Raw genomic sequence first — 144,179 nt, 5'->3', positions numbered from 1 at the left:
TCAACCATGGAGGTTTTTCAATGCCTCGCAACATTGGTAGATGGGTAAAAAATATCCTTTTGAGCATGGTAAAGTTATTGTATCAATACACCCAGTCACTACAAAGATACAAGCTTCCTTCCTTACTCAGTTGCCTGAGAGGAAGGAAACCACTGGTTGGCTTGTTCCGACTGGCCATTGGACTGGGAGTGGAACCCGGAGGACAGGCTGGTCGATGACCCAATAGGGGTGCAGAACGCCTTCCAGAACCGGAATGAGAACTGAGGACCCTGGTCGGAGACCATGTCAACGGGCAATCCATGGATCTGGAAGATGTGCTGCACCATGAGCTGGGCTGTCACTTTAGCTGAGGGTAGCTTTGGGAGAGGAATGAAGTGGGCGGCGTTGGAAAACCGATCCACAGCGGTGAGGATGGCGGTGTTGCCATCAGACAGGGGAGACCCATGACAAAGTCCAGGGAGATGTGAGACCAGGGACGGTGAGGGACAGGAATAGGTTGGAGGAGACCAGTCGGAGCTTGCAGAGGTGTCTTGTTCTTTGCACAGACCATGCAAGCGATGACAAATGCGGAGACATGAGGAACCATGGTAGGCCACCAAAAGCGTTGTCACACAAAAGCCAGGGTCTGTTGGGAGCCCGTGTTTCAGACAAGCCTGGAGGAGTGGGCCCACTCCAGGACCGTGGGGCGGACCGTGTCAGGCACGAACAACCAGTTATCTGGAACCACCGGGGTTCCGCTGGGAATGCTGCACCTCCTGAACCTGCTTCCCTATTCCACAGCTGAGTGCAGTCGCCAGGCATGAGGTAGGAAGGATGGTCTCAGGTTCTGAGGTAGTATTCGTGGGGCTATAGTGAAGTGACAGCGCATCTGGCTTGACATTCTGGATCCTGGTCTGTAGGAGAGGGAGAAGTTGAACTGGGTGAACAGTAGGGCCCACATAGCCTGCCTGGTGCTTGGCGGTGTGGAGATATTCCAGGTCCACACAATTAATAGATGTTCCTCCCCCTCCAGCCAGTGCCTCAACTCCTCCACCGCCATCTTCACCGCAGGAAGCTCACGATTCCCCACATCAAAGCTCCACTCCGTGGCATTGAGGAGGTTGGAGAAGAAGTTGCAGGGAGGCAACTTGAGGTCCAGGGCAGACCGCTGGGACAGGACAGCTCCCACTATGACATCCGAAGCATGTCATAGTGAACCAAGACGGGTACTGTGGTGAAGCAGTGTTTGAGTTCCCGTATCACCCGATTAGCAGCTGGGGAGCATGTGAACGGAACCTTGGGAGAAGTGATTGCAGATAGGGGGGAAGCCAGGGTGCTGTAGCCCTGGATAAAAGTTGGCAAAACCCAGGAACCAATGGAGCTGTACCCTAGATGTAGCCTGGTGCCAATCCACCACCGCTCTCACCTTCCTGGGATCCATCTGTACTCTCCCTGCAGCGATAATGTCCAGGAGGCGTTGGAGAACCTGTCGGACGTGTGCTTTGGTGAAACTGGAGAAGACGAGGATGTCATCGAGGTAGATGAAGACGAACCGGGAACATCATTAACCAGAGCCGGAAACACAGTAGGGGCATTGGTAAGGCCAAAGGGCATGACCAGGTACTCGTAGTGGCTGTTGGCCATCTTGTAAGCAGTCTCCCACTCGTCAATTTCCCGTATCTGCACCAGGTGGTAGGCGTTCCGTACATCCAGCTTGGAGAGCACGGTGGCCCCCTGGAGCGGCTCGAAGGCCAAGGAGATGAGAGGTAGCGGGTAGCGGTTCTTCATCGTAATGTTGTTGAGACCTCGGTAGTCAATGCACGGGCTCAGGATTTTGTCCTTCTTCTCCACAAAGAAGAAACCTGTGCCGGCAGAAAGACGAATGAACCCAGCATCTAGGGGGTCCTCAATGTAGGTCTCCATAGCCTTGGTCTCTGGTCCCGACAGAGAGTACAGTCGTTCCTGGGGCAGAGTGGTGCCTGGGAGAAGATCAATCCCTCAGTCATATTGTCCGTGCGGCTGCAGCGATGTGGCCCGGGTCTTACCTCCCGGAGGTCTTGGTACTCCGAGGGAATGGCAGAGAGGTCTGGGGCAACTTCCGAGGCCCCAGGGAGACGTCCTGGGGCAGGCTGCGCTGACTTCGGGCAATGGGCATGGCAGAATGGGCTAGGAGAATCCCAATACCATGGGAACCTGAGGAGACTTAATGAGCAGGAACTGGATCATTTCACGGTGGTTCCCTGACACACGTAGGTTGATGTGGGTGGTATTGTGGGAAACCCGGACAATAGAGCGCCCGTCCATTGCTCTAATGTCCATTGGAATGGAGCGGGGCTGAGTGGGGATATCCAGCTCAGAAGCCAGGGTAGCGCCCATAAAGTTCTTATCTGAGATTTTGACTGGTTCCCCCACAGCAACATGGCATGAAAAGGGATGCAAGTAAGGGGAGAGGAAAAGTTATTTGTATCACCCACCGGTGAACCTGGTCTTTTAGTGGACAGGTGGAGACTAAATGACCAGTAGTCCCACAATACAGGCAGCTCTTAGTGTGAAGCTTGTATTGCCATTCAGCTGGAGACAGCCTAGCTCTGCCTCGTTGCATGGGCTTTGGAAGAGGTGAATCAGCAGCCTTTGGAGACTCTCGGGGGAACTCGGGTAGCCTCTGGTTTCCTCAGCATCGGAGCAGTCGGGGACTTTCAGGATACCTCGGAAGCGAGGTGGAATCCTTGGATGGGCGAGTGAAATTGAATCTCCTCTCCTTCCTTTGTTCCCGTAGTCGCCCATCGATCCGAATGGTCAAGGCGATGAGCGAGTTGTGATCCGTTGGTAGTTCCCGGGCAGCAAGCTCGTCCTTTACTTCCTCCGAAACTCCATGCAGGAACATGTCGAACAGTGCTTCCGTGTTCCAGCCACTCTCAGCTGCCGACATGCGGAAATCCACTGCATTGTCTGTGACACTGCGGGAGCCTTGACCGGTGCTAGAGGACTAGAAAGCAGGATCAAGAAACAGGCAGGACAATGGGAACAAACGCTGGTAGTTTTCACGAACAAACCGAACTGGCAACAGACAAACAGAGTATAAATACACAGGGGATAATGGGGAATATAGGCAACAGCTTGGAAATGTATGGCAAGACTTGAAATGGCTGTCTAGCAATCATCAACAACCAACTTGACAGACCTTGAATAATTATTGAAATAATAATGTGCAAGTACTGTACAATCCAGGTGTGCAAAGCTCTTCGACTTACCCAGAAAGACTCACAGCTCTAATCGCTGCCAAACGTGATTCTAATTTATATGGACTCAGGGGTGTGAATACTTATGTAAATGAGATATTTCTCCATTTCCTTTTCAATAAATGTACTAACATTTCTAAAAGCATGTTTCCACTTTGTCATTACGGGGTGGGCATTGTGTGTAGATTGGTGAGAAAAGAAAAACAAATGTAATCCATTTTTAATTCAGGTTGTAAGATGTGGCAGGTTGTAAAAATGTGAAACAAGTCAAGGGTATGAACGCTTTCTGAAGGCACTGCAAGTATCATTTAAAAAAAATATTCCACTTGTGAAATGTAAGCCCATCAATAGATTGTACAGTTATAGAGGGGCAATACAGTAAAACATAATTTTACGATAGTTCATATCCTAGACCATCTTTGTACCCATATAGAATCATGAAAAAGCTTTTCAAAAGACCCTCACTTTATTCTAACCCGAACTGGCTGTAGTATCCCTCTATCTAGAACTGGCTGTAGTATCCCTCTGACTAGAACTGGCTGTAGTATCCCTCTGTCTAGAACTGGCTGCAGTATCCCTCTGACTAGAACTGGCTGTAGTATCCCTCTGACTAGAACTGGCTGTAGTATCCCTCTGTCTAGAACTGGCTGCAGTATCCCTCTGACTAGAACTGGCTGTAGTATCCCTCTGTCTAGAACTGGCTGTAGTATCCATCTGTCTAGAACTGGCTGTAGTATCCTCTGTCTAGAACTGGCTGTAGTATCCCTCTGTCTAGAACTGGCTGTAGTATCCTCTGTCTAGAACTGGCTGTAGTATCCTCTGTCTAGAACTGGCTTTAGTATCCCTCTGTCTAGAACTAGATCCCTCTGGCTAGAACTGGCTGTAGTATCCCTCTGTCTAGAACTGGCTGTAGTATCCCTCTGTCTAGAACTGGCTGTAGTATCCCTCTGTCTAGAACTGGCTGCAGTATCCCTCTGACTAGAACTGGCTGTAGTATCCCTCTGTTTAGAACTGGCTGTAGTATCCCTCTGTCTAGAACTGGCTGTAGTATCCCTCTGTCTAGAACTGGCTGCAGTATCCCTCTGACTAGAACTGGCTGTAGTATCCCTCTGTCTAGAACTGGCTGTAGTATCCATCTGTCTAGAACTGGCTGTAGTATCCCTCTGTCTAGAACTGGCTGTAGTATCCCTCTGTCTAGAACTGGCTGTAGTATCCCTCTGTCTAGAACTGGCTGTAGTATCCCTCTGTCTAGAACTGGCTGTAGTATCCCTCTGTCTAGAACTGGCTGTAGTATCCCTCTGTCTAGAACTGGCTGTAGTATCCCTCTGTCTAGAACTGGCTGTAGTATCCCTCTGTCTAGAACTGGCTGTAGTATCCCTCTGTCTAGAACTGGCTGTAGTATCCCTCTGTCTAGAACTGGCTGTAGTATCCCTCTGTCTAGAACTGGCTGTAGTATCCCTCTGTCTAGAACTGGCTGTAGTATCCCTCTGTCTAGAACTGGCTGTAGTATCCCTCTGACTAGAACTGGCTGTAGTATCACTCTGACTAGAACTGGCTGTAGTATCCCTCTGTCTAGAACTGGCTGTAGTATCCCTCTGACTAGAACTGGCTGTAGTATCCCTCTGTCTAGAAGAACTGGCTGCAGTATCCTCTGTCTAGAACTGGCTGTAGTATCCCTCTGTCTAGAACTGGCTGTAGTATCCCTCTGTCTAGAACTGGCTGTAGTATCCCTCTGTCTAGAACTGGCTGGTAGTATCCCTCTGTCTAGAACTGGCTGTAGTATCCCTCTTTCTAGAACTGGCTGTAGTATCCCTCTGTCTAGAACTGGCTGTAGTATCCCTCTGTCTAGAACTGGCTGTAGTATCCCTCTGTCTAGAACTGGCTGTAGTATCCCTCTGTCTAGAACTGGCTGCAGTATCCCTCTGACTAGAACTGGCTGTAGTATCCCTCTGTTTAGAACTGGCTGTAGTATCCCTCTGTCTAGAACTGGCTGTAGTATCCCTCTGTCTAGAACTGGCTGTAGTATCCTCTGTCTAGAACTGGCTGTAGTATCCCTCTGTCTAGAACTGGCTGTAGTATCCTCTCTTCTAGAACTGGCTGTAGTATCCCTCTGTCTAGAACTGGCTGTAGTATCCCTCTGTCTAGAACTGGCTGTAGTATCCCTCTGTCTAGAACTGGCTGTAGTATCCCTCTGTCTAGAACTGGCTGTAGTATCCCTCTGTCTAGAACTGGCTGTAGTATCCCTCTGTCTAGAACTGGCTGTAGTATCCCTCTGACTAGAACTGGCTGTAGTATCCCTCTGTCTAGAACTGGCTGTAGTATCCCTCTGTCTAGAACTGGCTGTAGTATCCCTCTGTCTAGAACTGGCTGTAGTATCCCTCTGTCTAGAACTCGCTGTAGTATCCCTCTGTCTAGAACTGGCTGTAGTATCCCTCTGACTAGAACTGGCTGTAGTATCACTCTGACTAGAACTGGCTGTAGTATCCCTCTGTCTAGAACTGGCTGTAGTATCCCTCTGACTAGAACTGGCTGTAGTATCCCTCTGTCTAGAACTGGCTGCAGTATCCCTCTGACTAGAACTGGCTGTAGTATCCCTCTATCTAGAACTGGCTGTAGTATCCCTCTGTCTAGAACTGGCTGTAGTATCCCTCTGTCTAGAACTGGCTGTAGTATCCCTCTGTCTAGAACTGGCTGTAGTATCCCTCTTTCTAGAACTGGCTGTAGTATCCCTCTGTCTAGAACTGGCTGTAGTATCCCTCTGTCTAGAACTGGCTGTAGTATCCCTCTGTCTAGAACTGGCTGTAGTATCCCTCTGTCTAGAACTGGCTGTAGTATCCCTCTGTCTAGAACTCGCTGTAGTATCCCTCTGTCTAGAACTGGCTGTAGTATCCCTCTGACTAGAACTGGCTGTAGTATCACTCTGACTAGAACTGGCTGTAGTATCCCTCTGTCTAGAACTGGCTGTAGTATCCCTCTGACTAGAACTGGCTGTAGTATCCCTCTGTCTAGAACTGGCTGTAGTATCCCTCTGACTAGAACTGGCTGTAGTATCCCTCTGTCTAGAACTGGCTGCAGTATCCCTCTGACTAGAACTGGCTGTAGTATCCCTCTATTTAGAACTGGCTGTAGTATCCCTCTGTCTAGAACTGGCTGTAGTATCCCTCTGTCTAGAACTGGCTGTAGTATCCCTCTTTCTAGAACTGGCTGTAGTATCCCTCTGTCTAGAACTGGCTGTAGTATCCCTCTGTCTAGAACTGGCTGTAGTATCCCTCTGTCTAGAACTGGCTGTAGTATCCCTCTGTCTAGAACTGGCTGCAGTATCCCTCTGACTAGAACTGGCTGTAGTATCCCTCTGTTTAGAACTGGCTGTAGTATCCCTCTGTCTAGAACTGGCTGTAGTATCCCTCTGTCTAGAACTGGCTGCAGTATCCCTCTGACTAGAACTGGCTGTAGTATCCCTCTGTCTAGAACTGGCTGTAGTATCCCTCTGTCTAGAACTGGCTGTAGTATCCCTCTGTCTAGAACTGGCTGTAGTATCCCTCTGTCTAGAACTGGCTGTAGTATCCCTCTGTCTAGAACTGGCTGTAGTATCCCTCTGTCTAGAACTGGCTGTAGTATCCCTCTGTCTAGAACTGGCTGTAGTATCCCTCTGTCTAGAACTGGCTGTAGTATCCCTCTGTCTAGAACTGGCTGTAGTATCCCTCTGACTAGAACTGGCTGTAGTATCCCTCTGTCTAGAACTGGCTGTAGTATCCCTCTGTCTAGAACTGGCTGTAGTATCCCTCTGTCTAGAACTGGCTGTAGTATCCCTCTGTCTAGAACTCGCTGTAGTATCCCTCTGTCTAGAACTGGCTGTAGTATCCCTCTGACTAGAACTGGCTGTAGTATCACTCTGACTAGAACTGGCTGTAGTATCCCTCTGTCTAGAACTGGCTGTAGTATCCCTCTGACTATAACTGGCTGTAGTATCCCTCTGTCTAGAACTGGCTGCAGTATCCCTCTGACTAGAACTGGCTGTAGTATCCCTCTATCTAGAACTGGCTGTAGTATCCCTCTGTCTAGAACTGGCTGTAGTATCCCTCTGTCTAGAACTGGCTGTAGTATCCCTCTGTCTAGAACTGGCTGTAGTATCCCTCTGTCTAGAACTGGCTGTAGTATCCCTCTGTCTAGAACTGGCTGTAGTATCCCTCTGTCTAGAACTGGCTGTAGTATCCCTCTGTCTAGAACTGGCTGTAGTATCCCTCTGTCTAGAACTGGCTGTAGTATCCCTCTGTCTAGAACTCGCTGTAGTATCCCTCTGTCTAGAACTGGCTGTAGTATCCCTCTGACTAGAACTGGCTGTAGTATCACTCTGACTAGAACTGGCTGTAGTATCCCTCTGTCTAGAACTGGCTGTAGTATCCCTCTGACTAGAACTGGCTGTAGTATCCCTCTGTCTAGAACTGGCTGCAGTATCCCTCTGACTAGAACTGGCTGTAGTATCCCTCTATCTAGAACTGGCTGTAGTATCCCTCTGTCTAGAACTGGCTGTAGTATCCCTCTGTCTAGAACTGGCTGTAGTATCCCTCTGTCTAGAACTGGCTGTAGTATCCCTCTGTCTAGAACTGGCTGTAGTATCCCTCTGTCTAGAACTGGCTGTAGTATCCCTCTGTCTAGAACTGGCTGTAGTATCCCTCTGTCTAGAACTGGCTGTAGTATCCCTCTGTCTAGAACTGGCTGTAGTATCCCTCTGTCTAGAACTGGCTGTAGTATCCCTCTGTCTAGAACTGGCTGTAGTATCCCTCTGTCTAGAACTGGCTGTAGTATCCCTCTGTCTAGAACTGGCTGTAGTATCCCTCTGTCTAGAACTGGCTGTAGTATCCCTCTGTCTAGAACTGGCTGTAGTATCCCTCTGACTAGAACTGGCTGTAGTATCCCTCTGTCTGGCTGTAGTATCCCTCTGACTAGAACTGGCTGCAGTATCCCTCTGACTAGAACTGGCTGTAGTATCCCTCTGTCTGGCTGTAGTATCCCTCTGTCTAGAACTGGCTGTAGTATCCCTCTGACTAGAACTGGCTGTAGTATCCCTCTGTCTAGAACTGGCTGTAGCATCCCTCTGTCTAGAACTGGCTGTAGTATCCCTCTGTCTAGAACTGGCTGTAGTATCCCTCTGACTAGAACTGGCTGTAGTATCCCTCTGTCTAGAACTGGCTGTAGTATCCCTCTGTCTAGAACTGGCTGTAGTATCCCTCTGTCTAGAACTGGCTGTAGTATCCCTCTGTCTGGCTGTAGTATCCCTCTGTCTAGAACTGGCTGTAGTATCCCTCTGTCTGGCTGTAGTATCCCTCTGACTAGAACTGGCTGAAGTATCCCTCTGTCTAGAACTGGCTGTAGTATGTTTGTGTATTTGGTTTGTGTATGAGCATGTGTATCTGGACTGGGGTCTAGTTCTGGCAGCCCTTGCCAATCCAAACAGAGTAATTCCTTCCCAATCAGAAACGCTAAATGCATTTGACTCGGTGCCCTGCCCAGTCTAAACCTCCACTGGCTGGTTCAGATGGATACAGTCACAGTTCAAGGCCAGCAGGAGGGGGGTGGAGGGTGGGGGGCAGAGGTGACGTGGACGTTCAGGGGTTGTGGCTGCCGTGTGTGACCTTAATAGCAGCACACAGTTGTAGCCATCAGGGCTTACATTTACATTTAGAGGGGAGATACTGCAGGGTTTGAGGGGAAGTACTGCAGGGTTTGAGGGGAAGTACTGCAGGGTTGGAGGAGAAGTCTTGCAGGATTTGAGGGGAAGTACTGCAGGGTTGGAGGAGAAGTCTTGCAGATTTGAGGGGAAGTACTGCAGGGTTTGAGGGGAAGTACTGCAGGGTTTGAGGGGAAGTACTGCAGGGTTTGAGGGGAAGTACTGCAGGGTTTGATGGGAAGTACTGCAGGGTTTGAGGGGAAGTACTGCAGGGTTTGAGGGGAAGTACTGCAGGGTTTGAGGGGAAGTACTGCAGGGTTTGATGGGAAGTACTGCAGGGTTTGAGGGGAAGTACTGCAGGGTTTGAGGGGAAGTACTGCAGGGTTTGAGGGGAAGTACTGCAGGGTTTGAGGGGAAGTACTGCAGGGTTTGAGGGGAAGTACTGCAGGCAGTTGATGATGACATTACATCACCACAGAGGATGGACTATAGAAACATTGATAACTGTACCATTACACAGGGATGTGCTATCACAACAATGTGAAAATGTCACTTGATTTTCAGGTGAATGACTCGTAATAATGTTAACGTGCTACTGTAAATATGCTATATTTTGTTTACGTCAGTGTTTGGCACATCGCTGTCACATTGCGGCTTCCCACTGGGCAAAACATGGTTCAAGATAGTTTCGTTGTTATTACAGTATGTACACTTCAATGTATTAACATACACCTGTTGCATGAATGCAGCTAATTGGTTGGATTTTCAAAAAGTCATCAACCTGCATAGTTTTCTGTCAATTTAAACCCAGATTCCAACCAGAAATCAACAAGACTCAGGTTGAATTCAAGTTTGTTGATCAAATCAAATATCAACCAAAATTGGATGGCTTATCTGACGTCTTTGCCCAGTGGGTTGAGATCTAAGTAAATAACACAGTGGTAGAACACCAGGATGAAGCTTGGAGGCTTGGTTTGCTTCAGCCTAGGGAGTTTCAGTATTTCGAAAGAGAGTTTACTAACAGTGAGAGCACTCCATAGCCTAATGAAAATCCATACCTCAAAACATTTAGCTGTGTGTGAGAGAAGGAAATGTAATAAGACACATAACACAATTTCTGAATTACAGGAAGGTCTAATCGAACCAGCCAACATAATGGAGGAGGTCTTTGTTTGTCTATTCCTTTATTTAGTATTTTTGCGTAACGAAAAATGACTGTATTACGATGGGTGACCTAGGAAATCCCCAGAAATCTATTTCTTGCCCCGTATTAAGTTCAAATCTGTTTTCTTTTCTGACCTGCATTTCCAAACAGCGAATCAATCACGTGGCCGCAGACGTCTACACAAAGGTACCATTCCACAAACTAATGGTCACTTTCCAACGAGGACGTCGATGGTAAACTAATCTTAGCGCTGGAAGGCACAGGAAGCCAATCTTGTTAGCAGTCAATGAGCTATCTTCCAAGGAAACGTTTATCTTCGAACCACCCTGACAAAAAGCCTAAGAGCAAGTCTAATGTCACTTACCACTTCTGTGTTGAGACCTACTATACTCACGGATGAGTCGGTCAATAACAGACTGAAGACATTATCAAGCAGCGCAGGGGCTCCAACCGGTTGTTTTCTCCTATGGCCCCAAACAAAAATAGATAAAGGGTCTCGGTAGACCCCCAAGAGAATATTAGGCCTAAACACAAAGGGTATAATAATAATTTGATGAGTGCTTATATTTGTCCTATTAGTTAATGTAGCTAGTGGTACCTAATGTCAGATCAATTGCACATGAAAATGTAAATATTGATTAACATGAGAGTAGCTACACATTGCACCTTTGTTGGTGACATGGCATTGTAAAAGTAGGTTATAATATCGATTTTGTAATTAAAATGTGATTTTTGTGCATCGTTATCTTTTTGGCCTGCCATTTTCGTGAATTAAATCCAAAGTATTTTTTAAAGTGGGGAACCAGTTTGGAAACCTCTGAACTAGAAAAAAAGGAGTAGTTATTTTGAATTAAGGTAATGTTGCTTAAAACTAGTATGGTGACTTTTACTTTTACTCAACTTAATTAAGAGTCTATTGATGCACCTGTGTGTCAATCTAAGTAATAATTAAAAATCCCCATCAAAATCTGTCAGTTTAAAGATAGAGATATCCGTTTTTTTGCATCAGCCTATGTCAGCCTTTCACATCTGCGGTGGAAGGAGGCCGTGCTACAGTGGTGTTCGTCAGACCATGAGACACATCCCAAAAATCGGTTTTACGGTCTTTGAAGGGTTACCTTCAGGCGGGTTCCCGTGGGACTCTACAAACATTTTCGTGAGAAGACCGATTTGCATGCAAATGAATGGAAGTATGGAGGTAGTTTTGTGCCAACAAAAATAAGGGGTTAATTAAATATGTGTCCCAAAAAAACAAAAATATTTCCTGAGCTTTCTTATATCTCCTAGATATAGGACAGACACTTCAAAACCTGATTCCTAATTATTATGTTTTTCTTTTGCCATTCATGAATATGTTATTCAATGCGTTTCTATGTTTCTGCCATTTCTGTGTAAAGTTTATCCCTCATCATCACGTGTCTAGTAATTACCCTTTGTGTCCATTCTGGAGATGTTTGGTACTCTTTATAATAACTCCATCGACACATCAATTTGTTGCATTGAAAAAATTCACGAGGGCAGAAAGGAATATTGTCCTCTCAGCCTCCCCATAGCCAATGTAGAAGATGTTCACTAAATAATGATACATAGAAATTATAATACTTTGAGAACTCGCATATACAGTTCCAGTCAAAATTTTGGACACACCTACTCATTCAAGGACTATTTAATTTTTACAACTATTTTCTACATTGTGAAATAATAGTAAAGACATAAAAATATGAAATAACACATATGGAATCATGTAGTAATCAAAAAGTGTTAAACAACATATTTGAGATTCTTCAAAGTAGCCACCGTTTGACTTGATGACAGCTTTGCACACTCTTAGAACTCTCTCAATCAGCTTTTCCAACAGTCTTGACGGAGTTCAAATCGAAATCAAATTAAATCAAAGCTAATTTTATTTGTCACATACACATGGTTAGCAGATGTTAATGCGAGTGTAGCGAAATGCTTGTGCTTCTAGTTCCGACAATGCAGTGATAACCAACAAGTAATCTAACTAACAATTCCAAAACTACTGTCTTATACACAGTGTAAGGGGATAAAGAATATGTACATAAGGATATATGAATGAGTGATGGTACAGAGCAGCATACAGTAGATGGTATCGAGTACAGTATATACATATGAGATGAGTATGTAGACAAAGTAAACAAAGTGGCATAGTTAAAGTGGCTAGTGATACATGTATTACATAAGGATGCAGTCGATGATGTAGAGTACAGTATATACGTATGCATATGAGATGAATAATGTAAGGTAAGTAACATTATATAAGGTAGCATTGTTTAAAGTGGCTAGTGATATATTTACATCATTTCCCATCAATTCCCATTATTAAAGTGGCTGGAGTTGGGTCAGTGTCAATGACAGTGTGTTGGCAGCAGCCACTCAATGTTAGTGGTGGCTGTTTAACAGTCTGATGGCCTTGAGATAGAAGCTGTTTTTCAGTCTCTCGGTCCCAGCTTTGATGCACCTGTACTGACCTCGCCTTCTGGATGATAGCGTGGTGAACAGGCAGTGGTTCGGGTGGTTAATGTCCTTGATGATCTTTATGGCCTTCCTGTAACATCGGGTGGTGTACGTGTCCTGGAGGGCAGGTAGTTTGCCCCCGGTGATGCGTTGTGCAGACCTCACTACCCTCTGGAGAGCCTTACGGTTGAGGGCGGAGCAGTTGAAGGCGCTGCTGCGCCTTCTTCACGACGCTGTCAGTGTGAGTGGACCAATTCAGTTTGTCTGTGATGTGTATGCCGAGGAACTTAAAACTTGCTACCCTTTCCACTACTGTTCCATCGATGTGGATAGGGGGGTGTTCCCTCTGCTGTTTCCTGAAGTCCACAATCATCTCCTTAGTTTTGTTGACGTTGAGTGTGAGGTTATTTTCCTGACACCACACTCCGAGGGCCCTCACCTCCTCCCTGTAGGCCGTCTCGTCGTTGTTGGTAATCAAACCTACCACTGTTGTGTCGTCCGCAAACTTGATGATTGAGTTGGAGGCGTGCGTGGCCACGCAGTCGTGGGTGAACAGGGAGTACAGGAGAGGGCTCAGAATGCACCCTTGTGGGGCCCCCGTGTTGAGGATCAGCGGGGAGGAGATGTCGTTGCCTACCTTCACCACCTGGGGGCGGCCCGTCAGGAAGTCCAGTACCCAGTTGCACAGGGCGGGGTCGAGACCCAGGGTCTCGAGCTTGATGACGAGCTTGGAGGGTACTATGGTGTTGAATGCCGAGCTGTAGTCGATGAACAGCATTCTCACATAGGTATTCCTCTTGTCCAGGTGGGTTAGGGCAGTGTGCAGTGTGGTTGAGATTGCATCGTCTGTGGACCTATTTGGGCGGTAAGCAAATTGGAGTGGGTCTAGGGTGTCAGGTAGGGTGGAGGTGATATGGTCCTTGACTAGTCTCTCAAAGCACTTCATGATGACGGAAGTGAGTGCTACGGGGCGGTAGTCGTTTAGCTCAGTTACCTTAGCTTTCTTGGGAACAGGAACAATGGTGGCCCTCTTGAAGCATGTGGGAACAGCAGACTGGTATAGGGATTGATTGAATATGTCCGTAAACACACCGGCCAGCTGGTCTGCGCATGCTCTGAGGGCGCGGCTGGGGATGCCATCTGGGCCTGCAGCCTTGCGAGGGTTAACACGTTTAAATGTCTTACTCACCTCAGCTGCAGTGAAGGAGAGACCGCATGTTTTCGTTGCAGGCCGTGTCAGTGGCACTGTGTTGTCCTCTAAGCGGGCAAAAAAGTTATTTAGTCTGCCTGGGAGCAAGACATCCCGGTCCGTGACTGGGCTGGGTTTCTTCTTGTAGTCCGTGATTGACTGTAGACCCTGCCACATGCCTCTTGTGTCTGAGCCGTTGAATTGAGATTCCACTTTGTCTCTGTACTGACGCTTAGCTTGTTTAATAGCCTTGCGGAGGGAATAGCTGCACTGTTTGTATTCGGTCATGTTGCCAGACACCTTGCCCTGATTAAAAGCAGTGGTTCGCGCTTTCAGTTTCACGCGAATGCTGCCATCAATCCACGGTTTCCGGTTAGGGAATGTTTTTATCATTGCTATGGGAACGACATCTTCGATGCACGTTCTAATGAACTCGCACACCGAATCAGCGTATTCGTCAATATTTTTATCTGACGCAATACGAAACATGTCCCAGTCCACGTGATGGAAGCAGTCTTGGAGTGTAGTTTCTGCCTGTAGGCAGGGATCAACAAAATGGAGTCGTGGTCAGCTTTTCCGAAAGGGGGGCGGGGCAGGGCCTTATATGCGTCGCGGACGTTAGAGTAAAAATGATCCAAGGTTTTACCACCCCTGGTGGCGCAATCGATATGCTGATAAAATTTAGGGAGTCTTGTTTTCAGATTAGCTTTGTTAAAATCCCCAGCTACAATGAATGCAGCCTCCGGATAAATGGTTTCCAGTTTGCAAAGAGTTAAATAAAGTTCGTTCAGAGCCATCGATGTGTCTGCTTGGGGGGGGATATATACGGCTGTGATTATAATCGAAGAGAATTCTCTTGGAAGATAATGCGGTCTACATTTGATTGTGAGGAATTCTAAATCAGGTGAACAGAAGGATTTGAGTTCCTGTATGTTTCCTTCATCACACCATGTCTCGTTAGTCATGAGGCATACGCCCCCGCCACTCTCTTACCAGAAAGATGTTTGTTTCTGTCGGCGCGATGCGTGGAGAAACCCGTTGGCTGCACCGCATCGGATAGCGTCTTCACAGTAAGCCATATGCTGAGCACCTGCTGGCTGCTTTTCCTTCACCCAAGTCATCCCAAACCATCTCAATTGGGTTGAGGTCGGGTGATTGTGGAAGCCAGGTCATCTGATGCAGCACTCCATCACTCTCCTTCTTGGTATTAAAGTAATGATGGACTGTCATTTCTCTTTGCTTCTTTTGAGCTGTTCCTGCCATAAAATGGACTTGGTCTTTTTAGAAACAGGGCTATTCTGTAAACCAGCCCTTTTATTATTATTTCACATTTATTTAACCAGGTAGGCTTGTTGAGAACAAGTTTTCACTTGCAACTGCGACCTGGCCAAGATAAAGCAAAGCAGTTCGACACATACAACAACACAGAGTTACACATGGAATAAACAAACATACAGTCAATAATGCAGTAGAAAAATCTATATACAGCATGTGCAAATGTGCAAAGGTAAGTCAATAAATAGGCCATGGTGGCAAAGTAATTACAATATGGCAATTAAACACTGGAATGGTAGGGTGTGCAGAAGAGGAATGTGCAAGTAGAGATACTAGGGTGCAAAGGAGCAAGATAAATAAATAAATACAGTATGGGGATGAGGTGGATTGGATGGGCTCTTTACAGATGCAGAGATCTGTGAGCTGCTCTTACAGCTGGTGCTTAAAGCTAGTGAGGGAGGTAAGAGTCTCCAGCTTCAGAGATTTTTGCAGTTCGTTCCAGTCACTGGCAGCAGAGAACTGGAAGGAAAGGTGGCCAAAGGAAGAATTGGCTTTGGGGGTGACCAGTGAAATATACCTGCTGGAGCGCGTGCTACAGGTGGGTGCTGCTATGGTGACCAGTGAGCTGAGATAAGGCGGGGCTTTACCTAGCAGAGACTTGTAGATGACCTGGAGCCAGTGGGTTTGGCGACGAGTATGAAGCGAGGGACAGCCAACGAGAGTGTACAGGTCGCATTGGTGGGTAGTATATGGGGCTTTGGTGACTAAACGGATGGCACTCTGATAGGGTGTTGGAGGCTATTTGTAAATGACATCGCCGAAGTCGAGGATCGGTAGAATGGTCAGTTTTACGAGGGTATGTTTGGCAGCATGAGTGAAGGATGCTTTGTTGCGAAATAGGAAGCCGATTCTAGATTTAATTTTGGATTGGAGATGTTTAATGTGAGTCTGGAAGGAGAGTTTATAGTCTAACCAGACACCTAGGTATTTGTATTTGTCCCACATATTCTAAGTCAGAGCCGTCTAGAGTAGTGATGCTGGACGGGCAGGCGGGTGCAGGCAGCGAACTGTTGAAGAGCATGTATTTAGTTTTACTTGCATTTAAGAGCAGTTGAAGGCCACGGAAGGAGAGTTGTATGGCATTGAAGCTTGCCTGGAGGGTTGTTAACACAGTGTCCAAAGAAGGGCCAGAAGTATACAGAATGGTGTTGTTTGCGTAGAGGTGGATCAGAGACTCACCAGCAGCAAGAGCGACATCATTGATGTATACAGAGAAGAGAGTCAGCCCGAGAATTGAACCTTGTGGCACCCCCATAGAGCCTGACAGAGGTCCGGACAACAGATTTGACACACTGAACTCTATCGGAGAAGTAGTTGGTGAACCAAGCGAGGCAATCATTTGAGAAACCAAGGCTGTTGAGTCTGCCAATAAGAATGTTGTGATTGACAGAGTCGAAAGCCTAAGCCAGGTCGATGAATACAGCTGCACAGTAATGTCTCTTATCAATGGCGGTTATGATATCGCTTAGGACCTTGAGCGTGGCTGAGGGGCACCCATGACCAGCTCTGAAACCAGATTTCATAGCGGAGAAGGTACGGTGAGATTCTAAATGGCCGGTAATCTGTTTTTTTACTTGGCTTTCAAAGACCTTAGAAAGGCAGGGTAGAATAGATTTAGGTCTGTAGCAGTTTGGGTCTAGAAGGTCTCCAATGTACTCTCTTCCTACCATACCTTTGTCTGTACATTATGACTTGAATCTATGCTATCATACCCAGAAACTTTTACCTTTTACTCTCTGCTCCAAACATGCTAGACGGCCAGTTCTTATAGCCTTTAGTCATACCCTTATCCTACTTCTCCTCTGTTCCTCTGGTGATGTAGAAGGTAATCCAGGACCTGCAGTGCCTAGCTCCACTCCTACTCCCCAGGTGCTTTCATTTGTTGACTTCTGTAACTGTAAAAGCCTTGGTTTCATGCATGTTAACATTAGAAGCCTACTCCATAAGTTTGCTTTATTCACTGCTTTAGCACACTCTGCCAACCCAGATGTTCTAGCTGTGTCTGAATCCTGGCTTAGGAAGACCACCAAAAATCCTGAAATTTCCATCCCTTACTGTAACATTTTCTGCAAAGATAGAACTGCCAAAGGGGGCGGTGTTGCAATCTACTGCAGAGATAGCCTGCAGAGTTCTGTCTTACTATCCAGGTCTGTACCAAAACACAACACAACTGATTTGGTTAAACACATTAAGAAGGAAATAAATCCCACAAATTAACTTTAACAAGGCACATCTGTTCATTGAAATCCATTCCAGGAGACTACCTCATGAATGTGGTTGAGAGAATGCCAAGATTGTGCAACAATCTCATCAAGGCAAAAGGTGGCTACTTTGAAGTATCATAAATAGAAAATATATGTTTATTTTTATTTGTTTTACACTTTTTGGGTTACTACATGATTCCATATATGTTATTTCACAGTTTGATGTCTTCACTATTATTCTACAATGTAGAAAATAGTAAAAGTAAAGAAAGACCCTTGAATGAGTAGGTGTGTCCAAACTTTGGACTGGTGCTGTATATAGTAGCTGTAAAAAGTAAAAGTGTATTATCGTTCATGCCTAACTAATGATTGCTGTAATAAAGGTCTGTTTTTGTCATTTTTGGTATCCATGATCAAAACAGTTCAGTGAAAAACATAACTAACCTCTTACAAGGTTATTGTGCACATTGTTACAGAGAAATTCATTTAGTATAAATAATACACAAATATGTAATATAATATACATTGAGTGTGCAAAACATTAGGAACGGTCCATGACATAGACTGACCAGGTGAAAGCTATGATCCCTGAATGATGTCACTGGTATATCCAATGAGTGTAGATGAAGGGGAGGAGAATTGAGAAGAATTGTTAAGCCTTCAGGCTTTTGAGAAATGGATTGTGTATGTGTGCCACTCAGAGGGTGAATGGGCAAGACAAAAGATTGAAGTGCCTTTGAATGGGGTATGGTAGTAGGTGCCAGGCACCTACTACTGGTTTGAGTGTGTCAAGAACTGCAACGCTGCTGGGTTTTTCACACTCAACAGTTTCCTGTTTTTATCAAGAATGGTCCACCACCCAAAGGACATCTAGCCAGAGTCAAAATGGGCCAGCATCCCTGTGGAATGTTTTTGACACCTTGTACACACACACACACACACACACACACACACACACACACACACACACACACACACACACACACACACACACACACACACACACACACACACACACACACACACACACACACACACACACACACACACACACACCACCACCAAGGTGAGGCTGTCTAAACAGTGGCTCGACAAGGACGAAGGGGGGAGCGTATTCTGGGAGCTGTTCTGCCCAAGGCCCTTGGGGTTTCTGAAAGAAAGGGAGTGCGAAGCTGAACCATGAGGGTCTCTCCAATGAACATCAAGGTGAGGCTGTCTAAACAGGGCTGAACCATGAGGGTCTCTCCAATGAACATCAAGGTGAGGCTGTCTAAACAGGGCTGAACCATGAGGGTCTCTCCAATGAACATCAAGGTGAGGCTGTCTAAACAGGGCTGAACCACGAGGGGCTCTCCAATGAACATCAAGGTGAGGCTGTCTAAACAGGGCTGAACCATGAGGGTCTCTCAAATGAACATCAAGGTGAGGCTGTCTAAACAGGGCTGAACCATGAGGGGCTCTCCAATGAACATCAAGGTGAGGCTGTCTAAACAGGGCTGAACCATGAGGGTCTCTCCAATGGACATCAAGGTGAGGCTGTCTAATCAGGGCTGAACCATGAGGGTCTCTCCAATGGACATCAAGGTGAGGCTGTCTAAACAGGGCTGAACCACGAGGGTCTCTCCAATGAACATCAAGGTGAGGCTGTCTAATCAGGGCTGAACCATGAGGGTCTCTCCAATGGACATCAAGGTGAGGCTGTCTAAACAGGGCTGAACCACGAGGGTCTCTCAAATGAACATCAAGGTGAGGCTGTCTAATCAGGGCTGAACCATGAGGGTCTCTCCAATGGACATCAAGGTGAGGCTGTCTAAACAGGGCTGAACCATGAGAGTCTCTCCAATGGACATCAAGGTGAGGCTGTCTAAACAGGGCTGAACCATGAGAGTCTCTCCAATGGACATCAAGGTGAGGCTGTCTAAACAGGGCTGAACCATGAGGGGTGATCAGATGCTGCTGAAAGGAAGGCCATTTCCCCCTTGGCTGAGGACGTCTACATTCCCCTCTGCCTCCTTGGACTTCTTCTTGCAGGTATCATTGTTCAGCTCATCCTTGGGTTTGAATGTTTCAAATCCTGGAAGGTACTTCTCCTGTTTAAAAAGGTTTATTGAAAATAGATTTTAAAAATGGATCTAGCAAATCTAAACTGGGCTCCCAATCTGCAGAGGAGATGGAAGGGGCCTCAACTGATGCACAGTCGTCATATAGCTCAAACAATAACAAAAAATGTCAGTATTTAGGCTTTTTGTATTAAGCAGCCTATGGTTAAATTGCTAATTAATGACATCCTACAGTGACTATGTCTATAGGCCTGATTTAGCACCTTGATATCTCTTTCTACACAAAATTAACTGATGCACAATCTTTACCAGCTCAGAGCAGGGTGGAAACAGCAGTCATTATGATGTCATGATGTAGCTCTTACTGGGTGTAGATCGCCCCCCCCTGTCTCTCTCTCCTAACCCAGGTTTTATTATCTCAGGTCATAAATTCCTGGCAGAGACTCTCTCCCCCAGGTCATGCAGGAAGAGAGGGACAGAGCACAGAGAGAGGACAAAAGAACTGGTGCGTTTGCAGTGGTCAGCTGAGGCGGGCAGGGCATTTGGTCAGCTGGGGGCTCTGTTTACCTCGACTCGCGTGCTGGCTCATCCGGATCCCTCTTTGGTGTTCATAGTGGAGGTTGACACGTCCGAGGCTGGGATAGGAGCCGTGCGTCTCAGCGCTCGGGTACGCCACCGAAGCTCCGCCCCTGTGCCTTCTTTTCGAAGAAGCTCAGCTCGGCAGAGTGAAATTATGACATGGGAGATTTGGAGTTGTTGGCTGTTGTCAAGGCTTTGAATGCGGGGAGACATTGGCTTGAGGGGGCTAAACACCCTTTTCTCATCTGGACTGACCAACGCAATCTGGAGTACATCCGGGCTGCGAGGAGACTGAACCCTCGTTCTGACAAGGTGGGCCATGTTTTTTACCCGTTTTGTTTTCACCCTTTCTATCAGACCAGGTTACCAGAATGTTAAGGCAGACGCACTGTCCCGGATGTATGACACAGAAGAGCGGCCCATGGATCCTACTCCCATACTCTCTGCCTCTTGCCTGGTGGCACCTGAAGTGTGGGAGCTGGACGCGGACATCGAGCAGGCGTTACGTGCAGAGCCCACTCCCCTCCAAAGTCCAGCTGGGCGTCTGTGCATTCCGTCTCCTGTCCGCGACCGTTTGATCTATTGGGCCCATGCGTTACCCTCCTCTGTTCATCCGGGCATTGGTCGGACAGTGCACTGTCTTAGTGGGAAGTACTGATGGTGAGCGTTTATGTCTCCTCCTGCTCTGTGTGCGCCCAGTGCAAGGCCCCTTGGCATTTGCCCAGAGGTTACAACCAATACCCGCTCCACACCGGCCGCGGCCTGTCGGTGGATTTCCTAACAGATCTTCCTCCATCACAGGGTAACACCACGATCCTGGTCGTTGTGGATTGGTTTTCTAAGTCCTGTTGTCTCCTCCCTTTCCTGGTCTCCCTACGGCCCTACATACTGCGGAGGCCCTGTTTACACACGTTTTCTGGCACTACGCGGTGCCTGAGGACTTAGTATCTGATCGAGGTCCCCAGATCACGTCAAGGGTCTTGAGGGCGTTCATGGAACTTCTGGGGGTCTTGGTCAGTCTTACCTCAGCTTTCACCCTGAGAGTAACGGGCAGGTGGGGAGAGTGAACCAGGATGTGGGTAGGTTTCTGCAGTCCTATTGCCAGGACCGGCCGGGGGAGTGGGCGGCGTTCGTGCCCTGGGCAGAGATGGCCCAGAATGCGCTCCGCCACTCCTCCACTAACCTCTCCCCCTTCCAGTGCGAACTGGGGTACCAGCCAGTTCTGGCGCCTTGGCATTAGAGCCAGATCGAGGCTCCTGTGGTGGATGACTGGTTTAGGCGCACTGAGGAGACATAGGATGTCATTCATATGCACCTTCAGCGGGCCGTGAGGCTCCAGAAAACCTGCGCAGATCGCCACCGCTGGGAGGCCCCAGGGTTTGCTCCTCCACCTGCCCTGCCGGAAGCTGGGCCCGAGGTTTGTGGGGCCATTCAAAGTCCCGAGGAGACTGAACGAGGTATGTTACAGGTTACAGCTTCCCCCCGATTATCGAATCAACCCCTCGTTCCATGTGTCTCTCCTCAGGCCGGTGGAGGCTGGTCCGCTCCAGGAGTCTGAGGTGCGGGAGGTTCCTCCACCCCCTCTGGACATCGAGGGGACCCGGCGTATGCAGTTCGATCCATACTGGATTTGAGGTGTCAGGCGAGGGACCTTCAGTACCTCTTGGAGTGGGAGGGGTACGGTCCAGAGGAGAGATGCCGGGGGAGTTCCACCGTAGGCCAATGTTGGCCTCTGGGAGCCGCGCGTCAAGGGGGGGGGGGATAGTGTCACGTCACGACATCTGCCGGGGTTGGTCCCTCACCTTGTTCGGGCGGCGTTCGGTGGTCGTTGTCACTAGTCTTCTAGCCATCGCTGATCCATCTTTAATTTTCCATTGGTTTTGTCTTTATATTCTACACAACTGGTTTTCATTATCCAATCACGTGTTCATGTATTTAACCCTCTGTTTCCCCCATGTTTGTTGTGCGTGATTATTTCTATGTTCAGTTCGGTTCATGATGGCTGCTTTTTCGACGGGTGCTGTGTTTACCCGTGCGTTATATTTACCATTGGTTATTGGTCAAGTGTATTTGTTTACCTTGTGCCAGTTACACTCATCTTCTGACACCATGTTTAGATCCTGAATCAGGCCACTTGAAGCTGTTTCAGCACTGGGCTTGACGACCTCGTCTTTCAGGTCCTTTAGGAGCAACTGTATGGCGGAGGGTGATTCAATACTGCCGATTGGCTCCCACACATCTATCTCATCAACCCATAGAGAGATTGTATTAGATGCTGGAGAATATGGGTATTTATCACCGAATATCTCCACGTGGCACACAGACTTAGAATGTTGTCTTGTTTCCAATGAAAGCATTGGCATATGACCGTGTCATTCAGGGTCCCTGCTGAAAGATACACCATAGCACCACAAGGTAAATAAATGATTTCAGCAATAACATTATTTTCTCATTCTTATCCATTGTTATCATAGATTCAAGAAAATATTGACATTATTAATAAGCTCAATCAAAAATCTCTCTAAATTTAGGGCATCTGTATTTGGTAGGCTATCCTATAGTTATTAAACCACAAACACAGACAACAGGTCTATTTTAACAAATAGGTCTACCTTGATGTACAGTACCTTACTTCAAAAAATTGTTTTCCAATAGATTTCTTCCTTTAAAATGTTGAATGAGAATTATTGCATTTGTCTCACGTAAGGTACATTTTTTTCCCCATATTTGTGTTTTATTTGAGAAGATTGTGATCTTAAAGATATTAAAATACTGAATAAAGTGGTGTCTTTTTTGTTTGGTATCTTGAGAATTCTGTGAATTAATTCTGTGTGATCAAAATCCAACAGTTCAGTAGTATCAACAATTCACAACAATACACACAAATCTAAAAGTAAAATAATGGGATTATGAAATATATAAATATTAGGATGAGCAATGTCAGATTGATTAAATACAGTAGAATACAGTATATACATATTGTATGAATAAAACAGGATGTAAACATTATTAAAGTGATCAGTGTTCCATTTTTTAATTGACCAGTGATTCCATGTCTATGTACATAGGATAGCAGCCTCTAAGGTGTAGGGTTGAGTAACTGGGTTGTAGTCGGCTAGTGAAAGTCAATAAATTCAGGGCATGGTGCTGGGTGGAGGATGGCTGGCTGGATGGCTATTTAACAGTCTGATGGCCTTGAGATAGAAGCTGTTTTTCAGTCTCTCGGTCCCAGCTTTGATGCACTTGTACTGACCTTGCCTTCTGGATGATAGTGGGTGAACAGGCTGTTATTCGAGTGCTGTAGGTGTCCAGGAGGGCAGGCAGTGTGCCTCCGGTAATGCTTTGGGCAGACCGCACCACCCTCTGGAGAAACCTGTGGTTGCGGGCGGTGCAGTTGCCGTACCAGGCGAGGATACAGCTCGACAGGATGCTCTCAACGGTGTATCTGTAAAAGTTTGTGAGGGTCTTAGGGGCCACGCAAATTTTCTTCAGTCTCCTGAGGTTGAAGAGGAGCTGTTGCGCCTTCTTCACCACACTGTGTATGTGGGTGGACCATTTCAGATTGTCAGCGATGTGTATGCCGAGGAACTTGAAGCTTTTCACATTCTCCACTGTGGTCCCGTCGATGTAGATGTTGGCATGCTCCCTCTGCTCTCTACTGAAGTCCGGAATCAGCTCCTTAGTTTCGTTGATGTTGAGGGAGAGGTTATTTTCCTGGCACCACTCTGCCAGGGCCCTCCCCTCTTCCCTGTAGGCTGTCTCGTCATTGTTGGTAAAGTATATACAGAGTATATATACAGTGCCTTCGTAAAGTATTCAGACCCCTTGGCTTTTTCTACATTTTGTTACGTTACAGCCTTATTCTAAAATTAATTAAATTATTTTTGTTTCTCATCAATCAACACACAATACCCCATAATGACAAAGCAAAAACAGGTTTTTAGAAATGTTTGCATATTTATAAAAAATATATAAACTGAAACAATTACTTAAGTATTCAGACACTTTACTCAGTACTTTGGTGAAGAAACTTTGGCAGCGATTACAATCTCGCGTCTTCTTGGGCATGATGCTACAAGCTTGGCACACCTCTATTTGGGGAGTTTCTCCCATTCTTCTCTGCAGATCCTCTCAAGCTCTGTCAGGTTGGATGGGGAGTGTCACTAAACAGCTATTTTCAGGTTTCTCCAGAGATGGTTGATCGGGTTCAAGTGCGGGCTCTAGCTGGGCCACTAGAGGACATTCAGAAGCTTGTCCTGAAGCCACTGCTGCACTGTCTTGGCTGTGTGCTTAGGGTCATAGTCCTGTTGGAAGGTGAACCTTCACCCCAGTCTGAGGTCCTGAGCTCTGGAACAGGTTTCCATCAAGGATCTCTCTGTACTTTGCTCCTTTCATCTTTCCCTCGATTCTGACTAGTCTCCCAGCCCATGCCGCTGAAAAACATCCCCACAGCATGATGCTGCCACCACCATGCTTCACCATAGGGATGGTGCCAGGTTTCCTCCAGATGTGATGCTTGGCATTCAGGCCAAAGAGTTCAATCTTGGTTTCATCAGACCAGATAATCTTGTTTCTCATGGTCTGAGAGTCTTCAGGTACATTTTGGCAAACTGCAAGTGTGCAGTCATGTGCCTTTTACTGAGGAGTGGCTTCCGTCTGGCCACAAAGGCCTGATTGGTGGAGTGCTGCAGAGATGGTTGTCCTTCTGGAAGGTTCTCCTATCTCCACAGAGGAACTCTAGAGCTCTGTCAGCGTGACGTGGGTTTTTGGTCACCTCCCTTACCAAGGCCCTTCTCCTCCGATTGCTCAGTTTGGCCGGGCGAACAGCTCTAGGAAGACACTGTCAATCACCATATTCTTATGGGCAGACTCAGTAGCCTCGGTTTTTCTAATGACTGCCTTGCCTGGTTCTCCAACTACTTTGCAGACAGAGTTCAGTGTGTCAAATCGGAGGGCATGTTGTTCGGTCCTCTGGCAGTCTCTATGGGGGTGCCACAGGGTTCAAATCTCGGGCTGACTCTTTTTTCTGAATATATCAATGATGTTGCTCTTGCTGCGGGCGATTCCCTGATCCACCTCTACGCAGACGACACCATTCTGTATACTTCTGGCCCTTCCTTGGACACTGTGCTATCTAACCTCCAAACGAGCTTCAATGCCATACAACACTCCTTCCGTAGCCTCCAACTGCTCTTAAACGCTAGTAAAACCAAATGCATGCTTTTCAACCATTCGCTGCCTGCACCCGCATGCCCGACTAGCATCAACACCCTGGATGGCTCCGACCTAGAATATGTGGACATCTATAGGTGTCTGGCTAGACTGTAAACTCTCCTTCCAGACTCATATCAAACATCTCCAATCCAAAATCAAATCTAGAATCGGCTTTCTATTTCGCAACAAAGCCTCCTTCACTCACGCTGCCAAACTTACCCTAGTAAAACTGACTATCCTACCGATCCTCGACTTCGGCGATGTCATCTACAAAATGGCTTCCAATACTCTATTCAGCAAACTGGATGCAGTTTATCACAGTGCCATCCGCTTTGTTACTAAAGCACCTTATACCACCCACCACTGCGACCTGTATGCTCTAGTCGGCTGGCCCTCGCTACATATTCATTGCCAGACCCACTGGCTCCAGGTCATCTACAAGTCCATGCTAGGTAAAGCTCAGCCTTATCTCAGTTCACTGGTCACGACGGCAACACCCACCAGTAGCACGCGCTCCAGCAGGTGTATCTCACTGATCATCCCTAAAGCCAACATCTCATTTGGCCGCCTTTCCTTCCAGTTCTCTGCTGCCTGTGACTGGAACAAATTGCAAAAATCGTTGAAGTTGGAGACTTTTATCTCCCTCACCAACTTTAAACATCTGCTATCTGAGCAGCTAACCGATCGCTGCAGCTGTACATAGTCCATCGGTAAATAGCCCACCCAATTTACCTACCTCATCCCCATACTGTTTTTATTTATTTACTTTTCTGCTCTTTTGCACACCAGTATCTCTACCTGCACATGACCATCTGATCAGGTATCACTCCAGTGTTGATCTGCTAAATTGTAATTATTTGCCTACCTCCTCATGCCTTTTGCACACAATGTATATAGACTCTTTTTGATTTATTTGTATTTCTACTGTGTTATTGACTTGTTAATTGTTTACTCCATGTATAACTCTGTGTTGTCTGTTCACACTGCTATGCTTTATCTTGGCCAGGTCGCAGTTGTAAATGAGAACTTGTTCTCAACTAGCTTACCTGGTTAAATAAAGGTTAAATAAATAAAAATATTTAAAAAATAGACACATTCCAAATTATGTCCAATTGATTGAATTTACCACAGGTGGACTCCAATCAAGTTGTAGAAGCATCTCAAGGATGATCAATGGAAACAGGATGTATCTGAGCTCAATTTTGAGTCTCATTGCAAAGGGTCTGAATATTTATGTAAATAAAGTATTTGTGTTTTATTTGTAATAAGTTTGCAAGATTATATAAAAACCTGTTATCGCTTTGTCATTATGGGGTGTTGTGTGTAGATTGATGAGGGAAATGTTTAGTTTAATACATTTTATATTAAGGCTGTAACGAAACAAAATGTGGAGAAATGGAAGGGGTCTGAATACTTTTCGAATGCACCGTATCTACAATCTAAAATCCATGTGTTAGTGTGTGTAGAGTGAGCATGTTATCATGTGTATGTGTGTCGGTGCCTATGTGTGTGTCTCTTCACAGTCCCCGCTGTTCCATAAGGTGTAGTTTTGTCTGTTTTTAAATCTGATTCTAGATTGCTTCAATAAAGCTTTATGCTACAATTTACCACAGTTGCTACTAATACCACTACTATTGAAGTAACTACCACTACTACTACTACTACCACCACCCCCACTACTGCTACAGTAACAACTATTATAGTACCACTATAACCCACTATAATACCTCCACACCTACAAACCATCCCAAAATAGGTCACTATGACTAACCCATAGCATATGACAACCATATTACTACAAATTCTAACGCCGTCCCTACCACAACCACTTCTTTAAATACCATGAAAAACACACCAAAAGAAGCAAGCAAACCACATTTTCTTCAGGAAATGTAATTTTTCTAGTTTACAATCGAATGGTGTAGATCTGCAAAGTTCTAAGTATTGCGTTAGAAGTGACCTGATGAAATATTAATATTAATTTGTTTATTTGGGAACATGTCTTGTAGTTTAAGTGCAAGAAAGAAGCTTACAAAAAATTACCAATTCTTACAACATACTTTGACAAAGAATGTGAACTTAAATGCCCTTTTTTTAACAATAGCATAGCTATTCATCTTATTTTGGTATAATTTCCTCTTGACACGGTTTTTGAACTAGTTGAAGTCGTAGTAAAAAACCGAAATGCTGCTTCCTGGTGGTCATTACTGGAAAATATTTTAACAGGCAAACCTATTTCTGAACACTAGAGAGCGACATCCAAATTTGTGGAACATTGAGGGATGTTCTTTGAATATTCTTTGTTTATTTACAACCAGCCTGTTTGGATTTTCTCCGAGCAAAATTATCAGGCGATATCAGGCCAAGAAATCACTTTTTGTGCTCTTTGTCAAAATGGGATGTGATGGTGGAACTATTCCTAAAAGGCATGAGTTGGTGAAAGGCCCAAAGAAAGTTGAGAAGGTAACATTATAGCTAGCTAGCTTAAACTAGCTAACGTTAGTTAACGCGTTTCAGCTAGCTAACGTTATGGAGGTTTTGTATAAAAACAAACAGAGAAGCTATAGTCCACCCAAACGACCTTAATGTTAGATACATACATGTAATCATTTAGCTTGCTTTTATTAATCAGTTAGTTCGCTTACTAACTCGCCATGCCCACGTAAAGTCTGCTAGCTAGCTAGCTAGCCTGTTATGCTAGTTTCAGAAATAACAAACCATCAACATTCATCATAGTTGATGAGATACTTTGACATGGCTGTGTAATTAGCTAGTTATAATACGGAGCATTATGGGACAGGTGGTGGTGCAGTGGTCCTGCATCTCAATCAGAGTTAGTTACTCTAACAATTCCTTCCTTGGTTGTCTCCTATCACTACCTGTATTTAGCTAGCGACGAAGTATTTAAGCTATAACCAAAGGCAACGGAACAGCAGTGGGCATGAACTCAGTTGAACGTTTGATTGAATCTCTCTACTCAAGGTTGACAAAAATGCAGCGCTTGCTGCTCGGTGGAAGTATTGTGCTCTCAGTACGGAGAAACTCCGGCGCCCAATTGTTACTTGTGATCTGGGAAGGTGAGGATTATTTTCATCAGTTTGTTTTTTATTTTACATTTGTTTAACTAGGCAATTAGGTTAACAAATTATTATCTACAATGATGGCCTACCAGGGATGGGGTAACAAACAAAACACACATCACGACGAGTTAACACTACATAGAGAGAGACCCAAGACGACAACATAGCATGGCAGAAACACATAACAACATGGTAGAAGCACGAAACATCATACAAACATTATTGGGCACAGACAACAGCACGAAGAGCAAGAATGTAGACAACAATACATCACGCAAAGCAGCCACAACGGTCAGTAAGAGTGTCCATGATTGAGTCTTTCAATGAAGAGATTGAGATAAAACTGTCCAGTTTGAGTGTTCGTTGCAGCTCATTCCAGCCACTAGTTGCAGCAAACTGAAAAGATGAGCGACCCAGGGATGTGTGTGCTTTGGGGACCTTTTATCAGAATGTGACTGGCAGAACGGGTGTTGTATGTGGAGGATGAGGGCTGCAGTCGATATCTCAGATAGGGGGGAGTGAGGCCTAAGAGGGTTTTATAAATAAGCATCAACAAGTGGGGCTTGCGACACGTATACAGATATGACCAGTTTACAGAGGAGTATAGAGTGCAGTGATGTGTCCTATAAGGACCATTGAGGTAAATCTGATGGCTGAATGGTAAAGGACATCTAGCCGCTTGAGAGCACCCTTACCTGCCGATCTATAAATTACATCTCCGTTGTTGTGTACTAGTCATATAGCTGGTGTGACACTTATGTATTTACACCGAACAAAAATATATAAACACAATTTCAATTTTTTTTTACTGAGTTACAGTTATATAAGGAAATCAGTCAAATGAAATAAATTCACTAGGCCCTAATCTATGGATTTTACATAACTGGGTGGGCCTGATGGGGCATAGGCCCTCTCACTTTGGAGCCAGGCACACCCACTGGGGAGCCAGGCCCAGCCAATCAGAATGAGTTTTTTTCCCCACAAAGGGCTTTATTACAGACATAAATACAGCTCTGGTGGACATTCCTGCAGCCAGCATGCCGATTACACACTCCCTCAAAACATCTGTGGCATTGTGTTGTGTGATCAAACTGCACATTTCAGAGTGGCCTTTTATTGTCCCCCGCACAAGATGGGCCTGTGTAATGATCATGCTGTTGAATCCGTTTCTTGATATGCCACACCAGTCAGGTGGATGGATTATCGTGGTAGTAATTACTTCAATCGTGGTGGTATTAGTAGCGACTGTGGTAAATTGTAGCATAAATTCACTGCGTGGCGATTAGTTTAGCAACCACATTACGTGTTTTTGTTAACTTGTCTAGTCGAATAGGCCAAGGCCTGTAGCTTCTCTTCAGTCATAACTTATTTTCCTAGAAGACATAATTAGGATAATTACATAAATCGGTATTCACAAATAAATGTCTTATGGTAGAATGAATGCATCAATCATCTAGCTGACATCTGTAAAGTTTTCTCTTTCAATGTTGCTCCTCTTGACGGGACCGCGGAGAAAGCTCAATAGTTCTAAACAATGTATCCTGAATACTATTTCCTTGCAAACATTTTCAGGATAAAAGCAATGAAAAGCAATGAAAATGAATGTTTCTGTTAAGCATTCACTTCTTCATTGATGCATATTTTCCTTGGTTAAAATATTGACAGCTGTTATATAAAAGATCAATCACTGAATAAGATACCCAGACATCAAATCAAAGTTTATTTGTCACGTGCGCTTAAAACAACAGGTGTAGTAGACGTTACAGTGAAATGCTTACTTACAAGCCCTAAACAACAGTGCAATTTTAAAGTAAAAAATAGGTTTTTAGTTAAACAATAGATAAATAAATAAAAATTTAAAAAACTGTGAAAACAACAGTAGCAAGGCTATATACAGGTGGTACCAGTACAGAGTCAATGTGTGGGGGCACAGGTTAGTCGGGCTGATTGAGGTAATATGTACATGCAGGTATAGTTAAAGTGACTATGTATAGATGATAAACAGAGAGTAGCAGCAGTGTAAAAGAGGGGTTGGCGGATGGCGGGACACAATGCAAATAGTCCGGGTAGCCATTTGATTACCCGTTCAGGAGTCTTATGGCTTGGGGGTAAAAACTGTTGAGAAGCCTTTTGGACCTAGACTTGCAACCAGTCAGGATGTTCTCGATGTTGCAGCTGTAGAACCTTTTAAGGATCTGAGGACCCATGCCAAATCCTTTCAGTCTCTTGAGGGGGAAAGGTTTTGTTGTGCCCTCTTCACGACTGTCTTGGTGTGTTTGGACTATTCTAGTTTGTTGGTGATGTGGACACCAAGGAATTTGAACTCTCAACCTGCTCCACTACAGCCCCGTCGATGAGAATGGGGGCATGCTTGGTCCTCCTTTTCCTGTATTCAACAATCATCTCCTTTGTCTTGATTACATTGAGGGATAGGTTGTTATTGTGGCACCACCCAACCAGGTCTCTGACCTCCTCCCTACAAGCTGTCTCGTTGTTGTCTGTAATCAGGCCTACCACTGTTGCGTCATCTGCAAACTTAATGATGGTGTTGGAGTCGTGCCTGGCCTTGCTGTCGTGGGTGAACAGGGAAGTACAGGAGGGGACTGAGCATGCAACTCTGAGGGGTTCCAGTGTTGAGGATCAACGTGGCAGATGTGTTGCTACCTACACTCACCACCTGGGGGAGGCCTGTCAGGAAGTGCAGGATCCAGTTGCAGAGGCAGGTGTTTAGTCCCAGGATCCTTAGCTTAGTGATGAGCTTTGAGGGCACTATGGTGTTGAACGCTGAGCTGTAGTCAGTGAATAGCATTCTCACATAGGTGTTCCTTTTGTCCAGGTGGGAAAGGGCAGTGTGGAGTGCAATAGAGATTGCATCATCTGTGGATCTGTTTGAGCGGTATGCACATTTCTGGGATAATGGTGTTGATGTGAGCCATTACCAGCCTTTCGAAGCACTGCATGTATGTACAGTCACTGTGGGGACGACGTCCTCGATGCACTTATTGTTGAAGCCAGTGACTGATGTGGTGTACTCCTCAAAGCCATCAGAAGAATCCTGTAACATATTCCAGTCTGTGCTAGCAAAATAGTCCTGTAGTTTAGCATCTGCTTCATCTGACCACTTTTTTTGTATAGACTGAGTCACTGGTGCTTCCTGCTTTACTTTTTGCTTGTAAGCATGAATCAGGAGGATATAATTATGGTCAGATTTGCCAAATGGAGGGTGAGGGAGGGCTTTGTATGCGTCTCTGTGTGTGGAGTAAAGGGGATCTAGAATTATTTTCCCCCTTTGGTTGAACATTTAACATGCTGATAGAAATAAGGTAAAACTGATTTAAGTTTCCCTGCATTAAAGTCCCCAGACACAAGGAGCGCCGCCTCTGGGTGAGCGGTTTCCTGTTTCTTATTTCCGTATAGAGCTGACTGAATGCCGTATAGAGCTGACTGAATGCCGTATAGAGCTGACTGAATGCCGTATAGAGCTGACTGAATGCCGTATAGAGCTGACTGAATGCCGTATAGAGCTGACTGAATGCCGTATAGAGCTGACTGAATGCCGTATAGAGCTGACTGAATGCCGTATAGAGCTGACTGAATGCCGTATAGAGCTGACTGAATGAATGCATATTCGCTTTTGCTTGAGATACTGTAAGAAATACATCTTGGCATATTGCTCCACTTTTCCTGAGACAAAAAATACAATTTGGTGTATCATTATCCTGGAAGAAATACTTAATTCTGCAGGAGTTAATTTAATATTTGGCTACATGTAAGATGTTCTAGCCCTGTCCGTGTCCAGATTTCAGTTAGTAATCCATTAACCCATCTCAAGTTCAAGTGTCATTTTAGCTCTCTCATTTCAACTCTCATTTGTTGGCAGAGTAAACATGTTATAATGCAATATATTAGTCTCTCACAATATTAGTCTTTCACAATAAACAAGTAATTCACAATAATACTCTATGTAGTTATAGTAATGGACATTCACAACAATGTTGTGGGTGTAGAGATGTGCAACGAGTCATCTTGTGACATCGTCATGGAGAGAATAGATACTTTATTGTCTGTTGGTTAGAACGGAAATATGTCTTCTGCTTTTCCCAACTGCCTGCAGTGCAGCACCCCTGGGTGGAGAACAATTGTGGACATAGTCATCCTGGGCAGAAACCATTGTAGTTATACACCAAACTAATTTATTTGGTCTTGTAGAGCTGTGTTTCCTGATCCTAGAGTCACAAAGGGTTGCACATTTTATTTTTTGCAATAGCACTACACACCTGATTCAAATCATCAAAGCTTGATACATTGATCATTTGAATCAGTTGTGTAGTCTTAGGACCAAAAAAATAATTTGCACACCTTTGGGTCCCCAGGACCAGGATTGAGAAACGGAGGTTGGCGAGGCAGACCAGCAACTGGAAGGTTGATGGTTCAAGACCCGGACTGGGGCAACACAAATATGGGAATGGAACTGAACTGGCAACTGGAAGGATGCTGGTCAATGATACCATGTATCATCTGCTACCATTGTGCCCATGAGCAAGGCATCAAACCCCCCCAGAATTGCTCTCCATCTACTGGCAAGCTATTTAGTTAGCTACTGGTTTGACTCTAGGCTGTATCACAACCAGCTGTGATTGGGCTACACCATAGGGCGGCGCACAATTGGCACAGCGTCGTTAGGGTTTGGCCAGGGTAGGCCTTCATTGTAAATAAGAATTTGTTCTTAACCGACTTGCCTAGTTAAATAAAGGTTAAATAAAATCAAAAATCTTGCTCCATGCAACAGGAAATGGTCAGGGGCCAAGAGTCAACATTTAACAGTTCTCAAATTTTTGTCAAAACAGGTCTATTAGATAGAACTATCACACATGTATTCCGTAATCTAAATGTTATTCTTGTTTACAGACTTTACAACAAAGATGCCGTGATTGAGTTCCTTCTGGATAAATCCGCAGATAGACCCAACAGTGAGGTTGTATCACACCTTCGTGGCATTAAGGTATGGAAATTATCCGTGGTTTCAGCAGAGGCCACACATCATTTAGTGATAGGGGAAAAAATCTATACAGTTACATTTTGGATGATATTATATTGACTCTTAAGTGTTGATTTGTACATTTTTTATCCTATATCTTGTTCTACATCTTCTGAAATAGCAAGCAAACATCTTTCCTGCACTTTTACTTCCCTGATTGATCAGAATTTGTTTTCTCGTGCTCTCTTGTATTTTAGCAGCAGACATATAGTGAGCAATATGTTTGGAACATCACATTGCAATAAAATCTCAGTACCAAATTACAATACATATAGAATCGTGAGAATCGCAATACATATCGTATCGCCACTTAAGTATCGTGATAATATCGTATTGTGATAATATCGTATTGTGATAATATCGTATTGTGATAATATCGTATTGTGATAATATCGTATCGTGATAATATCGTATTGTGATAATATCGTATTGTGAGGTCCCTGGCAATTCCCAGCCCTAATATCATTGCATTATCTAAAGGGAATCAAGTGAAATGATAACCCATAATATTATGGTGTGTGTGTCATTCCACAGGATATAAAGGAGCTGAACCTGACTGACAACCCAGCCTGGGAAGGCGAGAGGAGGAACACCAAAGGGGACCGCTACGAGGACATGCACTGTGCCATGTTCATCTGTCCTGTGGTGGGCCTGGAGATGAATGGCAAACATAGGTACTGTGTGCGTGCGCGTGTGTGTGTGTGTGTGTGTGTGTGTGTGTGTGTGCGTGTGTGTGTGTGTGTGTGTGTGCGTGTGTGTGTGTGTGTGTGTGTGCGTGTGTGTGTGTGTGTGTGTGTGCGTGTGTGTGCGTGTGTGTGTGTGTGTGTGTGTGCGTGTGTGTGTGTGTGTGTGCGTGTGCCCTGTATCATTGCATTATGCGTGGAATGTGTGTGTGTGTGTGTGTGTGTGTGTGTGTGTGTGGTGTGTGTGTGTGTGTGCGTGTGTGTGTGTGTGTGTGTGTGCGTACGTGTGACATGTGTGCCATGTTCATGTGTGTGTGTGTGTGCCTGTGAGATGTGTGTGGTGTGTGTGCGTGTGTGTGTGTGTGTGTGTGTGTGTGTGTGTGTGTGTGTGTGTGTGTGTGTGCGTGCACGTCATTCCTCATGGATTTCTTCATCGCTCTGAGGGACCTACCTAAATTTGTCCAATTAGTAAGGCTTGTTCTCCCTTGCAAAATGTTTTGCTACGGTGTGAACTAATGTATAGGACCCTAGATACTAGCATCTCGTCAACGTCTCACCATCTTATTCAATGAGAAGCATAGATGGGTGCAGTTTGTTCTCACAATGTCGGCATCTTACAGAGTACTGGCACTGAATCTAATGCAGTTGCCTCTAGCCTGAGTCTCGGCCTGACTTCACAATGACAGTAACGGGGTTGGCAAGAGCGCACACAGATCTGTGACCAGGGTCTGTGCAGTAGTACTCTAAACTGTAGAGGACGCTAAACTGTAGAGATGAGATTGAGTGATAACGTGAGCCACTCCACTATTTGAGCATTGTCACTTTCTTTAAGACATTTTCTAAGGACAATATAATTCCGAACTCCTTCTGGATAGGAATAGAAGGAAGTAGACGGGCAGGTAGACAGAGTAAAAGGGGGACAATAGAGGTTTGTTGCATCACAACCTTAACCCTTGTGTGTGATCTTGTCTCGCAGGTTTTGTTTTCTGCGTACCTGTGGTTGTGTGTTTTCCGACCGGGCCCTGAAGGAAGTCAAGACTGAGATATGTCACAAGGTTGGTCAAGACTATGTAGCATCCTCTCCAACAAGCTATCTGCTGTTCTGCAGTTGGCTGACTCAAGTTTTATTGTACAGTTTCTTGCAAGCTCTCGCCCAACAATGCAGTAACTAATATCCATAGTACACATGAGAAGTAGATAAGCTATATACAGAGTCAGTTCCAGGGTCACTACCTATACCTTATTTACAATGCAATTAGTGGAACCAATGACAGTAGTGATGGGTGTGTCATAATGATTACGTTAATTCAAATTAATTAGGGAAACTGTAAAAAAATGTTATATGGCATATTAAATATATTACGCTATTGTTATCATATAGAAACATAATGGAATATTGTACATCATATTAGCATCAACATACATTATTGCTTCATTCAATTCACAATCATTTGGTATTTCATTTAATTTTGGTTACATATAATATTTTGGTTCAACTTTAATATACAATGAGCATCATGAAATTATTATGTGAAATTGAATGAAACAATTTATGTTCATAGTTTTTTAAATCTACAATAATAGTGTTTAACATGATTTTTGAATGACTACCTTATCACTGTACCCCACATATACAATCTGTGAGGTCCCTCAGTCGAGCCGTGATTTTCAAATACAGATTCAACCACAAAAACTAGGGAGGTTTTCCAATGCCTTGCAAAGAAGGGCAACTATTGGTAGATGGGTTAAAATATAAAAAGCAGACATTGAATATCCCTTTGAGCATAGTGAAGTCATTAATTACACTTTGGCTGGTGTGTCAATGCGCCTAGTCTCAGTTGCCGGAGAGGTAGGAAACCACTCGGGGATTTGACATGAATCCAGTTGTGACGTTAAAACAGTTATAGAGTTTAATGGCTGTGATAGGAGAAAACTGAGGAAGGATAAACAACATTGTAGATACTTCCCAATACTTACTAACCTCATTGACAGAGTGTACAGAATAAAACATTTTTTATTTTTTTATAGCATCCTGTTTGCAACAAGGCACTAAAGTAATACTGCAAGAAACGTGGCAAAACAATTAACTTTTTGTCCCGAATACAAGGTGTTTTGGACAAATCCAATAGAACACATTACGGAGTACCACTCTCCATATTTAAGCATAGTGGTGGCTGCATCATGTTATGGGTATGCTTGTAATCGTTAAGAACCGGGGAGTTATTTAGCGAAACAAATGTAGCTAAGCACATGCAAAATCCTAGAGGAATACCTGGTTCAATCTGCTTTCCACCAGACACTTGGATTTTAATTCACCATTTAGCAGGACAATAACCTAAAACACAAGGCTAAATCTATACTGGAGTTGCTTACCAAGAAGACAGTGAATGTTCCTGAGTGGCTGAGTTAGAGTTTTGACTTAAATCTGCATGAAAATCTATGGCAAGACCTGTATATGGTTGTCCAGCAATGGACAAATCAACAATATATTTGACATGAAAAGAATGTGTAAATCTTGTACAATCCAGGTGTGGAAAGCTCTTAGAGACTTACCCAGAAAGACTCACAGCTGTAATCACTGCCAAAGGGGATTCTAACATGCAGTATATTGAATACTTGTCGAATGAAGATATTTTTGTGTTTTATATATATACATATATTTTACTTTTTGTCTTCCACTTTAACACTAGAGTATTTTGTGTAGCTCGTTGACAAAAAATGACAAATCTATTTTAATCCCACTTTGTAACACAACAAAATTTGGAAAAAGTAAAGGGGTGTGAATGCTTTCTGAAGGCACTTGTATGACTAGGTATCAGGAAATATGATAAACAGACTAGCAGCAGTGTATTTGATGATTGTATATGAGTCTTTGTGTAGAGTTAGAATGAAGTGTGAGTGAGTGGCCTTGTCCGATTACCCATACTTGTGTCTCAAATTAGTACTTACTCAGGTGGTAAAACAGGACTCTGCTGCCTGCTTGTTTGTGTCCCGATTGAGTATGTGACAATAGAAAGATGAATAGTACAGTCGTGGCCAAAAGTTTTGAGAATTACACAAACATACATTTTCACAAAGTTTGCTGCTTCAGTGTCATTCGATATTTTTGTCAGATGTTACTATGGAATACTGAAGTATAATTTCAAGAATTTCATAAGTGTTAAAGGGTTTTATTGACAATTACATGAAGTTGATGCAAAGAGTCTATATTTGCAGTGTTGACCCTTCTTTTTCAAGACCTCTGCAATCAGCCCTGACATGCTGTCAATTAACTTCTGGGCCACATCCTGACTGATGGCAGCCCATTCTTGCATAATCAATGCTTGGAGTTTGTCAGAATTTGTGTTTTTTTTTTGTCCACCCGCCTCTTGAGGATTGACCACAAGTTCTCAATTAGGTTATAGATCTGGGGAGTTTCCTGGCCATGTACCCAAAATATCGATGTTTTGTTCCCCGAGCCACTTAGTTATCACTTTTGCCTTATGGCAAGGTGCTCCATCATGCTGGAAAAGGCATTGTTCGTCACCAAACTGTTTCTGGATGGTTGGGAGAAGTTGCTCTCGGAGGATGTGTTAGTACCATGCTTTATTCATGGCTGTGTTCTTAAGCAAAATTGTGAATGAGCCCACTGCCTTGGCTGAGAAGCAACCCCACACATGAATGGTCTCAGGATGCTTTACTGTTGGCATGACACGGGACTGATGGTAGCGCTCACCTTGTCTTCTCCGGACAAGCATTTTCCGGCTGCCCCAAACAATCGGAAAGTGGATTCATCAGAGAAAATGACTTTACCCCAGTCCTCAGTAGTCCAATCCCTGTACCTTTTGCAGAATATCAGTCTGTCCCTGATGTTTTTCCTGGAGAGAAGTGGCTTCTTTGCTGCCCTTCTTGACACCAGGCCATCCTCCAAAAGTCTTTACCACACTGTGCAGGCAAATGGACAGATGGACACCTGCCTGCTGCCATTCCTGAGCCAGCTCTGTACTGGTGTTGCCCCGATCCCGCAGCCGAATCAACTTTGGGAGACGGTCCTGGCACTTGCTGGACTTTCTTGGGCGCCCTGAAGCCTTCTTCACAACAATTGAACCGCTCTCCTTGAAGTTCTTGATGATCCCATAAATGGTTGATTTAGGTGCAATCTTACTGGAAGCAATATCCTTGCCTGTGAATCCCTTTTTGTGCAAAACAATGACAGAGGAAGAACAATGATTCCAAAAAACACGTTCCTTTTGGAGCTTCCAGTCTGTTATTCGAACTCAATCAGCATGATAGTGATCTCCAGCCTTGTCCTCGTCAACACTCTTGTGTTAACCTCTCTAGGGTACGTGGGATGGTAGCGTGCCACCTGTCAACAGCCAGTGAAACTGCAGGGCGCCAAATTCAAAACAACAGAGATCCCATAATTTAAAATTCCTCAAACATGTATGTATTTTACACCCTTTTAAAGATACACTTGTTGTAAATCCAGCCACAGTGTCTGATTTCAAAAAGGCTTTACAACGAAAGCAAATCAAACGATTGTTAGGTCAGAGCCAAGTCACAGAAAAACACAGCCATTTTTCCAGCCAAAGAGAGGAGTCAGAAATATAGATAAAATGAATCACTAACCTTTGATGCTCTTCATCAGATAACACTCACATGTATTGTGTAACATGAAGTCCTATATGTTTTGTTCCAGTAAAGTTCATATTTATATCCACAAATCTGAGTTTACATTGGCACGCTATGTTCAGTAGTTCCAAAACATCCGGTGATTTAGCAGAGAGCCACATCAATTTACAGAAATACTCATAATAAACATTGATAAACGATACAAGTGTTATTCACAGAATTAAATATATACTTCTCCTTAATTCAACCGTTGTCAGATTTCAAAAAACTTTACGGAAAAAGCAAACCATGCAATAATCTGAGTACGGTGCTCAGATGACAAATCAAGACATTGATATCCGCCATGTTGAAATCAACATTAGTCAGAGATAGAATTATAAATATTCACTTAACTTTGATGATCTTCATCAGAATGCACTCCCAGGAATCCCAGTTCCACAATAAATGTTTGTTTTGTTTGATAATGTTCATCATTTATGTCCAAATAGCTTCTTTTGTTAGCGTGTTTGGTAACAAATCCAAACTCACAAAGCGCGTACACTAGTTGCAGACGAAACGTCCAAAAGTTCCGTTACAGTCCGTAGAAACATGTCAAACGATGTAGAGAATCAATCTTTAGGATGTTTTTAAGATAAATCTTCAATAATGTTCCAACCGGAAAATTCCTTTGTCTGTAGAAAAGCAATGGAACGCAGCTCGCTCTCACATGAACGTGCAAGACAGAGCTCATGGCTACTGGCAGACCTCTGACTCATTGCCCTCTCATTTGACCCCACTTCACAGTAGAAGCATCAAACACGTTTCTAAAGACTGTTGACATCGAGTGGAAGCCTTAGGAAGTGCAACATGACTCCATAGACACTGTGTATTCGATAGGGCAAGAGTCAAAAAACTACAAACCTCAGATTTCCCACTTCCTGGTTGGATTTTTTTCTCAGGTTTTTGTTTGCCATATGAGTTCTGTTATACTCACATCATTCGAACAGTTTTAGAAACTTCAGAGTGTTTTCTATCAAAATCTACTAATTATATATATATTCTAGCTTTTATGGCAGAGTAGCAGGCAATTTAATTTGGGCACGCTTTTCATCCAAAATTCCCAATGCTGCCCCCTACCCTAGAGAACAAGAGTATCACTGACCTGATGTCAGCTGGTCCTTTTGTGGCAGGGCTGAAATGCAGTGGAAATATTTTGGGGGGATTCAGTTAATTTGCATGGCAAAGAAGGACTTTGCAATTCATCTGATAACTCTTCATAACAGTATATGCAAATTGCCATCATATAAACTGAGGCAGCAGACTATGAAAAATAATATTTGTGTCATTCTCAAAACTTTTGGCCACGACTGTATACGACGTTTAGAAAATCGATTGTACTTTAAATTAGACTTGGGCGGTGTCCAGATTTTCACATTGTCATACTGTCCTTCTCTTATCCCAGGATTTACAGTATTAGCAGCATAGCTTACAAGGGGGCGCTAAAAACGCAATAAAAGCCCATTGGGTCTCTATTACCAGAATGCTAAAACAAATTGTACAAATGAATTGTGAAATCACATAGTTTTCACTCATCAGCATTTCACTAACATAAACTAATTGCTAAGACAGGCAAATCCAGCTCTTTAAGTTAAGTGTAGCATGTCATTATCAGTGAATGTGGACATCTTTCAAGCTAAAGTAAACGAGAGATTGTGCAAATGAACGAAGTTGTGATGCTGTTCTTCCTTCAGAAAAGCATGCATGTGTACAAGGAGCAGAGGGCTGAAGAACGGAGGGAGGAAAAACGCTTGTAGGAAGTACAGGGAACAAATGGTAGTTGTACACACAGGTCTTTGACTTCTGGCAGAAAGCTATTATAAGATATCTGATGGCAAATATTTAAAGTGAATTGCTTAAAAGTGGACTTCATCCCCTCGTGTCCACCGCACAACAGCTCCCGCCTTCTCCCATTGTGCTATTTACAAACAAACATGTGACTGGCATAACTGTTCTGGGGTACTATGGTACTCTTCATAATGTAAAATATGACAGGTGAAATGAAGAACGTAGTCTCCTAACTTATTGCTTAAGTTGACTGCAGGTATTAACTTCTAAAGTATCTACAAATATTCAAATTTATTGAAAATCTTCTCAGAAATTGTATTGAATGGAAACCACCAAAATCATTTATTGATTTAATTAAAAAACAATGTCTTCCAAATCCATGTTTCACAATTAATGGCACCCTTATATATTATTGTAAATAACATCTACCAAAATTAAACCAGGAATTTAAATTCCACTTATTTAAGTGTATCTAAGTGTTAAGGAACTATATTGAGCTATTACATCACTTCCTTTTTCACTAGGATATAAAAATGAGGTAACAGGCATGCAATATCCCTTTGTCATCCAACACCATGAAAGAAACAAAAGAACTGGCAGTTCAAAAGAGACAGATGGTCGTAGACCTTCATAAATCTGGTAATGGCTACAAGAAGATCCACAAGCGATTGAATATATGACTGAGCACTGTCAGGGCAATTATTTTAAAAAATTCAAATGTTATGGAACAGTTAAACTTCAAGGATAGAGGACGCAAATGCATTTTGCCCCCCAGGATGGGGAGGAGGATCGTGAGAGAAGCAACAAAATCCCCAAGAATAACTGTGCAGGCCTTGGTGGCGTCTTGGAGTCACCAGGTTTCAAAAAGCACCATCAAACGCACCCTCCACAACCACAGGCTCTTTGGAAGGGTTGTCAGAAGAAAGCCCTTAATGACCCCGAGACACAGACACAAGCGCTTGGAGTTTGCCAAACGCCATTTAAATTATGACTGGAGGAAGGTGCTCTGGTCAGATGAGACCTAAATGTAACGTTTTGGTCAGATACAGCATCGGCATGTTTGGCATCGAAACAGAGATGCATACAAGGAGAGGCACCTCATACCCACAGTGAAATATGGTGATGGGTCAGTGATGTTTTGGGGCTTTTTTAATTCCAGAGCCACTGGTTAAGATTGTTGGCATAATGTATTCCACCAAGTATCAGGCAATTTTGGCTGACAATCTGGTTGACTGCCAGTAGGCTGGGACTTGGCCATGTGTGGACTTTCCAACAAGACAATGACCCTACACATAACTCAAGATCCACACAGAAATGGTTCTGTGACAACAAAATCAATGTTCTGCCATGGCCATGTCAGTCACCAGACCTCAATCCAATCAAAAACCTGTGGGCTGAGTTGAAGAGGGCAGTTGATAAGCGAAAAACCCAAGAATGTGGTCCTTCTGTAGCTCAGTTGGTAGAGCATGGCGCTTGTAACGCCAGGGTAGTGGGTTCGATTCCCGGGACCACCCATACGTAGAATGTATGCACACATGACTGTAAGTCGCTTTGGATAAAAGCGTCTGCTAAATGGCATATATATATATATATAAAAGAATGTGAAGGATCTTGAAAGGATCTGCATAGAGGAATGGTCCAAAATCCCTCCAAATGTGTTCCTTAACCTTGTCAAACATTACAGGAAAAGACTATGCTCTTATCCTTGCCAGAGGTGGTTGCACTAAGTTATAAATGAGTGCCAATAATTATGAAACCTTGATTTTGGTGAAATGTATTTTGGTGGGTTTAATAAAGTACAGTATTTCTCACATGTTGCTATTTTGAGTTGATCTCTAATTATATTGTTTATATATTTAAAGTATTGTTTGTGCATTGCCACTCAGGGGTAATTTTAGAGCCCACTGTATTTAAGTCTTATGGCTTGGGAATAGAAGCTGTTGAGGAGCCTGTTGGTTTCTCCGGTAACACTTGCTGCACAGAAGCAGAGAGAACATTCTATGGCTTGGGTGGCTGGGGTCTTTAACAATTTTCCGGGCCTTCCTTTCACACTCTCTGATATGGAGGTCCTGGATGTCAGGGTGCTCGGCCCCAGTGATGTACTGGCATTTGGATTTGACATGGGACCTCCCTTGCTGTGTTTGTTTTTCACAGTATTACTTCAGTGCCTTTGCATACAAGATTCATGGTTGGAAAAAAATGTATTCTGTATATTTGTATTCTTCTTTTTACTCTGTCATTTAGGTCATTATTGTGGAGTCACTACAATGTTGTTGATCCATCCTCAAGTGTTCTCCCATCATAGCCATTGAACTCTGTAGCCAATAGCCCCATCGTAATATCCCTAAGCAGTTTCATTCCTTTCCTGCAGCTCAGTTCAGAAGGACGACTGTAACTTTGTGTCTGGGTGGTTTAATACCTAATCCATAGCATATCTATGAAGTTGATCATGCTTAAAGAGATGTTTGTAATTGTTACCAATCACTGAACTTCTTTGAGGCTTTCAAAAATCTCCCTGGTCTTAGTCCCGTTTGAACTGCCAGTTCTTTCTTCATGGTGTTGGATGACAAAGGGATATTGCATGTGCATTGAAATTCAATACTTAACTGAGGGACCTTACAGATGTTGTTTTTAAGTTACAAAGAGTCCATGTAACTTATGTGATTTGTTTAGCCAAATTTGAGTCTTGGGCCTGAATACTTACAATGGGCCTGAATACTTATGATCCACAAACTTATGTTTTATACTTTATATATATATTTTTATACTTATATTTTAGTTATGCATTTTTTTCCTTTAACTGTTATATTTTTTCTTCCACTTTGACAGTCAAGCATTTTGTGTAGATTGACTAAGACATTACAATTCATTTTAATCACACTGTAACACATTTTAAGAAATCCAAGGGGTCTGAATACTTTTGCAAGGCATTCCACTTATCTAGGGTGGGTGAGGGCAGTGTGGAGTGCAATTGAGATTGTGTTGCCTATGGGTTGGTTGGTGTGGTATACAATTTGGAGTGGGTCTGGGATGATGGTGTTGTGTGCAACAACCAGCCTTTCAAAGTGATTCCTGATTACAGACTAAGACATTACAATTAATTTTAATCCCACTGTAACACATTTTAAGAAATCCAAGGGGTCTACAGGGCGGTAGTCATTGTGGCAGGTAGCCTTACGTGCTGACCACATCGCTCGTGCGCATGTTGATTTTTTTTTTTTGCACCCACACCAGACGTGATCAGGACACACAGGTTGAAATATCAAAAAGGACTCTGAAGAAACTATATTAATTTGGGGACAGGTCAAAAAGCATTTAACATTTTTGGCAATTTACCTAGCTAGCTAATTTGTCCTGGAATATAAGCATTGGGTTGTTATTTTACCTGAAATGCACAAATTCCTCTACACCGACAATTAATCCACAGATAAAAGGGTAAACTAAGTTTGTTTCTGGTAATCTCTCCTCCTTCAGGCTTCTTCTTTGGACTTTATATTTTGGTTTTACAACTTTAATTTGCATTACCACCACCAACTGGACTGGAGTGTGGACCTCAGTTCATCTTTCAATCACCCACGTTGGTATTTGCTCCTAAAAAACTATGAGGAGATGGGAGAGGTGGAACTTGCAGAGTGTCAAGTGTCACAAATAGAACCAAGTTCAATTTTAGCGCCTGGCTATGCAGACGCGTGCGAGCAGTGTGGGTGCTATGATTGAATAACATGTATGTGTGTGTGGTCAGCATGTTACAGTTCTTGGGAAGAGGAATGATGGTGTTCAGCTTGAGACTTGGGGATTACAAGGAGACAAGGAGAGGTTGAAAATTACCAGGAATATGGTTGCCAGCTCTTCTGCACATGCACTGAGGATGTGCCCTGGAAAATCATCCAGCCCCGTGGCCTTGCGAGTGTTGACCTGATTGAAAACCTTACCCTCGTTAGCTTCGACGAGCGAGATCATCCAGTCCTCTGAGTTGGCGGGGGGCCCTCATGCAAGGCTTGGTACTGTTTTTGTCAAGCGTGCATAAAATGCATTAAGTTTGTCTGGTAGAGAGGCATTGTTGGGCAGATCCCAGCTGTGTCTTCCTTTGTAATCCGTAATGGACTGTAGCTCCTGCCACATGCAGCAGGCATCGGCGCCTGTGTAATAGGATTCCACTTTGAGCATATTGTCCTTTTGCTTGTTTGATGGCTCTGCAGAGGTCGTAGCAGGACTTCTTGGACTTGTTTGTGTCCTCAGCCGTGGCATCAGAGTTGGCTGTGATAGCTTTGTTTGTGGGTGCCCCTGTCCTTTACCTTAGTGCCAACCTCTTGTGTTAATCCAGAGCTTTTTATTGGGGAAGCAGTGAATCTTCACTGAGGGTACAATGTCGGCGATGCATTTCCTGATGAAGTCAGTCGGGGTCAGTCTGGCTCATGTTGGGTACCAGAGCTCTAGTTGTAGTGACATCAAGGATGATCAAAGAAAAGTGGATGCACCTAATCTCAATTTGGAGTGTCATAGCAAAGGGGTGTGACATGAATACTTGTGTAAATGAGATTTCTGTATTTTCAATACATTTGCTAACATTTCTGTAAACATGTTTTCACCCTGTCATGATGGGTTATTGTGTGTAGATGGGTGAGAGAGAAATCCAGGGCTATGAATACATTATGAAGGCACTACTTAAAAAGTAGCTACTAATTTTTCAATTTATATATATATTTTTTAAGTAAATAGTTTCAACGGAATTGAAAAACCATCCCGTGGCTAGGGTTGTTGCAGCGACCGTATTACTGCCACACCGGCGGTCACGAGTCATGAAGGCAGTCAAATTTCATGTGACTGTTTCGTTACAGTAATTAGGCTTCTCCAAGTTCTGATGCTGCTGGTCATTAGTAGTCCACCAAACTTGCTAACTGCCTGGTATTCTGCACTCTTATTGTCCCTCTAACCACTCTGACATCAATGCAAATGTATTTGAAAATCAAACACTTATTAATGAGAGCTCAACGGTTCACCACATTTCTATAGGCTATGCAAACAGAATGATGGCCTCTATTAAAAAGAGGATCTCTTCAGATTTCTATAGTCTAGGCTTACTACTATAGTTTATTTCTTAACTTTCCTAGTACTAAGGAATGTGCTTAATATTTGCTTCTCTTTACAACAGGAGTATAGCCTTCCTGGCTGGCATGAAAATGAACCACAGGAAAAGCGTCCTCTATTCGCTATGACAGAGATGCAGAGATGACATTTCTTTCCCCCTGACCCTGTTTTGAGACAGGTGCATGATAATGGTCCATTCAACATCAAAATGAATTTCACACATATATTATTTAGTATATGTAAAGACTAGATTAAATCAAGAATAGTCTGATGGGTGACAATATTAGCCTATAACTTGTGAATTATATATTATCACTTGTGAATGATGCCCAGCTAAAGGCAAGATACAATGCATTTTTTTGTGACTTTTTCTAAGCATAGTCGCACGCCTCATGTAGCCTAGCCCATAGCCCTATATGTTTTGATAAATCAAATCAAATGTATTTATATAGCCCTTCGTACATCAGCTGATATCTTAAAGTGCTGTACAGAAACCCAGCCTAAAACCACAAACAACAAGCAATGCAGGTGTTGAAGCCCGGTGGCTAGGAAAAACTCCAGAGAAAGGCCAAAACCTAGGAAGAAACCTAGAGAGGAACCAGGCTATGTTGGGTGGCCAGTCCTCTTCTGGCTGTGCCGGGTGGAGATTATAACAGAACATGGCCAAGATGTTCAAATGTTCATAAATGACCAGCATGGTCAAATAATAATAATCACAGTAGTTGTCGAGGGTGCAGCAAGTCAGCACCTCAAGAGTAAATGTCAGTTGCCTTTTCATAGCCGATCATTAAGAGTATCTCTACCACGCCGAGAGAGGGAATTAGAGAGAGCATACTTAAATTTACACAGGACACCGGATAAGACAGGAGAAGTACTCCAGATATAACAAACTGACCCTAGCCCCCTGACACATAAACTACCTCAGCTTACATACTGGAGGCTGAGACTGGAGGGGTCAGGAGACACTGTGGCCCCATCCGATGATACCCCCGGACAGGGCCAAACAGGAATGATATAACCCCACCCACTTTGCCAAAGCACAGCCCCCACACCACTAGAGGGATATCTTCGACCACCAACCATACCATCCTGAGACAAGGCTGAGTATAGCCCACAAAGGTCTCCGCCACGGCACAACCCAAGGGGGGGTGCCAACCCAGACAAGAAGATCACATCAGTGACTCAACCCACTCAAGTGACGCACCCCTCCTAGGGACGGCATGAAAGAGCACCAGTAAGCCAGTGACTCAGCCCCTTTAATAGGGTTAGAGGCAGAGAATCCCAGTGGAGAGAGGGGAACTGGCCAGGCAGAGACAGCAAGGGCGGTTCGTTGCTCCAGAACCTTTCCGTTCACCTTCATACTTGATAAGGTTTGTATCACAGCTAAAGTGGCCAAATAACTTCTTAAAATGTAAGCACATTAATCCACTTTACAAGGTGTGTAGAGCCTAACTGGTATACATAAGCAGCGTGTGAGTTTCAAGTTTGGGGAAGATAATCTTCACCATTAAAAATACACCTTTTTGATAAAAGCATTATATGCATAATGCTTTTTGGTCACTTTTGATAATGATGTTTTCCCGCTAGTGGAACATTTGTGCTTAGCCATGTGCACACTGCTGCGCTTATAATGTGAAGAAAGCGCCTAATAGTTTAAACATTTGTGCTTAGCCATGTGCACACTGCTGCGCTTATAATGTGAAGAAAGCGCCTAATAGTTTAAACATTTGTGCTTAGCCATGTGCACATTGCTGCGCTTATAATGTGAAGAAAGCGCCTAATAGTTTAAACATTTGTGCTTAGCCATGTGCACACTGCTGCGCTTATAATGTGAAGAAAGCGCCTAATAGTTTAAACATTTGTGCTTAGCCATGTGCACACTGCTGCGCTTATAATGTGAAGAAAGCGCCTAATAGTTTAAACATTTGTGCTTAGCCATGTGCACATTGCTGCGCTTATAATGTGAAGAAAGCGCCTAATAGTTTAAACATTTGTGCTTAGGCATGTGCACATTGCTGCGCTTATAATGTGAAGAAAGCGCCTAATAGTTTAAACATTTGTGCTCAGCCATGTGCGCATTGCTGCGCTTATAATGTGAAGAAAGCGCCTAATAGTTTAAACATTTGTGCTTAGCCATGTGCGCATTGCTGCGCTTATAATGTGAAGAAAGCGCCTAATAGTTTAAACATTTGTGCTTAGCCATGTGCGCATTGCTGCGCTTATAATGTGAAGAAAGCGCCTAATAGTTTAAACATTTGTGCTTAGCCATGTGCGCATTGCTGCGCTTATAATGTGAAGAAAGCGCCTAATAGTTTAAACATTTTAAGCTAAATGTTGTGATCTGCTGTGTCAGCCTCATTGCTTAAAAACATTTGTTTTGATGCTAGTGGTTGTATTAATTTGGGATCTATCGCATCCCACAACTGTCCCAGACTATGTTTAGCATATTTTCTCACACAGAATAGAGTAGGTCGACTTTTGTACTGTGGGAGACAGTTGATTGACATAGGCTAGTGCTTAGGCCTGCTCATCTTGTTGGCTGACGAAAAGTAAATGTGGACCGTTCTTCCAATAACTTCAATATGCACCTCGGAATTGGATAAGGACGTGCGCAGTTGCGTCTCGGATGTGTCTGTCTTCACTTGTAGCCTGTGAGAAAGACCCAATCACATGATGGAGAGACGTGTGAGTGAGATGAGAGGTGCTTCGGGGAAGGCAGGCATGGATTTTTCTGGGGTGTATTATGGCCACATAAAGGGAATGCCACCGTGAAATTTGAGGCATTAAGTGCTTCTCAAATTGTGAACGAGAGACTGACGAAGTGTGTACAGCCTTTGCAAAAAACAAAGCAGAGCTCATGCCTTTCAATCAACTTTTTTCAAATCATCATTAGTCGCATCATGAAGCCTTACAATGTATTAAAAATTCAAAACATATAACCCCCACGTTTGTAGAACAACTTGTTAAATTAAACTCTAAATTAAGCTTATAGGAGTACCTATTTTGTTGTTAACTGCTCAACACAAAATAGCTGCATGTGCGCATTCCCTCAAATATCATGTTTCTTTAGACCTGTCTAAAATAAATAATGGATTTATTGTGATAGTGTAGGCTATATTGCATGGAATTATTGTGAAAGTGTAGGCTCTTATTTATTTATTTGACTTTTAAAATGTAGATGCTTCAGAGTTCTGCATCAGTTTGTGGAAGCCAGGAGATGCTAAATATGAGACCGACAGTTATTTGCTTGACAATCACCGGCTGATGAAATTTGTGACTGCCAAAGCCCTACCTGTGGCTATTTCCAAATACCCCGGTGTACTGCCCAAGCCTAACCCTCACTTACACTGCCCACTCCCCCGTGGTTTTCTTTGTTATACAAAACCTTCTGTTATAGTCAGTCATCTGTATATTGCCAGTTTGAGAATAACATTTGAGGCACTTCAGGTAGTTTGCTAATGGAGAGAGTGGTGCTGTTTGTGTGACTCTTCTACTGTAGATTACTCAACCTTCAGTACAGCTTGTGCTCTGTCGTGCCCTGCGGAATTTCTGTCAGATGGAGGTGGGGGGGTTTCTATCTGTGGACCTTTTTAGCTGTTTGTGCTCACTTGTGAATGATTAACTGTTTTTGACTTGTTTGATTCCATTGAGTTGGCCACATTTCTGTTGCTAATGCATCAATAATTTGCTTTGATATGAACATACAACTCTCCCTTTTTGAGTTAACGTAATGATACAGCGTGTTGTTTAGCCAAATAAAGCAAATAAAAGGTAGGAGCTACTGTTTCTGTATACCATGGTGCACATAGAAAAGCTCCATGGTGCCTCATCCACCATGCCTGCCCCATCAAGCTGTGACCATGAACCCAAAATTACTGACACCTACATTGACTTCCTCTTAGTTTTTCTACACAATGTTCCTGTAGGTGGTTCTAAAAACCATTATCAGCTTAGAGGGAATATTGGTTGAGAGCACAGAAATTTGTTGGAGAGAGCAGATGTTCCTCGAGTGGATATGCCAAACTTGAGAGCTGACAAGTGTGAGTAGCAGAACATCATTGCCACAGATCAAAGAGAAGTATGTTTGAATAAAAAACTATAGAACCTTAAGCAAAGAAACATGATTCAAGTTTTTTTATTTGAAATTGTCCAACAATAGTCACGTCTTTGTCAAGTTTTCACCACAGAGTTTCTAAACCATACTGCACTGTCTTTGTTTTAACTTTACATTTCTGGTGTTGCTCTCTCAAGTCTTGACACCTTTTGGGTTTCAATTTCTCTTTTTTCTCGATTGGATTTCATCCGCTGACTTAGTCGGATGCGTGTCTAGAACACCTTAAATTGGTCACTTTCATTGGAGTGATGGACAAACTAACAAATGCTTGCCAGTTTTCTGTCCAAAGTTTTGATATGTGATTGGTTGAGTCCTCGTGGGTGCATGATGTCAAACAGAACCGTATGTTTAGCTTGCTAGCCAGCTTGAATAGTAAGCACTGAATGACTTGGAAAACCCAGCCTCAACTCATCCTCTGCTCGCTCGACCGCATCCTGCGCTCTCGACTGGTCTGTGTGCTGGCGGGACCCATCCTCTGCTTGCTCAACAACATTCTGAGCTTTCGACTGGTCTGTGTGCTGGCGGGACCCATCCTCTGCTTGCTCAACAACATTCTGAGCTCTCGACAGGTCTGTGTGCTGGCGGGACCCATCCTTTGCTTGCTCAACAACATTCTGAGCTCTCGACAGGTCTGTGTGCTGGCGGGACCCATCCTTTGCTTGCTCGACCACATTCTGAGCTCTCGACCGGTTTGTGTGCTGGCGGGACCCATCCTCTGCTTGCTCAACAACATTCTGAGCTCTCGACCGTTTTGTGTGCTGGCGGGACCCATCCTTTGCTTGCTCAACAACATTCTGAGCTCTCGACCGGTCTGTGTGGGGGCGGGATCTTCTGCTCGCATGACCCCATCTTCTGCACTTACAACGCAGTGTTCGCTTGCTCAATGATGTGTCATCATGCTCGACATCTTGCACGCAATGGACTTTAGAGGCTGATTTGACACCATTCATTAAACTTTCTTCAAATCTTTGTATTTATTGTTATCGAGCAAACTAGCTACATTTGTCACAATATAACTTTTTTTATCCATATCACCCAGCTCTAGCACTTCCCCCAAAGTAATTTAACATAATTCATCGCAAGGAATGGGTACATTTATCGTGATATGTATTTTGTCTATATCGCCCAGTTCTACTTCTCCCATCTACCATGCCTGCCCCATCCACCACGCCTTCCGCCGGCCCCATACGCCATGCTTTCCCGGTCTGCCATGCCTTCCTCCATACCTGCCCCATCCACCACTCCATCTGCCATGCTTGCCCCTTCCACCACTCCATCCATTTACATTTACATTTAAGTCATTTAGCAGACGCTCTTATCCAGAGCGACTTACAAATTGGTGCATTCACCTTATGACATCCAGTGGAACAGTCACTTTACAATAGTGCATCTAAATCTTAAGGGGGGTGAGAGGGATTACTTATCCTATCCTAGGTATTCCTTAAAGAGGTGGGGTTTCAGGTGTCTCCGGAAGGTGGTGATTGACTCCGCTGTCCTGGCGTCGTGAGGGAGTTTGTTCCACCATTGGGGGGCCAGGGCAGCGAACAGTTTTGACTGGGCTGAGCGGGAGCTGTACTTCCTCAGTGGTAGGGAGGCGAGCAGGCCAGAGGTGGATGAACGCAGTGCCCTTGTTTGGGTGTAGGGCCTGATCAGAGCCTGGAGGTACTGAGGTGCCGTTCCCCTCACAGCTCCGTAGGCAAGCACCATGGTCTTGTAGCGGATGCGAGCTTCAACTGGAAGCCAGTGGAGAGAACGGAGGAGCGGGGTGACGTGAGAGAACTTGGGAAGGTTGAACACCAGACGGGCTGCGGCGTTCTGGATGAGTTGAAGGGGTTTAATGGCACAGGCAGGGAGCCCAGCCAACAGCGAGTTGCAGTAATCCAGACGGGAGATGACAAGTGCCTGGATTAGGACCTGCGCCGCTTCCTGTGTGAGGCAGGGTCGTACTCTGCGGATGTTGTAGAGCATGAACCTACAGGAACGGGCCACCGCCTTGATGTTGGTTGAGAACGACAGGGTGTTGTCCAGGATCACGCCAAGGTTCTTGGCGCTCTGGGAGGAGGACACAATGGAGTTGTCAACCGTGATGGCGAGATCATGGAACGGGCAGTCCTTCCCGGGAGGAAGAGCAGCTCCGTCTTGCCGAGGTTCAGCTTGAGGTGGTGATCCGTCATCCACACTGATATGTCTGCCAGACATGCAGAGATGCGATTCGCCACCTGGTCATCAGAAGGGGGAAAGGAGAAGATTAATTGTGTGTCGTCTGCATAGCAATGATAAGAGAGACCATGTGAGGTTATGACAGAGCCAAGTGACTTGGTGTATAGCGAGAATAGGAGAGGGCCAAGAACAGAGCCCTGGGGACACCAGTGGTGAGAGCGCGTGGTGAGGAGACAGATTCTCGCCACGCCACCTGGTAGGAGCGACCTGTCAGGTAGGACGCAATCCAAGCGTGGGCCGCGCCGGAGATGCCCAACTCGGAGAGGGTGGAGAGGAGGATCTGATGGTTCACAGTATCGAAGGCAGCCGATAGATCTAGAAGGATGAGAGCAGAGGAGAGAGAGTTAGCTTTAGCAGTGCGGAGCGCCTCCGTGATACAGAGGAGAGCAGTCTCAGTTGAATGACTAGTCTTGAAACCTGACTGATTTGGATCAAGAAGGTCATTCAGAGAGAGATAGCGGGAGAGCTGGCCAAGGACGGCACGTTCAAGAGTTTTGGAGAGAAAAGAAAGAAGGGATACTGGTCTGTAATTGTTGACATCGGAGGGATCGAGTGTAGGTTTTTTCAGAAGGGGTGCAACTCTCGCTCTCTTGAAGACGGAAGGGACGTAGCCAGCGGTCAGGGATGAGTTGATGAGCGAGGTGAGGTAAGGGAGAAGGTCTCCGGAAATGGTCTGGAGAAGAGAGGAGGGGATAGGGTCAAGCGGGCAGGTTGTTGGGCGGCCGGCCGTCACAAGACGCGAGATTTCATCTGGAGAGAGAGGGGAGAAAGAGGTCAGAGCACAGGGTAGGGCAGTGTGAGCAGAACCAGCGGTGTCATTTGACTTAGCAAACGAGGATCGGATGTCGTCGACCTTCTTTTCAAAATGGTTGACGAAGTCATCTGCAGAGAGGGAGGAGGGGGAGGGGGAGGAGGATTCAGGAGGGAGGAGAAGGTGGCAAAGAGCTTCCTAGGGTTAGAGGCAGATGCTTGGAATTTAGTGTGGTAGAAAGTGGCTTTAGCAGCAGAGACAGAGGAGGAAAATGTAGAGAGGAGGGAGTGAAAGGATGCCAGGTCCGCAGGGAGGCGAGTTTTCCTCCATTTCCGCTCGGCTGCCCGGAGCCCTGTTCTGTGAGCTCGCAATGAGTCATCGAGCCACGGAGCGGGGAGGGGAGGACCGAGCCGGCCTGGAGGATAGGGGACATAGAGAGTCAAGGGATGCAGAGAGGGAGGAGAGGAGGGTTGAGGAGGCAGAATCAGGAGATAGGTGGGAGAAGGTTTGAGCGGAGGGAAGAGATGATAGGATGGAAGAGGAGAGAGTAGCGGGGGGAGAGAGCGAAGGTTGGGACGGCGCGATGCCATCCGAGTAGGGGCAGTGTGGGAGGTGTTGGATGAGAGTGAGAGGGAAAAGGATACAAGGTAGTGGTCGGAGACTTGGAGGGGAGTTGCAATGAGGTTAGTGGAAGAACAGCATCTAGTAAAGATGAGGTCGAGCGTATTGCCTGCCTTGTGAGTAGGGGGGAAGGTGAGAGGGTGAGGTCAAAAGAGGAGAGGAGTGGAAAGAAGGAGGCAGAGAGGAAAGAGTCAAAGGTAGACGTGGGGAGGTTAAAGTCGCCCAGAACTGTGAGAGGTGAGCCGTCCTCAGGAAAGGAGCTTATCAAGGCATCAAGATCATTGATGAACTCTCCGAGGAACCTGGAGGGCGATAAATGATAAGGATGTTAAGCTTGAAAGGGCTAGTAACTGTGACAGCATGGAATTCAAAGGAGGCGATAGACAGATGGGTAAGGGGAGAAAGAGAGAATGACCACTTGGGAGAGATGAGGATCCCGGTGCCACCACCCCGCTGACCAGAAGCTCTCGGGGTGTGCGAGAACACGTGGGCGGACGAAGAGAGAGCAGTAGGAGTAGCAGTGTTGTCTGTGGTGATCCATGTTTCCGTCAGTGCCAAGAAGTCGAGGGACTGGAGGGAGGCATAGGCTGAGATGAACTCTGCCTTGTTGACCGCAGATTGGCAGTTCCAGAGGCTACCGGAGACCTGGAACTCCACGTGGGTCGTGCGCGCTGGGACCACCAGAGTAGGGTGGCCGCGGCCACGCAGTGTGGAGCGTTTGTATGGTCTGTGCAGAGAGGAGAGAACAGGGACAAACAGACACATAGTTGACAGGCTACAGAAGAGGCTACGCTAATGCAAAGGAGATTGGAATGACAAGTGGACTACACGTCTCGAATGTTCAGAAAGTTAAGCTACGTAGCAAGAATCTTATTGACTAAAATGATTAAAATGATACAGTACTGCTGAAGTAGGCCAGCTGGCAGTGGGTGCGTTGTTGACACTACACTAATCAAGTCGTTCCGTTGAGTGTAATAGTTTCTGCAGTGTTGCTATTCGGGGGCTAGCTGGCTAGCTAGCAGTGTTGTTTACGTTACGTTGCGTTAAAAGAACGACAATAGCTGGCTAGCGAACCTAGAAAATCGCTCTAGACTACACAATTATCTTTGATACAAAGACGGCTATGTAGCTAGCTATGTAGCTAGCTACGATCAAACAAATCAAACCGTTGTACTGTAATGAAATGAAGTGAAAATGTGATACTACCTGTGAATGCGACCGGGTTGTTGAGTTCTATTCAGAAGACGTTGGCTAGCGTTGGCTAGCTAGCAGAGTCTCCTACGTTAAGGACGACAAATAGCTGGCTAGCTAACCTCGGTAAATTAAGATAATCACTCTAAGACTACACACTCTAAACCTAAACAACACAATTATCTTGGATACGATGATACGAAGACAGCAAAGACAGCTATGTAGCTAGCTAACACTACACTAATCAAGTCGTTCAGTTGAGTGTAATAGTTTTCCCAGTGCAGCTAATCAGTGGACGTTAGCTAGCTGGCTAGTGAAGACTACGTTAGGACGGCGAAATACGATAATTACGCAATTATCTTTGATACAAAGACGGCTATGTAGCTAGCTGAGAAGAAATTGCTAAGATTAGACAAATCAAACCGTTGTGCTATAATGAAATATAATGAAAAAGTTATACTACCCACGGGAGCGAAGTGCAGATGCGACCACTCGCTCCAACCGGAAGTTTGCCCCATCCGCCATGCTTGCCCCTTCCACCACTCCGTCCGCCATGCTTGCCCCATCCACCACTCCATCCGCCATGCTTGCCCCATCCACCACTCCATCCGCCATGCTTGCCCCATCCACCACTCCATCCGCCATGCTTGCCCCTTCCACCACTCCATCCGCCATGCTTGCCCCTTCCTCCACTCCATCCGCCATGCTTGCCCCTTCCTCCACTCCATCCGCCATGCTTGCCCCATCCACCACTCCATCCGCCATGCTTGCCCCTTCCAAAACTCCATCCGCCATGCTTGCCCCTTCCACCACTCCATCCGTCATGCTTGCCCCTTCCACCACTCCATCCGTCATGCTTGCCCCATCCACCACTCCATCCGTCATGCTTGCCCCATCCACCACTCCATCCGCCATGCTTGCCCCATCCACCACTCCATCCGCCATGCTTGCCCCATCCACCACTCCATCCGCCATGCTTGCCCCATCCACCACTCCATCCGCCATGCTTGCCCCTTCCACCACTCCATCCGCCATGCTTGCCCCTTCCACCACTCCATCCGCCATGCTTGCCCCTTCCTCCACTCCATCCGCCATGCTTGCCCCATCCACCACTCCATCCGCCATGCTTGCCCCTTCCACCACTCCATCCGCCATGCTTGCCCCTTCCACCACTCCATCCGCCATGCTTGCCCCTTCCACCACTCCATCCGCCATGCTTGCCCCTTCCACCACTCCATCCGCCATGCTTGCCCCACTGTGTTCTCGCCTTTTATTGATGACATGTTCTATTTACGGTAACAATGTGATAAGAGAAATAGGACACACAGTACACAGGGAGTCCTATTGAGAAACAACAGATGGCCTCTGAAAATCTATGTGCTGTGAACGTACGACAGGAACAACCACCTCCTAGCCGTCCACCACGCTAGCGGTGCTTTAATGCTGAGCCCCCTCGGTGTCATGGAAACCAGATAACCCCCAGATCTGTGCCTGTCATTATTCCCATGATGCCTCCTGCCAGCTGAGCGGAGGCTAAGCCAGGCTATATGAGGAAGCTGCCAGATGATAGGAAACAGATGCTGCTGTGGTATAGGCAGAGGGAGCAACACAACAGGTTACCTCTCTGACTCCAATGTTTAATGTATTCAAAGCATTTAGGAATTTCCATGAATAGCTACACTTCAAAACAAACTAGTTTTGGGTTAAAAAAAAATGTATGCTGTACGATTTCCATAAACAAAGCCCTTGATAATATCATATGTTAAATCAATTGTGTTTACAACATTTTGAAAATGGCTTGATGTCAAAGTGGAAGTTGAATACCATAACAGCCTCTTCTGAATTTCCAATTGTTGGAACCTGTTCTCTTCAATTGGTGGTGCAAATGTAGAGTAATAGTGAAGATATCAAAACTATGGAATAACACACATGGAATCATGTAGTAACAAAAAAAAGTATTCAACAAATCCAGATATTTTATATTTGATATTCTTCAAAGTAGCCACCCTTCACCTTGATGACAGCTTTACACACAGTGCTGTCGCTGGCCTACACGTAGTACCTCATAATTTAAAAGTGGAATTATGTTTTTAGAAATTGTTACATATTAATACAAAATCAAAAACAAATGTCGAGTCAATACGTATTCAACCCCTTTCTTATGGCAAGCCTAAAAATGTTAAGGGGGATTTTTTTTTTTTACAAGTCACATAAGTTAAATGGACTCACTCTCTGTGCCATAGTGTTTAACATGATATGTTGAATGACTACCTCATCTCCGTACCACCACACATACAATTATCTATAATGTCCCAAAGTCGAGCAGTGAATTTCAAACACCGGAGTCAACCACAAAGATAAGGGAGGGCACCTATTGGTAGATTTGTAAAAAATGAAGAAAATCAGACATTGAATATCCCTTTTGAGCATGGTGAAGTTATCAATTACACTTTGGATGGTGTGTCGATATACACAGTCACTACAACGTTACAGGCTTTGCCAGAGATGTTGCCGGAAAGGAAGGAAACCATGAGGCCAATGGTAACATTAACGTGGTTTAATGGCTGTGAAAGGAGAGAACTGAGGACGGATCAACAACGTAGTTACTCCACAATACTAACTGAAATGACAGAGTGAAAAGAAGTAAGACTATACAGAATAAAAAAAATATTCAAAAATATGCATCTTGTTTACAATCAGGCACTCAAATAAAACTGCAAAAAATGTGGCAAAGAAAATAACATTTATGTCCTTAATACAATGTTTGGGGCAAATCCAACACAACACATCACTGTGTACCACGCTTCACATTTTCAATGTTGGTGGCTGCATCATGTTATGGGTATGCTTGGCAAGGACTAGGGAGGTTCTTGGGGGGGATAAACAGAATAGAGACAGGCAAAATCCTAGAGGAAAACTTGATTCAGTCTGCTTTCCAACAGACACAGGGAGCTTTTTAAGCAGGACAAATATAATAGCTTACTTTAAATAGATTGCTCTTAACATGTAATCCAGTGTAACAAAAAACATATTTTCTTTCCGTTTTTTAAATGACAATACATTTTCAAGTTGTTGCCACACATCCAAGCCACCATGTTCAGAGAGTTGTGTATTGGTCTCGCCTGTAAAGTTTACTGAATCCCTTTGGTACAGAGGCCTATTTGGGTGTGTTGTCAAAGTGCACCACATGTCTCTGAAGGGCCTTGTGTGGCGCAGCGGGGGGGACTTATGAATTCCTTACTGATTATGGTTGCGTCATCCTCTCAACCAATGTGCCCCTTAAGGCGTCATTATACGTAGTTCGAGGTTTGGTTTGCTCCAAGCAGAACTCGTCTAGAAACAGTGGCAATATTACAAAAATGAATATTTGTCCCTCTTGAGCCACCCTAGCAACAACATAGCCAGTACACTTCCTCAAAATATCCCAAATGAATGTCAGATTAATCAAGAAATCTGTAATAAATGTTGACATTTTTGCAGAGGTTGTTTTAGTTATGCAATTTTACATCTAAGATGTTTGGTGCAGTATTTCTCAAGAGAAAAAATGTGCATGAAAACTAGTCCTCTCTCGTTGAATGACAACAAACACGTGATTGAAGAATTCAGTCCATACTTCTCACGTAGGGCTGGGCGGTATACCCTATTTTACTATATACAGTATTGATGCACGGACCGGTTTTGAGTTTTTACTTGACCTTCTATAACAGTATTTCAATTCATCAATCAAATAAAAGGGAGGCAAAAACCAACAGACACTTGGCCCGCCATGGAATGAGTTTGATACGTGGTATACACGGCAGCGTAGCCTAGTGGTTAGAGCGTTGGACTAGTAACCGGAAGGTTGTGAGTTCAAACCCCCGAGCTGACAAGGTACAAATCTGTCGTTCTGCCCCTGAACAGGCAGTTAACCCACTGTTCCCAGGCCGTCATTGAAAATAAGAATATGTTCTTAACTGACTTGCCTGGTTAAATAAAGGTAAAATTAAATAATAATAATAATAAAAAATAGAGAGAACCACCACTGAAGCCATCCTAGAACTACTCATAAAGCATATATAGAAAAAAATACCGTCAAAAACATTGTAATATGATATTTTGTCCATATCGCCCAGCCCTATTCCCGCTCCTAGTAGGAGTAGTACTGTAGACCAATCACTGACAAATGGGCGTAGACTTCGGCTACTGTCCTTTGATTTGACTCAATAAAAAATGTTGTGTGCTCAAACAGCCGAAAAAACTAACAAAATGTTCACAATGTTGTCATAATATATGCAGAAACTATTCAGACATGTGGCTTTAGTGATACACCAAGTTTTACATTTTTTTTAAATCAAAAAGCATTTCAGGACAACCGAGATATGTCAATAACAAGTCTTGTCTGGTCACCTCGCATTCGGTTTCCTACGATTGGAGAGGAATTCAGCTTTTAATTACGTATCCATGCAGTGACATTTTCAAGATTTGGGCTTGCAAGCAGCACACCCTAGCAGCACACTTTAGTACAGCCCTCTAAAGCGATTCATTAACCAACAAGTCTATTGGAGATGTACATTCCGGTCAGGAGAAACCCCACGGACTCGTCAAAGTCCCACTGTGGCGTTGAAAAGACCGGTTTTGTTGCCTTGCGTGGCAAGTTGCCACCATGACTGAATGGGAACCGTGGCTTGCTGCAGGACCTTTTCCCTGTGCCACTGCTCCAGGCAGTCCAAAGCATCTGGGAAGGTCTTGCTCTCAAACTTGTTGGCAAACATGCTGTTTCTGTTGATGATCCACTGCAAATCCTCCAGACCGTAGATGCAGATGTCCCTGACATAACGACCTGCGGAAAAACGAGCAGCAGCAGAAAGGGCATCATGATCAGATCAGATCAGTGTCAACTGCTGTTGTGTAAACTGTTTACCTCCTAATCAGAAGGCTAATCTAATCTGGAACCAAAGAGAAAAACATGCCCTAGACAAGTGAGGTCAAGACTGTAAACTGACAATGACTGGGATCAGGAGTTGTGGTACCTTTGCATCCATTGTGTTCCATCCCCTCTTGGTCCCTCCATTTTATTGCCCGGATCTCGCCGCTCCAACCTCCGTCTACATGACTTCCTGGCGCTTCTAGGAGCAGATAACCGATCCAAAACAGATTAAATCTCATTCTCATATTTCATTATTCAAAGCCTTTTGATTGTCATCAATGATTCATGGGACACTGATATACTCATATACTGTAGATAAAGCAAGCTGCAAATAAATCGGAGCCTACAGTATGAATTAATTCCCCCAAACTTAATCTTCAGTCCTTTTAGGGAGTTTTTCCTAGCCACTGTGCATCTGCATTACTTGCTCTTTGGGGATTTAGGCTGAGCATCTGTAAAGCACTTTGACAACTGCTTATGTAAAAATGGCTTTAAAATTGATTCAGCTAGGCTGGCCTACTGTACTTGGAAACAATGTGGGGATGTTGAACCCATTCCTTTAAGTTTCAAGCTTTATAAAGGCTAAAAGTCATCTTTGAACAGTGAACATCCCAAATAAATTTGTTTGCCTTTCATGAAATTACATGAACTCACAGGTACTGGGCTGCCAGGATTTATTGACTTTGCATAGCTTTTTCGTCTCCTAGGTGTTTGCTTTTGGAATGCATTTCAAATTGGAAAGGTTGTGTGTAGCATATGGAAAGGTCTAGGGTTGTGGAAGTTTCATCTGTTTTCCTCACGGATGTAACGGTTCTAAATGTCCCTATATATTGCCATAAGCTCAGTACCAATGGTGTTGTGGATATGAACTTCTATTGGCCACTGTATTACAAAGTTGCTTTTTATGAGCGGTTCTAAAGCCTGGCCTTTACCTTTGATGTGATTGAGTGTCACCCAGTAGTGCTCATCTGGGCTGAATGTGTCTTTGGACCACTCCAGCAAGTCCCTGGACACCTGACTTCTCAGTACAAACTCCACAAAGGTCCTCGTTAGCGCGTAGTAGGCTGTTCCAAAGTAAATCTGCACCCCATGGGGTGGAGCACCCTTCTTTGGTGCTCCTCGCTTGGGGGCCACAAGGAAGCCCCTGATCTCCCTGTACCTCAGCTGAGTCCGGTGCCTCATGGATGCCGGCTGCTTGATGCCCGGGGTCATGTTCCTGTCCCTCCACTTCTTGCTCTGCATGTAGCGCACCAGCTCCAGGTTGCTTTTGACGGGGAAGTCCTGGCCGCACAGGTTGACCACCTTCCTCCAGGGCACCGGAGATGCCACCAGGTCCCTCATACAGTTGATGTCAGCCTGTAGCCGCGAGTAGCCGGCGTAGGTCACCATCTCGCTGCGGCTGACCAGGAACACGTTGGGGAAGCAGCCCACCAGGCTATCCACAGCTGCACTGTACTCCTGCGGAGCCTTGACGTCCACATGGATACAGTAGACATTCTGGGGTGCGTAGATGGCCCTCAGCAGGCGCACAAGCAGCTCCAGCTCCTTGTGGACGGTGAGGATGAAGGCTATAGGGTAGTCTTCCTCCTCGCGACTCAGCGGGCTGGTGATGAAGTGGAGCTCCCTCACCAGGCGGGAGCAGTCCAGGTCCCCACCTACACCCCCCATAGCCAGAAGATAGCTCTCTACCTGGCAGTCGTGGCGTTGCCATGCTGGAGAGCCATCAGTGCTGGGGAGGAAGGCTTGGCAGTACTGGGAGAAGGGCCTGCAGCCCAAGGGCCCGTGCTGAGCCTGGGGATCTGTAGGGGCCTTGGTACTCAGGTAGATCACAGAGCAGATGAACATGCAGATTCCCAGGCAGAACAGGAAACTGCACTTGGTGCCTTCCAGCTGGAGCATAATAGTCCAGCACCGGACGGACACCACGCAACCACCTGCAACAAAAGACCAAGGTTAGGCTGTGCTTTGAAACAACAAAGCCCGACTCGAGACAGTAAAAGTCTCTAAGAATCTGACCCTTCCATACAGAAGAACCAAAATTATCCGTGACAATGTTTTACAATCTGAGACTCTGTTTTGTTTCCTTGGTGCTGCTTAGTTGGGGTTCTTTCTAGAGGTGTTTAACGATCCAGCATACAGCTGGAAAGAGCAGCTTTCTATGGAGCTCGTAGTAGTCCGATAATAACAGATTCAGACTCATGAAACAAGTGTTTAGAGAGAAAATACATAGCCAGTGCAGCTAGATGGACTTAGGAACCCGGCTCAGGAAGTTGAAGGAATGAAACACTAAGCAGTACAGGTAGCTTGCTCTCCTTTACCACTAGCAGTTAACAGACGCGGTCTACTAGGTAATTGCTTCTCAGGTCCCCAGGGCCGTTACCAAGTGAGGCAATATTGCCTTTTCCTTTTGTGCAACAGAGGCATGGAACAGTCTGCAAACTACGTTTCACATAGATGTGCTCCTTCTGTTGAGGAGGTGTGTACGTGTTTCCTGTAGGCCTAATCCACTCTTAATGACGTGTTGTGCTGTTTGTATTGTATGTCAAATGTTTTAATGTTGTATGGACTCTGCTGCTGCTTTCTTGGTCAGGTCTACATTGCAAAATAGTTTTTTTCCCCCTAGTTAAATAAAACATGAAAAAAATCATATGTATGAAGAAGGACTGAGAAGCTCAGTTCTGGTGACTTTTTAAAAGGACATTCTAGTCCAAAAATGATTTTTGTTTAAATTATGTTGACACCATATTGGCTAAATTATTTGTTTAAATTATTTTTAACATATTGGAGCATGCATATAGCCTATGCATGTTCCATATTATCAGGTATGCTTTTAGCAATGAGCATTATCACCTGTTGCCCAACTGATGCAGTATTTTGGCAATAAATAAATAGGCTAAAGCATGGGGTTGCCTATCTGCATTTACCCACTGTACCCTATTTGGCGAATCATTTTCTAGATACCAAATGTGATCTTTTAACTAGATAGCATCCTATTGATTAATTTTATGTCCCAAAAAACATACATAAACACAGTGAATGTAATGTAGCACTACCTTTTAGGGTAACTTGGTAAACTGTTACCCGGGGTAACTCTACTTCTCAGATAAACATATTTTTTGGTGGGGTGGTGGTTTACACCAAGTTACCCTGTAATTGAGCCTTGTTACCTCTAGCCCCACTCTCCACTATGCACTCATAGCAAATTGTGGAGCTGTAACATGCTTAACCATGGCTCTGCATATTTAGGAGTTGAGAAATAAATAAAGTAGGAATGGAAAACTAGGATCCCTCCGATTTTTAACAATGGCCATCAGAACTGCTGTTTTCCCCGTGATTGCAAAACTTGTACATTGACTGCTTGTCAGAATGCATGTTTCCCTCCCTATGGCACATGAATGCACCTGTAGAGGAATATTTATATTGTATAGAACACACAACAAAAAGCCAACTAGGTACAGTGCCTTCCAGAAAGTATCCATACCTCTTTACTTAGTCCACATTTTGTTGTGTTACAGCCTGAAATCAAAATGGATTAAATATATTTTTCTTTTCACCCATCTACACACAATATCCCATAATGAAAAAGTGAAAATGTTTTAAAACATTTTTGCATGTTAAATGAAAATTAAATACAGATGTCTATTTTACATAAGTATTCACACCCCTGAGTTTTAATATATGTTAGAATCACCTTGGCAGCGACTACAGCTATGAGTCTTTCTGGGTAAGTCTCTGCACACCTGGATTGTACAATATTTGCACATTATTCTTTAAAAAACTTAAAGCTCTGTCAAGTTGGTTGTTGATCATTGCTAGACAGCCATTTTCAAGTCTTGCCATAGATTTTCAAGTCAATTTAAGTCAAAACTGTACCACTTAGGAATGTTGTGTTTATTTGGCCTTGTGTTTTTCGTTATTGTCCTGCTGAAAGGTGAATTTGTCTCCCAGTGTCTGTTGGAAAGCAGACTGAACCAGGTTTTCCTCTAGGATTTTGCCTGTGTGCTTGCTTCTATTCCAATTATTTTTTATATTAAAAAAAATACTCCCTAGTCATGGCCGATGACAAGCATACCCATACCATGATGCAGCCACCACCATGCTTGAAAATATGAAGAGTGGTACTCAGTGACGTGTTGTTGGATATGTCCCAAACATAATGCTTTTTATTCAGGACATAAAGTGAATGTCATTGCCACATTTTTTTGCTGTTTTACATTAGTGCCTTATTGCAAACAGGATGCATGTTTTGGAGTATTTGTAGTCTATACAGGCTTCCTTCTTTTCACCCCGGAATTTAGGTTAGTATTGTGGAGTAACTACAATGTTGTTGATCCATCATCAGTTTTCTCCTATCACAGCCATTCAACTCTGTAACTGTTTTAAAGTCACCATTGGCCTCATGGTGAAATCGTTGAACGGTTTCCTTCCTCTTGAGGCAACTGAGTTAGGAAGGACGCCTGTATCTTTGTAGTGACTGGGTGTGTTAATAAACCATTCAAAGTATAATTAATAACTTCACCATGCTTAAAGGGATATTCAATGTCTACTTCTTTTATTTAATTTTTTTGTCTACCAATGGGGGGGGGATCTTCAATGCGAGGCATTCAAAAAACCTCCATCGTCTTTATGGTCTTTGTGGTTGTATTTTAAATTCACTGCTCGACTGAGAGACCTTACAGATAATTATTTTTGTGGGGTACAGAGATGAGGTAGTCATAAAAAAAATGATGTTAAACACTATTATTGCACATAGTGAGTACATGCAACTGATTATGTGACTTGTTAAGCACATAAAATGGATGGAATACTTATTGACTCCCGACATTTCAGCTTTTCATTTTTAGTCTATACAAAAATAAACTCAACATGCAAACATTTCTACAATTTTACAGAGTTACAGTTTCATATGAGGAAATCAGTGAATTTAAAATAAATAAATTAGGCCCTAATCTATGGATTTCACATGTCTGGGAATACAGATATGCATATGTTGGTCCCAGATACCTTAGGAAAAATGGTAGGGACGTGGAGCAGAAAACCAGTCGGTATCCTGTGTGACCATTTGCCTCATGCAGCATGACACATCTTCCTATAGAGTTGATCAGGCTGTTGATTGTGGTCTGTGGAATGTTGTCCCACTCCTCTTCAATGGCTGTGCAAAGTTGCTGGATATTGGCGGCAACTGGGAAACTCTGTCGTACACATCGATCCAGATCATCCCAAACATGCTGAATTGAGCATGCAGGCCATGACATAACTGGGAAATTTTCAGCTTCTGGGAATTGTGTACAGATACATGGGGCTGTACATTATCATGCTGAAAAATGAGGTGTGGCGGCGGATGAATAACATGACAATGGGTCTCAGGATCTCATCAGGGTATCTCTGTGCATTTGAATTGCCATTGATAAAATACAATTGTATTCATGGTCTGTAGCTTATGCCTGCCCATACCATAACCCCACCGCCACCATTGGGCAATCCGCTTGCCCACACGACACCATACACGCTATCTGCCATCTGCCCGGTACAGGTGAAACCGGGATTCATCCTTGAAGAGCACACTTCTCCAGCATGCCAGTGGCCATCGAAGCGTCCCTGAGACGGTTTCTGACAGTTTGTGTAGAAATTTTGTTGTGCAAACCCACAGTTTCATAAGCTATCCAGATGACTGGTTTCAGATGATCCCGCAGGTGAAGAAGCCGAATGTGGAAGTCCTGGGCTGACGTGGTTACAAGTAGTCTGTGGTTGTGAGGCCGGTTGGACGTACTGCCAAATTCTCTTAAAACGGCTTCCGGTAAATAAATGTAAGTTAAATTCTCTGGCAACAGCTCTGGTGGACATTCCTGCAGTCAGCATGCCAATTGCAACTTCAGACATCTGTGGCATTGTGTTGTGTGACAAAACTGCACATTTTAGAGTGGCCTTTTTTTTCTCCCCAGCACGAGGTGCACATGTGTAATGATCATGCTGTTTAATCAGCTTCTTGATATTCCACTCCTGTCAGGTGGCTGGATTATCTTGGCAATGGACAAATGCTCACTATATAGGATGTAAACAAATTTGTGTACAACATTTGTGAGAAATAAGCTTTTTGTGCTTGTGTAACATTTCTGGGATATTTGATTTTAGCTCATGAAACATGGGACCAACACTTCACATGTTGCGTTGATGTTTTTGTTCAGTATAATTTTGTAATTCCACTTTGACATTATGGGGTATTGTGTGTAGGCCAGTGTCACAAAATCACAATTTTATCCATTTTAAATTCAGGCTGTAACACAACAGAATGTGGAAAATGTCGAGGGGTGTGATTTATTTTCTGAAGGCACTGTAACGAGATTAACTTTTCTACTATGGGGTAGTCTGATTTTTATATTCATTACCTGTTTGTTTGTAGAAGAAAAGTAAATGTTGACTGTTCTAGCATCTTCAAAGTGTTTTTATTTCTTCGTATTACATCTTTTTCTGGAGGATCTAGCTATGATTTTGCCGTGGCGCCACACCATATGTAAATGACTACAGCGGAAACACTCTAGCTCCTAAATACAATATCCCTTCTCTAAATAGAAGCACATGGCCGTCGTTACCTTCATTCATTTACATTTTTCAATAATAAGTGGACACGGCTTAATCATCACGTCGGTCTACCAGTTGCTCCTGCTAACAGATGAATTATCTCCCTACGAAGTGAGCTACACTGCTTTGCTTCGTTCACCGAGAGTCAATAAGAATGGTCTAGAAAAAGGAGACGTTTTGCTCTTTAACACCCTCTAGAGTCGCCTAACAGCACACTAGAGAGACGTATTCAGCTGAGACTTGCTGAAACCCTGTAATCGGTGGCAACCAGTCGCAGAGATTTGGACATTGGGCTTGTTATGGAAACGTGTGAGAGTATAATGAGATCACAAGGGTCTCTCGCAGAAAGGACACAGGCCATTGTGACATTAGGAAAAGAACAAACAAATTTGATCTCTGCAGTAACTACGTCAACAGACAGAGAAAGCTGTCTTAGCATACTGACTCGTGAAGTAGAGTAGCTGTCTTGTTTGCTTATGACAAATGTTTTAACTGCCATTGATTCATTGTTGCAGTAACCGTTAATAGGAAACATTTTAACTGGAAGTTAAATCGTCGAATGGAGTTGTTTAATTTCGACAACTCAAAACATTGTGTAGAATGCAGTTTATCCAGTTAACTGATCTATAGTTCATCCAGTATGTTGCTGTAGATCAGTATAGATCCGTTTAAACAGTATGTCACTATAGATCAGTATAGATCAATTAATCCAGTATGTTACTATAGATCAGTTAATCCAGTATGTTACTATAGATCAGTTAATCCAGTATGTTACTATGGATCAGCATGTTACTATAGATCAGTATAGATCCGTATGTTACTATAGATCAGTATAGATCAATTAATCCAGTATGTTACTATAGATCAGTATGTTTCTATAGATCAGTTGATCCAGTATGTCACTATAGATCAGTTAATCCCATATGTTACTATAGATCAGTTGATCCAGTATGTTACTATAGATCAGTATGTTTCTATAGATCAGTTTATCCAGTATGTTACTATAGATCAGTTAATCCAGTATGTCACTATAGATGAGTTGATCCAGGATGTTACTATAGATCAGTATAGATCAGTATGTCACTGTAGATCAGTTTATCCAGTATGTTACTATAGATCAGTATGTCAGTATAGATCAGTATGTTACTATAGATCAGTATGTCAGTATAGATCAGTATGTCACTGTAGATCAGTAGATCCAGTATGTCACTGTAGATCAGTTTATCCAGTATGTTACTATAGATCAGTATGTCAGTATAGATCAGTATGTTACTATAGATCAGTTGATCCAATGTGTTACTATAGATCAGTTAATCCAGTATGTTACTTTAGATCAGTTTATCCAGTATGTTACTATAGATCTGTATAGATCAGTATGTTACTATAGATCAGTTTATCCAGTATGTTACTATAGATCAGTTGATCCAGTGTGTTACTATAGATCAGTTGATCCAGTATGTTACTATAGATCAGTTTATCCAGTATGTTACTATAGATCAGTTTATCCAGTATGTTACTATAGATCTGTATAGATCAGTATGTTACTATAGATCAGTTGATCCAGTGTGTTACTATAGATCAGTTGATCCAATGTGTTACTATAGATCAGTTGATCCAGTGTGTTACTATAGATCAGTATGTTACTATAGATCTGTATAGATCAGTATGTTACTATAGATCAGTTGATCCAGTATGTCACAATAGATCAGTATAGATCAGTATGTTACTATAGATCAGTTTATCCAGTATGTTACTATAGATCAGTTTATCCAGTATGTTACTATAGATCAGTTGATCCAGTGTGTTACTATAGATCAGTTGATCCAGTGTGTTACTATAGATCAGTATGTTACTATAGATCTGTATAGATCAGTATGTTACTATAGATCAGTTGATCCAGTATGTCACAATAGATCAGTATAGATCAGTATGTTACTATAGATCCAGTATGATCAGTAGTATAGATCAGAATGTTGCTATAGATCAGTTTATCCAGTATGTTACAATAGATCAGTTGATCCAGTATGTTACTATAGATCAGTATGTCAGTATGTTACTATAGATCAGTATGTTATAGATCAGTATGTTACTATAGATCAGATCATAGTATAGATCAGTATGTTACTATAGATCAGATCAGTATGTATGTCACTGTAGATCAGTAGATCCAGTATGTCACTGTAGATCAGTTTATCCAGTATGTTACTATAGATCAGTATGTCAGTATAGATAAGTATGTCACTGTAGATCAGTTTATCCAGTATGTTACTATAGATCAGTATGTCAGTATAGATAAGTATGTCACTGTAGATCAGTTTATCCAGTATGTTACTATAGATCAGTTTATCCAGTGTGTTACTATAGATCAGTTTATCCAGTGTGTTACTATAGATCAGTTTATCCAGTGTGTTACTATAGATCAGTTTATCCAGTATGTTACTATAGATCAGTTTATCCAGTATGTTACTATAGATCAGTTTATCCAGTATGTTACTATAGATCAGTATGTTACTATAGATCAGTTTATCCAGTATGTTACTATAGATCAGTTTATCCAGTATGTTACTATAGATCAGTTTATCCAGTATGTTACTATAGATCAGTTTATCCAGTATGTTACTATAGATCAGTTAATCCAGTATGTTACTATAGATCAGTTTATCCAGTATGTTACTATAGATCAGTATGTTACTATAGATCTGTATAGATCAGTATGTTACTATAGATCAGTTTATCCAGTATGTTACTATAGATCAGTATGTTACTATAGATCAGTTGATCCAGTATGTCACAATAGATCAGTATAGATCAGTATGTTACTATAGATCCGTATAGATCCATATAGATCAGTATGTCAGTATAGATCAGAATGTTGCTATAGATCAGTTTATCCAGTATGTTACAATAGATCAATATGCTACTATAGATCAGTTGATCCAGTATGTTACTATAGATCAATATGCTACTATAGATCAGTTAATCCAGTATGTCACAATAGATCAGTATAGATCAGTATGTTACTATAGATCCATATAGATCAGTATAGATCAGTATATCAGTATAGATCAGTATGTTGCTATAGATCAGTATGTTTATATAGATCAGTTAATCCCGTATGTTACTATAGATCAGTTGATCCAGTGTTACTATAGATCAGTTGATCCAGTGTTACTATAGATCAGTTGATTCGGTAGGTCATTCTAGATCAGTTTATATGGTAGGTCACTATAGATCAGTATAGGAAGTCATGATTGCCAAAAAGAGCTGACTTTACCACCACCTGTTGCCATTATTAGTTGAAACACTGCTGGTTCTCATGGAGACATACGTTTATTTTTTATCACCAGTTAATGAACCCAATATTCAAACACTCTTAGGTGTTTGCAATTAATAGCTCATCGGGGCGATGTGTGTAACCACCACCATTTCAATAGATACAATCTTTCATCAACTCCAAGAGTTAATGAAACACACACACAGAGAAAGAGCCTCAGGCTAAGGCTAGCCAGTTACCTTAATTGCAGTTGAGCCCGGGTCCTTGTGCTGAAGAAGATCTTAAACATTAAACCCCTGACCAAAACATGGCGAGCCGGAACCAGCAGGGAGTCATGCCAGGTGCACACAGGGAGCTGGAACCATTGGTCGGCAAGCGATGGGCGGGTGGAGCTGAAGCTGTTGCTGCGCGCTGCTTTCGTTGTAGTTGTCTCTGGGCAGCACGTGGCTCGCAAGGTCGCTGTGCTCCGCGTGTTTCCCAGTTTTTTTGTTTTGTGTGTGCGTCTGCGTCTTGTCATTTCTTGCCCTCGCGTCTGTTTTTGAGGCACTCCCTCTGCATTTCCCCTGAGACATTGGCTGGCCCTGCCTGGTAACAGGCGGCTTCTCTCTCATTTGGTGCACACACACACACACACACACACACACACACACACACACACACACACACACACACACACACACACACACACACACACACACACACACACACACACACACACACACACACACACACACACACACACACACACACACACACACACACACACACACACACACACACACACACACACACACACACACACACACACACACACACACACACACACACACACACACACACACACACAAGCACCGGCAACCAACAGTCTCCTCCCCCATTCAAACTACTCCTGATGTCCTTTTCTTTCTCTTCCTCCTATCTCTTTCGCTCTCTCATCCTCTCACCCCATCTCTCTCTTTCTTTTTTCTCTTTCTTTTTTCTCTTTCTTTTTTCTCTTTCTTTTTTCTCTTTCTTTTTCCTCTCACCCCATCTCCCTTCCTTTAATTGACCTATTTCTGATTTTTTTTATTTATTAAAAAGCCACCCCAATCTCCTTTCTTCCATTTTCAGATGTGCAGCAGTCATGGAGTATAATTTCCTTGCCTCTGTTTGCCTTTCTCTTTGCCTTTCTCATTTCGTTGCCTCTGTCTGTTTCTCTTTCTGTATTGGTCTCTGTCTGTGTTTCTTCATTTTCTTTTGAGACCTCTCCGGTGGTTATGCTGCCTGTGGTTTGTTTAGTACTGAGTAGAGGGAGGCCAGCAGCGACGACAGCCCCAGCCAAGGTTTGTTTGCTGCCTGATCAGCGACTGAGATTAGCCCTCGTTGTGTTAACAGGGCCACATGTTCAGAGGTCACATTGAGCTGCCACCAGGACACAATAGGTCCCCCCTGCTGGTTGGCTTTTGTCTTCCTTTGGCTTAGTGTGACGTTATTAGTCTGCATGTGTCTAACCTCTCGTTTTATTAATGATTTAAACATTCAGTAGTGATCCACTTAGGTCAGTGTTTTTTGTTTTTATGGACAAATCATGATAGGGAGTTAAATAAAAATAAATAAATAGTTAAATAAATAGTTAAATAAAGGTTAAATAAAATAATGAATTCCTGCACTTTTATTATCATTTCCACACTGGTCCATGCAGCATTTGGGCAAACAAAAATATAGGCCTAGTTAATATGTGAACTGTTAGAATCATGAAAACATGTTTACCAAGACCTACACCAGCACTGGTACACAGGCATTATTAGCTAGCTATGTTCGCATACATGGATGAACGCTTCTCCCTCTGTCACGGATGCCATGGTTGCCCTTAGTATGAGGATATAATCCGGAAAGACAGGTGTTTTAGACAACAGCCATCTTTGTTCTCTTTTCGACTCCCTCCGCATTTGCAATAAAATGCCAGAACTTTCTCCATCTGCTTAGCCATCATACTCTGCTTCCACCGGGCATCGCAGTGATTTCAAAACTTGGTCAACTTCTGTGACAACAACACTGATTGCAATTTCTTCCCCATCGCTGTCACCAGAAGACTACAATGTCTGGTTCAGTGTTATTTTGGAGGATATTTTGTAAATGACATCGCCGAAGTCGAGGATAGGTAGTATGGCCAGAGGGTATGTTTGGCAGCGTGAATGAAGGAGGCTTTGTTGTGAAATAGGAAGCTGATTCTAGATTTAATTTTGGATTGGAGATGTTTAATGTGAGTCTGGTAGGAGAGTTTACAGTCTAACCAGACACCTAGGTATTTGTAGTTGTCCACATATTCTAAGTCAGAACCGTCTGGAGTAGTGATGCTGGACGGGCGGGCAGAGATCGGTTGAAGAGCATACATTTAGTTTTACTTGCATTTAAGAGCAGTTGGAGGCCACGGAAGGAGAGTTGTATGACATTGAAGCTCGTCTGGAGGTTAGTTAACACAGTGTACAAAGAAGCGCCAGATGTATGTAGAATGGTGTTGTCTGCGTAGAGGTGGATCAGAGAATCACCCACAGCATCATTGATGTATACAGAGAAGAGAGTCAGCCCGAGAATTGAACCCTGTGGCACCCCCATAGAGACTGCCAGAGGTCCGGACAACAGGCCCTCCGATTTGACACACTGAACTCAATCAGAGAAGTAGTTAGTGAACCAGGCGAGGCAATCATTTGAGAAGCTAAGGCTGTCGAGTCTGCTGATAATAATGTGGTGATTAACAAAGTTGAAAGCCTTGGCCAGGTCGATGAATACGGCTGCACAGTATTGTCTCTTATCGATGGCAGTTATGATATCATTTAGGACCTTGAGCGTGGCTGAGGTGCACCCATGACCAGCTCTGAAACCAGATTTCATAGCGGGGAAGGTACGGTGGGATTCGAAATGGTCGGGAATCTGTTTTTTAACTTGGCTTTCGAAGACCTTAGTAAGAAAGGCAGGGTAGGATAGATATAGGTCTGTAGCAGTTTGGGTCTAGAGTGTCTCCACCTTTGAAGAGGGGTATGACCGCGGCTGCTTTCCAATCTTTGGGAATCTCAGACGATACGAAAGAGAGGTTGAACAGTAATTGGGGTTGCAACCATTTCGGCAGATATTTTTAGAAAGAGAGGGTCCAGATTGTCTAGCTCGGCTGATTTATAGGCTTTCAGATTTTGCAGCTCTTTCTGAACATTAGCTATCTGGATTTGTTTCGAAGGAGAAATGGGGGGGGGCTTGGGCGAGTTGCTGTGGTGGGTGCAGGGCTATTGACCGGGGTAGGGGTAGCCAGGTGGAAAGCATGGCCAGCCGTAGAAAAATGCTTATTGAAATGATCAGTTATAGTGGATTTATCGGTGGTGACAGTGTTTCCTAGCCTCAGTGCAGTGGGCAGCTGGGAGGAGGTGTTCTTATTCTCCATGGACTTTACATCGTCCCTGAACTTTTGGGAGTTTGTGCTACAGGATGCAACTTTCTGTTTGAAAAGCTAACCGTAGCTTTCCTAACAGCCTGTGTATATTTGTTCCTAACTTCCCGATCTAACTCGGGAAGTTAGGGAAATTCCCATATGCCATTCATGCCTGTTAGCTTTGTGTGACAGGGGTTGTAACATAGAATTAGAATACTGGAATGGACATGAGCCTTCTTATGATAGTCCAAAGGTCAGCCATGTTGGTCAGGGAGTTGGTCACCCATGGTTTTCTAGTGCTGTGATAAGATATTGTGCAAAACATTGAATGTGAAGAATTTATCTACACGGTATGTGTTTTTAGCTTGACAGCCAGCCAGTTTTGGAAGAATGATTCCATAATTTTGTTTAATTAACTGCAAATATGCCAACATACCATTCAAACAATGCAGTCAATCGACAGCCATACACTTGCTCAAATCAGTTGATGATAGGACTTAGACAAGTTGTAAATGCAACAAGTACTGATATTGGATCATATAATAACACTCAGAGCTTTCCAAGGAAACAGAATATGAGACATTATGGTCTATTTACATATATTTTAGAGGCTATAAATAGAAAATGTGTATAAAACCCATATAAACTGTATTTATAATTATATAACAATATTATAGGTTGACTATAATTTCATCACACAATTTCTGATACATCACATGCCTTTATTTTCCTGCACCTATGCCTCCTGACATTCATTCCAATTAGACTGGTTTTGGATTTCTCCCTGACCAAGGTGGCTGCCATTTTGTCCCCATTTTGGAACTTTGAGCGTTTATGATATAGCCCCTCTAGTAATATAATAGGATCTCTATGAGTTGTAATATCTTAGTACTAGGCTTAGGCTATTCAACTATTTATTGTTTTGTGATTGTAACTATGTACCACTGACATTTGGATTGTGTTATTGATCCGCAGTACACTGACTGAACTATGACCTTTGCTTCATGTCTTTGTTGTTGCGGCTCTAAAGTACACCAAATGTATTTCATATGTTTAACTTGTTGTTTTTTTGAACATTGTGCATAAAATAGACATACCGTAGGTGAGAAGCCCTAAATGAAGCTTTTCATTAAGCCATCAATGTTATGTTTCATGAATTAAAATAAGATACTGAAAAGCATGTATGTCATAAAAATAATGTAGAAAAATGTCAGGGCTTAGCTAAACCTTCTCTTGGTTGTAGTGTGGCGACCCTTTCAAAGAAGAAGACCTCGTCGTCCTCAACGGGACCAAGGAGGAGGTGGAGAAACTGAGGGAGATAATGGAGGAGAAGAGAGCCAAGGCCAAGGCAACAAAGGTTTGTGTTCCTAGAGTTTTCAAATCAAATGTTAAGGGTTAATCATAACTTCCACTTAAAGGGATAGTTCATCCAAATTACAAAGTTACATGTTGGTTGCTAGCTTTTTTGCTTTTTTGGTACACTACAATTCCAATGCAAGAATGGTACCTACAGTGGCAAGAAAAAGTATGTGAACCCTTTGGAATTATCTGGATTTCTTCATAAATTGATCATAAAATTAGATCTGATCTTCATCTAAATCACAACAACAGACAAACACAGTCTGCTTAAACTAATAACACACAAATTATTGTATTTCTGTCTGTTGAATACATCATTTAAACATGCACAGTGTAGGTTGGAAGAAGTATGTGAACGCCTAGGCTAATGACTTCTCCAAAAGCTAATTGGAGTCAGCTAATGAGGAGTCCAATCAATGAGACAAGATTGGAGATGTTGGTTAGAGCTACCCTGTCCTAGAAAAACACTCACAAAATTTGTGTTTGTTATTCACAAGAAGCATTGCCTGATGTGAACCATGCCACGAATAAAAGATATCTCAGAAGACCCAAGGTTAAGAAATGTTGACTTTCATAAAGCTGGAAAGGGTTACAAAAGTATCTCTAAAAGCCTTGATGTTCATCCGTCCACAGTAAGACAAATTGTCTATAAATGGAGAAAATTCAGCACTGTTGCTACTCTCCCTAGGTGTGACCGTCCTGCAAAGATGAATGCAAGAGCACAGCGCAGAATGCTCTTGCATTCATCTTTGCAGGACGGTCACACCTAGGGAGAGTAGCAACAGTCTGTTGGCGAGTCTACGATATATAGAACAGTCTACAAGAATGGTGTTCATGGGAGGATACCACGGAAGAAGTAACTGCTGTCCAAAAAAAAAACATTCCTGCACATCTGAAGCTCACAAAAGAGCATCGGGATGTTCCACAGTACTACTGGCAAAATATTACGTGGATAGATTAAACTAAAGTTGAGTTGTTTGGAAGGAACACACAACACGTGTGGAGAGAACATGTGTGGAGAAAAAAAAGGCACAGCATACCAACATCAAAACCTCAACCCAACTGTAAAGTATGGTGAAGGGAGCATCATGGTTTGGGGCTGCTTTGCTGCCTCGGGGCCTGGACAGCTTACTATCATCAACGGAAAAACGAATTCCCAAGTTTATCGAGACATTTTTCAGGAGAATGTAAGGCTTTCTGTCCGCCTATTGAAGCTCAAGGACTGACCCAAAACACAGGAGTCAATCAACAACAGAATGGCTTCAACAGAAGAAAATAAGCCTTCTGGAGTGGCCCAGTCAGAGTCCTGACCTTCTGGAGTGGCCCAGTCAGAGTCCTGACCTTCTGGAGTGGCCCAGTCAGAGTCCTGACCTTCTGGAGTGGCCCAGTCAGAGTCCTGACCTTCTGGAGTGGCCCAGTCAGAGTCCTGACCTTCTGGAGTGGCCCAGTCAGAGTCCTGACCTTCTGGAGTGGCCCAGTCAGAGTCCTGACCTTCTGGAGTGGCCCAGTCAGAGTCCTGACCTTCTGGAGTGGCCCAGTCAGAGTCCTGACCTTCTGGAGTGGCCCAGTCAGAGTCCTGACCTTCTGGAGTGGCCCAGTCAGAGTCCTGACCTCAACCCGATTGAGATGCTGTGGCATGACCTCGAGAGTGGTTGACACCAGACATCCCAAGAATATTGCTGAACTGAAACAGTTTTGTGAAGAGGAATGGTCCAAAATTCCTCCTGACCATCGTGTAGGTCTGATCCGCAACTACAGAAAATGTTTGGTTGAGGTTATTGCTGCCAAAGGAGGGTTCACATACTTTTCTCACCCAGAACTGTGAATGTTTACACGGTGTGTTCAATAAAGACATGAAAACATATAATTGTTTGTGTTATTAGTTTAAGCAGACTGTTTGTCTTGTTGTGACTTAGATGAAGATCTGCATAAATTGGTCATACATTTTTTTTCTGAAGTACAGGTAATTCCAAAGGGTTCACATTTTTGTGCTTCATGTCCAAATCATAAAACTTAATTGAGTTACACAATCAATTTTAAGATACTTTAGGATGATTTGGAGATGAAGCGTGAAAATTGTAATATAGGTACCATTGACTTGCAATGGATTTGTGCCACAAATGCAAAAAAGTTAGCATTTTAAACTTTGTCCATAGACTGTTTACAGCAGTGGTGTCAAAAGAAAATCTGTGGAGGGCTGACTGTTTGTGGCTTTCTGGGATTTCAATTAAATTCAGACCTAGACAACCAGGTGATGGGGGTTCCTTAATAATTAGTGAAGTTAATTAAACAATGAAGTAGAAGGGTGGAGCTAAAACCTGCAGACACTTGGCCGTCCATGGAATGAGTTTGACACATCTGGTTGACAGGGTAAGGAAACAAATTTGTAATTTGGCTGAACTATCCCTTTCAGTCAATTTTCCACCTATTCATGATGCATTGATGTCAAAGTGTAAATTTGACTCACCATAGGTAGAAGTTAGGATTTTTCCCTAGTTATGTGAGTTGCCTGGAATTTACGGTAAAATGTTTTTTTTATATATTTTTTTTAGAAATCAAAGAAGAGCAAATTTTCTGAGACTGTTTCCAAGCCATCAGAGTCAAAAGGTAGGAAGTAGTGATGCACCTATAAAACATTTTTGGCCGATACCGATATCCAATATTTTCCTTGGCAAAAACAACGATACCGATAACCAATATTTAACATTTTAGCAGCCTTTTTAAGCATTCTATTACAGTTAAATAGTTAACACACACATGGACACAGCGGTCTAAGGCACTGCATCTCAGTGTGAGAGGCGTCACTACAGTCCTTGGTTCGGATCCAGGCTGTTTCGCATCCGGCTGTGATCGGGAGTCCCATAGGGCGGCGCACAATTGGCCCAGCCTTGTCCGGATTTGGCCGGGGTAGGCCGTCATTTTAAATATGAATTTGTTCATAACTGACTTGCCTAGTTAAATAAAGGTTACACACACACATTCACCACACTGACCAAAAAGTTATTTTTTATTTTGTACGTATGTCCCCATTACCAGTAAAACATAATCAAGACCTATTTCTTTCACTTACTTGCTGTGCTGTTTCGTTGTTCAGTCGTTTCATTCTCAACCAGGATTTCTATGGAATGATGTTTGGGTCTTTACATGTCAAAAAAGATACACATCAAATAACACTATTTGACATGTTAAATAAGCTTGTTGACCAATCAGGACCTGAATATGACTGTACTTCTCATAATAATTTAACACATTCATACATTTTTTACGTAGTTATTACACATTGATTACACTATCACTCGTATTTAATATGTCACCACGATTCATCGATATGTATGCTATGATGCTCGTAAAGTTGTCTCGCGCACCTACAGTGCTGGTCATAAAAAAAGCTAGCTAGCTCATGGATGCAAACATTGTTCTTCACTAAAAACAGAGCAAAGCAACATCTGTTTCAGTAGCTATCATTAGCTAGCTAACTATATAGCTAGGTGTCATCTAAAATAACCTTAATTTATAACACAGTTATTATTTAATTAATGGTGGTCGAACCCATCTATGTGAAGCTAGCTACAATAAGGATTAGCCACAATAGTGGACTTTGCAGTTAGCATTCAAAATAAAAGTATGTAATTGACAGTGATGCAAATTAATACAAATAGTAGAATTGTCCCAATATTGAATAGATCATGCTAAACGAGGTTGAAATGTTATATGAAATCAACAAAATATAATAATTTGTTAATTTGACAAAAATCTGTTGAAATCACGCATGTATTATACTTTACAATTGTATTGGTGTCGTACTTATTTCACTGTACAGTCTTACCTATGGATTGTGGATCAATGACATGGGTTATCAGTCTACTCAGTGACACCCAGAGTACATTAGAATTGTAGCTCTTATTGCGGGACTGTGAATTCAGCCACATTTATTGTCAACCTATGTGTATTGAACACTATTCCAGAGGACAAATAATACTGCGTGGATGTTTTGTAGTCTGAGGAGGCGTTGGGAAAAAAATATATTGGGTATTGAGTAGACTGATATCCCATTTCATTGATCCCCAATCCTTCAGTAAAGCTGTACAGTGCAATATTAATGTCAATACACACAATAGGCTGACTGGGGAGGTGATTTCACAGTCACAGTCCCGCGATAAGAGCTACAACACAAATATTTGTGTGAACTCTTCACAGTTGTGTTCTGTGGGTGTCACTGAGTAGACTGATACCCCATTTCATTGTTTCACATTCCAACATTGTTTAACATTATCTAGTCTAAATATGTCATGATTCCACCAATTGTAACCTTCTGTATCACTTATAAAGAGGTACTTTTATTTTGAAGGCAAACCGCAAATTCCACTTGTGCCTAATCCTTATTGTGGCTAGCTTCACAACACATAACCCGGTCAGGTCGATCCTCACTAGCCAGATGAAGCTAGCTGCCTGCTTATAATGTTATCTTTGTGCAACAGGGTTAAGTAGCTGGCTAGCTATTTATTTTCATGAACTGAAGTTCAATAGCTAATACTTACTCACAAGGATTCTTAAATCATTGCAAAGAATCGTGAAAATGACTGCAGTGTCTACTTGTCATTGTTTTCAGGCTGGTGGTATTACTGCTAGCTAGGTACCAAGATAAAGCTAGCTAGCTACCCCAGAAGTTGCAGTCAATCAAATAATGTTTTATTAGCAACGCGGTATTGTAAACACATCGTTCGGGACCGGTGTTTGCTTGTTTGCACACTTGTTTGTACAGCTTTGACAGTGCTACTGATAGTAGTGGTGGAGCTTGGCTTGTACGTGCAAATTCAGAACACACAACATTTTATAATAGAAAGGTGATATTTGACGTGTCAAATTAAAAGCTTATTTAACGCGTCAAATAGTGTTATTTGACGTTTCCAAAGACCCAAACGACTTTCCATAGTATGTTGTGAAGTTAATAGTAATGGCGCTATTACTGTGTAACTCCGGTAGGGCAACATCTGAACAATTTGCGCACTTGGTAACGTTAGTGTGTACCGGTGCTCGACCAGTCACGAAAGCCAACATCCCCCACAACAGAGGACGGTTGATTGTTGAGGGCAGTGAATTATATTATCTTGGCGTTAATGGATTTCGCCTTTGAGTTGTCTCGCTGAAATGTTCTTACTCTTTCAAGTGGCTGCTTGTCTTGTTGACTGCTCTATCCACACATCAGACATTGTGGGCTAGGTTAGGAATGCTGTGTTGCACCTGTAGCGCTAAATTTTACGTGGTGTCATTATTTCATGTACCTACGTTATATAAGTATGCATTGGGGCAGCAGGGTAGCCTAGTGGTTAGAGCGTTGGACTAGTAACCGAAAGGTTGCAAGTTCGAATCCCCGAGCTGACAAGGTACAAATCTGTCGTTCTGCCCCTGAACAGGCAGTTAACCCGCTGTTCCTAGGTTGTCATTGAAAATAAGAATTTGTTCTTAACTGACTTGCCTAGTTAAATAAAGGTCAAATAAAAAAATGTCAGCTTTGACATCGGTTTTTCACATCGGTGTTAAACTAGACATCGAGGCCGACACCGATGTTAGCCTTTTTAGCTAATATCGTCCGATTCGAATATGTTCACCAATTATATTGTGCATTCCTAGTAGGAAGTGTGGAGGACATATCTTATTTTTGTTTTATACATATGTTCTTCATCTACAAAACTCAAATGGGCCATGTGGACATAGTCAAATCAAATTGTATTGGTCACCTGCACCGAATACAACAGGTGTAGACTACTGTGTAATGCTTACCCATTCCCAACAGTGCAGAGTTAAAAAGTAACACAACATTTGAATTTAAAAAGTATTTTAAAGTTAGTAATGAGGCTATATACAAGGAGTACCAGTACTGAGTCAATGTACAGCCGTACGGGGTAGTTGAAGTAACAGTATGTACGTGTAGGTAGGGGTAAAAGTGACCAGGCAATCAGGATATATAATAATCAGTGTAGCTGCCGTGTACGTAAAGTGTGTTTGGGCAGAGTCTAGTGAGTGTGCATAGAGCCAGCAAGGGGGTCAGTACAAAAATAATATAGGTAAAGACATACACTGAATATAAACGCAACATGTTAACGTGTTTGGCCCATGTTTCAGGAGCTGAAATAAAAGCTTATTTCTCTCAAATTTTGTGCATAAATTTGTTTATATCCCTGTTAGTGAGCATTTAATCTTTGCCAAGATTATCCATCCACAAGACTGGTGTGGCATATAAAGAAGCTGATAACACAGTATGATCATTACACAGGTGCACCTTGTGCCGGGAACAATTAATTACCACTCAAATGTGCAGTTTTGTCACACAACACAATGCCACAGATGTCGTAAGTTTTTTGGAGCGTGCAATTGGCATGTTGAATGCAATAATGTCCACCAGAGCTGTTGCCAGAGGATTTAATGTTAATTTCTCTACCATAAGCCTACTCCAGCGGTTTGCTGATGTCAACATTGTGAACAGGGTGCCCCAGGATGGCGGTGGGGCTATTGTATGGGGAGGCATAAGCTATGGACAATGAACACAATTTTCTCTATGGAAATTTGAATGCAAATGTGCACTGACAAGATCCTGAGGCCTATTGCTGTGCCATCCATCCGCTCCCATCACCTCACGTTTCAGTATGATAATTCACAGCCCCATGTCGCAAGGATTTCTGTACACAATTCCTGGAAGCTGTAAATGTCTGGTGTTTCTGTACTGCACATGGGGCGGCAGGGTAGCCTTTGACTAGAGCGTTGGACTAGTAACTGGAAGGTTGCAAGTTCAAATCCCCGAGCTGACAAGGTACACATCTGTCGTTCTGCCCCTGAACGGGCAGTTAACCCACTGTTCCTAGGCCGTCATTGAAAATAAGAATTTGTTCTTAACTGACTTGCCTAGTTAAAAAAAGGTTAAAAAAAAAATTTGATGGAGTTTGCATAACAAATGGCCACTGGATTGATGCAAATAATTATGATATTATCCTGCCAGGAAGGCTAGTTAACATTAAATTGAGGTTTATATCATTAGCATCTATATTTTTCCTGTTCCTTAATTGTTTCAAACCTGGATGTTTTACTTCATATTATGGAGGCATACCCAGCCAAAATCCGACCATAGAAATATCTAAGGGAAATATTTGTAAAACATTTAATTGTTTAGCAGCCAAAGGCATTATCCTAGTCATATTAGAAACCCATGATAGTTGTTGCATCTTTAGATCTCCCGTTTGTACAGGCCGGTCACATATGCATTTTAGAACAGTTTTTTTCCCCCATAAATTGCATTTTGGATTATTTATGCGTAGGCTTAAGTGTGTATATTGCTGTGCCTAAAATGTGAATAAAAAATGATTTATCAATTTTAAGATTAACATTCATGATCTGTTCCATCAGCCTTATTAATTGATACGGCTTATACCTCCACTACACTACTTTGATTCGCATCAGTGGGGATTAAGAAGTGAGAATATGCAATGCCCACTGAAAAAAGTAGTATACGCCATATTATCCACCACTGTACAAACACTGTGTGAACTTGGTTCAGACAGTCATATTTTGAGCAGGTACTTCTGCGGTCTGGCTTGGAGAGAGGCAATACTCCCTGCTCAGCTCTTTCTCTCTCTGTGGTTTCCTGTTTTAGCCTAAAATGATTAAACAATGCACTACTTGACGAGTGAACAAGGCGTTTGATGAAAAACAAGTTTTGGGCGCACCGATTGGTTTCACCACGTTAGTATGTGTTACACCTGTACTGGTTGCCAGCTCGTTAGTAGGAAGGTGTTTCACCTGTGCTGGCCCAAGTGCTATTGGCAGCGGTCTAAGGCACTGCATCTCAGTGCAAGAGGTGTCACTACAGTCCCTGGTTTGAATCCAGGCTGTATCACATCTGGCCGTGATTGGGAGTCTTATAGTGTGTCGCACAATTGGCCCAGCGTCGTCTGGGTTTGGCTGGGGTAGGCCACCATTGTAAATAAGAATTTGTTCTTAACTGACTTGCCTAGTTATATTCAATAAAAGTGGCTGGCCCAGTGCTTCAGTTGTCTTGATAGATGTGACGAACCCTATTTTGATTTCTAGACAAACAATCCTCTATCTGGTCTTCCCTGTTTTAAATTTTGCTCCGCTTTTTGGTCTGCTTCCTGTTAAGTTTTGTGTAGGTTTTTCTTTTCATTGCCTCTTCTTCTGCAAATTTAGTGGGCACTCGTTGTGGGTGTCTTTTAGGTTCCAGTTGTTGTTGCTAGTCAGTGGACACACCCATGAGTGTCTTTCAGAACCCCTCCTAAAACCACACCTGTTATGTTTTGATTGTTGTCAGTAACTCTTTGTTAGTTCCCTTTCTGTTTGGGCGACATTACTCTTGCTGGGGAACGTACGGTTGAAGTTTTTACATACACTTAGGTTGGAGTCATTAAAACTCTTTTTTTAACCACTCCCCAAATTTCTTGTTAACAAACGATAGTTTTGACAAGTCGGTTAGGACATCTACTTTGTGCATGACACAAGTCATTTTTCAAATAATTGTTTACAGACAGATTATTTCACTTATAATTCACTGTATCACAATTCCAGTGGGTCAGAAGTTTACATACACTAAGTTTACTGAGCCTTTAACTTCTCTAGGGTAGGGGGCACTATTTTCACCTCCAGATGAAAAGTGTGCCCAAAGTAAACTGCCTGCTATTCAGGCCCAGAAACTATGATATGCATATAATGGTAGGAAACCCTCTTAAAGTTTACAAAACTGTTTAAAATAATTACTGTGAGTATAACAGAAATTTGGCAGGCGAAAACCTGAGAAAAATCCATCCAGGAAGTAGGATTTTTTTCTCTCTTTTTTTCTATTCAATGCCACTGCAGTATCCATTGACTTAGGACTCAAATTACACTTCCTATGCCTTCCACTAGATGTCAACAGTCTTTAGAAATTGTTTCAGACTTGTATTCTGTAAAATAAGGGAGTAAGAGCAGTCTGAATGTGCCTTTCTTGTTTACCTTTTACATTGATGACGTTATTGTCCGGTTGAAATATTATCGATTATTTAGGCTAAAAACAACCTTAGGATTGATTCTAAAGATCGTTTGACATGTTTCTACTAACTTCATGAGTTAGTTGAGTGCAACCATATGAAGATCGTCAAAGGTAAGTGATTCATTTTATCTCTATTTCTGACTTGTGTAACTCTTCTACTTGGCTGGTTACTGTTTGTAATGATTTGTCTGCTGGGCGCTGTTCTCAGATAATCGCATGGTATGCTTTCGCCATAAAGCCTTTTTGAAATCTAACACCATGGTTGGATTAAGAAGAAGTTTATCTTTAAACCCATGTATAACACTTGTATGCTTCATGAATTTTTATGAGTATTTCTGTTTTTGAATTTGGCGCTCTGCAATTTCACTGGATGTTGGTCAGGTGGAAAGCTACCGCCCCACATACCCTAGAGAGGTTTTAAACAGCTTGGAAAATTCCAGAAAATTATGTCATGGCTTTAGAAGCTTCTGATGGGCTGATTGACATTGAGTCAATTGGAGGAGTACCTGTGGATGTATTTCAAGGCCTAAATTCAAACTGAGTGCCTCTTTGCTTGACATCATGGGAAAATCAAAAGAAATCAGCCAAGACCTCAGGAAAAAAATGGTAGACCTCCACAAGTCTGGTTCATCCTTGGGAGTAATTTCCAAATGCCTGAAGGTACCACGTTCATCTTCACAAACAATAGTACGCAAGTATAAACACCATGGGACCACGCAGCCGTCATACCGTTCAGGAAGGAGACGCGTTCTGTCTCCTAGAGATGAATGTACTTTGGTGTGAAAAGTGCAAATCAATGCCAGAACAACAAAACTGTAACAAGGCCTAAACATTTGCACCACCATGGAATATTATTACATTGTCTATGTTCTCAATTGAAGAGAACAGGATCCAACAAATGGAAATGAGGAAGAGGCTGTTATGGTATTCAACTTCCACTTTGACATCAAGCCATTTTCAAATGTTTTAAACACAATTGATTTAACATATGATGTTATTAACGGCTTGTTTATGGAAATCGTACAGCATACTTTTTTTTTATTACCCAAAACGTGTTGTTTGTACGCTGTAAAGGAAGTGTAGCTATTCATGGGAAATTCCCAAATGCTTTGTATACATTAAACATTAGTTATAAATTAACTTGGTCTTAACTTAGCTTGATCTTATCTTCATTTTATGACTTTGTAAAGCAGTTGTCGATACGATTCACACAAACAAACCATACACCACAACATCAAATTGTACACCACAACAAAAGAACAAGGCACTAGGATCTGTTCTCCCGTGAGAGGTAAGTCCCAACAGGACTTTGAAAGATCTTTGTGGTTGAATCTGTGCTTCAAATTCACTGCTCGATTGAGGGACTTTATAGATAATGATTGATGTTATGGATTGTTAAAACTTTTTATGTATTTCTTGTTCATATTCACCTGTTTTGTTCCTATGTAGAAAATCCAGACTCCACCGAAACCGTTTTTGCAGAGGGCAAAACTTCAACAGAAAATGGCGAAGACCGCAGCCAGCCAGGTGTTTATTTGTGGATTGAACAAACACTCATTCAATGCAGTGCACCATTGTGTGTAGCTTGCACTCATTTTTATTGCTTTTCCCGACACTTTCCTCCCCTTACAGTTCATATCTCAACAGCATGATGTCTTAACCCTAAAACTGTCACTGTGCCCCTGAGCAAGGCACATAATCCCTAAAGTGTTCTCCATCCTGGACCGGATGTGTGTGTGTGTGTGTGTGTGTGTGTGTGTGTGTGTGTGTGTGTGTGTGTGTGTGTGTGTGTGTGTGTGTGTGTGTGTGTGTGTGTGTGTGTGTGTGTGTGTGTGTGTGTGTGTGTGTGTGTGTGTGTGTGTGTGTGTGTGTGTGTGTGTGTGTGTGTGTGTGTGTGTGTGCTCATTTGAAGGCATTGCGTTTACCTGATAGCTACCTACACAAATAGCTAGCTAGAACAAAGTGTTAATAAGATAAATTCCATAAAAAAGATTAAAAGCAATACAAACAAATGTTGTCCAGTAGACATCTACTGAGGGAGCTAAGAGCTGTTGTCTGTCATATATATATGTATGTTGTCCAGTAGGCATCTACTGAGGGAGCTAAGAGCTGTTGTCTGTCATATATATATGTATGTTGTCCAGTAGGCATCTACTGAGGGAGCTAAGAGCTGTTGTCTGTCATATATATATGTATGTTGTCCAGTAGGCATCTACTGAGGGAGCTAAGAGCTGTTGTCTGTCATATATATATGTATGTTGTCCAGTAGGCATCTACTGAGGGAGCTAAGAGCTGGTGTCTGTCATATATATATGTATGTTGTCCAGTAGGCATCTACTGAGGGAGCTAAGAGCTGTTGTCTGTCATATATATATATATGTATGTTGTCCAGTAGGCATCTACTGAGGGAGCTAAGAGCTGTTGTCTGTCATATATATATATGTATGTTGTCCAGTAGGCATCTACTGAGGGAGCTAAGAGCTGTTGTCTGTCATATATATATGTATGTTGTCCAGTAGGCATCTACTGAGGGAGCTAAGAGCTGTTGTCTGTCATATATATATGTATGTTGTCCAGTAGGCATCTACTGAGGGAGCTAAGAGCTGTTGTCTGTCATATATATATGTATGTTGTCCAGTAGGCATCTACTGAGGGAGCTAAGAGCTGTTGTCTGTCATATATATATGTATGTTGTCCAGTAGGCATCTACTGAGGGAGCTAAGAGCTGTTGTCTGTCATATATATATGTATGTTGTCCAGTAGGCATCTACTGAGGGAGCTAAGAGCTGTTGTCTGTCATATATATATGTATGTTGTCCAGTAGGCATCTACTGAGGGAGCTAAGAGCTGTTGTCTGTCATATATATATGTATGTTGTCCAGTAGGCATCTACTGAGGGAGCTAAGAGCTGTTGTCTGTCATATATATATGTATGTTGTCCAGTAGGCATCTACTGAGGGAGCTAAGAGCTGTTGTCTGTCATATATATATGTATGTTGTCCAGTAGGCATCTACTGAGGGAGCTAAGAGCTGTTGTCTGTCATATATATATGTATGTTGTCCAGTAGGCATCTACTGAGGGAGCTAAGAGCTGTTGTCTGTCATATATATATGTATGTTGTCCAGTAGGCATCTACTGAGGGAGCTAAGAGCTGTTGTCTGTCATATATATATGTATGTTGTCCAGTAGGCATCTACTGAGGGAGCTAAGAGCTGTTGTCTGTCATATATATATGTATGTTGTCCAGTAGGCATCTACTGAGGGAGCTAAGAGCTGTTGTCTGTCATATTATCACAAAAGTTGCAAAGTATTCTATTTTATGCCTAGCAATAGTGGTCATGATAGGTAATTTTGTCTTCTCACCCTAGCAGTCCCTGGGCCCTCTGGTTCTTCCAGCTCCTCAAAGGTGGTCAAACCCTTGGCGGCATCCGGAAGCTTGGCGGAATCCGGGAGCAAGAGGTCCATCCAGTCCATGGAAGAGAAGTCAGAGACCTACAAATCTCTCTTCACCAGCCACAGTTCAGCCAAGCGCACCAAAGCCCAGACGTCCAACTGGGTCACCCACACCCCCTACCACTTCTAAATGACGCCACCATCCCTTATCACCCCCCTTCCCCCACACAACCAGGTGCTCCTGTGTATTTGCAGTGAGAAACACTTTGAGGTAACCCTTTATTTGAAGGGTACCTAAAAATAAAGTCATTTATAATCTAAACTTAATGCATTCATGAGCACATGCCTGTTTCATAAATGCTTATGTCAACAACGGCAAGTTGAAATATGCAGTAAAAGTGCACATTTCTGTGACGGGGGAATATCAACATGACACTGCTTATGAATGTGTTGTATGTAGGTGATGGAGCTCTTATGGTGGTGTCATTTTAATAAAGTGTTACTGAATTAGACATGACTTTTTCTTGTAGGTATCCTTGGGCTCAGGCTGGTGAATCAATACATGTGCTATAGGTTAGGGTTGCTAATTTTCCTCTTCTTTTTTTCTATGAATTGGCTGTATTATATGATGGTCTTATCTAGTTGTTTTTTATAGATGTGGATCACTATTATTCATCTTTAGATTATGATTTGCTATGCAATATATTATAAAAATGTTTTGAAATGATATTACAAGGATTTAGTTTATAGAAAGTGGAATAGTGTTTATTCATAGCATCTTATTGTTTATGTAAGTAAACACTGTTTATACTCAGTATTGACATTTCTTCCACATCAGCAATCAAAATATAGATTGATATAAACATTTCAATGTTCATATTTGATTTTTATTTAAACGGATACCTTTTAAATACTTTTCCCACGCATGTTTTTTCAACCCAAACAATGTCAAAATAAAATATTTTTTTCCCTAAAAATGGGTATTCCTTTTTATTATTGGACAACATATAGTACTGTGTACAAGTTAATGTGCATTAAGTCGAATAAAACAATCAATTTGTTCGCTTCTGCTGGTATTTTAGTTATATCCCGAAATTACTGCCTTGTCTCATGTTCTGTGTTTTCAGGTTTGTGTTGGAGTTAAAGCGTTTGCTTTATATTTCAATTCATATTAAATTAATATTGCATTATTTTTTTATTCTAGAACACGACATGAAAGTGTGAAATGTAGCCAAAATGAAGTGCAAATATGTGTTTTAGGGTCACACAAAAGTGTGAAGGAAACTGATAGCGCAGAAAAAAAGATATACTTGGCTTTAATAATTGAGTCAAGCCACAAGATGGGAGCAGAGGTTTAACTTTGCCTTTAGAATCTACTTCGTGTAGAGTAGACAGACCTCTGGAATTCTACTCTGCAGATGGCTAGAGTCAACTAATTTAGGATATGCGTTTACGCAGGTAGACCAGTTCTCATCTTTTTTTTTTCACTGATTGGTCTTTTGACCAATCATATCAGCTCTTTGGCCAACGATTGTGCAAATGTCACCTATGACCTCTAGAAAAAGTCACATTGGGTAAATTCTGTTTCCCATTCAAGTAAATAAATTAGATAGTCTTTGCCCTTGTCATTTCTATCTTGTAAATGTTTTGTTAATTATTCCGTTTTTTTACAGATACTGTATGTTCATACGCATCTTCATGTATTCCTTAAAGATGGATCAAATAAAATAGAGCGACCATGCATTTATTCACCTAAGTCATTACTTTGTCACAGTAAAGGCTAGCCTTATAAGCCTTCAGTCGTTCGTTGAACGAAACTTGGAACGCATCAATGCAACTTTCTTGATGTTTGTAGGCGGCAATTCTCGGTATTTCGCTGCAAGCTATCATTTGTAATAAAGAGATTTGGTTATCCTCTGGTACTAAGCGTTGGAGTTGCGACTATATCAGGATACATATTTGAATCTCTGTACATTTGACATTTTAGTAATTTCGCAGACTCGTATCCAGGGCGATTTACGCGCAATTAGGGTTAAGTGTATTGCTCATGAGCACATCGACAGATTTCTCACCTAGTCGGCGAGGGTATTCCAACCAGCGACCTTTCTGTATTGTGTTAATAATTAGGCCTACCCTACACAAGTTTACGATAGGCTAAAATACGTTTAACGTTTATATGAAGGCCTAAGGAATCCACAAAACACATTAGAAAATAAAATGTAACTGTAGTTAATTGAAATGGAAATAAACTCAAATAAATAAGCCTATTGGCTATTCAGAAGCTCCTCTGGTGGTTTAAATGCGTTTATTCTATGAAGATACACTTCCATACGCGTCGTTTAGGCTACCCTCGAATGTGTAGAGATATGTAGCAAAGTCGAACAACCTTAGAGTAGGCCTATCACAGGAATGTGCATAGGGTTTCACTCAGGTGCATAACCATGCAGGGCGCATGCGCATTCCAAGAGAACCAGGTGAATTCAGCAATATAGACTTGCGAATTCTCTCTTTTCATAGCCTTTCCACTGGAATTATACCGCGATCATCACAGATGTCTTTACTCGAGAGGCTCGAATCAGACTGGCGGGTAAGCAAATGCATGTTTAGCTTTTTATTTCAAATGCTTATGACTATTACTTGTTTATCTTTTGACCTAATAAGTCAGCACGTTACATTAATTGTAGGATACAGGTTTTTAGGACCTTGTGGTCGTTTGTACTAGGCTACTGCGCGGCAATTGATAGTGGCTTTACTATTGCTAAATATACAATTTCAATTAATTATTATTATTAAACCAATAATTATGATAATAGACCCTATAACGTTGATCTATTGAAATACTCGGGTGCTCACTTGGACATTACATATCGAGTCAGAGGCCTACATTTTCAGAGGCCTACGGAGGTTAAAGCCCTGTCAGCCTACAATTACACCTTGGATAGTCAGTCAGTCATTACATATCGAGTCAGAGGCCTACATTTGCCATACACCTTGGTTATTACATATCGAGTCAGAGGCCTACATTTGCATTACACCTTGGTCATTACTTATCGTGTATGATTTAAAAATATATAACCAACGTCAACAGATTTATAGTTCATATTGGCAACTGGTTTTCTGGTAAACCAGTTGCCAATATTCGTTTCAAGAACATTATGTCTCACAATACTCAGTTGCCTATAGCCTAGACCAAATGTATATATATATATATATGCTACACTAATAAACTAGTAGCCTAAATAATATTAGACTATTAATAGAAAATATGTTACATTGATATTGCATGTCCATAAAAATGGGTAATTTGTCTCTGAATATAGTCAAACATAGACTATACATTCTACATGAGTTTAGCTTCTTCAGTGTGACAGATTTTTTTGCATAATTCACCTACGTGTTTGTTCTATTTCGAAAGAGGGTTTAATATTTACGCTAAACCACATGGCCCACGTGAAGCCTAACATTTGTAACTAATTGCCTTTATGGATAACAATTTAGGCCTACTTTAACATGGGGTTTTCTGTCAAGAGTTCTTGTTTAAACGAATTGGCATTGCCATGATTGTCATTGACATGATAAAAAACCCTGTTCAAAACACAACGGATAGGCAATTCTTGCGTGTCTAACCTCATTTACTCTCTGCCACCGCGATGTAAACATCCCTTAATTAGTGAGCATTCATTTCTGGTTCATATCTTAACACGCTCAGAAGAAGCACACGCAGCTTAAAGCCACTGCGTCGTTCATGGATGAGCTAACCTTCCCCAATCGTTATTGTTTCCCAGGCGTCGAATCATTATTAAGCATTCCCAAAACCTGATAAAGACACGTGTATTGTTTTTCCAGGCGTCGAATCATTATTAAGCATTCCCAAAACCTGATAAAGACACGTGTATTGTTTTTCCAGGCGTCGAATCATTATTAAGCATTCCCAAAACCTGATAAAGACACGTATATTGTTTTTCCAGGCATATTAACAATTATCAGACAGAAAATTATTCAAACCCTTAGCTTAACTAACTGCTGTATCTATAGGTTAAATCATATTTCACAATGATATTGGAAACAACAAAAAGAAAAACACAAATATGGTCTTTAAAATAGGCTATAACTCCCTTTTTGCGTGAAGTTATGCATATCCAAACATCAAGGACACCTTTATTTTGGACATTGTAATGCTCCACCAAAAATGTTAATGAAGCTCTAAGGGGGAGATTTTCGTTGAGATGCCTGGTGCTTAGTGGTTTGAAGAAGAACTATGCTTTTAAGCCTTGGGGCTTTAAGGTTTTGAAGGTACCAAACGTCAAGGTAAAGCCCCGAAATGCAGCTATTCCTTTTTAAGTACGTATAAGTAGTCTAGGTGTCAATTATTTAAAATGTTTAGGATGGAAATCGGAATATTTTATATGAGCGCGTTGACTCTTGTTTTATTAAAACTGGAATCGTAGATCCAATTCTGACCCATTGATTCTTGAAGAATATAACCTATAAATGCATCGGGAGTTTAGTTCAACTGTCAGAACCCCAAATATACGCTTTTTTCTCCAGTGTTTGTTAACAACGTAAATGTAAACAAACACGGTATAGCCTCAAAACATGGTTAAAACTATAATTATTATATCATGGATGGGGGGGGGTTGTTTCAACTAAGGAGTCTATCTTTTAGCGAAATTGGCTAATTCATGTTTAAAGGCTTTTCGCAGGCTATTGTTTTGCAAATTTCTATTGAAGATCTTATTGTCAACTTAACATGGCTAAAAAATATCAATTTTCTCGATTACATTCATAGGCTATTGTTATCACCATTATAATGATTTTTTAAATCAAGGTTTCTAACTATGATATTATTATAGGCTATGCATTATTCTGCATTCAGTTATTCGGCCACAATGACCAATAATAGCATAATAATAATAAAACATTATTATCGAAAGAATATGCCAATAATGTTTTTGTTAAGAGAGCAACTGCAGACGGACAGCAGTATGATTGGCTACTTATTCCAATAATAACCAATCAGCAAACTTAGTCTTCGGCCATATTCAAGATGACATCACGACAAAAGGCACGCCCCCTAAAAATATCTAACCTATGTAAATATAGTACACATACTTTCAAGCGGATTCAGTAAGGAGCAAAGGTTTCAACATCATCACTTTGTCCGTCAGAGGGAGTCGAGTTTCATATATTCAGCGCCTCGTCCCATAGTCACTGCGTAACTGCTTACGGCTTACTACTTACTGGAAGGGATCTTGCTTGAAAAACTGTTTTTACTCATAGTTGCTGTTAAGATTTATGTTGATAGCCGCCCGAATCACGCTCCAACGTCGGTGCGCTTCAAGGAACCGCAGCCCCACTCGAGTTGAATAAGTCTATTCGTGATTTCTAGGAAGTGGGCTACAGTCTTACTTTGTTTCCCACCTGGATTAACTCGTAGACGACCACCAATTTACCTGGTCAAGCTTCTTGGTTTAATCTTTTGTCTGTCAGAAACTATGCTGTGGAAACTAGCAGATAACGTGAAGTACGAGGATGACTGTGAGGTGAGTTTTAGCTACACAAACCGCACGGCATTACGTTTCAACAAGTTTAGAAAATATGAAAGAACATTATTTCATAATAAATTATTGTAGCCCTCATGCGCCCCATCGCTTTATCGCGTCTTTAATGGGTAGACTTTTTGTCTATAGATATTTGTCGCGCGGCAATCCCTTTTAGATACAGTACTTGATAAAAGTTTGACGGAATTAAAATTATTTTCATGGGAAATGGTTATAACTAGGAAGCTTATGCTATTTTTCATTGTCGAGTGTAAGTTCAAGTGCATTAGCAGAAAGGATTTTCTTCTTATTTGAATGGTAGCCTAAGTATGTTTCTTAATCTAACATTATAAATTGTATATAGGCTATTCCAGATGGGCTACTCTTTCCGCAGTTGGCTACTGACGACATGCGGTTTGATTTCAATAAATAACATTTTATTTTGTGTTAAATAAAGTATATTTTGTGTTACTTGAGTTGGATTTAGGTGATAGTATAAAGCTTTTTTTATTTACTTAGGCAGGCCTATTGTTCTGAGCTGAGTCAGGTTATTTTAAATAATTACAATTACCAAAGTATTGTTGTTATTATTGTTATTATTAATAATAATATAGGCCACAAGGGTAGTAAAATAGTCCCCCCTCCCAGACTGTCTTTTGAGAGGTGATGTGGTAACAGCAATATCACAACAGTCCACGTAGATTGCATGCTATCAGAAATAATAAAATTATTTTAGCTATTTTTCTGTGCAACAAAATATGCATTTTTACTTTGAATTGTGAAGCCATGTTTTCCTTTTCAAGGTTGTTCTACGCAGCCTTCTTCTGATAATTGTGTACTGAAATAACATCATATATATAGATTCATTTCGGCCTCTAAATATTATGCATGAATGTGTAAAACATTTCACCAAATGTTTTCCTAATCGATGGTGAAAAATAAATATTGTCGTCTGCATCAGGCTTAGCTGTCAACACAGTTGTCTTTCCAATAAATTCTGTTGATTCACCACGGATTTGTCTAATTGACAAGAGGCACAATATATTATAATTTATCCCTATATCATTATCAACCTAAACTAAGGTCTCTCTTCTGTTCCCAGGAAAGGCACGACGGGAGTAGCAATGGGAACCCCCGCTTACCTCACCTCCCCGCAGTGAGCCAGCACATTTACAGCCCGTCGCCGTCCCTCTCCCACTCCGCCAACTCAGACTTCCAACCCCCGTACTTCCCACCTCCATACCAGCCTATATCATACCCCCAGTCCAGTGACCCCTACTCGCACCTCGGCGACCCTTTCAACATCAACTCCATACACCAGTCGTCCTCTAACCAACAGCAGTCATGGCCAGGGCGACATGGTCAAGAAGGACTGGGACCTCATTCGCGAAGCGGACTCGCGAGCCAGATTCTGGGCCTGGACGGCGGCTCGTCCGGCTTAAGAAGAGAAGGCTTCCGTCGGCCAGAGCTGTTACCGCCTCACGCCCATAGCATTGAGTCAACCATCATTGGTGATAACATAGGACTGCATGAAATGGGCCATGGCCTGGATGATGTTCAAGTGAGTGATTTGATTGTGATTTTGTTGTCTGGGTGAAATTGAATGAGGCATGCTGTCTAAAACAATGGTCAGGCTAAAACTAAATAGACTTGCAAAGGAAAGGCATGGTTTTATTGTCATGAATGGAATGTAAATGTCATATTTCATCATTAACTCCCTTAATTATTATTTGAAGAATAATTATGACATATTGCTTTTTTACTTATTTTTCAGCATGTAGATGACCACAGTATTATAATGGCAGATCAGACAGTCATCAAAAAAGGTGGGTTTATTTTACTTTCTAAATATGTAGCCAACAATATATTGACATATGAGAAATGCTTTCACAATTTCAATACAATATTCCCTTACTGGTTTGTGAGTTACACATGCTTGATGTATAAGGGCACAGTGCCAGAAATTGGTGTGCAACAGGTAACAAGAATGCAATAGAGAAACCCTGAGAGCTGTTTACATTTACTCCATAGCTGAGATTGCTTGTTACTAAGTACATACTGTACCTGGAAAATTCTACTTCTACAAATATTTAGCAATTATTTGTACAGTTACATGTCTTTGCATTTGATGATAGAAAATCTGAGTAGGAAAGGCTGGTAGTTGTACTTGTTGGTACATACATTGATAATCCCAGTAGTCATGAGGTTCACTTAGCTAAGCCTAGTTTGGTCCTCTGTGGATTCCTGTGCTGAGGTTGTTTGAATAGAACATCAGAAAAAGAACCTTTTCAAAATGGCAGCCTATGGCTGACAAGATGGGACTGAGGACATTGTGCAACCGTTGAAATAGTGCATAGAGAGAGGGAGAGGGAGCGCTTTGGAAAGTCTTTAGAGGTCTAAGCTGGTGCATTCGACTCCTTTTGAATTCCAGTTGAGAGCAGTCCAATGGGTCGCTGCTCTGCTTGAGACTCGCTGGCTGACTTTCTGCAGAACCAGCTTTAGCTGGGGTGTGGCATCCTCCTTGCATGCAAAGGACAATTCAGTCATTTGTTGGGACACGAAATATTTTGAATGAGGAGGATTCAGTGTTATCTAGTAGGCCCTACCCTCAACAGTCTTTCATTCAGTCATTTTGTGCGTTAATTTGAAATTCTGCACCACCTTTGTAACCAAATGAATGTATAGATGAATGAATTGTAGATATTGAATTCATGGTTATCATATTAGTAGTAAATTGATAATAGATGTTAGTGAAATTTGTTAAAACAACATCACTGTGAACATACAGGTCCAGGAACTGTGATGGTAGATAACATTATTGTGATGTGGTGCTTGACAAGAGTTTGTGTGAATGTCCTTTGCAACATTGGCAACAACGGTAAAGAATAGTTCATATATTTTCTGTAATAAAGCCTACATGTATAATGCTAAACTGCTTGCTTCACAGGATGAAGTATGAGACTGATACAGTGGAAAAAATTTATAGTAAACATTATTTCGAATGAATAGCCTAACGTGCATGCACACATATTTATTTTGTATTTTTAGCCCAAATAAACAAAATTAGTACAAAAATCTGACGGATTTTTGATGGCCATTCTTTTAGGCAGTTGAAAGCTTGAATAAAATATTAAATCCAGCTACAGTATAAGCATTTGTGTTAAAGCTACCTAAATGGTATCAATGCTTTGCTTTGCATATTTTTCTCAATGGCAGCCATTTTGGATTGTATTAAATTGGTGGACGTTTTTGATGATTAGTTTTAAATCAATTCGACAATCCGATAAAAAAAACGACAATATTAAGGAGGTAGCAAGTTGTACAGCACGATAAAGGAAATATAGTCTTCGGGTCTTCGGTACAGTGTGCGCTGGCTCACTTTATTGATCTTCCTCTCAAGGTCAGACTGTGGGTAGCCTACATTCTTGTAAACGGCGGCAGCAATACTTCACTCTTAGCCTTGTACCCTATAGATGAGTTCTAAATTGTAATTTTGTCCCCCTTTTGTGATTCTTGTCTCAGTACTAGGACTACGAGGGGGCAGAAACCTTGATCGCTTACAGAGGACTTATTATGAGGGGGGCATTCTTGCTGGTGAGGATGAAGGTATATGTAGTGTACTTGTATGTTTGTCTGGGTGTGACTTGTGTTGTTTGACCCTTGAAGTTTTGATCTAAAATGGCCACCCAGTTTGCTAGTTTGGGCCCTGTTGCCGTACAACATAAGTTTTTAGGTTAGGTTCTTATTATTCACTCGATTAGAAGCTACAGACCATTGAACGTTTGATCCAAAATGGCCCTCCAATTTGGGCCATGTTTCTGTAAAACAAGTCTTTATTTTAGTCACTCAATTAGAAGTAGCGACAGGGTTGGTCTACGGCCAGGCAGGGAGAAGGGACTCTCTGTGAAGTAGCATGGAACAGTTGTGTATGCGTGTGGATGTCATGGCAGTGGGTGGTAGGAATGAGGGGACTTTTAGCTGTGAAACCTCAGGAATGACTGTTGGTGAAAAACACACCAGTTCATCATAGTTATTTAGTGAATGGCTACTTATGGTGTACATCTTGGCTTCCGCAAAGGAAACAGGTTTGTTGTTTAGATGTAATAATTCTGAGTTATATATATATATATTTTTTTTACAAATCATTATGATGATGTTACATTTCACAGTTTATTATAAGAGAAAGCATGTTAAAGTTGGAATCCAAGCTGCACTGTGGGGCGACAACAGACAGTGGAGAGGGATTTTTACAACTGTCAGATGAAGTCAGTCTTGATGAATCAAATCCTTTAAAAAAAGATTTTTTTTTAGGAATTTCTCAAAGAAACAGTCTCTTCACCCATAACATATTTACAATGTAGCACAGCCTCCATAAAGTCCAATAATGTTGTCTAATGTCTGTCTATCCTCTCTGCAAACCATCATTTCCAATGGGACAGTAAAGATACTCTACATTAACCTTGATACTCCAACTTTTCCTAGTACTTTTCCTCTCATTATAATTTCTCTTAACATTATTAACATTATTAACCAACACTCATACTAACCTCTCCTCTCTCTCTCCACCCCTTCCCCAGGCCCCTTGTCCCTCCCCAAGGGCAACTCATTGGGCCTGCCCTTCCAGAAGGAGTCCCTGTTAGGCATGGTGTCCAACCCCACCGAGGTGTTCTGCTCAGTGCCTGGACGTCTCTCGCTTCTCAGCTCCACCTCCAAGTACAAGGTGACTGTGGCAGAGGTGCAGCGGCGCCTGTCTCCTCCCGAATGCCTCAACGCCTCTTTGCTAGGGGGAGTCCTACGTAGGTCAGTATCCACACAATATGAATTCATTATGAGATGGTTACAAGACATTTTAAGGGTGTGAAACATGCTTATGACAGGTCTTGCAAAGCAATATAACATCAATCATAATGTGCTATACCTGGTAAAGTGTTACCCCAAAGGTTAAATAAACAAATGCATTATAACTGCATCATAATGTATTAGAATGACAGGTGTTACTGCTTTTTCATTGGATGCTATTTAATTTTTATTTAATTTTTTAATTTTACCTTTATTTTACTAGGCAAGAGATGTCCATACATAACATACATGTCTCTGAGAGATGTCCATACATAACATAACATAACATGTCTCTGAGAGATGTCCATACATAACATAACATGCATGTCTCTGAGAGATGTCCATACATAACATAACATGCATGTCTCTGAGAGATGTCCATACATAACATAACATAACATGTCTCTGAGAGATGTCCATACATAACATAACATAACATGTCTCTGAGAGATGTCCATACATAACATAACATGCATGTCTCTGAGAGATGTCCATACATAACATAACATGCATGTCTCTGAGAGATGTCCATACATAACATAACATGCATGTCTCTGAGAGATGTCCATACATAACATAACATGCATGTCTCTGAGAGATGTCCATACATAACATAACATAACATGTCTCTGAGAGATGTCCATACATAACATAACATAACATGTCTCTGAGAGATGTCCATACATAACATAACATGCATGTCTCTGAGAGATGTCCATACATAACATAACATAACATGTCTCTGAGAGATGTCCATACATAACATAACATGCATGTCTCTGAGAGATGTCCATACATAACATAACATGCATGTCTCTGAGAGATGTCCATACATAACATAACATAACATGTCTCTGAGAGATGTCCATACATAACATAACATAACATGTCTCTGAGAGATGTCCATACATAACATAACATAACATGTCTCTGAGAGATGTCCATACATAACATAACATGCATGTCTCTGAGAGATGTCCATACATAACATAACATGCATGTCTCTGAGAGATGTCCATACATAACATAACATAACATGTCTCTGAGAGATGTCCATACATAACATAACATAACATGTCTCTGAGAGATGTCCATACATAACATAACATGCATGTCTCTGAGAGATGTCCATACATAACATAACATGCATGTCTCCGAGAGATGTCCCTGGTGCGGCAGGGTAGCCTAGTGGTTAGTGCGTTGGACTAGTAACTTAAAGGTTGCAAGTTTGAATCCCCGAGCTGACAAGGTACAAATCTGTTGTTCTGCCCCTGAACAGGCAGTTAACCCACTGTTCCCAGGCCGTCATTGAAAATAAGAATTTATTCTTAACTGACTTGCCTACTTAAATAAAGGTAAAATAAAAAATACAAATAAAAAGTTGGATAATGCCACTGTTCTATAGCTAGTGAGCTACAGATGTACAGTGCAATCGAAAAGTATTCAGACCCCTTGACTTTTTCCACATTTTGTTACCTTGCGGCCGTATGGATAAAAAATAAATACAACTCATCAATCTACACACTATACCCCATAATGACAAAGCAAAACAAGGATTTTAGAATATATATATATATTTAAATAGTAAGCTACTTCAGATGTGTTGACACAGGGGTGTGCATACTAGATTAAATGACACATTTATGTCTTTTCAATACATTTGCTAACATTTCTAAAAGCATTGTTTTCACTTTGTCATTAAAGGGCATTTTGTATAGACGGGTGATACAAAAAAAATACTTTTGTCCATTTTGAATTCAGGCTGTAACACAACAAATGTGGAATAAGTCAAGGGGTATGAATACTTTCTGAAGGCACAGTGCTTCAGGGTGCTGCTGGATACTAAACATTATGAAAGCTTGGTATCATTCGCAGGTCTGTAGTGTGAAGAAAAGTTCCGACCTGGTTCATAGACAGACAGTAGGTCAGTAAAGCAACGTTGACGGATATGTTAAAAGGAGTTCTCTAAAAGCAGCTGTTCCTCTTCAGTACTTGTGTGGTTGAAAGCATCTCGACTACCTTTTTGTATACTCTGCAATTCCTGGTACTTCGCTTTGGGGAAAGGTTACATCAGAGTAGTTAGCACCAGTATATGAGAGAGAGACAGAGTGTGTGTTCAGGGGGGTTGCAGGGCTATTTTAATTGCTGATGAGTAGTTGACCTTGTGCCCCATATGTCAGCAGGCAGTCTGTTGAGGGACTATGGGATTCTGACCAGGGCCCCTGCCTGTTTCTGCTGGGAAGGCATGTTTCTCACTTCCCATGTGCCCCTGCCAGTGCCACAGACGTTAAACGCCTCTCTCTCACACACACACACACACACACACACACACACACACACACACACACACACACACACACACACACACACACACACACACACACACACACACACACACACACACACACACACACACACACACACACACACACACACACACACACACACACACACACTGAGACACTGTTAAGTAGGTCATGAAGCGATAGGATAAAGTGGGGGCTGTGGAGAGAGGGAGGCAGTCACACACATGCCTCCCCAAAGACGCTGTCTCTCTCACCCACCAAAGAGGGAGCGAAGCCTGCCAATCAGTCATGCGGAAAACTGAATCGCGTGTGTGTGTGATTTCCCTGCTATGTGCTGAAGGCGGGAAAAGCATAATTTGTGTCAGTGTTTTATTTCTTTTTAGGTCAGGAAGGGTATCGGAGGCTCTTTCGTTTGATTTATTTGTTTTCAAAAGTGTATGATGAGGCCTCCTTCAGGGATGGGCCTTTCACTGCTATGCTCTCTCAAAGTGACAGGAAGCCTGGAGTTAGGGTGACAGGAAGTCTGGAGTTAGGGTGACAGGAAGTCTGGAGTTAGGGTGACAGGAAGTCTGGAGTTAGGGTGACAGGAAGTCTGGAGTCAGGAAGTCTGGAGTTAGGGTGACAGGAAGTCTGGAGTTAGGGTGACAGGAAGTCTGGAGTTAGGGTGACAGGAAGTCTGGAGTTAGGGTTACAGGAAGTCTGGAGTTAGGGTTACAGGAAGTTTGGAGTTAGGTTTACAGGAAGTCTGGAGTTAGGGTTACAGGAAGTCTGGAGTTAGGGTTCCAGGAAGTCTGGAGTTAGGGTGACAGGAAGTCTGGAGTTAGGGTGACAGGAAGTCTGGAGTTAGGGTTACAGGAAGTCTGGAGTTAGGGTTACAGGAAGTCTGGAGTTAGGGTTACAGGAAGTCTGGAGTTGCTGTCTCTGCCATGACATCATTTTCTGGAATTTTCCAAGCTGTTTAAAGGCACAGTCAACTTAGTTTATGTAAACTTCTGACCCACTGGAATTGTGATACAGTGAATTATAAGTGAAGTTATCTGTCTGTAAACAATTGTTGGAAAAATGACTTGTGTCTTACACAAAGTAGATGTCCTAACCGACTTGCCAAAACTATAATTTGTTACCAAGAGATTTGGGGAGTGGTTAAAAAATGAGTTTTCTTGACTCCAACCTGTAAACTTCCGACTTTAACTGTATATACACTACCGTTCAAAAGTTTAGGGTCACTTAGAAATATCCTTGTTTTTGAAAGAAAAGCACTTTTCTGTCCAGTAAAATAACATCAGATTGATCTGAAATACAGTGTAGACATTGATAATGTTGTAAATGAATATTGTAGCTGGAAACAGTAGATTTCTTTATGGAATATCTACATAGGCGTACAGAGGGCCATTATCATCAACCATCACTCCTGTGTTCCAATGGCACGTTGTGTTAGCTAAGTTTATCATTTTAAAAGGCTAATTGATCATTAGAAAACACCTTTGTGATTATATTAGCACAGCTGAAAACTGTTGTGCTAATTAAAGAAGTAAACTGGCCTTGTTTAGACTAGTTGAGTATCTGGAGCATCAGCATTTGTGAGCTCGATTACAGTTTGATTTATTCTGAAACTGGTCAGTCTATTATTGTTCAGAGAAATGAAGGCTATTCCATGCAAGAAATTGCCAAGAAAATGAAGATCTCGTACAACGCTGTGTGCTACTCCCTTCACACAACAGGGCATACTGGCTCTAACCAGAATAGAAAGAGGAGCGGGAGGCCCCGGTGCACAACTGGGCAAGAGGACAAGTACATTAGAGTGTCTAGTATGAGAAACAGACACCTCACAGGTCCTTAACTGGCAGCTTCATTAAATAGTACCCGCAAAACACCAGTCTCAACTTCAACAGTGAAGCGGTGACACTGGGAAGCTGGCCTTCTAGGCAGAGTTGCATAGAAAAGCCAGTTTGAGCATGTAAGCGAACCCATAAATGCTGATACTCCAGATACTCAGCTAGTCTAAAGTAGGACAGTTTTATTGTTTCTTTAATCTGTACAACAGTTTTCAGCTGTGCTAACATAATTGGAAAAGGGTTTTCTAATGATCAATTAGCCTTTTAAAATGATAGACTTGGATTAGCTAACACAATGTGCCATTGGGACACAGGAGTGATGTTTTTTTTTGCTTTTCTTTTAAAAACAATGACCATTAGAGAGAGAGAGAGAGAGAGAGAGAGAGAGAGAGAGAGAGAGAGAGAGAGAGAGAGAGAGAGAGAGAGAGAGAGAGAGAGAGAGAGAGAGAGAGAGAGAGAGAGAGAGAGAGAATTAAGCTTACATATTGTCAATTAATGATGACGCTATTTTTCCTACAGAGCCAAGTCTAAAAATGGTGGCCGGTCATTGAGAGAGAAGCTGGACAAGATTGGGCTCAACCTGCCCGCTGGAAGGAGAAAGGCTGCTAACGTCACCCTGTTAACTGCACTGGTAGAAGGTACGCCGCTCAATTTCCTCTTCAAACTTAAACTGTGGTAAATGTGCCCCAGAGTGGTCTTAACATATAGCACCATAGAAATACAATGCATAGAACTTATCTCCATCTTTACTCTTTGAACAAGCTGGCTTGTCCAAAAATGGTCTGTCAATTGAATTGATTATTGCACATATTATGCACGGAGAGATGTGATCAGAAATATCTGATGAAGTTGTCTGAGATGGTGATCAGACACCGTTGCTTACATCCATGATGTTTCTACCATCTATCTATTCATTATACAGTATTTCTATGATAAACAGAAAAGTTGAGATCCCTAAGCTACTGTGACATTATTACTATAATACTGGCTGTATATAGTATATAGTAACCGTGGCTAGTACTTTTCTTGTAATTTATTCCTTTTTGGTCAAAATGGCTGTGACCAATCTGATGTTTGAGTTCTTGCTGGCTTTCCTCTGTCTTTGAATATCAAGGCAACGTTGACGTTATCCACACTGACTGTCTTGGTGATATTTTGAGGTTATCAAGAAGCTGGCAAGACCGAAGAGCACAAGAATAGCCCTGAAACTTTATCGAGTCCAGGCCTGTCTATTACGGCTGTGACACTATCTAATACAACACACATGACCAAAGAAATGTGTAGCTTGTAATCTTCCTGTCTTACAGATCACACAAACTCTTCAAAGATGTAAAGGGAACATGTGAAATCACCACACAGTACACATCTCCAGAGCTGTAGCCAGGGTGTGAGTTTTAATGTGTGTGAGTGTGTGTTGGTATGGGTGGGGTTTTCTATACAATTTAATAACTCTAAAATGCTATTTGGAGAATGGCAAAAAAAACTAAAATGACCCAAGCCATTATCACATTGGATACTGTAGCTTCATTCACCTCAGTCGATCTACAAAGTCTATTAGCTATACAATTAGCCAATACACATTCATTCACATTAACTCAGCACCGGAATTTAAAAATATAACAGTTATAGATGTTATCAGAAAAAATATTGTATTAACAATAGGTAAACAAATGCTTTACAGAGTGGGAAAAAATGTTGCAGTTTTACAGCTAATTTCCTGCAATTCTACACATTTTGACATGACTTATGCCATGTTAATATGATACAATACATGGCCAAGAGTATGTGGATACGTGCTCGTCAAACATCTCATTCCAAAATCATGCTATAACAGCCTCCCCTCTTCTGGGAAGGCTTTCCACTAGATGTTAGAACATTGCTGAGGGGACATGTTTCCATTCAGCCACAAGAGCATTAGTGAGTTCGGGCATTGATGTTGGGTAATTAGGCCTGGCTCTCAGTCGGTGTTCCAATTTATCCCAAAGGTGTTCTATGGGGTTGAGGTCAGGGCTCTATGCAGGCCATGTCAAGTTCTTCCACACTGATCTCGACAAACCATTTCTGTATGGACCTCGCTTTGTACTGGGGCATTGTCATGTTGAAACAGGAAAGGGCCTTCCCCAAACTGTTTCCACAAACTTGGAAGCACAGAATCGTCTAGCATTTCATTGTATGCTATTGCTTTAATATTCCCTTCATTGGAACCAAGGGGCCGAGCCCGAACCATGAAAAACAGCCCCAGACCACTATTCCTCCACCACCAAACTTGACAGTTGGCACTATGTATTGAGGCAGGTAGGGTACTCCTGGCACCCGCCAAACCCAGATTTGTCCGTCGGACTACCAGATGGTGAAGTATGACTAATCACTCCAGAGAACACGTTTCCACTGTTCCAGAGTCCAATGGCGGTGAGCTTTATACCACTCCAGCCGATGCTTGACATTGCGCATTTTGATCTTATGTTTGTGTGCGGCTGCTCGGCCATGGAAACCCATTTCATGAAGCCCCCGACAATCAGTTCTTGTGCTGACGTTGCTTCCAGGGGCATTTTGGATCTCTGTATTGTGTTGCAACTGAGGACAGATGATTTTTACACGCTACGTTGTTCAGCACTCGACGGTCCCGTTCTGTGAGCTTGTGTGGCCTACCACTTTGCGGCCGAGCCGTTGTTGCTCCTAGACGTTTCCGCTTTACAATTAAAGCACTTCCAGTTGACCGGGGAAGTTCTAGCAGGGCAGACATTTTACGAACTGACTTTTTGGAAAGGTGGCGGTGCCACGTTGAAAGTCACTGAGCTCTTTAGTACAGGCCATTCTACTGCCAATGTTTGTCTATGGAGATTGCATGGCTAAATTCTATATGTAACAGTATAACTTTAGACCGTCCCCTCGCCCATACCCGGGCGCGAACCAGGGACCCTCTGCACACATCAACAACAGTTGTTACCCATCGCTCCACAAAAGCCACGGCCCTTGCAGAGCAAGAGGAACTACAACTTCAAGGTCTCAGAGCAGGTGACGTCACCGATGGAAACGCTATTTAGCGCGCACCGCTAACTAAGCTAGCCGTTTCACATCCGTTACATATACACCTGTCAGCAATGGGTGTGGCTGAAACAGCTGAATTCACTAATTTTAAGGGGTGTCCACATACTTTTGGTAGTGTAGTGTATCTAAGTTAGAGTGAATAACAAAATCAATGGGGGCTCCCTCGAAGTCAGGGCCCTTGGGCACATGACCTGTGTGCCCAGTCGGTAATTTCAGCCATGATTACTACAAGTTAGCTGGCTAGACTAACTAGACTAATTTACCAATATACATTTTTTTAACTGACATGGGCTAATTGGCTGACTCTCAGTGAGTGAATTTAACAAGAGGAAAGCTCCTGATAGACAATCAAGTTTGGAAATTGCACCTTGTGAATTCTACTACTATAACACTCAACAGTATTATTTAAAAAATAAAAAATAATAATAATAATACATACTGTGGTCCTGACCGCCAGTGTACTCATACAGTTGAAGTCGGAAGTTTACATACACCTTAGCCATATACATTTCAACTCAGTTTTTCTCAATTCCTGACATTTAATCACAGTAAAAATTCCCTGTCTTAGGTCAGGTAGGATCACCACTTTATTTTAAGATTGTGACATTTCAGAATACTAGTAGAGAGAATTCTTTATTTCAGATTTTATTTCTTTCATCACATTCCCAGTGGGTCAGAAGTTTGCATACACTCAATTAGTATTTGGTAGCATTGCCTTTAAATAGTTTCACTTGGGTCAAGCGTTTCGGGTAGCCTTCCACAAGCTTCCCACAATAAGTTGGGTGAATTTTGGTCCATTCTTCCTGACAGCTGATGTAACTGAGTCAGGTTTGTAGGCCTCCTTGCTCGCACACGCTTTTTCAGTTCTGTCCACACATTTTCTATAGGATTGCAGTCAGGGCTTTGTGATGGCCCCTCCAATACCTTGACTTTGTTGTCCTTAAGCTATTTTGCAACTTGGGAAGTATGCTTGGGGTCATTGTCCATTTGGAAGACCCATTTGGGACCAAGCTTTAACTTCCTGACTGATGTCTTGAGATGTTGCTTCAATATATCCACATAATTTTCCTGCTTCATGATGGCATCTATTTTATGAAGTGCACCAGTCCCTCCTGCAGCAATGCACCCCCACAATATGATGCTGCCACCCCCGTGCTTCACGGTTGGGATGGTGTTCTTCGGCTTGCAAGCATCCCCTTTTTCCTCCAAACATAACGATGGTCATTAAGGCCAAACAGTTCTATTTCTTTTGATTTTCCCATGATGCCAAGCAAAGAGGCACTGAGTTTGAAGGTAGTCCTTAAAATTGCTTCCACAGGTCCTCCTCCAATTGACTCAAATTAAGTCAATTAGCCTATCAGAAGCTTCTAAAGCCATTACATAATTTTATGGAATTTTACAAGCTGTGTAAAGACACAGTCAACTTAGTGTATGTAAACTTCTGACCCACTGTAATTGTGATACAGTGAATTATAAGTGAAATATTCTGTCTGTAAACAATTGTTGGAAAAATGACTTGTGTCATGCACAAAGTAGATGTCCTAACTGACTTGACAAAACTATAGTTTGTTGACACAAAATTTGTGGAGTGGTTGAAAAACGAGTTTTAATGACTCCAACTTAAGTGTATGTTAATTTCTGACTTCAACTATATGTAGCAACGGCCCTGCCCATCTCCTCTCATGAAGTATTTCATGAAGATGCCTCTTGTCTAGATTCGTTCGTTGTTTTGAGGCAGAATAGTCACCTCCGTTTATTTATCAATCCCATCTTTGACGCCCTCATCAGTCATACCTCGGCTAGACAATGTCTAAACAATGACACATAGCTGTGTGCCCAATATGAATGTAATCACGTCTAACCTCTCATAGTCACGTGTGATTTCATTTTTTCCCTCTTATCCCTAATCCCTATAAATGGGTGCAGGAGAATGACTCGGGGCCGGTGTTATTTAGAGACCTTCAAAGTCTGAATCAAGGCTGGTTATCACGTGTTCCACTTGCCAGGAGGGCCAACTGACCTTAAAGCCTAGCGTTTCTGAATTGCTACATTCCCCATGTGATGTGCGTGTTTATCAATAAGTGACTCTGTTTGGTGCTACAGGCCGTCCGGGTGCAGTTAGCCACATCAGCCCATTAAAGACCATGCAGGAAGTCCTCCCTGAAGATGGGATACATTCACCCTCAGTGGCTTGTCTTCCCCCGAGCTAAGAGACTGAGCACGACTGATTATTGTTCCTTGCACTGTTCCACTATCTACATATAGTGCCCCTGTGGGCTGTGGTATGTCAGCAAGACCACATTTGCATTTCGTTCTCCTAGATAAGAGTTTTGGTGTCTTATTTTGCATCTGTTTGTGGAGTTTTCAAATGGTGTCTTTGTCTTTATAGGAGAAGCCGTTCACTTAGCAAGGGATTTTGGCTACTCGTGTGAGACAGAGTTCCCGGCAAAGGCCATCGCTGAATACCTTGGTCGACCACACGTGGAACGTAATGAGGTCAACTCCCGCAAGAACATGCTCCTTGCTGCTAAGTGAGTTTCTCTCTGTCATTCTGTCTCTCTCTATCTGTCTCTCTCCTCCAAATTAAGGGATATAATTTTCATAAAAGCCCTGCAGGGTTTTGAAGGTATGTGAAGTTTTGACTCGGTTTTCAAAGTTTTTCAAAAAACATTTCTGTAGTTTTCAATCTGCTCTTGACTTATAAAACATCTTGATATCTATGCTACTTTTGAGACCTCCCAATTTCATAGTGTCAACATGAAGCCGTGTACTTCTCTGATTGGATCATTGTCAACTATATATAAATCCAGAAGTCCATGTCTGGGTCATGTACATTTCGCTATCAACATTTCTGTCATCTTTTTTTTCACCAGGCAAATCTGTAAAGAGTTCACCGATCTGCTGACTCAGGACCGTTCGCCTCTGGGGAACACGAGGCCGGCGCCCATCCTGGATCAGGGCATCCAGGGCTGCCTGACCCACTTCAGCCTCATCACCCACGGCTTCGGCTCGCCAGCCATCTGCGCCGCCATGACCTCCCTCCAGAACTACCTGAATGAAGCCCTCAAACAGGTGGACAAAATGTACCTGAGCTCGGGCAGCGACACGCAGGGCTCCTCCGACAATGGTAGCAAAGCCTCTGACAAAATGGAGAAGCACAGGAAATGAGGAAATACTATTCTGTTGGACTGTACAGACCCCCCTTTCCCCTTTGGACTTCTATGACATTGATATGTAGAAGCGAAAATGATCTGTATGATTCCGATTCTAGATATTTTTGTGTATCCACCCAGTTGAATTGAACATTTTACCCCATTATGGCCAATGTTTACAAGTTTAATTTCTCAAATAACACTGCTTTTGCCCGGCTACCACCTTTGGGCTGCTTTCAATGTGAGATCGACCTACCTTGGTGCCTACTGTAGTAGTGGGTGCTTAAATTGTGCACAGCCAAAGGGTCTGGACTTAGTTGACATGGGGTAAGGAACAGAAAACAGACTTTGTTGTTTCCCTAGAGGACATCATTTCAAGATGGGTTGCTGTGGCTGTGAATTCTTTTCAGCTTTTTTCCCCTCTTCTGTCTGGAGGCAAAGCCACTGATTTCCTGTGTCTCTTCCGCGGTGCTCAGTTCCCATTGGACTTACCAAAGGACACTTTTTTTCTACGGAAGAGAAGAAAATCCACTTCATTCGTTTTTTATTCATTGCTTGAATTTTCAAAATGACTTCAATGGGTACAGTGTTATTGTGTTTTTTTCATGGGAGTTTTTTTAGTAGGTCTGGAAGAAAAGCCTGTTTGTGTGTTTGTCTGTTTTCCCCAGAAACCTTAAAGGCAAATTGCAATAGCAGCCATTCAGTGTTGGATCAGGGATGGTTACTCAGTGTTTGATACCAGATGGTTACTTGTGGGCTGTGACAAAAGGCAATGGGCTCTTTGCTACTTTGAACCCTGTCTTTAAGTACTCATATTGCCCATTGGTTCCTTTAGTATTTGTAAACTTTGCAATGTAAAAGGAATCAGTCCTGGACCAGATTAGATATCCCTCACCTTCAGTACAAAAACTATTCAATATTGATGTTAAATGTATCCAACCCTTATAAGACATTTTCATCTGAACTGTATCTCTTTCAGCCAGTACGCCAGAAAGAGTGTTTCATTGTTTGTTTGTGTGTGTCTGTGTATGCAAAATGTTTATATTTCTTTCGAGAAGTGTTTTTTTTTGTCCGTTACCTTTACCCTGAATGTAAATATTTTCTAATTGATGTTGTAATTTAATGGGATATGTAAATAATGGTATCATTCTGGTGTATGGCTTCACTTTTTACAATGTGTTAAATTTTTCTAAATGGGTTAGTTTTTATAATGTAGAGGTTAGGCAGTGGGTATGATATGCTTTTTGAATATGTGTAAAACTGTTTTAAAGTCCTAGGAAAAGTAATAAAAAGACAACCCTGTTATAAGGACTTTGTTGATTTTCTCCTCTCTGGGCGAGAGCCTTGCATAGAGCCTTGCATAGAGCCTTGCATAGACATTAACGAGCTATCAGAGGACTTCTGTCCCTCTCGCCATTTCTCTCTTTCTCACACACACACACACACACACACACACACACACACACACACACACACACACACACACACACACACACACACACACACACACACACACACACACACACACACACACACACACACACACACACACACACACACACACACACAAAGTACAACAGCCCCTGTTTTCCAGCTTTGTGTTTCATAAATGATGGACAAGTCATGTGTGTGAAGATTTTCCTATTAATAAACAGTAAGCGTCCCACAAATAATGGGAACATTGGGCATCCTTATATGTAGTAATTTAGCTACACAAATAAGGAATGTGGATTGGTGCATGAAAATGGTAGAAAAAGGACTCATTTGAGGGTCATGCACTCAGATCCGAGCCAAACATTGCTAGTTTATGTTTTCACTTAGTTAACCATTTGGTGCACAGCACACATACCTGTTTGTCCCCCTAAAACTGTGGTTAATTTTGTGAACTTTATTTTTTAGGCATTTCCCCCTTTTCACATCCATATGCCCATCTGGGGAACAGGTGTTTTCATGTGTTACCTAATTTAAGCGGATCTCTACTTTATCATATGACACACTGACAAATGTGTGAGTTGGATGTTTCACAATAGGGGGAAGATCATTTTAATCTGTGAGGAAAAGAACGATTGAACAAAGGTGCTGTGGTGCTCAATGTGTTGACTCTTGAGCAAGGCAGCTTAATAATCTTCCACTGATTCATGCAGCAAGTCTATTTAAATGGATCACATCAACTCTCACGACACAAATCCCTGCCCCCATGTGAAACAAACATATCATACGATTATCCATGTTAGACACTTGACTCAAGATTACAGCGGGATTTCAGAGTAGCTTTCACTTAAGTGACACATACGGTATGGTATGTAGGAAGCCTACAACATACCTCTTATCTGGGCTATCCAACGCCTCATTGAAATGTGTTACTACTGACATCCCTATTTTACTACCCTGTGCCCGGTTGGTGTTGTTCACTAAGAAACTATTGGTTGTATCCGAATACCTATACTAGCGTACTAAATAGTATGCAAAAATATGTTTCATAGTATGTGAAATGTCTAAACTAGTACTCAAAATGCGCCATCTAATGTGCAACTGCGTTGAACCCCGCCATTCGTTCATTTTGGTACAGCGCGTCAATTTATCTGATTATCAGCTGTTGTCAAACACGTGAATCGGAAAAGACAAGCGAATTCTACCACAGTAGATCAAACACCGAAATGAGTATGCAGTTTAAGTATGTAGTACGCTAGTATGGGTATTCGGACACAGACCCGCCTAGTTGGACAAATAGTTTGCTGTTTGACTCATGTCATGTCTAGCAGCCCAACAAGTAGGAGCGTCTCCCTCAGAACCTGTTTGACCAGACCTGTCACCCCGCTGTAGCTGAACTCTGCTAGCGGTTGTCCGTAACTGCCTTCAGTTACATTTATTTATTTCTCCAGAGGGGTTGAAAGCTGAGACAAGGAACTGTTTCAATTGTCTTTGATTACTGGTCTAGCACGGTTACGGCAACACTTCCTTCCTCTTCGACCAGAGGAGCTTTTATTTATTTTCTCTCCGCTATCAAACTCTTGTGAATGTTTGTCTACTCTCAGGTGTTGCTTTTTTGCTGTTAGCTTAAGCCACAAACGAGTTATTAGCTAAGTAACTGTTTAAGGTTCTCACCAGCGCTGTTTGGCCTTTTGAAAGCCTCCAGTGGATGTCTTAGTTTCGTGAGTTTACTGTCATACACTCAGAATGTCATGTCAGAGATAGCTTGGCCTTCTATGTAGCTAGGGTTTAGCTTGACACGTTTCACTCCTTTACATGACAACATGTACAATATTCAATAAAAGCTGAATGATCCTGTATTTGTGCCTGTTGGTGAACTTGTAAAGTGTTTTCCCTCTTCCACTTCCCCACATTCATCACAACTAGATATTCATTTGCATTGGCAATAGTCCACTCATAACATGGTAGTAAGGGTTTTGGAAAACCCCTTTCCTCCTTCCCCTTTTTCATAGACATGTTATTTGTTTTGATGGTGTTTTGTTGATATCAAAGGAAGCATGACAGTTCAGCAGTATAAAACTATGTTTTTTAGTTGTGTCACTATATGGCCAAACTGCTGCACCCACTCACACATTTTCAATCAACACAGGGTGGTTTATATGTGAAGCAAGTTTGGACCTGTTACTCGTACCTGTAACTGATTCTAATTTGCGTCTGTTCTCCGAAACATAATTGATGAGCTAATATATAATAATTGTTTGATCTCATTTCGACGCCCGGAGCTAGTTATCAACTCTCAATTCATCGGGCCATAAATGTATTTTATGTAAGCCGTGACTCGATGACCTTTCTATTTAGGTCACGAGAAGTAACATGACACTGTTGTTTCAAGATAGAGGAGGACAGATCATGAAACACTCACTGGCTTCAAAGATGACAAGAATCCTCAATTTTTACCCAAGTTGTGTGTCACATTTTTTGGGCAAATTAACTATCGTGTCTTGATTTTAACAAATGGGTTCAGTTGACAGCCCCTCAGTGGGAATGTGTTCATGTATGATTGACTGCATTCCAAAATGTCAATGTCAGTTTCATAGAAGAAATGTCAACGTCAATTAGAAGTTAATCACTTCTTTTATTCACTCAATTCTTAACCGTTTCCTAACAGACGCAACCGCCTTTTAATTCTGCTGCTCTACATTAAGAGTCATTTGCAGTCGCTCTAATCGGTACTGAACCTCTCGACCACTGAATAGCACAAGGTTGAAAACTTGGGGGGTCAGTGGGGGGTCAGTTAAATAACAAGGACATCGAACTACAGCGGGGATGATAAACAACTAAATGTGGAGAGAAAATGTGGAAGAAATTCATCTAAATTACAGATGAGAATGGGTTTAGCTAGGGTGGGGTGGAGGGGCTCATAGACCCAGGGAAGTGGGGAAGGGGGAGGGAGGAGGTTGCACTCACTGCCTAAGTGACTCCTCTGCTTTTGGTTATTTTATTTTGGACTCATTCTGTGGGAACATGGTGGCCTGTCCCTCTTCCTCCTCGAGAGACCTAGAGGAGACCCAATACCCCTCCCTTCCCTGCTCCTCACAAATTCTACCAATTAGGCTGCAGTCCAGGCTGCAATGTCGCCAGGGCCACAGCGACCCTTCTATCCCTTTACTACCCTCATAGACAACAGATGTCTAGATTTCTCAGGGAACTAGCTTTGCTAGCTACCTCCGCTAGGAACAAAAGTAAGGATGTTTCCCTCTTCCTGGAACTGCTAAAAAACTGGGACTCTGCCGCATGTGAAAGAGGTCACTTTTATCGAGGACAAGATTCCCCCCATTCGCCAGGGCCTCCTCTTCCTCCCTCTTTCTATTTAGCACAACAACAGAAAAACAGATAAATTACAAGATGGCCGACACAGCATCTCTAGCCAAATTAAAAGCGTCTGTCGTCTCCCGAACAAACACACAGGCAGCCCTATCCACCTATCTAGCACTGAGCAGCAACAGTAATTGGAACAAGCTGTTTGGTCAACAAACTACATGTGCACAGATGTGGTACTGTACAGCCCAAATGGCTTGACAAACACAGCCTTCGTAACAATGGAGTTGAAATGTCTGTTCGCGTAAGTGTCACCCTTTGACATTGGTCTAGTATTGTCTTCGATTTCTATGGATTATGGTCCTTATGGATTCTGAAAAGATGATTGATTTGTCTTCCACTTCTCTCCTCTAGGTCTCCCTCTCTCTCTATTTGTCTCCTCCTCATTGCTGACCACATGGCTGATTCCCAAGCCTACGGTGTTAATGATTGTTAGCAGACTCCTAATGCCGCTGTAATGTGCTAGCCGTTAGCACTGAGTGGGAGGACTCTGTGGGGGAGAGGGACAGGAGTCACCCAGGAGCCACCTGTTAGCTAGCCCAGCCCAATGCATCATGGGAAGGCTTGGTGATGCCAACTGGCAATCAGTGTGTGACACCCACATACTATAAATTTAAGAATTTAGGCTGATAGAATTACAAACACATATTTTCAAAAAGCAAAGGTTTTATGGAATACAACTCTAATGTAGCCAAACGAAGCACCTTATGAAATTCTGTTGTACATTATGTTATTGCAAAAGTGGAAAATTACAGAAAAGAAAAGAAAATGAAGGGAAATTACTGAGGTGCATGACACAACTCATTTCTATGCATCAGAAAAGTCACTTGGGACAAAACCTGATCTATGTGATGGCCTATTGACACACACAGAACATAAAGCATATAGTGTTGATATTTTCAAAAGAATAAAATGGTGGATTGGTAGCAGTGAATCATGAAGCAGGAATTCTGGTTGTGACTTTGTAGCAATGTTATAGATGAGATTTCTCAGATTTCTCTCTTTACAAAGTACAGCTGAATTTGGAAGTTAACATACACCTTAGCCAAATACATTTAAAATCAGTTTTTCACCATTCCTGACATTTAATCCTAGTAAAAACTCCATGTCTTAGGTCAGTTAGGATCACCACTTTATTTTAAGATTTTGAAATTTCAGAATAACAGTAGAGAGAATGACTTATTTCAGATTTGATTTCTTTTATCACATTCCCAGTGGGTCAGAAGTTTGCATACACTCAATTAGTATTTGGTAGCATTGCCTTTAAATTGTTTAACTTGGGTCAAGCGTTTTGGGTAGCCTTCCACCAGCTTCCCACAATAAGTTGGGTGAATTTTGACCCATTCCTCCTGACAGAGCTGGTGTAACTGAGTCAAGTTTGTAGGCCTCCTTGCTCGCACATGCTTTTTCAGTTTTGCCCACAAATTTTCTATAGGATTAAGGTCAGGACTTTGTGATGGCCACTCCAATACCTTGACTTTGTTGTCCTTAAGACATTTTGCCACAACTTTGGAAGTATGCTTGGGGTCATTGTCCATTTGGAAGACCCATTTGCGAACAAGCTTTAACTTCCTGACTGATGTCTTGAGATGTTGCTTCAACATATCCACATAATTTTACTTCCTCATGATGCCATATATTTTGTCAAGTGCACCAGTCCCTCCTGCAGCAATGCACCCCCACAAACATGATGCTGCCACCGCCGTGCTTCATGGTTGGGATGGTGTTCTTCGGCTTGTAAGCCTCCCCCTTTTTTCTCCAAACATAACGATGGTCATTATGGCCAAACAGTTCTATTTTTGTTTCATCAGACCAGAGGACATTTCTCCAAAAAGTATGATCTTTGTCCACATGTGCAGTTGCAAACCGTAGTCTGGCTTTTTTATGGCGGTTTTGGAGCAGTGGCCTCTACCTTGCTGAGAGTCCTTTCAGGTTATGTTTATATAGGACTTGTTTTACTCTGGATATAGATAATTTTGTACCTGTTTCCTCCAGCATCTTCACAAGGTCCTTTGCTGTTGTTCTGGGATTAATTTGCACTTTTCGCACTAAAGTACATTCATCTCTAGGAGACAGAACGCATCTCCTTCCTGAGCGGTATGACAGCTGCATGGTCCCATGGTGTTTATACTTGCATACTATTGTTTGTACAGATGAACATGGTATCTTCAGACGTTTGGAAATTGCTCCCAAGGATGAACCAGACTTGTGAAGGTCTACAATTGTTTTTCTGAGATCTTGGCTGATTTCTTTTGATTTTCCCATGACGTCAAGCAAAGAGACACTGAGTTTGAAGGTAGGCCTTGAAATACATCCACAGGTACTCCTCCAATTGACTTAAATGATGTCAATTAGCCTATCAGAATATTCTAAAGCCATGACATCATTTTCTGGAATTTTCCAAGCTGTTTAAAGGCACAGTCAACTTAGTGTATGTAAACTGCTGACCCACTGGAATTGTGATACAGTGAATTATGAGTGAAATAATCTGTCTGTAAACAATTGTTGGAAAAATGACTTGTGTAATGCACAAATTACATGTGCTAAATGACTTGCCAAAACTATAGTTTGTTAACACAAATTTTGGGGAGTGGTTGAAAAACAAGTTTTAATGACTCCAACCTAAGTGTATGTAAACTTCCGACTTCAACTGTATATTGTAATTCAACTTCTTTACAGACCACTGAACCATCTAATACATCCAGGCAATGTCTTGCCCAACAAAGATTTCAGGAAGAGCAAAGATAACCAAGAGCACGTTGCGGCGAAAGATACTGTATGCTGTAGCAGAATTCAAATGACCCATGAAACAAAGTAAATACAGCCTTCAATTTAACCTCTCTGGTCTGTTTACAATCGATCACACCTTCAAATGAACTTTTCTGGTCTGTTTACCATCAATCATGCCTTCAAATGAACCTTGAGACAGTTAACCTCCTTGGTTTCAAAGTATGGTAATGTTTGTGACTGTAGAGTGAACACTTGAGATGAACAATTTTCAGGGATGAACTGGGACCAGAAATTGGACCAGGCAATTCTAACACACTCGCCCATTTGGTGCTATTAAACTGGCCAATTGTTTTTCCCTCGAGGCACCCATTATCAGCCAATTTGGGATTATTCTGCCCAAAATCCCCAATTTAGACCGGCCACCTGGGCTAAAGATGGATCAGCCCATCTTGTATTTGCCAGAACTGCCCTATAACCAGTCTGTCTCTAAGGATAGTTAGACAAGTTCAAGTAATAAATGTTACATCCAAGGATATATTGAACGTCATGACTATTGTGCATCGTCTGTGAAGGAGTAATGTCCTGTCTCAAACTAATGTGCATCGTCTGTGAAGGAGTCATGTCCTGTCTCAAACTAATGTGCATGGTCTGTGAAGGAGTCATGTCCTGTCTCAAACTAATGTGCATCGTCTGTGAAGTAGTCATGTCCCGTCTCAAACTAATGTGCATGGTCTGTGAAGGAGTCATGTCCTGTCTCAAACTAATGTGCATGGTCTGTGAAGGAGTCATGTCCCGTCTCAAACTATTGTGCATCGTCTGTGAAGGAGTCATGTCCTGTCTCAAACTAATGTGCATCGTCTGTGAAGGAGTCATGTCCTCTCAAACTAATGTGTATGGTCTGTGAAGGAGTCATGTCCTCTCAAACTAATGTGCATGGTCTGTGAAGGAGTCATGTCCTCTCAAACTAATGTGCATGGTCTGTGAAGGAGTCATGTCCTCTCAAACTAATGTGCATGGTCTGTGAAGGAGTCACGTCCTGTCTCAAATTAATGTGAATGGTCTGTGAAGGCATCAATTCTAGTGCTGTGGCTCCAAACATAGTCTGAGACAGTTGTGGGATGCGATAGATCCCAAATGAATGCAACAGATCAGAACGTTTAGCTTAAAATGTTGATCAACTATTAGGCTATTTATTGACATTATAAGCGCAGCAGTGTGCACATGACAGTAGGCTATAAAGCCCCAATGTTCCATTAGTGGGATAACACCATTATCAAAAGTGACCGCAAATGGCAGTTAGACTCTATACCCCTTGTAATGCAGATTAATGTGCTTCATTTTAAGAAGTTATTTGGCCACTTTAGTTGTGATGCAAACCTTATCAAAACATATAGGCCAATAGGCTATGCTACATGTGGTGTGCGACTATGATTCGAAAAAGTTGCAAAAAAGGCATTGTTTCTTAAAGCTGGGCATTATTTACAAGTGATAATATATAATTCACAAGTTATAGGCTAATATTTTCACCCATCAGACTGTTCTTGATTTGATCTTGTCTTTACATTGTCACGTTCTGACCTTTAATTCCTGTGTTTTGTATTTAGTTAGTATGGTCAGGGCGTGAGTTGGGTGGGCAGTCTATGTTTGTTTTTCTATGATTTGGGTATTTCTATGTTTCGGCCTAGTATGGTTCTCAATCAGAGGCAGGTGTCATTAGTTGTCTCTGATTGAGAATCATACTTAGGTAGCCTGGGTTTCACTGTGTGTTGGTGGGTGATTGTTCCTGTCTCTGTGTTTGCACCAGATAGGACTGTTTTGAGTTTTCACATTTCTTGTTTTTTTGTAGTCAGTTGTTCATGTGTACCTTAACGTATTAAAAAGAACCATGGACACTTACCACGCCGCGTATTGGTCCTCTGATCCGTTTCGCCTCTCCTCTTCGGAAGAAGAGGAGGAAATTCATTACATACATAAACTAAATAATATACGTGTGAAATTTGTTTTGATTTAGAATGGACAATTATCATATACCTCTCGAAACAGGGGCAGGGGGAAAAATAGATGTAATTTATGCACTTAAATAGCGAATGGCGGTCACTTTTCCTGTGATTAATTTTCATGCCAGCCAGGTTGGCTATACTCCTGTTGTAAATATGATGAATGTGCTTGATATTAGGAAAGTTGAGAAATGAATATAGTAGGCCTAGCCTATAGATCCTCCTCTTTTTAGAAGAGGCCATCACTCTGTTTTTTTTTAGCAATTGCATAGCCTATAGAAATGTTATGTAACATGAACACATGGGCTCTCACTAAGTGTTTAAATAGATTTTCCATTGAATTAGCATCGATGTCAGAGTGATTAGAGTGACAATAGAGTGCTGAGTACCAGGCAGTTAGCAAGTTGGTAGACTTCTAATGACCACCAGCAGCATAAGAGAAGCCTATTTACTGTGACTAAACTGTCAACTGGAATTTGACTGCTTTCATGACTTGTGTCAGCTGGTGTGGTGGTAATGGGGTCACCGCAACAGCCCTAGTCATGTTCTGTCTTGAACTAATGGTCTGATGCATGGTCTGTAAAGGCATCACCATTATACAGTGCATTCGGAAAGTATTCAGTCCCTTTTTCCACATTTTGTTATGTTACAGCCTTAGTCTAAGATATATATATATATTTAAATGATCATCATCAATCTACACACAATACCTTATAATGACAAAGCAAAAACAGGTTTTACATTTTTTTTGTTGCAAATTTATGAAAAATAAATACTTATTTATATAAGTATTCAGACTCTTTGATGTAAGACTCAAAATAGAGCTCAGGTGCATCCTGTTTTCATTGATCATCCTTGAGATGTTTCTACAACTTGACTGGAGTCCACTTGTGGTAAATTCAATTGATTTGACATGATTTGGAAAGCCACACCTGTCGATTTAAGGTCCCACAGTCGATAGTGCATGTCAGAGCACAAACAAAGTCATGAGGTCGAAGGAATTGTCCGTAGAACTCCGACACAGGATTGTGCCGAGGCACAGATTTGGGAAAGTGTACCAAAATATTTCTGCAGCATTGAAGGACCCCAAGAACACAGTGGCCTCCATCATTCTTAAATGGAAGAAGTTTGGAACCACCAAGACTCCTGATTGTCACTCTGACAAATCTCCAGACTTCCTCTGTGGAGATTGGGAAACCTTACAGAAGGACAACCATCTCTGCAGCACTCCACCAATCAGGCCTTTATGGTAGAGTAAGCCACTCCTCAGTAAAAGGCACATGAAAGCCCGCTTGGAGTTTGCAAAAAAGCACCTAAAGGACTCTCAAACCATGAGAAACAACATTTTCTGGTCTAATGAAACCAAGATTGAATTCTTTGGCCTGGAGGAACGTCTGGAGGAAACCTGGAACCATCCCTACGGTGATGCATGGTGGTGGCAGCATCATACTGTGGGGATGTTTTTCAGGCAGGGACTGGAAGACTAGTCAGGATCGAGGGAAAGATGAACGGAGCAAAGTACAGAGAGATCCTTGATAAAAATCTGCTCCAGAGTGCTCAGGATCTCAGAGTGGACAAAGGTTCACCTTCCAACAAGACAACGACCCTAAGAACACAGCCAAGACAATGCAGAAGTTGCTTCGGGCAAGTCTCTTAATGTCCTTGATTGGCCCAATCAGAGCCCGGACTTGAGCCTGATCACACATCTTTGGAGAGACAAGAAAAAAGCTGTGCAGTGACGCACCCCATCCAACCTGACAGAGCTTGAGAAGATCTGCAGAGAAGAATGGGAGGAACTCCCCAAATACAGGTGTGCCAACCTTGTAGTATCATACCTAAGACTTGAGGCTGTAATCACTGCCATAGGTGCTTCAACAAGTACTGAGTAAAGGGTCTGAATACTTACATATGTAAATGTGATATTTCATTTTTTTTTCTTTAGTAAATTAGCTAACATTTTTAAAAACTTTTTTTGCATTGTCCTTATGGGGTATTCTGTGTAGATTGATGAAGGGGAAAAAACGATTTAATCTATATTAGAACAAGGCTGTAAAGTAACAAGATGTGGAAAAAGTCAAGAAGTCTGAATACTTTTCCAAATGCACAGTATGTAATCAGTTACATGTAATCTGTTATGTTACCAGCAAAACTATTGTAATCAGACAATAGATACTTTTAAAAACTACATGATTACTTCAACTCAGACTTCAGTTTGCAAAACAATACATTATGACACCGTTCTGTCATTTTCCCAATGACATTAAATTAATAATTGAAAAAGGTGCAAATTCAAGGTTGTTCCACCTGAGTGAGTCTGAACACAAGTCATATGATGACACACCAAATGCGTTTGATGGATCCTTTCTGTCTTTTTCTAATGGCTCTTATGAGGAAAGTAATCCAAAAGTAATCAGATTACGTAATCCCAAAAATTACATGACTGATTCCAATTTTGGACAGTTCAGTAGCAACTGTAACGGATTACATTTAGAAAGTAACCTACCCGACCCTTGGCTTCATGCCCTGTCTATGTTATACGCTGTCATACCTGTAGATGTTTGCATCATACACATTTTTCACAGGATAGTATCTTAACTGTCATCTTTAAGTTTTGCCTTTAAAGGGATAACCCATACAAAATATTGTTTTCTCCCAGTGAAACCTTGGCCTTGATGACATGTAGACGGTGTACTAGTTGACCCTTGTAAGGAAGTCAAGTTCATCAGTACTGTTGTTTAATAAAATACATTTGTTATCATCGTAATTTTAATTGACTTCAACAGGATAATTGTAGCGACTCTTTCTGAACAGTAATACCATACAGTTCATGTAACTACTACAACCAGTAATAATTCAAAAACAAATCTGGATGAGATATTCTGTGCTATTCTGTGATACGTCTTGACTTGACCACTTTCATGTTTGTTTTCAGTGTTTGTGTTGTTTGATTGGTCGCTGTTGCTGTGGCTCAGTTGGATGTGTGGAAAATGCCTGTCCTGTAAGGGGAGGGAGGGATAGAATACAGGGGGGGGAAATGCCCATAGGCACGCACCAGCCTTTATGGTTCAGTTAAAGGTAACACTCGTTGCTCCCTCCGACAGTCCCTAACCAGCTGTACTATAAGATAGAAGAGCAGAGGAGAGCAAGGGAGAACCCCCCCCAAAATAATATGTGAGTACACCGTCAATTTCACCAAGAAAGCAGTTCTGGTTACATTGAAACGTTGAGGAAAGTCAATCGTTACAGTGAGATAGAAACAGACATTTACATCAACATTTTTCTCAAAGATTAATACAATATTAAATACAAAAATTCCCTCGATAAACTATTAATAAGTCAGAAGCTTACAATATATTTTTTTTGTAAAAAATGAGATATGTATCTGATAAAGAGGCAATAGTGAACATGTGAGGCCAAAGCTGTGTTGAATGGGCTTTCTTACAATAAATGCTTCCAGTATGGAGTGAATCACTGGAAACCACATTCATTTCCTGCATGTGTTTATTCAGCAGAGATGCGATACAAGCTGTCCCGACTTGTTTGCAATGTGCAGGATGGAGGGGGAAAAGATTAGCTGACAGAGAGGACCGTATTATCCAGGGTAGGGCCATGGCTGTGCTTTAAATGTACCGTATGACAATAGTTTAGGGACTAGACAAGATAGAAACATTTAGGACATCTTCTAAGAGCGATGAGAGGGATGTTTTTATTTTATTCTTATTTGATTGACATCGGATATCTCCAAAGAAATGCCTGATTTGAGCTAGCAAATTGTTTTAGTCTCAAGTAAACAATTGATGTATGATAAACTCTTGGATTGGGAAGCAACCTGGTAGAGTAGTGCTGGGTGCAGTATGTACAGGGGGGTCCGGAATTATTGCATCCCTTGATTTAAAAAAGACAGTATAAAATAAAATACAAATACTGAGCACAGCATCTTTATAATTTATACATTTATACAGTCTTTTATTTTGTTCATCTTTATCAAGGAATCCAATAATTCCGGACCCCACTGTACATTGATTAAGAAATGGGTTATTCATCATTCTATAACCGGTGACAATACTGTTTCGTAACAGTTTCCATACTCACCACCACACCCACTTATTCATGTGTTGGAGAAAGACTAGTGCTTACAGTATACTCTGGCATCCGGCCAGGGTACAGATGTCTGCCAAAAGAGGGAAGGTGGTGACGAAAAGTGTCAATGCCGCCCTGTCAAATTGGCTTTCCCCATCTTGAAACAACAGGGAAGGGAGGAAGAAAAGCCTTGCTGATCTCTCTACCTAAATCAGGATGTTCTCCACCCATCGTTCCATTAAGTCAAGAGACTTGAGAGGTGTAAAGAGCTCTGATATGGTATGATATAGCGTATTGCTGTCCATTCTAGTTCACACACACAACATGCTCAGTCCTTAAAGCTCAGTAAAAGCTAAGTGAAATGTTTATGTTACTTTGAGGTAAAAACATCATGTTACTTTGAGGTAAAATCATCATGTAACTTTGAGGTAAAACATCATGTAAATTTGAGGTAAAACATCATGTGACTTTGAGGTAAAAACATCATGTAACTTTGAGGTGAAACATCATGTAACTTTGAGGTAAAACATCATGCAACTTTGAGCTAAAAACATCATGTAACTTTGAGCTAAAAACATCATGTAACTTTGAGGTAAAACATCATGTAACTTTGAGCTAAACACATCATGTAACTTTGAGGTAAAACATCATGTTACTTTGAGGTAAAATCATAATGTAACTTTGAGGTAAAACATCATGTACCTTTGAGGTAAAAACATCATGTAACTTTGAGGTAAAACATCATGTAACTTTGAGGTAAAACATCATGTAACTTTGAGGTAAAAACATCATGTAACTTTGAGGTAAAATCATCATGTAACTTTGAGGTAAAACATCATGTAACTTTGAGGTAAAATCATCATGTAACTTTGAGGTAAAACATCATGTAACTTTGAGGTAAAACATCATGTAACTTTGAGGTAAAAACATCATGTAACTTTGAGGTAAAATCATCATGTAACTTTGAGGTAAAACATCATGTAACTTTGAGGTAAAATCATCATGTAACTTTGAGGTAAAACATCATGTAACTTTGAGGTAAAACATCATGTAACTGAGGTAAAACATCATGTAACTGAGGTAAAACTTGACTTAACTTGCATTTTCTGAAATAATACAGGATAGCGCAAAGCGTTTGGTGAACATTTTTCCACTTTTGGTGGTACAACTGTTTACTTTGAAACTCTGGCTCTCGATGGCTTAGGAATATTATCACGTTAGATTTGCTTTAGAGTCGCTTCACTGGCAAGTTAACCAACTTCAAAGGGATATATGGTTGTAATGTGCACAGCATTAAATTGGCTTACTTTGCTGCAACAAATTGTGGTAGACCAGCTTTCATGGATTAAAGTGGTAGGCTTCCAATGCCTTTGAATATTAAACCTTGTGTGAGAGAGAAAGTGAAACAGAGGGAGGGAGGGAGAGGAGACTTCACATCAATGGCTAGATATGAACAGCAGGGTACACATAGATGGCCTAAAATGTCAAACCACAGAACAAATGCAGAAATCTCTCTCGCTCTTATCTGCGGGCTGTGCGTGTGTGCGGGTGTGTGCGTGTGTGTGTGTGTGCGTGTGTGTGTGTGAGAGAGAGAGCACTCCGCCCATGCACCTGTCTGTCCTGGGTAAAGAGAGACTAAATGAGCGTGACTACCACAGACAACGGTTCTGCTGATGCCCCCACATCAGGAGAAATGGGTATGTCAGAGAGAAAAAACGACCAAAATACAGTAGAGCATGAGAGAAAAAGAGAGGGAGGGCACTGAGAGAAAGAGAGAGAGACTGACAGGAAGAAGAGGACATGGAGAGAGAGGGGGAGAGAAGTCAAGTGGAGGGGGGAGAGAGGTTGAGAGAGAGAAGCATAGTAGAGAGATAAGGAGAGAGAGAGAGGGAGGATAAAGAGCGAGATAGCAGTAGATGGATCCCAGCTGACAGAGACAGTGAGGCTGATAAACGTCTTATCTCAGCATGTTTTCACAATGAGAGATGCTGCACACACTATTGTCTGATTACGCTGTGGACTAAATGCAGCTTTCTTACAGTACAATTATCAGCATCAAAATAAAGATTCAGCATCAAAGCACTCCACTCTATATTTGCCATATAAAAAATAATATCTCAAAGGTGTATTCAGAGAAAACAAACGGATTAAAGGTTTTATGTCTGCATTATCTGATAGTAGTTTCTTACCACCCAATCCTGACAATAGGAGTCATGTGCATTTTAACTGAACACAATGACATTGCAAGGAAAATGACATGTGCATTTTTTGTATAATGTGATTGATAGCTGTACTTTGTTTTGATTATGAATTATGCATTTCATGTGTTAAATTATATATTTTTTTTAAATGCGCACACCTACTTAAAGAAATAGTGTCTTGACAGGAATCTTAAGCAACTGAAAATCGTAGCATATTGTACTAATTGGAATTCATAACATATCATACAAAATGCATATATATATATATATTTTTTTTACATATCATACAACATGGATGACGTACTGTAGTACTCAATTGTGCACGATTTTCGGGGGACCCGTTTTGGCTCTTGAGCACCACTTTCAAAACTACTGGCTGATATTATACAAAACCTTTGGGCACCAATTGTTGTGTGTTGCTGAAAAATACATTTTTATTAAAAAAAAATGATATATGTATATATATATAATAATAAATCAATCATTCGACTACTGGCTCATAACATTGATAAACAGTGTGCCCAGAGCACATTTCAGAGTATCCTGTTAAAACACATTCTCACAAGACATCAGTGCAGCTATTCAACGTTGTGTGTATGTTCATGCATGTGTGTTAGTGCCTGTTTTGTTTTGCATCCCTGTGCTTGTCTGTATTTGTGTTGATATCTGCAGTGGTATCAGTTGGCTGGGGTATTGTCACAGCAGGTGTGAGGGTTGGGTGTGTATCGGACGGTCGTCACCATAGAGACGTGTCGAGGGGTAAATGTTATGGTGTTAAGTTATTATAACATGAATAATACAGATTGAGAATGATACCACATCACGTTATCACTTTGGGTTTAACTGCAAGACTTTTTGTCTGGGCATGAGGGAGCTTGTACTAAATTACATTGTGGAAATCTAGCAACCTCCTCATTGTGTATCATAGCACACATGAGTCTTGTGGTGTATTGCAACGCCCTATATATTGCTTGGTTGTTTAGCAACCAAACCAACACATGAGCAGCTAAAGGGCAAAATAGACTTGGTTGGCTTAGACTGTTAACAATATGTAAACTATATTTAGTCTCCAATGTTTATTGAAAACGTAAATAAAGCCAAATTAGCATAGATGTGACATCAGTCAAATCATCTCAAAACAAGACATGGTATCAAAAACAAGATGAACAAGCTGAAACAAGCCACTTACGATTTACCACATGGCAGTTTCTTGTCATTGTAAATAACTATCTGGACATCCAGAACCATAACAACACAGGGCCTTGTGCCCCTTTGAAGCACCCACATCACTTTCCTGATTTTGTCAGCAGTTTTATTGACATGCCACACGCACGCACACACAAGCACACGCACGCACGCACACGCACGCACACACAAGCACACGCACGCACACACGCGCACGCACACACAAGCACGCGCACGCACACATAAGCACACGCACGCACACGCACGCACACACAAGCACACGCACGCACACACAAGCACGCGCACGCACACACGCGCACGCACACACACACAAGCACGCGCACGCACACACACACACACGCACACACACACACGCACACGCACACGCAAGTACCAACATGCACAAACATTTATTAAGCAATTCCTCTGTTATTTTAATGTAAAATACTGTTTATGTGACTAAATGGTCTAAAGCCTATACATATGCATACATATGAGCTGAGCTAAAATATAAACCTATACATATAACTGCTGTACTATACATATTGTTACTGTGCTATACATAACATTATTGTACTGTACATATAGCTACTGTACTATACATAACATTATTGTACTGTACATATAGCTACTGTACTATACATAACATTATTGTACTGTACATATAGCTACTGTACTATACATAACATTATTGTACTGTACATATAGCTACTGTACTATACATACAGCTACGGTACTATACATACAGCTACTGTACTATACATATTGTTACTGTGCTATACATAACATTATTGTACTGTACATATAGCTACTGTACTATACATACAGCTACGGTACTATACATATAGCTACTGTACTATACATACAGCTACGGTACTATACATACAGCTACGGTACTATACATACAGCTACGGTACTATACATATTGTTACTGTGCTATACATAACATTATTGTACTGTACATATAGCTACTGTACTATACATACAGCTACGGTACTATACATACAGCTACGGTACTATACATACAGCTACGGTACTATACATATTGTTACTGTGCTATACATAACATTATTGTACTGTACATATAGCTACTGTACTATACATACAGCTACGGTACTATACATACAGCTACTGTACTATACATACAGCTACTGTACTATACATAACATTATTGTACTGTACATATAGCTACTGTACTATACATACAGCTACTGTACTATACATAACATTATTGTACTGTACATATAGCTACTGTACTATACATACAGCTACTGTACTATACATACGGCTACTGTACTATACATATAGCTACTGTACTATACATACAGCTACTGTACTATACATACAGCTACTGTACTATACATATAGCTACTGTACTATACATATAGCTACGGTACTATACATAACATTATTGTACTGTACATATAGCTACGGTACTATACATAACATTATTGTACTATACATATAGCTACGGTACTATACATACAGCTACTGTACTATACATAACATTATTGTACTGTACATATAGCTACTGTACTATACATACAGCTACTGTACTATACATATTGTTACTGTGCTATACGTAACATTATTGTACTGTACATATAGCTACTGTACTATACATACAGCTACTGTACTATACATATAGCTACTGTACTATACATACAGCTACTGTACTATACATACAGCTACTGTACTATACATACAGCTACTTACTATTATTGTTACTGTGCTATACGTAACATTATTGTACTGTACATATAGCTACTGTACTATACATACAGCTACTGTACTATACATATAGCTACTATACATACAGCTACTGTACTATACATACAGCTACTGTACTATACATACAGCTACTAGTATACATACAGCTACTATACATAACATTATTGTACTGTACATATAGCTACTGTACTATACATACAGCTACTGTACTATACATAACATTATTGTACTGTACATATAGCTACTGTACTATACATACAGCTACTGTACTATACATACGGCTACTGTACTATACATATAGCTACTGTACTATACATACAGCTACTGTACTATACATACAGCTACTGTACTATACATATAGCTACTGTACTATACATATAGCTACGGTACTATACATAACATTATTGTACTGTACATATAGCTACGGTACTATACATAACATTATTGTACTATACATATAGCTACGGTACTATACATACAGCTACTGTACTATACATAACATTATTGTACTGTACATATAGCTACTGTACTATACATACAGCTACTGTACTATACATATTGTTACTGTGCTATACGTAACATTATTGTACTGTACATATAGCTACTGTACTATACATACAGCTACGGTACTATACATACAGCTACTGTACTATACATATAGCTACTGTACTATACATACAGCTACTGTACTATACATACAGCTACTGTACTATACATACAGCTACTGTACTATACATACAGCTACTGTACTATACATAACATTATTGTACTGTACATATAGCTACTGTACTATACATACAGCTACTGTACTATACATAACATTATTGTACTGTACATATAGCTACTGTACTATACATACAGCTACTGTACTATACATACGGCTACTGTACTATACATATAGCTACTGTACTATACATACAGCTACTGTACTATACATACAGCTACTGTACTATACATATAGCTACTGTACTATACATATAGCTACGGTACTATACATAACATTATTGTACTGTACATATAGCTACGGTACTATACATAACATTATTGTACTATACATATAGCTACGGTACTATACATACAGCTACTGTACTATACATAACATTATTGTACTGTACATATAGCTACTGTACTATACATACAGCTACTGTACTATACATATTGTTACTGTGCTATACGTAACATTATTGTACTGTACATATAGCTACTGTACTATACATACAGCTACGGTACTATACATACAGCTACTGTACTATACATATAGCTACTGTACTATACATACAGCTACTGTACTATACATATAGCTACTGTACTATACATACAGCTACTGTACTATACATACAGCTACTGTACTATACATACAGCTACTGTAGTATACATACAGCTACTGTACTATACATAACATTATTGTACTGTACATATAGCTACTGTACTATACATACAGCTACTGTACTATACATAACATTATTGTACTGTACATATAGCTACTGTACTATACATACAGCTACTGTACTATACATACGGCTACTGTACTATACATATAGCTACTGTACTATACATACAGCTACTGTACTATACATACAGCTACTGTACTATACATATAGCTACTGTACTATACATATAGCTACGGTACTATACATAACATTATTGTACTGTACATATAGCTACGGTACTATACATAACATTATTGTACTATACATATAGCTACGGTACTATACATACAGCTACTGTACTATACATAACATTATTGTACTGTACATATAGCTACTGTACTATACATACAGCTACTGTACTATACATATTGTTACTGTGCTATACGTAACATTATTGTACTGTACATATAGCTACTGTACTATACATACAGCTACGGTACTATACATACAGCTACTGTACTATACATATAGCTACTGTACATATACATACAGCTACTGTACTATACATACAGCTACTGTACTATACATACAGCTACTGTACTATACATACAGCTACTGTACTATACATAACATTATTGTACTGTACATATAGCTACTGTACTATACATACAGCTACTGTACTATACATAACATTATTGTACTGTACATATAGCTACTGTACTATACATACAGCTACTGTACTATACATACGGCTACTGTACTATACATATAGCTACTGTACTATACATACAGCTACTGTACTATACATACAGCTACTGTACTATACATATAGCTACTGTACTATACATATAGCTACGGTACTATACATAACATTATTGTACTGTACATATAGCTATGGTACTATACATAACATTATTGTACTATACATATAGCTACGGTACTATACATACAGCTACTGTACTATACATAACATTATTGTACTGTACATATAGCTACTGTACTATACATACAGCTACTGTACTATACATATTGTTACTGTGCTATACATAACATTATTGTACTGTACATATAGCTACTGTACTATACATACAGCTACGGTACTATACATACAGCTACTGTACTATACATATAGCTACTGTACTATACATATAGCTACTGTACTATACATACAGCTACTGTACTATACATACAGCTACTGTACTATACATACAGCTACTGTACTATACATACAGCTACGGTACTATACATACAGCTACTGTACTATACATACAGCTACTGTACTATACATATTGTTACTGTGCTATACATAACATTATTGTACTGTACATATAGCTACTGTACTATACATATAGCTACGGTACTATACATACAGCTACTGTACTATACATACAGCTACTGTACTATACATACAGATACTGTACTATACATACAGCTACTGTACTATACATACGGCTACTGTACTATACATATAGCTACGGTACTATACATACAGCTACTGTACTATACTTATAGCTACTGTACTATACATACAGATACTGTACTATACATACAGCTACTGTACTATACATACAGCTACTGTACTATACATACAGGTACTGTACTATACTTATAACTACAATACTATAAATATGACTACTGTACCATACGTAGAATGTATGCACACATGACATTTTAACTAAATGGCATATATTATTATTATTATTATTATTATTATTATTAACTACAGTACTATAAATATGACTACAGTACTATACATACAGCTACTGTACTATACTTATAACTACAATACTATAAATATGACTACAGTACTATACATATAGCTACTGTACTATACATACAGGTACTGTACTATACTTATAACTACAATACTATAAATATGACTATACTTATAACTACAATACTATACATAAACTATACATATTGTTACTGTGCTATACATAACATTATTGTACTGTACATATAGCTACTGTACTATACATATAGCTACGGTACTATACATACAGCTACTGTACTATACATACGGCTACTGTACTATACATATTGTTACTGTGCTATACATAACATTATTGTACTGTACATATAGCTACTGTACTATACATATAGCTACGGTACTATACATACAGCTACTGTACTATACATACAGCTACTGTACTATACATACGGCTACTGTACTATACATACGGCTACTGTACTATACATATAGCTACTGTACTATACATACAGCTACTGTACTATACATACAGGTACTGTACTATACTTATAACTACAATACTATAAATATGACTACTGTACTATGCATTTTAACTACAGTACTATAAATATGACTACTGTACTATACATATAGCTACTGTACTATACATACAGCTACTGTACTATACTTATAACTACAATACTATAAATATGACTACTGTAATATGCATTTTAACTACAGTACTATAAATATGACTACAGTACTATACATATAGCTACTGTACTATACATATAGCTACTGTACTATACATACAGGTACTGTACTATACTTATAACTTCAATACTATAAATATGACTACTGTACTATGCATTTTAACTACAGTACTATAAATATGACTACTGTACTATACATATAGCTCCTGTACTATACATACAGCTACTGTACTATACTTATAACTACAATACTATAAATATGACTACTGTACTATACATATAGCTACTGTACTATACATACAGGTACTGTACTATACTTATAACTACAATACTATAAATATGACTACAGTACTATACATATAGCTACTGTACTATACATACAGGTACTGTACTATACATACAGCTACTGTACTATACATACAGCTACTGTACATTACATACAGCCACTGTACTGTACATATAGCTACTGTACTATACATACAGCTACTGTACTGTACATACAGCTACAGTACTATACATATAGCTACTGTACTATACATATAGCTACTGGACTATACATACAGGTACTGTACTATACCTATAACTACAATACTATAAATATGACTACTGTACTATGCATTTTAACTACAGTACTATAAATATGACTACAGTACTATACATATAGCTACTGTACTATACATACAGCTACTGTACTATACTTATAACTACAATACTATAAATATGACTACAGTACTATACATATAGCTACTGTACTATACATACAGGTACTGTACTATACTTATAACTACAATACTATAAATATGACTACAGTACTATACATACAGCTACTGTACTATACTTATAACTACAATACTATAAATATGACTACAATACTATAAATATGACTACAGTACTATACATACAGCTACTGTACTATACATACAGGTACTGTACTATACTTATAACTACAATACTTTAAACATGACTATAGTACTATACATACAGCTACTGTACTATACTTATAACTACAATACTATAAATATGACTACAGTACTATACATATAGCTACTGTACTATACATACAGCTACTGTACTATACTTATAACTACAATACTATAAATATGACTACAGTACTATACATATAGCTACTGTACTATACATACAGATACTGTACTATACTTATAACTACAATACTATAAATATGACTACAGTACTATACATATAGCTACTGTACTATACATACAGATACTGTACTATACTTATAACTACAATACTATAAATATGACTACAGTACTATACATATAGCTACTGTACTATTTTATTTTTTTATTTTTTTATTTAACCTTTATTTAACCAGATAGGCTAGTTGAGAACAAGTTCTCATTTACAACTGCGACCTGGCCAAGATAAAGCATAGCAGTGTGAACAGACAACACAGAGTTACACATGGAGTAAACAATTAACAAGTCAATAACACAGTAGAAAAAAAGGGGGAGTCTATATACAATGTGTGCAAAAGGCATGAGGAGGTAGGCGAATAATTACAATTTTGCAGATTAACACTGGAGTGATAAATGATCAGATGGTCATGTACAGGTAGAGATATTGGTGTGCAAAAGAGCAGAAAAGTAAATAAATAAAACAGTATGGGGATGAGGTAGGTGAAATGGGTGGGCTATTTAACAATAGACTATGTACAGCTGCAGCGATCGGTTAGCTGCTCAGATAGCTGATGTTTGAAGTTGGTGAGGGAGATAAAAGTCTCCAACTTCAGCGATTTTTGAAATTCGTTCCAGTCACAGGTAGCAGAGTACTGGAACGAAAGGCGGCCAAATGAGGTGTTGGCTTTAGGGATGATCAATGAGATACACCTGCTGGAGCGCGTGCTACGGATGGGTGTTGCCATCGTGACCAGTGAACTGAGATAAGGCAGAGCTTTACCTAGCATGGACTTGTAGATGACCTGGAGCCAGTGGGTCTGGCGACGAATATGTAGCGAGGGCCAGCCGACTAGAGCATACAAGTCGCAGTGGTGGGTGGTATAAGGTGCTTTAGTGACAAAACGGATGGCACTGTGATAGACTGCATCCAGTTTGCTGAGTAGAGTGTTGGAAGCCATTTTGTAGATGACATCGCCGAAGTCGAGGATCGGTAGGATAGTCAGTTTTACTAGGGTCAGCTTGGCGGCGTGAGTGAAGGAGGCTTTGTTGCGGAATAGAAAGCCGACTCTTGATTTGATTTTCGATTGGAAATGTTTGATATGAGTCTGGAAGGAGAGTTTGCAGTCTAGCCAGACACCTAGGTACTTATAAATGTCCACATATTCAAGGTCGGAACCATCCAGGGTGGTGATGCTAGTCGGGCATGTGGGTGCAGGCAGCGATCGGTTGAAAAGCATGCATTTGGTTTTACTAGCGTTTAAGAGCAGTTGGAGGCCACGGAACATTTACATTACATTACATTTACATTTAAGTCATTTAGCAGACGCTCTTATCCAGAGCGACTTACAAATTGGTGCAAACACCTTATGACATCGATCCTCCACGGAAGGAGTGTTGTATGGCATTGAAGCTCGTTTGGAGGTTAGATAGCACAGTGTCCAATGACGGACCGAAAGTATATAGAATGGTGTCGTCTGCGTAGAGGTGGATCAGGGAATCGCCCGCAGCAAGAGCAACATCATTGATATATACAGAGAAAAGAGTCAGCCCGAGAATTGAACCCTGTGGCACCCCCATAGAGACTGCCAGAGGACCGGACAGCATGCCCTCCGATTTGACACACTGAACTCTGTCTGCAAAGTAATTGGTGAACCAGGCAAGGCAGTCATCCGAAAAACCGAGGCTACTGAGTCTGCCGATAAGAATATGGTGATTGACAGAGTCGAAGGCCTTGGCAAGGTCGATGAAGACGGCTGCACAGTACTGTCTTTTATCGATGGCGGTTATGATATCGTTTTGTACCTTGAGCGTGGCTGAGGTGCACCCATGACCGGCTCGGAAACCAGATTGCACAGCGGAGAAGGTACGGTGGGATTCGAGATGGTCAGTGACCTGTTTGTTGACTTAGCTTTCGAAGACTATACATATAGCTACTGTACTATACATATAGCTACTGTACTATACTTAGAACTACAATACTATAAATATGACTACTGTACTATACTTATAGCTACTGTACTATACTTAGAACTACAATACTATAAATATGACTACTGTACTATACATATAGCTACTGTACTAAAACAAACCTACAGCACACATAAACATATTCAGCATACCCCTTGACTTTTTCCACATTTTGTTGTGTCACAAAGATTTTGTGTCACTGGCCTACACACCACATAATGTCAAAGTGAAATTCTGTTTTTAGACACTTTTACAAATCATTTAAAAAATTTAAATCTGAAATGTCTTGTCAATTAGTATTCAACCCCTTTGTTATGACAAGTCTAAATAAGTTCAGTTGTAAATAGTTGCTTAACAAGTCACGTAATAAGTTGCATGGACTCACTCTGCGTGCAGTAATAGTGATTAACATGATTTTTTAATGACTTCCTCATCTCTGTACCCCACACATACAATTGTCTGAAAGGTCCCTTAGTCGAGCTGTACATTTCAAACACAGATTCATCCACAAAGACCAGGGAGGTTTTCCAAAGCCTTACAAAGAAAGGCACCTAAAAAAAGCAGATGTTGAATATCCCTTTCAGCATGGTGAAGTTATTAATGACACTTTGGATGTTGTATCAATACACCCAATCATTACAAACATACTGGCATCCTTCCTAACTCAGTTGCCAGTTACAGAGTTTAATGGCTGTGATAGGAAAAAACTGACTAATCAACAACATTGTAGTTACTACGCAACACTAACCTAAATGACAGAGTGAAATGTACAGAATATTCCAAAACATGCATCCTGTTTGCAAAAAGGCACTAAAGTAACTATAAAAAATGTGACAAAGAAAATAACTTTTTGTCCTGAATACAAAGCGTTATGTTTGGGGAAAATCCAACACAATACATCACACTCTTTATATTTTCAAACATGGTGGTGGCTGCATGATATTATGGGTATGCTTGTCATCGGCAAGGACTAGGGAGTTTTTTAGGATTAAAAGAAACGGCATGGCGCTAAGTACAGGCAAAATCCTAGAGTGAAACCTTGCTCAGTCTGCTTTCCAACAGACACTGGGAGACAAATGTACCTTTCAGCAGGACAATAACCTTAAACACAAGGCCCAAATATTCACTGGAGTTGCTTACCAAGACAACACAGAATGTTCCTGAGTGGCCTGGTTACAGTTTTGACTTTAATCGGCTTAAATGTCTTTGGCAAGACTTGAAAATGGCTGTCTAGCAATGATCAACAACCAACTTGGGAGCTTGAACAATTTTTGAAAGAATAATGTGCAAGCATTGTACAATCCATGAGTGCAAAGCTCTTAGAGACTTACCCAGAAAGACTCACAGCTCTTAGAGACTTACCCAGAAAGACTCACAGCTCTTAGAGACTTACCCAGAAAGACTCACAGCTCTTAGAGACTTACCCAGAAAGACTCACAGCTCTTAGAGACTTACCCAGAAAGACTCACAGCTCTTAGAGACTTACCCAGAAAGACTCACAGCTCTTAGAGACTTACCCAGAAAGACTCACAGCTCTTAGAGACTTACCCAGAAAGACTCACAGCTCTTAGAGACTTACCCAGAAAGACTCACAGCTCTTAGAGACTTACCCAGAAAGACTCACAGCTCTAATCACTGCCAAAAGTGATTCTAACATGTATTGACTCAGGGGTGTGAATAATTATGTGAAGGAGATATTTCTGTATTTAATACATTTGCCAACATTTCTAAAAAACACATTTAAACTTTGTCATTATGGGTTATTGTGTGTAGATGGGTGAGAGAGAAAAACATATGCTTAATCCATTTTGAATACAGGCTGTAACACAACAAAATGTGCAATAATGAATGTGGTGTGAATACACACTTTATGTATACAGTACATACAAGTATGTTTACAGCTGCACCTCCTCCCCATAGCAGGCCAGTCAACAGCAATCCCTTGAGAAGGGGAAATGCGCAGCCTGTGAACAATCGTCCTGTTCAGACACGTTCAAACGTTTTTAACCACACTGAGCAAGTCTACTAAACCTTTGGAGAAGGTAGACACTAGAGAAACATGGGATGATGCCAAATTGTAAAGTGACATTTAGAAGCGTTGCACATCCTGACCTTCCTGGTTCTTATTTACACACTTTCAGAGGTGAAATCCATGTCTGAAATACTTAGTTGTCGAATTAGCGCCCCTAGAAATGCTGACCTCACAAAATAGTTAACATTTAATTGGCTCACTAGGAATCAGACCTGGGTTCAAATACTATTCGAAGAACATTCATTTGTGTTGAGAGTTTGCTTTAGCCTGTCTGGAGTGCTGGGTGGACAGGGTTTGAACTGGGATTGTTCTAATAGTTACTGTAATACTGTAACAGCCAAACTCAATCAAGCCCAGTTAGAGCATTTGACATGATTTATTATTATTATTAGTATTTTTTACCCAGATCTGTTAGGAATGTTGACCTCACAAAACCAGGATGCCACATCTGCTGATCACAGGTCATTTGTGCTCTGAGCTACAGCCTAGCGCTTCCCTCTACAACCTCTCCTCTTCACTTCTAAAGGGTACATACAGTAAACACGTCAACGCAAAGAGAAGAAACACAAATTAATAGCTGACTAATGCCCTGGAAACACGGCATACATCCCAAATGGCACCCTATTCCCTATTTAGTGCACTACTTTTGACGAGGGCCCATGGTGAATAGGGTGCCATTTGGATCTTTAGGATCTCGCCGACAAACTGAACGGACATACAAGGCATACTTGATTATTAAGTGCTCATGTTATCTGACTTCCAAGCCTGGGTAAGTTGCTCGGAAGTAAGACAGTCGACAGCTGTCACAGAAGCAGGTTTGTTGTGTTTGTTTTTAAAGGTGAAATGCTGTATTTAGTGTCTGTGCCACGGTGGATAACCTAACAGGGGTGTTCCTCTTCCTGTCATATGCAGCAGCTGCCTTGTGAGGTTATACCAACATGGTCTCATTAGATTATGGCCGGGATACAATCTGATTGGTGGTTAGAAACACTGCAGCTTTAATAAGCCATTTTTAAATTGAGCCGACATATGCAGCGTTTACACATGCATCAGCAATGTGTAAAACCCCAGATCAGATTGAACCTCAGCCTCAAGTCCACATAGGAACATACTTATACTTTAAATACAATGTTCCTATATTGACTCTAGGCTACATTATACAGGGCTGTTTTATACTCCACCTTATGACCTTTGTGATGCTACTAGTAAGTATTATTTTATGCTATCATTTGTAGCCCAAACAGATGTAATATTTGCATAAAACATGATCATTTCAAACCTTGCTTATATTTGTATACAATCACATATATCTCTCTATTATGCGTTGGAAAACGTTGGAAAATATTTTCCTAATTTAAATCCCTTGGAGCTGGTTTGTTGTGTTTTTTTATGTGTTTCTATTGTGTTCTTTTTTTGTCTCACAAAACTTAGGATGAGTGGAGGTGATGATGAGATTAAGGGTTTAGGTGGATGAGTGGAGGTGATGATGAGGTTAAGGGTTTAGGGGGACATGATGAGTGGAGGTGATGATGAGGTTAAGGGTTTAGGGGGATGAGTGGAGGTGATGATGAGGTAAAGGGTTTAGGGGGACATGATGAGTGGAGGTGATGATGAGGTTAAGGGTTTAGGGGGACATGATGAGTGGAGGTGATGATGAGGTTAAGGGTTTAGGGGGACATGATGAGTGGAGGTGATGATGAGGTTAAGGGTTTAGGGGGATGAGTGGAGGTGATGATGAGGTTAAGGGTTTAGGGGGACATGATGAGTGGAGGTGATGATGAGGTTAAGGGTTTAGGGGGATGAGTGGAGGTGATGATGAGGTTAAGGGTTTAGGGGGACATGATGAGTGGAGGTGATGATGAGGTTAAGGGTTTAGGGGGACATGATGAGTGGAGGTGATGATGAGGTTAAGGGTTTAGGGGGATGAGTGGAGGTGATGATGAGGTAAAGGGTTTAGGGGGACATGATGAGTGGAGGTGATGATGAGGTTAAGGGTTTAGGGGGACATGATGAGTGGAGGTGATGATGAGGTTAAGGGTTTAGGGGGATGAGTGGAGGTGATGATGAGGTAAAGGGTTTAGGGGGACATGATGAGTGGAGGTGATGATGAGGTTAAGGGTTTAGGGGGATGAGTGGAGGTGATGATGAGGTTAAGGGTTTAGGGGGATGAGTGGAGGTGATGATGAGGTTAAAGGTTTAGGGGGATGAGTGGAGGTGATGATGAGGTTAAGGGTTTAGGGGGATGAGTGGAGGTGATGATGAGGTTAAGGGTTTAGGGGGATGAGTGGAGGTGATGATGAGGTTAAGGGTTTAGGGGGACAGGGTGAGTGAAGGGGATGATGGGGTTAAGGGTTTAGGGGGATGAGTGGTGGTGATGATGAGGTTAAGGGTTTAGGGGGACAGGGTGAGTGAAGGGGATGATGGGGTTAAGGGTTTAGGGGGATGAGTGGAGGTGATGATGAGGTTAAGGGTTTAGGGGATGAGGGGAGGGGAGGGGAGGTCTTGATGAGGTTAAGGGTTTAGGGGACAGGATGAGTGGAGGGGATATCCCTTTGCCTCGTCTACTGTCTCACATTGTATGTCGGAAATGCAGCAGTGTGGTGTGTGTGTGTGTGTCGAGCTGCATATACCAGAGTAAACGTCCTCCGGGCAATAGGAGTCATCCTGGGAATACTTACTTTAGCTGGTAACTCAAAGAGGCAGGCAAACCCTAATCTGGCCCTTAGCTATTTCCTCTGAAATCCAGGGAAAAAGATAGAGAAAGAGAGAGTGGTGGGTGCTAGGGATGTAAGGGCGATAAATGGAAGTGGACAGCACTGGCATGGTGTGTGTGTGTGTGTGTGTGTGCAGATTGAGCAAGGGGGTTGACTGGGGGCTGCACGCTAAGGCGTGGTAGAGATGGGGGTCTCAGGCAGGAAAAGGGGGCGGATGTGGTCTTAGGGGGCGGATGTGGTCCGGGGTGGGGGGTTGTGGTGCAGGGAGGGGGGGGGGGTTGAGGAAGGGGGTTCTACTAGTAAAGAGGTCGCTGGGTGTTCCCGGAGGCTGAGTAGGGCTCGCCCCGTGCGCCTGATTCGATGTGAATGGCAGCGTGCCATGATGCCCCATCCTGGCCAAATCCCTTTTGACACTCTTCGCCTTCTCTTAGAAGTCTTTGCGGCAGGGAATAGAGACACACAACAGAGCAGGCACTGACACTCTCACTCAAACACTCTGTAGAAAACACACGTACACACACACACTGGCAGATGCACAGGCCAGCAATTCATTGGTGTACATCCATGACATGCCACATGCTTCCCCTTTCGCACACGTCCACACGGTCACGGACTACAGTATCTGTGGTGACTTGGACCTGAAGCGGCCGTCTACATCACTTGTGACAGCTCCTTGTAAATAAACTGCTTTGGCTTTTAATCTGGACTGGTATCATCCATTTACGGTGGTCACTGGACACACTAAACAAGGCTGCAATCAGCTTGAATTATTTTGATTGGGGAGCACTGACATACACTTCATTGTTTTTAGATGCCCCAAGATGAACGTGTTTCCTTTGCAAGATTTACCACTACATTTCTTCTCTACTTTATTCCATTCTGTCTTGCCAGATCCGTGGTCATTTCAGGGTTACACTTGCCCCCTCAACTCCATTTTATGGTCGTGTAAATGTGTTTGATTCTCATCACTATATTCACTTTGACACTCGTTACTTTACAGAGGGGACATGTTTTCAGTTGAGCACAGTTGAGTTCCCCTCTGTATTTGGGGTCATATTTTTTAGCGTGGCACAGAGCTGGATACTGGTCCTATGACATGGGGGGGGGGGCAGAGCTGGATACCGGTCCTATGACATGGGGGACAGAGCAGGATACTGGTCCTATGACATGGGGGGGGCAGAGCTGGATACTGGTCCTATGACATGGGGCACAGAGCTGGATACAGGTCCTATGACATGGGGGACAGAGCTGGATACTGGTCCTAATGACATGGGGGACAGAGCAGGATACTGGTCATACGACATGGGACACAGAGCTGGATACTGGTCCTATGACATGGGGGACAGAGCTGGATACTGGTCATACGACATGGGACACAGAGCTGGATACTGGTCCTATGACATGGGGGACAGAGCAGGATACTGGTCATACGACATGGGACACAGAGCTGGATACTGGTCCTATGACATGGGGGACAGAGCAGGATACTGGTCATACGACATGGGACACAGAGCTGGATACTGGTCCTATGACATGGGGGACAGAGCTGGATACTGGTCCTATGACATGGGGGACAGAGCAGGATACTGGTCCTATGACATGGGGGACAGAGCAGGATACTGGTCATACGACATGGGACACAGAGCTGGATACTGGTCCTATGACATGGGACACAGAGCTGGATACAGGTCCTATGACATGGGGGACAGAGCTGGATACTGGTCCTATGACATGGGGCACAGAGCTGGATACAGGTCCTATGACATGGGGGGGGCAGAGCTGGATACTGGTCCTATGACATGGGGCACAGAGCTGGATACAGGTCCTATGACATGGGGGACAGAGCAGGATACTGGTCCTATGACATGGGGGACAGAGCTAGATACTGGTCCTATGACATGGGGGACAGAGCAGGATACTGGTCCTATGACATGGGGCACAGAGCTGGATACTGGTCCTATGACATGGGGGGGCTCAGAGCTGGATACTGGTCCTATGACATGGGGGACAGAGCAGGATACTGGTCCTATGACATGGGGGACAGAGCAGGATACTGGTCCTATGACATGGGGCACAGAGCTGGATACTGGTCCTATGACATGGGGGGGGACAGAGCTGGATACTGGTCCTATGACATGGGGGACAGAGCAGGATACTGGTCCTATGACATGGGGGACAGAGCAGGATACTGGTCCTATGACATGGGGCACAGAGCTGGATACTGGTCCTATGACATGGGGGGGCAGAGCTGGATACTGGTCCTATGACATGGGGGACAGAGCAGGATACTGGTCCTATGACATGGGGGACAGAGCTGGATACTGGTCCTATGACATGGGGGGGGGCAGAGCTGGATACTGGTCCTATGACATGGGGGACAGAGCTGGATACTGGTCCTATGACATGGGGGACAGAGCAGGATACTGGTCCTATGACATGGGGGACAGAGCAGGAAACTGGTCCTATGACATGGGGGGGGGGACAGAGCTGGATACTGGTCCTATAACATGGGGCACAGAGCTGGATACTGGTCCTAGGACATTGGGGACAGAGCTGGATACTGGTCCTATGACATGGGGGACAGAGCTGGATACTGGTCCTATGACATGGGGGACAGAGCTGGATACTGGTCCTATGACATGGGACAGAGCTGGATACTGGTCCTATGACATGGGGGACAGAGCTGGATACTGGTCCTATGACATGGGGGACAGAGCAGGATACTGGTCCTATGACATGGGGGACAGAGCTGGATACTGGTCCTATGACATGGGACAGAGCTCGATACTGGTCCTATGACATGGTGCACAGAGCTGGATACTGGTCCTATGACATGGGGGACAGAGCAGGATACTGGTCCTATGACATGGGGCACAGAGCTGGATACTGGTCCTATGACATGGGGGGGGGACAGAGCTGGATACTGGTCCTATGACATGGGGGACAGAGCTGGATACAGGTCCTGTGACATGGGGGACAGAGCAGGATACTGGTCCTATGACATGGGACAGAGCTGGATACTGGTCCTATGACATGGGGGACAGAGCTGGATACTGGTCCTATGACATGGGGGACAGAGCAGGATACTGGTCCTATGACATGGGGGACAGAGCTGGATACTGGTCCTATGACATGGGACAGAGCTGGATACTGGTCCTATGACATGGTGCACAGAGCTGGATACTGGTCCTATGACATGGGGGACAGAGCAGGATACTGGTCCTATGACATGGGGCACAGAGCTGGATACTGGTCCTATGACATGGGGGGGGGACAGAGCTGGATACTGGTCCTATGACATGGGGGACAGAGCTGGATACAGGTCCTATGACATGGGGGACAGAGCAGGATACTGGTCCTATGACATGGGGGACAGAGCTGGATACTGGTCCTATGACATGGGGGGGGCAGAGCTGGATACTGGTCCTATGACATGGGGGACAGAGCTGGATACTGGTCCTATGACATGGGGGACAGAGCTGGATACTGGTCCTATGACATGGGACAGAGCTGCATATTGGTCCTATGACATGGGGGACAGAGCTGGATACTGGTCCTATGACATGGGGGACAGAGCTGGATACTGGTCCTATGACATGGGGGACAGAGCTGGATACTGGTCCTATGACATGGGGGACAGAGCAGGATACTGGTCCTATGACATGGGGGACAGAGCTGGATACTGGTCCTATGACATGGGGGGCAGAGCTGGATACTGGTCCTATGACATGGGGGACAGAGCTGGATACTGGTCCTATGACATGGGGGACAGAGCAGGATACTGGTCCTATGACATGGGGGACAGAGCAGGAAACTGGTCCTATGACATGGGGGGGGGCAGAGCTGGATACTGGTCCTATGACATGGGGCACAGAGCTGGATACTGGTCCTATGACATTGGGGACAGAGCAGGATACTGGTCCTATGACATGGGGGACAGAGCTGGATACTGGTCCTATGACATGGGACAGAGCTGGATACTGGTCCTATGACATGGGGGACAGAGCTGGATACTGGTCCTATGACATGGGGGACAGAGCTGGATACTGGTCCTATGACATGGGACAGAGCTGGATACTGGTCCTATGACATGGGGGACAGAGGTGGATACTGGTCCTATGACATGGGGGACAGAGCAGGATACTGGTCCTATGACATGGGGGACAGAGCTGGATACTGTTCCTATGACATGGGACAGAGCTGGATACTGGTCCTATGACATGGGGGACAGAGCTGGATACTGGTCCTATGACATGGGGGACAGAGTCCTGCTGTTTTATGACCAAGGCCACAAGTCCTCATGTCATCCTTGTGCCTGTTGTATGTGTGTGTGTGTGTGTGCGTATGTGTGCGTGTGGGTGTGTGAGTGTGTGTTTCATTAACTTGCATGTTTCACTTTAACATCCCTGATCCTAAACTAAGAAGGCCTGAGGGGGAGGTACACACACACACACACACACACACACACACACACACACACACACACACACACACACACACACACACACACACACACACACACACACACACACACACACACACACACACACACACACACACACACACACACACACACAGACAGTTCCATCAACTTCATCTTATTCAGGGGGGTTGGGGAGTCACTTCCTCACTTCCTTCTTGAGTGACAGACCCTCATCCCTAGTCTGGGTGTTGTTGGAATCCCTGTAATGCCGCGTAAAGCCTGTTGTGTGGCTGTGTTTGTCCTGTTTCCTGTTGTGTGACTGTGTTTGTCCTGTTTCCTGTTGTGTGGCTGTGTTTGTCCTGTTTCCTGTTGTGTGGCTGTGTTTGTCCTGTTTCCTGTTGTGTGGCTGTGTTTGTCCTGTTTCCTGTTCTGTGACTGTGTTTGTCCTGTTTCCTGTTGTGTGGCTGTGTTTGTCCTGTTTCCTGTTGTGTGGCTGTGTTTGTCCTGTTTCCTGTTGTGTGGCTGTGTTTGTCCTGTTTCCTGTTGTGTGGCTGTGTTTGTCCTCGTCCCTGTTGTGTGACTGTGTTTGTCCTCATCCCTGTTTGTGGCTGTGTTTCTCCTCGTCCCTGTTTATGGCTGTATTTTCCATTGTCCATGTTTGTGGCTGTGTTTGTCCTCGTCCCTGTTTGTGGCTGTGTTTGTCCTCGTCCCTGTTGTGTGGCTGTGTTTGTCCTGTTTCCTGTTGTGTGGCTGTGTTTGTCCTGTTTCCTGTTGTGTGGCTGTGTTTGTCCTGTTTCCTGTTGTGTGGCTGTGTTTGTCCTGTTTCCTGTTGTGTGGCTGTGTTTGTCCTGTTTCCTGTTGTGTGGCTGTGTTTGTCCTGTTTCCTGTTGTGTGGCTGTGTTTTTGTTTCCTGTTTCCTGTTGTGTGGCTGTGTTTTTGTTTCCTGTGTTTTCCTGTTTCCTGTTGTGTGGCTGTGTTTGTCCTGTTTCCTGTTGTGTGACTGTGTTTGTCCTGTTTCCTGTTGTGTGGCTGTGTTTGTCCTGTTTCCTGTTGTGTGGCTGTGTTTGTCCTGTTTCCTGTTGTGTGGCTGTGTTTGTCCTCGTCCCTGTTGTGTGACTGTGTTTGTCCTCATCCCTGTTTGTGGCTGTGTTTCTCCTCGTCCCTGTTTATGGCTGTATTTTCCATTGTCCCTGTTTGTGGCTGTGTTTGTCCTCGTCCCTGTTTGTGGCTGTGTTTGTCCTCGTCCCTGTTTGTGGCTGTGTTTGTCCTCGTCCCTGTTTGTGGCTGTGTTTGTCCTCGTCCCTGTTGTGTGGCTGCGTTTGTCTTGGCTTCAGGCCCAATGTGTCCAAGACAAGCATTTTGTTTGACATCGGCCATCTTGGTGCAGGTTGATGTTTATTGTCATGAGTCTTGTCCTGGAGGCAGAACTGTGCAATTTCCGCTAGATGGGCAAGCTGAAAAGTCATAATTGGTTATATGGGAGAGTGGGGTATGTTGAGCCAAAGCAGTAAGTTGAGCCACCCTTGTTTCTAGGAAACCAGACACAAAACATATAATTTGACCAAATATTTAGGAAGAGATCATAATTTAATGGAGTCTGTGAAGGAAGAAACCACATGGAAAAAGTGGTAAGCAAGTTAGGTCTAGAAAAGAAGACGATTTTTACCAATTCAAATGAATTTATTGTGTTAAGAGGTTTCATGATGCTTGTATCTTTAACCAAAGTAGATCATTTTAAGATTGTTTTATATATCAGTTGGGGTCTCTATTTCTTTTCTATTTTACATTTTTATTTTCACCTTTATTTAACCAAGTTCTCATTTACAACTGCGACCTGGCCAAGATAAAGCAAAGCAGTGCGACAAAAACAACAACACAGAGTTACACATGGAATAAACAAACATACAGTTAATAACACAATAGAAACATCTGTATACAGTGTGTGGAAATGTAGTAAGGAGGTAAGGAAATAAATAGGCCAATAGTGGCAAAGTATTTACAATGTAGACATTTACACTGGAGTGATATACTCTATGTGCAGATGAGGATGTGCAAGTAGAAATACTGGTGTGCAAAAGAGCAGAAAAATAAAAACAAATATGGGGATGAGGTAGGTAGTTGGTTGGATGGGCTATTTACAGATGGGCTGTGTACAGGTGCAATGATCTGTAAGCTGCTCTGACAGCTGATGCTTAAAGTTAGTGATGGAGACATAAATCTCCAACTTCAGTGATTTTTGCAATTTGTTCCATTCATTGGCAGCAGAGAACTGGAAGGAAAGGCGGCCAAAGGAGGTGTTGACTTTGGGGATGACCAGTGAAATATACCTGCTGGAGCGCGTGCTACGGGTGTTGCTATGGTGGCCAGTGAACTGACATAAGGCTAGACTGCTGCGCCTCT

The 144,179-nt window shown here is 42.1% G+C and overlaps 3 protein-coding genes across 6 annotated transcripts; 2 read left to right on the top strand and 1 right to left on the bottom strand.

Moving 5' to 3' along the window:
- Positions 1-27,380: 27,380 nt before the first annotated feature.
- On the top strand, positions 27,381-87,267 carry rtf2 (replication termination factor 2). Of its 2 annotated transcripts, none has more exons than XM_046339377.1 (9): positions 27,381-27,573; positions 28,093-28,187; positions 33,099-33,192; positions 33,763-33,902; positions 34,888-34,966; positions 73,734-73,847; positions 76,402-76,456; positions 84,333-84,410; positions 86,256-87,267. In XM_046339377.1, exons 1-9 carry the CDS (start codon positions 27,505-27,507, stop codon positions 86,465-86,467), a joined length of 936 nt encoding a protein of 311 aa, XP_046195333.1. In that variant the 5' UTR covers positions 27,381-27,504; the 3' UTR covers positions 86,468-87,267. The 2 variants fall into 2 exon arrangements, with proteins under 2 accessions (XP_046195333.1, XP_046195332.1); XM_046339376.1 differs by having other exon boundaries at positions 27,383-27,573; positions 86,253-87,267.
- LOC124026273 (beta-1,3-galactosyl-O-glycosyl-glycoprotein beta-1,6-N-acetylglucosaminyltransferase 7-like) lies at positions 58,214-69,788 on the bottom strand. The gene is made up of 4 exons (XM_046339375.1): positions 69,330-69,788; positions 60,170-61,171; positions 59,341-59,436; positions 58,214-59,150 (listed from the first exon to the last, which is right to left on the bottom strand). Exons 2-4 carry the CDS (start codon positions 61,134-61,136, stop codon positions 58,912-58,914), a joined length of 1,302 nt encoding a protein of 433 aa, XP_046195331.1. The 5' UTR covers positions 61,137-61,171; positions 69,330-69,788; the 3' UTR covers positions 58,214-58,911.
- Positions 87,268-91,410: 4,143 nt separating the features above from the next.
- LOC124026249 (transcription factor AP-2 gamma-like) lies at positions 91,411-108,308 on the top strand. 3 transcript variants are annotated; one of them, XM_046339360.1, is made up of 8 exons: positions 91,411-91,820; positions 92,920-93,378; positions 93,592-93,643; positions 95,340-95,411; positions 96,395-96,617; positions 101,317-101,435; positions 106,235-106,376; positions 106,719-108,308. In XM_046339360.1, exons 1-8 carry the CDS (start codon positions 91,773-91,775, stop codon positions 107,011-107,013), a joined length of 1,410 nt encoding a protein of 469 aa, XP_046195316.1. In that variant the 5' UTR covers positions 91,411-91,772; the 3' UTR covers positions 107,014-108,308. The 3 variants fall into 3 exon arrangements, with proteins under 3 accessions (XP_046195316.1, XP_046195310.1, XP_046195323.1); XM_046339354.1 differs by having other exon boundaries at positions 95,340-95,423; XM_046339367.1 differs by lacking the exon at positions 95,340-95,411.
- The last annotated feature ends 35,871 nt before the right edge of the window (positions 108,309-144,179 follow it).

Source organism: Oncorhynchus gorbuscha, linkage group LG03, assembly GCF_021184085.1.
Source record: "Oncorhynchus gorbuscha isolate QuinsamMale2020 ecotype Even-year linkage group LG03, OgorEven_v1.0, whole genome shotgun sequence".
NCBI classification, from domain to species: Eukaryota; Metazoa; Chordata; class Actinopteri; order Salmoniformes; family Salmonidae; genus Oncorhynchus; species Oncorhynchus gorbuscha.
The sequence above is the reverse complement of the archived record's forward strand: the minus strand, read 5'-3'. Positions and strand labels throughout refer to the sequence as shown.

Excerpts from the sequence above, each read along its gene's own strand:
- rtf2 (XM_046339376.1), top strand. The coding sequence starts at position 27,505 with ATGGGATGTGATGGTGGAACTATTCCTAAAAGGCATGAGTTGGTGAAA. Across the intron at positions 28,188-33,098 it reads GTTACTTGTGATCTGGGAAG|ACTTTACAACAAAGATGCCG; the intron begins GTGAGGATTATT and ends TCTTGTTTACAG. Across the intron at positions 84,411-86,252 it reads CGAAGACCGCAGCCAGCCAG|CAGTCCCTGGGCCCTCTGGT; the intron begins GTGTTTATTTGT and ends TTCTCACCCTAG.
- LOC124026273 (XM_046339375.1), bottom strand. The coding sequence starts at position 61,136 with ATGCTCCAGCTGGAAGGCACCAAGTGCAGTTTCCTGTTCTGCCTGGGA. Across the intron at positions 59,437-60,169 it reads GACACTCAATCACATCAAAG|AAGCGCCAGGAAGTCATGTA; the intron begins GTAAAGGCCAGG and ends ATCTGCTCCTAG. Across the intron at positions 59,151-59,340 it reads GGAACACAATGGATGCAAAG|GTCGTTATGTCAGGGACATC; the intron begins GTACCACAACTC and ends GTTTTTCCGCAG.
- LOC124026249 (XM_046339354.1), top strand. The coding sequence starts at position 91,773 with ATGCTGTGGAAACTAGCAGATAACGTGAAGTACGAGGATGACTGTGAG. Across the intron at positions 93,379-93,591 it reads ATGGCCTGGATGATGTTCAA|CATGTAGATGACCACAGTAT; the intron begins GTGAGTGATTTG and ends CTTATTTTTCAG. Across the intron at positions 101,436-106,234 it reads GTTAACTGCACTGGTAGAAG|GAGAAGCCGTTCACTTAGCA; the intron begins GTACGCCGCTCA and ends TTGTCTTTATAG.